The 144,179-nt window shown below is 36.9% G+C and overlaps 6 protein-coding genes, 1 long non-coding RNA gene and 2 pseudogenes across 8 annotated transcripts; 3 read left to right on the top strand and 6 right to left on the bottom strand.

Moving 5' to 3' along the window:
• Window positions 1–29,041: 29,041 nt before the first annotated feature.
• On the bottom strand, window positions 29,042–30,979 carry LOC111917547 (heat shock cognate 70 kDa protein). The gene is made up of 2 exons (XM_023913223.1): window positions 30,763–30,979; window positions 29,042–30,669 (listed from the first exon to the last, which is right to left on the bottom strand). The coding sequence occupies exons 1-2, from the start codon at window positions 30,977–30,979 to the stop codon at window positions 29,042–29,044; spliced, it is 1,845 nt and encodes a 614-aa protein (XP_023768991.1).
• Window positions 30,980–50,683: 19,704 nt separating this feature from the next.
• On the bottom strand, window positions 50,684–53,021 carry LOC111917574 (heat shock cognate 70 kDa protein). 2 transcript variants are annotated; one of them, XM_023913241.3, is made up of 2 exons: window positions 52,582–53,021; window positions 50,684–52,485 (listed from the first exon to the last, which is right to left on the bottom strand). In XM_023913241.3, the coding sequence occupies exons 1-2, from the start codon at window positions 52,796–52,798 to the stop codon at window positions 50,870–50,872; spliced, it is 1,833 nt and encodes a 610-aa protein (XP_023769009.1). In that variant the 5' UTR covers window positions 52,799–53,021; the 3' UTR covers window positions 50,684–50,869. The 2 variants fall into 2 exon arrangements, with proteins under 2 accessions (XP_023769009.1, XP_023769010.1); XM_023913242.3 differs by having other exon boundaries at window positions 52,589–52,728.
• Window positions 53,022–72,677: 19,656 nt separating this feature from the next.
• LOC111917548 (heat shock cognate 70 kDa protein 1-like) lies at window positions 72,678–73,663 on the bottom strand (annotated as a pseudogene).
• Window positions 73,664–81,410: 7,747 nt separating this feature from the next.
• Window positions 81,411–82,205, top strand: LOC111917549 (uncharacterized). Its single transcript, XM_023913224.1, has one exon. It carries the CDS (start codon window positions 81,411–81,413, stop codon window positions 82,203–82,205), a length of 795 nt encoding a protein of 264 aa, XP_023768992.1.
• A 15,179-nt stretch (window positions 82,206–97,384) lies between these two features.
• LOC111917550 (heat shock cognate 70 kDa protein-like) lies at window positions 97,385–99,357 on the bottom strand (annotated as a pseudogene).
• A 425-nt stretch (window positions 99,358–99,782) lies between these two features.
• On the bottom strand, window positions 99,783–100,568 carry LOC111917580 (uncharacterized). Its single transcript, XR_002858946.3, has 3 exons — window positions 100,484–100,568; window positions 100,227–100,282; window positions 99,783–100,105 (listed from the first exon to the last, which is right to left on the bottom strand). It is a non-coding gene; the product is annotated as an uncharacterized LOC111917580 (long non-coding RNA).
• Window positions 100,569–116,547: 15,979 nt separating this feature from the next.
• Window positions 116,548–120,643, top strand: LOC111917575 (proline--tRNA ligase, cytoplasmic). Its single transcript, XM_023913243.2, has 13 exons — window positions 116,548–116,725; window positions 116,865–116,959; window positions 117,393–117,466; window positions 117,551–117,643; window positions 117,731–117,847; window positions 117,976–118,163; window positions 118,278–118,344; window positions 118,467–118,589; window positions 118,699–118,851; window positions 118,965–119,249; window positions 119,385–119,600; window positions 120,240–120,333; window positions 120,437–120,643. Exons 2-13 carry the CDS (start codon window positions 116,878–116,880, stop codon window positions 120,499–120,501), a joined length of 1,557 nt encoding a protein of 518 aa, XP_023769011.1. The 5' UTR covers window positions 116,548–116,725; window positions 116,865–116,877; the 3' UTR covers window positions 120,502–120,643.
• Window positions 120,644–135,531: 14,888 nt separating this feature from the next.
• LOC111917579 (CASP-like protein 4B1) lies at window positions 135,532–139,169 on the top strand. The gene is made up of 3 exons (XM_023913245.3): window positions 135,532–136,013; window positions 136,095–136,230; window positions 138,816–139,169. The coding sequence occupies exons 1-3, from the start codon at window positions 135,730–135,732 to the stop codon at window positions 139,005–139,007; spliced, it is 612 nt and encodes a 203-aa protein (XP_023769013.1). The 5' UTR covers window positions 135,532–135,729; the 3' UTR covers window positions 139,008–139,169.
• On the bottom strand, window positions 139,152–141,976 carry LOC111917576 (probable WRKY transcription factor 26). The gene is made up of 5 exons (XM_023913244.3): window positions 141,569–141,976; window positions 141,339–141,464; window positions 140,573–141,060; window positions 140,147–140,308; window positions 139,152–139,723 (listed from the first exon to the last, which is right to left on the bottom strand). The coding sequence occupies exons 1-5, from the start codon at window positions 141,842–141,844 to the stop codon at window positions 139,297–139,299; spliced, it is 1,479 nt and encodes a 492-aa protein (XP_023769012.2). The 5' UTR covers window positions 141,845–141,976; the 3' UTR covers window positions 139,152–139,296.
• Window positions 141,977–144,179: the final 2,203 nt, after the last annotated feature.

Genomic DNA, 144,179 nt, shown 5'->3' on the forward strand with positions numbered 1-144,179 from the left:
GATCACCGACCTGGAATTCTAAGGGCTTTCGCCGTTTGTTGGCGTAGCTCTTTTGTCGGTTACGCGATGCTTGCAATCGAGCTCTGATCTGGACGATCTTTTCTGTGGTTTTGCGAATGATCTCCGGTCCCGTTAGTGCCCTGTCCGACGTATGCGTTCTTGCTAGCTAGGTGTCACCTACTTCAACCCAACATAACGGTGATCTACATTTACGCCCATACAGTGCTTCGAAAGGGGCCACCTTGATGCTCGAATGGTAACTATTGTTATATGAGAACTCGATCAACGGTAGGTGGGTATCCCAGGACTTCCCAAAGTCTATCACACATGCACGAAGCATGTTTTCAAGCGTTTGAATGGTTCGTTCACTTTGACCGTCCGTTTGTGGGTGATACGCGGTGCTCATGTCGAGATGAGTTCCCATTGCCTTGTGGAGTGATTGCCAAAAGCGCGATGTGAACCTACTGTCCCTATCCGAGATAATAGATTTCAGCACTCCATGGAGTCTTACGATTTCTCGTAGCAACAAACGCGTCAGTCTCTCCATCTTGTAGGATTCTTTGATTGGCAGGAAATGGGCAGATTTCGTCAGTCGGTCGATTATTACCCATATGGTGTCTAGTCCGTCCGACGTCTTGGGCAGCTTGGTCACGAAATCCATAGAAATCCCCTCCCATTTCCACTCAGGGATTGCCGGTTGCTGTAACAATCCTAAAGGTTTCTGGTACTCCACCTTTACTTTGGCGCACGTAAGGCACTTACTAACATAGGTCGCGATTTCCGCCTTCATGTTAGGCCACCAATAGTGTTGTTTAATGTCCAAATACATCTTGTCCGAACCGGGATGAATGGAGTATCGTGTTTTGTGGGCTTCCTTCATAACGGCCTCCCTAAATCCTCCGATTTTTGGGACCCAAATACGGTTCATGAAGTAGTATACCCCATTCTCTCTTGCTTTTAGGTTCTTTTCCATCCCGCACAATGCCTCGCTAGCTCTATTTTCCGTTTTCATAGCCTCCGACTGGACTGATGCAATTTGAGTGGCCAGATGAGATTGAATAGTTATCGAGTGCGTTTTCGTACGACGATTAGAGTAATCCTTCCGACTTAATGCATCAGCTACCACGTTGTCCTTGCCTGGATGGTACTTGATCTCGCATTCATAGTCGTTTAGCAATTCCACCCATCTTCGTTGTCTCATGTTCAGCTCCTTCTGATTCAAGATGTGCTGGAGGCTCTTGTGATCCGTGAAGATGGTGCACTTTGTACCGTACAGGTAGTGCCTCCAAATTTTCAGAGCGAAGACCACGGCTCCCAGTTCTAGGTCATGGGTCGTGTAATTTACTTCGTGCGTCTTTAGTTGGCGGGACGCATATGCTATCACTCTTCCACGTTGCATGAGAACGCAACCTAAGCCCTGATTCGACGCGTCACAGTAGACCACAAAATCTTCCGTTCCTTCAGGTAGAGATAGTACAGGAGCGCTACAGAGAGCTTGCTTCAAGATTCGAAACGCAATCTCTTGTCGGTCTGCCCATTTGAATGGCACGCCCTTTTGCGTAAGCAAGGTAAGCGGCTTGGCGATCTTAGAGAAGTTTTGGATGAATCTCCTATAGTAGCCTGCTAGGCCTAAGAACTGACGAATTTCTGTGGGCGTAGTCGGAGTTGCCCATCCTTCCACAGCTTTGACCTTAGAGGGATCCACATGAATTCCGTCTTGGCTAACTACATGGCCTAGGAAATTCACACTCCGGAGCCAGAACTCGCACTTGGAGAGTTTGGCGTAAAGCTTTTCCGATGGCAGAGTTTCTAGGACTTGTCGGAGATGTTGTCCATGCTCCTCTTTGCTTCGAGAATAGACAAGGATGTCATCGATAAACACAATGAAGAAGTTGTCAAGGAACGGTCGACAGATTCGATTCATTAGGTCCATAAATGCGGCAGGTGCATTTGTTAGACCGAAGGGCATTACGACGAATTCATAATGTCCGTAGAGGGTTCGGAAAGCGGTTTTAGGAATATCCTCTTCCCGGACTTTGAGTTGGTGGTATCCGGACCGTAGATCTATTTTAGAAAAATAACTAGCTCCTTGGAGCTGGTCGAATAGATCATCGATTCGTGGGAGTGGGTAGCGGTTTTTAACAGTGAGTTTATTTAACTCTCTGTAATCGATGCACATTCTGAAAGATCCGTCCTTCTTTTTGACAAAGAGTACCGGAGCTCCCCATGGCGAGTAGCTAGGTCGGATAAATCCCTTGTCCAGAAGCTCACTGAGTTGGCTGGACAGTTCCTGCATTTCAGCAGGGGCCAACCGATAGGGTGATTTAGCGAGAGGAGTTGCTCCTGGAATGAGGTCGATTCAGAACTCAACCTGTCTCTCTGGGGGTACTCCTGGAAGATCTTCAGGAAACACGTCTGGAAATTCACACGCTACCGGAATATCTTGGATGTTAGTTTCTTCTTTGGTCTTGTCCACTTTGTGAGCCAAGAACGCCAAATTGTTCTTTCGCAGGTGTTTTTGTGCCTTGATGCATGAGATAAGACGAAGATTCGTGCTAGGTTTGTCTCCGTAAATTACTAGGGTTTCGTGATTTGGGAGACGAAGGCGAACGGCCTTCTCATGGCACATAATCTCAGCATGGTGGGGGCTTAACCAATCCATGCCGATAATCACATCGAAACTCCTAATTGATACTGGCATTAGGTCTATTCGAAAGACGTGTTGGTTAAGGGTTAGGGTACATCCGATGTAGATCTCCCCAGTGGATTCGGTTTTCCCATTGGCCATTTCCACCGTATAGGTTTCATTTAGCTTCTGGGGTTGTTGTTTTAATAAATGTTTAAACTTCTCGCTTACGAAACTTCGCTCCGCTCCGGTGTCAAATAAGATGCATGCATAAGTGTGGTTTAGGAGGAACGTACCGGTCACAACTGTGGGGTCCTGAACTGCATCACTCTGACCCATAGTCAACATCCTTCCTGCTCCTCTGTTTCCTGAATTGTTGTTGTTAGGGCAATCTTGGCGGAAATGCCCCGTCCTTCCACACCCGAAGCAGGTGTGGCTAGGCCCTGCATTGTTGCCGCCGGCATTGGTGTTGTTGTTATTGCGGTGGTTGTTGTTGTTGTTGTGGTTGTTTCCCTGACTTTGGTTCTGAGGAGGGTAAGCCCTGCAGAACCTTGCAGTGTGTCCCCTTCGGTTGCGACTGGTGCAATGGAATTCCCTGCATTCGCCAAGATGGTGGAAACCGCACTTATTGCATTTGGGAAGATTACCGGAATAGGGTCTTGAAGCATTTGAAGCAGCTGAGGCTGGAGCATGTGGTGTGGCTGGAACCGGTGCGGTGACAGCGTTAACTGCCACTGTCTGCTGCTTTTTAGAGGTCTCGGGGCCCTGACGCCCCTTTCTCTTGTTGTTCTTCCCTTTCCTGCCATCACCCTCCTTTTTCTTCTCAGCCTCCACTGGCTTCTCGCCTTTCTTGTTGTTATGATCATATAACCTCTTCGCCAATCTCTTCGCACTGTCAAACGTTTCAGGGTTCGCAGCTATCATGTTCCCTTGAATGGGAGGTGTCAGTCCCCAGATGAATCGCTCAATCTTCTTTCCTTCGGATGTGATCATCCCCGGGCACAGCAGAGATAGTTCGCTAAACCTTGATATGTAGGCATCGATGTTCGCATTCTGCACAGTGAGATTCCATAGCTCCTGCTCCATCTTCTGTATTTCGCCTCGGGGGCTGTACTCAGCCATTAACATTTCTTTCATTTCTGCCCATGGTATAGAGTTGGCTACAGGGAGCGTCATAGCTTCCACGTGTCCGTTCCACCAAGTGAGTGCTTGGTCCACAAAAGTGCAGGCCGCAAACTTCACCTTCATCTGCTCGGGGCAATCGCATATCTCGAATACCGACTCTACCTTCTCGATCCATCGCTTCAGAGTGATCACTCCTCCGGTGCCGTTGAAAGTTCGTGGTTTAGCGTTCGTGAAGTCCTTGTAGGTGCACGTTTTAGTGGGTCCTTGATTTGTCCCGTTGTTCGAACTTCCGGATCCTTGCCTGTTGCCTCCTCCATTATCCCCCTGTTGGAGTTGGGCCATAGCTGCGTTGACCGCAGCAGACACGGCTGCCTGGAACGCAGTGGAGTCAATCTCAGGTGGGGTTGGTCCTGGGTTTCCGTGAGTAGGTCGGAGAGGCATCTTTCTGTCACGAAATGGAAAGAGGTGGAGGGTATGTGGTTTCGGTGAGGTTGTGATCCTACTGACTAGGTGCATGGCACGAACTTAGGTACTTCTATCATTTAGCATACAATCATAGATTCGCAACACATAGCAAAACACGTAAAGGTTCACTAATATTATCCTATGCCTCTTCCACCATTGCAGACTAAACAGACGTTCTCTTTTTGGTGATAAGGGGTATAGTTTTAGGTTCCCTAGCTATCCCGATCTCATCAGGACGTGTGTTAGTTTTACTTTGGAGAGAATGTAGTTGATCAGGCTACATCCACTCCTTGGTATCACTAAGAACAGTCCCGAATTCACCGAGATACTAGCATTATTGTGTTTGGTTCGGCGTTATGTTCCTACTCCTAATGCAAGCAAGGGTGTTTTATTTACCTGTTTTGTTCAGAGTTATGTTAGTCCCTCTTTTTGGTTTATAGTTGCATATCAATGTGTGGCTCGACATGCTAGTTCACTATAAACAAAGCTCTGATACCAACCTGTCACACCCCCGAACCAGGCGGCGGAAACGTTCGGGAGCTGTCGTGACTCAATTGAATACCATAACATTGAATATATATGAAACGTAACAACATTCGTCACCATGCATTAATATAGTACAACCAGTAAAGTTTACATGAAGTACATTGTTTAAACATTACATTCCCAAAAATAAATTGTTCAGTTCGTTAATAAATAAACTGCAAGCCATCACTGAGTACGATTTCCTTTGATTCACTGGTTCCCTAAGAATACAAGTATTTTGAAAAACGTCAACATGTGAAATGTTGGTGAGTTCATAAGCGGTATTTAAAAAAAAACAATGTTTCGTATCGTTTGAAAACCACCAGAAAATCCGATATTTTCTGAAAAGAAAAGCTTTTGAAAACGTTTGTGAAGATCCATAGGTATGCTTGTTTGTTTCTATACTTGTAAAAATTGTTCATTAAAGTTGTATGCATTTCGAATCTGTATGTATTGAAAAACCCTAGGAAAACCCGATGTTTTCCTAATTCTTTGAATTCCATGAAGTTACATTGAAACCATTGGAAAGCGTGTAGTGTCAGTCCCAGGCGACGTTGGATTATTTTTTAGCATGATTAATTGCTATAAACACGCATTACGCAAACGACCAGTTTATAGCTATACTAACGATCCCGTAGGCGTCGTCCGTACTAATCACGTTATCCAACCGCCCTGACTACGTGTAGTCCCACATCCGAAGAGAAAGAGGACACGAAGGCCTCGATGACTCCATTAACTGGTTGGGGATAAAAAAATGTACGAGGGGTCCAAGACCCGCCTCGCATGAAATGTCGACTTTACTAGCAATACCAAAGGACCCTTGGGGACCAATAGTATACAAGCCATTGAAAGTCCTTTTACGTTGTGTTAGATCGGTAAAACCCAACACTTCGTAAGATAGAGGTCTTCGGGCCTTAAGATCAGGTCATTGGGCTAGCTAGGCCCAACAAACAAGATTTACACTTTTGGGGCCCAAAGATGGTGCGTAGACGTCTGTGCACACTCGCATGTATATTGAATTCCCAAACGTTACTTGTATGAATCGTAGTGTCGTCGTGTTAGTAGTTTCGGATTTTTATTGGTTCGAGACCGAACCAATTCGTTTAACAACGGCTTTTGGTATTGTTGTGTATTGTATTTCGTCGATAGTCGCGGTGCCATTGTTTGATCAAATTGCATGTATTGAATTAGCCTTGGAAGTTTTCTGTTTTCAGCCCCTCATTGTTTGTAAAATTTACTTTTTCAACCCTTTAATTAAATAACTTTCCGGTTTGGTCCTCAAATCATTTTTCTTGACATTTTAACACCAAAAATTATTGAAATTGATATTTTTCAGCATATTTTTCATTGAAAACAGTTTAAGTCCCTGAAAATGCAGTTTTCTCGATTATAACCCTTCTTTTTCGCAACTTTGACAATTTTGGCCCAAATTGGAAAATTCTTGCAACTTTGGTCCTTTCTAAATTTAAAAAGCATATTAAACCTTTGAAAAGTACTTGGAACACTAATAGTCCACTGTTTTACAGAAAAACACAGTTTTGGCCCTCCAAATCAGAAAGTTTCGCATAATGGGCCCTATTGGGCCGAAAATGTCATTTTTAGCCCATTAAGCTTGAAATTTATGTTTTTAATCCTCCAACAAGTATATTTTCAGAAAATACATTATGGAAACTGTTTTGACTCATCTCCCCCATCAGATTTCGAAATATTTCAATTTGGGCCCTTTAACTTTATATTTTTAGCATTTTATGTCCAAAAATTGAGTTTTTAGCCCAAAGAAAATGTTACTAAGCCATTTAGCTATTTTTCTTGGAACACTTTGTATGTAGAAATATACTTGATGCTAATATCATTTAACACAAGGTATATCTCGGTTTTGAGGGGTTTTATGGCTAGATCCAACATTATAACACACAACAACACACATATAAGCATGGAAATCATACAAGGCATACAAAACACATATAGATCTACACTTTCACTTGTATTCCCCCCCCCCCCACCCACAAAACTCATAAAAACAGAAAATAGGGGGTATGAAGCTCACCTTGTTTGAAGCTTTCGGTTTTTGAAGAAAAGATGGAAGAAAAATGAAGTGATTTTCGGCCCTAGCACCTTTCCTTGGTAGATCTCGAGTTTGGTGACTTCTAAGGTGCATGATCACAAGTTGGAATAGATTTAGAAGAGATTTTTGATGGAATGAAATAGCTAGATCATGGATATAAGTAAAAACTTACCTAAGATGATGATTAACTTGAAAGATCCTCTTGAAAGCTTCTAAATTTCGAGATTTTTGAGTGGAGAGGGAGGAGTGTTCTTGAGGGAGTTTGAGAGATTTTTGTGAATGTGTGTGTGTTTGAGTATGGTCGAGAGCAAGAGAGAGAAGAGAAGAAGTGATCTTTGAAGTGATACTTGCATGGAGGTATGTGATATCTTGCATGGAAATCTTTTGGTTAATAGTGAGGTGGCATCCAAAGTCAACACTTCTCCATCTCTTCTTGGATTTGGGCCTTGGGCCGAAAATTTTGAGGAAGAAAGGAAAAATTTTGGCCTTTTTACCTTAAGCCCAAAATTAGAGTTAGTTAGGGTGTTCCTTGGCCTTATAGAAAAAAATAGTGATTTTTACATTTTTGTTGGACTAGTTTGGGTTATTCATGGATCAAAGCTTTTAATTCATTTCATTCTAGGCCCAACATGGCCCAAAATGTTGAAATAAATTAGTGTGGGTCCAATTAGAGCCCAATTAGGGTTCTAAGCCCATGATAGTCTAATTGGAAGCTTATTGGTCCATTTGGATCCAATAAGGAAGTCCTAGTCCAAAATGGACTTAAACAAGGACTTCTAGGGTCTCCAATTGTTTGATGACTATTTGTAGTACTTGTATGATGTATTTGATTGATGTTTTTGATGTCATAATAGTAGGTGTCAACCATGTTCTTAAGTTTTTGATTCACATTAACTTGAGTGTATAGATTACAGGACACAAAATTTCCAGTTGTGACAAGCAAGAATTTGATATTCTTTCACTTATGAAAAGGATTTAGAGTTGTGAAATGAGAATGATTGGAAATGTGCTCAATGTGATCTATTTCACAAAAGAACCATAGGTAAACATTGTGTGCATGCTAGGAGCATGGGACAAGTGTTGTAATTCAAGTAAGAAGTTGATTACCCGAAACGACAAATAATGAGTAATCAATATGGTGATAAATAAAAGTGTTTTATGTATGCTCAAAGGGTTGAGGCCATATGGGATTAGTATTATTCTTGTGTTTCACATTCGCATGTTTTCACTTCCAGAATAATTGAGTTTATTAAGAATAATCGAATTATTCAAACGGGCCACAGTCGTTCATATGTTGGAAGTAGATATGAATGAAGACTGTCGTGAATTGGTGTGTGGATTGTCTAAAAGAGTATTAGACATAAGCAAATGTTTGCTGCAACGTTCATGAGTGCTTATGAATATGATTTGAGCATTGGATTAAACCCACGCTCACTTGGATCACTCCATGGATTGTATCACGAGTGATTGGTGAGACGATAACATCTTATATTCTTGAAACTGAGATGTGTGAGTTGTATCTTGCAAATCGCTTGCACATTGATTATATGTAAACGCACTAGTAACTTGGTGTTATAAAACATATTGTTGTGTGTGATTCGGTGCGTGAGTGCAAGCAATCATTGTATCAAAGTTTATCCATTCCTTTTATCCAAAGTAGGATAAAAGCGATATCTTTGGGCCCCTCGATGGTTTAGTGATGACAAACGTAAATGCTCGGCCGGGCTAGGGCTAATTTGATTTGTTCAATTAGTCAGTCGTCATAAATCGGAAATCGAGATATAGTACAAAGAGAATGATTTGAAATCATATCTCATATGATATCTAGAATGGAGGAATATATGATCCCTTATCTAAGGACACGCGTATTTGATATGATCAGAGTTGACAACGGCTTTGGAAAGCTACAATTGCATATCGGGATCCGAAGTCATACACAGAATAGTTGTTAGACTTATCCAAGTGGGAGACTGTTGGATTAGTGTCTAAGTCCATAACTATTTTGGTATGTACTTGACCCGATGGTGCATGGTCCTTTTGGGTTGCCTTCACCAAAGCAACTTGATTGGAGAAATAAATAGAGAGAGAGGTTATTATGATTTATTAATATGTTATAAGAATAATATATTAAAGGAGAAATCATATTTGTTTAATTAATGTTGGTCAATAATTAATTAAGAATTAATTTTGTGATCAAGTGTAATTAATTAAACTAGAGGGGTTGAATTGTAATTATGTGATAGTTACAAAATAAGGTAAGGATTATCTTAAATATAGGGTGAACGAATTTAAGGAGATAATGCCTTAGAATTCGACTAGGATAAGGGTTTCTAAGACTTATCTTATGGTTGCTTGGTGGGCAAGCAACTAGATAAGGATAAGGACTAAAACCCTAATCTTTACACCTATATAAACCCCCTAAGGCTCATGAATTCGTCTAACCCTTCCCAAGAAGTCCTAAGGACGAATTCCTACCTCTCTCCTCTCTCTTTATACCTTCTCCATTTGCTCTTGGTGTTTGTAAGCCATTAGAGGAGTGACACTTGTGACTCTAAGCCTTCCAAAGTCAATTCAAGGGGGAATTGGGATTGTTATTGCTACATAACAATCAAGGTAATATCATAAACCTAATTATATGTTAATATTGATTTCCATATGCTAGAATTAGGGTTTATAGTCTTGGATTCAAAGCATGTACAATAGAGAAACCTAGATCCAAGCATTAGGGTTTGTATGAGCACATAGGATGTCTTATGACCAAAACCCATCAGATATTTGACTAGTCTATAAAATAAGAGGAATGTGAATTGGTGTGGGTGCATTTTTTTTTAAATTGCAAGAGGTAATATCGTATTTTTCATAGAAATCTATTTATGGGCCTAATCTAATTGGGGTTGGTGATGGGTTATATGAATATATGAAACAATGAAGAATCTGAATGCCTATCTTTTAATATTCATATTCTTATAGTCTAACTAAAACTAATTAAAAGGGATAGGGATGGCTAAGTACCTGTTGGCCCCTATACTCCCCCCCCCCCCCGCCCCTGTTTGGAAGCTTGGTGGACTTGACAGGACGAGTAGATATCCTGAGGGGTGGTGGTGGTGGAGGTGGATCTTCAATTTAACAGTCGAAGGAGCATACTCAGGAGTAGGAAGAGTCGAGGAACTCTCTGAAGAAGTGGGTGTGTGATGAGCTGAAGGATCAGGTGACATAGATGGGTCTCGAGCCTCTATCTCTTCGTTAAAAGGATTAATTGTTGGATAAGGTGTCTAAGTCCATAACTATTTCGGGCTTGTACTTGACCCGACCCGGCATGGTCCATTTGGGTTGCATGGCACCATGCAATTGGATAGACTAAATGAGAGAAATAACACTTGGAGATTATTAATATATTATAAGTTCTAATATATTAATAATATTATTTGATTAGTTGATCAAAGAATTAATTTGGAATTAATTAAGTGATCAAAGGATAACTAATTAAATATATGGGTTGATTATGTAAATCATCCATATCTTGTATAGTGGGCTAAGAGGCTCCATGGATTATCAAGTGGGGCTCTACCCATAGGATACTCCATGGATGCTCCATGGGAGTTACAAACCCATGGGTCATGGAAATGAAGAGTCATGACACATTAGGGTTTACATGGTGTAACCCTAGATGTGTCAACACTATATAAGAAGCATATTCTCCACCAAAAATCGGCACTACTAAGGAACTAGAGGGCTTGGCCGATTTTGAGAAGTGTGTGTTATCTCAAGAGTCTTTCCAAGAGCATTTGGTGTTGTGTGAAGCATTTGAGGCATCACACTTGGGGTGCTAGGCTCACAAGGTTTCAAGGAACACAAGCAACAACAAGGTAAGTTATTCTATCTATGATTCAAGTTAAAATTGTTCCCCATGTATGCTAGATATGAATATAACCTTGGAATTCAACTTTGCATGATAATTAGACAAACATAGATCCAAGGTTATTAGGGTTGCATGTACACTTAGGAAGTTTTAGAATGCTCAAAACCCTTCAGTGGTATCAGAGACTAGGCTTGTTTGTTTGTTATTTGTGCTTAAAAGTTGAAGAAAGTCGAAAATAATTATAAAAAAAAAAAAAACGGAATTTCGACTTTCGTTGCTGGAAAATGGATTGGAAACATTATTCTAAACTGTTTTGGTACTTGAAAACTTGTTTTAGATGGAGTAATGTTTTTGCTAATTCATTTACATCAACTAGTTATCAAAATTACAAAGTTTTATGTGATTTTGATTCTTGAAAGTGTTCATATTCATATTCTTGTTCTTATGATGTTTAGATGATCATAGGAATTATTTGTAACCTATGTGGTAATTCAATTCTTGATCATAATGTGTTTTAATGGAGTCCATAACTTGTCCTCAAGTTATGGAAAACCAAAAGTCTCTTGGATTAAAAACCATTAAAAGAACATAAGAGTTAGAAAAATGAAGAGTCTTCATTTTATTACTCTATTAAACTCATAAGTTACAAGAAATGAAAAGTTTTGAAAGTTTACAAAACTTGCACTCAAGTTTTGGAACAAGTAAAGTCAAGTTAAAACTTTAGTTCCAACCCTTAGAATTTTAAAAAGTTAAAATTCAACCCTTATACTTATATTATTATGATTTAATAATTATATATATATGTATAAGAACAAAGTCGTCTTACCGCTAGTACGCCTCATTCACGAAACCGGTCTATAAGGTGGGTATAAGGTTGTTGCCTATAAAATGGTGACTTAATGGGTGTCCACTCTCACCCACCGCTTGCTTGATCGGTGGAGGGTCGTTAGCCGAACGGGTAAGACAAGGACTTATTAATTCTCATTCAAAGTATGATGAATATTATAAAGTAACTAAATGTTTTATTAAATTCCCAATCTTAGTTACTTTAGAAAAATGTGAATAAGGTGCTATTCCATGAAATTACACTTTACACTTTGATTAAGTCGTTGGTGGAGCGTGTGTGGTTAACCGGCACACTAACTTGGACTTAACAAGGTAGGTAAAGGGTGACTTAGGGTTTATTATAGTATCGATGGAGCGTGTGTGGTTAACCGGCACATCGATTGAGTGATAAACTTTAAGGGTACCAAGTGATTTGCATGGTTACTTCACACCTCGTTTTGTGATCCTCGGTATCCCAGTCACAAAACTTGGAGGGCACACTCGAGATTGAAACATGCCTTTGAAAAGTTCATTGAATCTCAAAGAATCTAGGAATTTCTAAGAACCATTCACAAAAAAAAAAAAAAAAAAAAAACCTAATACTAAAATATTGCGGTTTTCGTGGTGGAAATTGGTGAATCGTCATTCACCTACCTTTCAAATATGATATAGCTTAGATTACGGCATACCTCTTCTAAGTTATATTATATTGTGATTGGATCCTAGCCTTAATATTACATTTGGGTGTTTTATTAAGGACTCTCTTATATCTAAACTAATCTTGTTCTCTTCTCTTCAGATGTCTTCCAACAATGCTTCTGGCTCTAATCCTAATGGCTCCTTTACCCTTATGAACTTGTGTGGGAAAGTCACCTTTGATGGATCCAACTTCAATGAGTGGATCAGAAACATCAGGATGATTACCCGCTACGAGGACAAAGAATATGTCCTTGACAAGGAGCTTAAGGAGATTGATGAGTCCACTGCAACTCCTCAGGAGATCGCTGAATTTCGGGCACATGAAAGGGATGCTATGAAAGTGGCTTGCATCATGATGGCCACGATGACAGCGGAACTCCAAAAGTCTTATGAGGATTTCTACCCTTATGAAATGCACCAAGATTTGATGGAAAGATACCATCAAAGTGCAAGACAAGAGAGGTATGAAATCATCTGCTCCATGATAACAACCATGATGAAGGACGGGGAATCCGTCACGAGCCACATGCAGAAAATGCAAAGGTATGTGGATCGTTTGCTGAAGCTTAATGTGAACTTCCCGGAGGATCTTGCAATAGATATTATTTTGCATTCCTTACCATCGTGCTATGATCAATTCCGCATGACATATCACATGACCAAGGAAGAAGTCACCCTCAGCAAACTTCAGGGACTTCTCAAGACCGCAGAAACAGGTCTTAAGGGGAAGTCGGTTGCTATCACTCCTACTCAAAACTCTACTCCGGTTTTGGCAATCGGGAAAAGTCGAGGGAGGAAGAGAAAGAGCTCTTCTAAGGGTACCAAGGTTCGGACCCTTGATGGCTCTTCTTCAAGTGGAACCAAGAAAGGTTTCATTACTCCTTCTTCTGACCCAAAAGAGGCTGAATGCTTCTATTGCCATGAAAAAGCTCATTGGAAGCGGAACTGCCCAAAATACCAGCAAGATGTGAAGGAGGGGAAAGTTAAACCCAACCATGCAGGTATTTACACTATCATTTCTAATAACTCACCCCATTCTAATTCTTGGGTCCTTGATACCGGTTGTGGTATTCATATTTGTTGTGACTTGCAGGGACTAAGAAGAAGTGAGGATGTGGAGCAAGGAAGGATAAACTTGATCATGGGGAATAGGAAAGCTATACCTGTTACCAAGATTGGAGTTTATACTTTATCGCTAAGTAGTGGGTTTAGTTTAGATTTGAATAAGTGTTGTTATTCGCCAGGAATGGCAAGAAATATTATTTCCTTTCATGCTTTGTACAAACAAGGGTTTACCTTTTCATTTAATAATGAAGTTGGTTCTATAGATGTTTTCTATAATAATGTCTTTTATTTTAAAGCATTACCTTGTGATGGTGTGTATGAAGCTGTATCTGTTGTAGATAACTTGGGAAATAATGTTTTGTGTATTGATTCTACTAATAATAACTTGGATAAAGCATCTTTATGGCATTGTCGTCTTGGACATATAAGCAAGAAACGCATAGGCCAACTCCAAAAGGATGGAGTCTTGGAGTCGTTTGACCTAAAGTCAGATGATAGTTGCGAATCATGCTTACTTGGAAAAATGACAAAGTCACCCTTCACAGGTTCGTGTGAGAGGGGTGAAGGTTTGTTGGACCTTATACACACGGATGTGTGTGGACCATTCAAACATGCCACAAGGGATGCTAATCGTTATTATTTGACTTTTACTGATGATTATAGTAGATATGGATATGTCTACTTGATCAAGCATAAGTCAGAGACTTTCGAGAGGTTTAAGGAATTTAAACAGGAAGTCGAGAATCAATTGGGCAGGAATATTAAGATGCTTCGATCCGATCGTGGTGGTGAGTATCTTAGTTCAGAGTTCCTCGACTATCTAAGGGAATGTGGGATAGTCTCACAATTGACACCTCCCAGGACACCACAGTTGAATGGTGTGGCTGAGAGGCGTAATCGAACCTTGTTGGATATGGTTCGTTCCATGATGAGTCGAGCTTCGCTACCAATCTCATTCTGGGGGTATGCCTTAGAGACTGCCGCCCATATTCTTAATCTAGTCCCTACAAAGAAAGTTGCCAAAACTCCTCACGAGATGTGGACTGGTAAAGTACCTAAACTAGACCACATCAAGATTTGGGGTTGCGAGGCTTTCGTGAGACGCGAGACTCATGATAAGCTCGAACCTCGAAGCGAGAGGTGTATTTTCATCGGTTACCCACAGCGATCCTTTGGTTACCTCTTCTACAGACCTAGTGACAATGTGGTCTTTGTAGCAAGAAGAGGAGTCTTTCGAGAAAGAGAGTTTATAAGCCAAGGAGACAGTGGGAGGCAAATTGATCTTGAAGAAATTCAAGAATCAAGCGGTGAAGGAACTTCAAACTCTAGCCCTCAACTTGAGGAGGAAACTCCTGTTGAGCAAATTGACAAATCTGTACCTCTGAGACGTTCCACGAGAGTTAGGAGTGCACCTGAGCATTACTATGGATTCCATATTACTGCAGAAGGTGAGACACTTATTAGTGATGAGACACTAGTAAGTCAAGATGACCCTAACAGCTATGAGGAAGCCATGGCAGGCCCCGAGTCTGCTAAATGGAAAGAGGCTATGGATAGCGAGATACAATCCATGTATGACAATCAAGTTTGGAACTTGGTTGAAAACGTACCAGGTCGTAAGACAGTAGGGTGCAAATGGGTCTTCAAGAAGAAGACTGACATGGATGGTAAAGTACACACTTATAAGGCTAGACTGGTTGCAAAGGGCTTCTCTCAAATTCCTGGAGTGGATTATGATGAGACCTTTTCTCCGGTAGCCAAGATTAAGTCTATTCGGGTTCTGTTAGCCATAGCTGCATTTCATGACTATGAAATATGGCAGATGGATGTCAAAACCGCTTTCCTTAATGGAAAGTTGGCTGAAGATGTTTACATGAGTCAGCCAGAGGGTTTTGTCAGCAACGAGTACCCTAATAGAGTGTGTAAGCTTGAGAAATCCATTTATGGATTGAAGCAAGCACCTCGCAGATGGAATCTTTGCTTTGATGAAAAGGTCAAGGAATTTGGCTTTTCTAGGAGTGAAGATGAATCTTGTGTGTATGTCAAGGCTAGTGGGAGTATAGTTAGCTTTTTGGTATTGTATGTGGATGACATACTACTCATAGGAAACGACATTCCAACTCTGCAGGAAGTAAAGTCCTGGCTTGGGAAGTGTTTCACTATGAAGGACCTTGGTGAAGCTGCCTATATTTTAGGGATAAGGATCTTGAGAGATCGGAGTAAAAGACTAATTGGACTTAGTCAGAGTACCTACTTGGATAAAGTGCTGAAGCGATTCAGCATGCAGGATTCCAAGAAAGGAGAGTTACCCATCCAGAGTAACACCAGATTGAGTAAGACACAAAGCCCTAGCACTGAGGCTGAGATAGCAGAAATGAGTCGAACACCTTACGCTTCGGCTGTAGGATCGATCATGTATGCTATGACGTGTACTCGACCCGATGTAGCTTTTGCCTTGAGCATGGTTAGCAGGTATCAGGCGAACCCTGGCAAGGCACACTGGACTGCGGTAAAGAATATCCTCAAGTACCTACGGAGGACTAAGGACTGGGTTCTTACCCTCGGTGGGAGTGATAACTTGAGAGTTGTAGGGTATAGTGATGCTAGCTTCCAGACTGATAGGGATAATTTCCGCTCTCAGTCGGGCTGGGTCTTTACCCTAAACGGAGGAGCAATTTCTTGGAAGAGTTCCAAGCAAGAGACAGTGGCAGATTCTACTTGTGAATCAGAGTATATTGCAGCTAGCGAAGCAGCAAAGGAAGCGATATGGCTAAAGAACTTCATTGGAGACCTTGGAGTTGTACCAGCTATTAAAGAGCCAATGGAAATTTTCTGTGATAGTGAAAGTGCTGTTGCCTTAGCTAAGGAACCAAGGGATCACGGGAGATCCAGACACATCGACAGAAAATACCATTTCATCAGACATCGGATCGAAGAAGGACTCCTCGTGGCAAAGAGGGTATCATCGGATGAGAACCCAGCAGATCCCTCACGAAGGGACTGACTCGGGTTAAGCATCTTCAGCATGCTCGGAGCATAGGGCTGAAGGATGATATTAGATTTAGTAGTTAGATAACCCAGAAATTTGTAAAGTGTAATTGACATTAGATGATGAATAAAAGGAGTTTTATTTATGAGTAAAGTGTTGCTATCTCTTGTCAATCGTTTACTATATTTCTTTTGCATGTTTTGACTTCCAGAATAATTTTGTTTGGTATAACATATTATTCAAACCTCCACAGTCGGTCATATGTTGGAAGTAGATATGAATCAAGACTGTCATGTTTGGTTGTAGAGGTCTTGGACAAGGCTACAACAATCATGAGTGCTCATAAGTTCTGAGCATTGGACTCAACCCACGCTCACTGGAATCACATCATGGAATTCTATCTCGAGTGATCGTGAGACGGTAATATCATATAAGTCTTCAAACCTAGAGATATGATTTGTTACTTACGAGTTGGTTATGCATTGACTGTACGAAACCGCATTGGTAACTCGATGTTATAAAACGTACTTTTGTGTGTAATTCAATAAGTGGTAGAACAAACATATGAGTCGAAGTTTATCTGTTCCTTCTTAGATTAGAAGCTGATATCTGGGCCCCTCGATGATTTTGTTTTGACCCATGTACCGGGCCCGGTCAGAACTAAGTTGATGTGTTCAATTAAGTTCTATGTCAAACAAATCGGAAATCGGGAAACAAATGCTGGACAATAAGCAAGACAATGTTCCATGTATTTGTCCGGCTGATATCTAGAACGGAGGATTATATGATCACTTATCTTAAATGGCGTACTATCATCTTCTCAGTTCCGAGAAACCTTGAAAGAGCTACGATTGCCGGTCGGTTCCTGAAGTACTAGAGATATAGTTATTAGACTTATCCAAGTGGGAGACTGTTGGATAAGGTGTCTAAGTCCATAACTATTTCGGGCTTGTACTTGACCCGACCCGGCATGGTCCATTTGGGTTACATGGCACCATGCAATTGGATAGACTAAATGAGAGAAATAACACTTGGAGATTATTAATATATTATAAGTTCTAATATATTAATAATATTATTTGATTAGTTGATCAAAGAATTAATTTGGAATTAATTAAGTGATCAAAGGATAACTAATTAAATATATGGGTTGATTATGTAAATCATCCATATCTGTATAGTGGGCTAAGAGGCTCCATGGATTATCAAGTTGGGCTCTACCCATAGGATACTCCATGGATGCTCCATGGGAGTTACAAACCCATGGGTCATGGAAATGAAGAGTCATGACACATTAGGGTTTACATGGTGTAACCCTAGATGTGTCAACACTATATAAGAAGCATATTCTCCACCAAAAATCGGCACTACTAAGGAACTAGAGGGCTTGGCCGATTTTGAGAAGTGTGTGTTATCTCAAGAGTCTTTCCAAGAGCATTTGGTGTTGTGTGAAGCATTTGAGGCATCACACTTGGGGTGCTAGGCTCACAAGGTTTCAAGGAACACAAGCAACAACAAGGTAAGTTATTCTATCTATGATTCAAGTTAAAATTGTTCCCCATGTATGCTAGATAGGAATATAACCTTGGAATTCAACTTTGCATGATAATTAGACAAACATAGATCCAAGGTTATTAGGGTTGCATGTACACTTAGGAAGTTTTAGAATGCTCAAAACCCTTCATTAATATGCAAAAGATATGACTTTGTTACATTGTGGGCTGTAGAAGGAATCGAGTAGAGTGTAATATTTTTCAAAAAAGTAATATGCCGGGAAACATATAACTTTTGACTCACAGGATCATAGCAACAACATATTTTCTATCCAACACCATACCCCAAAAATACACAAATAGCAGATTTTGGCCCCAACTTGTTCCTCTCAACATGAGGACGAAGAACAAAACTGTAACACCCTGTTCCGAATCGCTTTCCTAATTCGGTACCGTGGCCTAAAGATGGGTTATCGTAAGGCTTAGGGCCTATGGAGAGGAGAGATCTAGACCCACTTAGGTGCAGAAGATGTGATTGAGGTGATCCGACAGTTTGGGTTGTGCCTTGGAACCAGGGGTATATCGGTAAAGTGGCAGTTCGATCTCTTTATGAATTTGGATCTTCGTTTGGAATATTTTGAGGTGAAGAGACGCGTGGGTACGCCCAGCGTAATAGGGTTCATGGTCGCGGGTGCACGGAGACGTACGCCCAACGTACGCTCAACTTTCCTAAAACCCTAATTTGGGGCTGTGAGACTATAAAAGGAACATTATGCTTAAAGGGGCCAGCCCCATCTCATCCTCAGGCAGTCTCCACGAAACCCTAACCCTCCTTGAGTGTTATTGAAGCTTTGGTGGCCATTAAGTGAGCATTTGGGTGTTGTAAAGCCATTTCAAAACAAGAGAAGAGATTAGCAAGGTGGTGGATCGAAAGGGAAGTTGTAGATTTGAGATTTTGTTTCCATTTTGGACCATTGTGAGGTATCAAGTCTGAAACTTTCCTTAAGTATGCTTAGATCTATGTTAGTTGAAGTTTTGGGTCTTTTTGGTTCCAAGATTTGACCTTTATGTCACAACTCGCCTTCTAGGTCCAGGGTTGCCACCCTCAGTGTCATATGAGTCCCATAAGTAGTAAAGTTTCAACCTTTAGGACTCCTTTGTGTCCATGCATGAGATCTAGCCCTTGGAATGAAAGCATGTTGTCACCTTTTGAGTTTGGGCTTGTTTGGTGGATTGCAAGTCACCAAGTTAGTGACTTTATGGTTTAAGACATCAGTAAGGACCTGGATCTAAGTTGGTAGCCTCTAGAGTGGAGTATCAATCACTTAATGGAAAAGTGTCTTAACAGGAGGATTACGCTGAGCGTACATGCAGGTGCGCCTAATGTACTCATTAGCAGGCCAGTACGCTTAGCGTACATTGGAGTACGCCCAACATACTCAGCAGAGTTGGGCTTTGTGCGTATTGGGCCTCGGTGTGGGCTGTGTTTTGGAATTTGGACCTTTAGGCCATAGTGGGCCATCAGGAGTCAGTTAATATGGGTCAAGGAATATATAATTAGGCTTAGGGTAAGGCCTATTAAGGGATTGGGCCCAATGTAGCAAATTGGGCCATTAGTGGGCTTAGCAAGCTTACCTAGTGTTGGACCTTGAATATGTATCAAGTTGGACTAGGAGGGGTAGAATGGTCATTCTACCATATGAAGGATTATTGTAATGGGCTAAGTATTATTATGGTATTGATAGTTCGGGGAGCTAGAGGAGCAGCAGTGCGGGGATTTTCAGATAGCAACCAGAAGTGTACCAGCAGGGTTTCAGCAGTGCGAGGTGAGTTTCCCTCTATGTGAATGGGTCCAAGGTCACAATGCCGGCCCATGTAGTTTATGAGTAGGAAGACCTGGGGGTTAGCCCTAGGCATCGTATGATAGTATGTTATTCCGGACCAAGGTCCGATGCTGGGAGGGAGCTCAAGGAATGTTTGCATGATAGTTTATACTTGTTGTCTGTGTGATACTTATATGTGCCTGGTAGGGAGGTGGGTGTGGGCGAGGTCCCGTATCCCACCATTAGCGGAGTGTGGAAGGGGTTCCATATCTCATTAGTAGCAGAGCATGGGCGAGGCCTGAGATAGGAGGAAGGTGAGTGTGGGCAGGGTGCCTGTATCTCACTAACAACAGGAGCTTGGACGGGGTTCCATGGCTCACTAGTAGCAGGACAAGGGCGAGGCCCAAGACATGCGAGGCCTTAGGACAGTAATGCAGTAGGGTATGTTCAGTTTATGTATTATGTGTCATGGTTATATCTTTGTATGCGTTTAGCGGGTGGGGCCTAGAGACAGGCGAGGCCTAAGGAAAACAGATCTATATACCGAGCAGGGCTCGAAGCCAGGCGGGGCCTGGGATCGGGCGGGGCCCGATATAGCGGGCGTGGTCCAGTGCTTGCAGTATGTGATTATGCATGGTATGTGGTAGGTTGGGTAACTCACTAAGCTCCATTCTTACGGTTTTCAGTTTTGGTTTCAGGTACTTCCGGTAGCGGAGGGAAGAGCTCGGGGTGATCGCATGGCACACACACCAAAGGAGTTTTAGCCTAGGATGTTTACTCTGATAAAATAAAATAATATTTTAGACATGATACTCTAATGTGATATGTTTGAATGAATGGTTGACACTTGTGGTTTATTTATTAAATTAAAAATGAAATTTTTGGTCATGATTTTTGTGATGTTACAAGTTGGTATCAGAGCCTTGGTTTGAGGGATTCAGATACACTCTTGGGTGTATCTGAACTCAAACTGAGGATTTGGTATGAAAATTTTCAAAGAAAATCATTTTTATGAAAAGGAACTTTGAGAAAAAGATAAGAATTTTGGGAAAATGAAAAGGGTGTGGTGCATGCAATCAGCCGAGCTCAAGTAAGTTCTCCCAAATTACCCATACATGTTTGTTTAGATATGATATGCTTATGAAAACTGCATGCTAGATTAGGACTAAGGATCTAGGAGGATGCCTTATGTGCCTTTTATGAGTATGAGCTTTATGAGTTGCGTGCTAGTACAGATTCCTGAGTAGGGGATAGAACAATATGATTGGATTATATGGTTAGATTTTCCTTTTTGTTTGAATGCTACTCGCTTTGTGCTTTATAGGAATCTGAGTGATGGGAGTTAGCCATTAGGTGAATACGCCAAGTCACATGTGGTCAGGTTTAAATAATATCAGAGTGCTGGATTTGGCCCTATTGCGCAGCTCTTGTATGAGTGTAACCATTGTAGGGATGAGTCCTTTACTCGAAGGATTATCTGGGCCTCGTCACATGTGATGGTATTCAGGTAGTGGCTAATTGGAATTACAAGGATACCTTCAATAGCTGATGACTGGGTACGGGTTGGAGGTTACCCTAGGGCAATCCTAGGATGAGAGTAATGCTGGGGGCAGTAGTAGTAGAAAGGGACTTGGTGGAGTCGAGGCCATCCTTGAGGAAAGTATGGATAGATGTGGAAGGTAGTAGGGGCCCGTACTACCGAAAGCAGAGGATCCGTACTCGAACCAAGAAGGGTTGAGATGAAACCAGGGAACTGGTAGTGTGTGTGGTATCCCTTGATAGTATTGAGTATTCAGATGGTGATTGTGATATGTTTGCAACATGGTGACGCTACGGGGTAGACCAGTTGGCGATTCATGCACCGGTGAGGGGTTGGGCTCGGAATCAGGAGCCGCGCAGCTCGGGGAGCAGATGAGAGAGTTTATTTCAGCTGAGATTACGCGTAGTATTTTAGACCAGACTCCTGTGATCTTTGGTTCTGTCAAAGAGGGTATATTGGAGATTTTGGATGAGAGGTTGGGAGCCTTTCGCAATTAGATGGTGGCTATGTTAGGGGTTCCTCGAGGGCCCGATGTGTATGGATCTCTGGGATCCCTCAGGGGGAAGGATTCGGTTATTAGCTCTTGTTGTCAGGGATTAGAGGTGGGTTATGCACCTTGTTCTCATAAAAGTTCAGTACAGGATTGGATCGCTGTGGAGGTTTCGCGAGCCGTATGCGAGGAGTTACCCGACATTATTGAGCATATTACTGACAGGGTAACCGCTAGGTTTCAAGGTCAGACAGGGACTGCACAGCCAGTTGATGAAGTAGTTGGGGTGAATCGGGAGCAAGAGATTGGTTTAGGTGTGCAGTTAAGGAAGAGGAAGCATGCTCCTAGTCAGGCTCATCAACCCAAGCAGTCAGATGCTGCTATAGTTGACACCAGAGACCTGAGTGATCGAGATGGACGTGCAAGGGATGAAGGGGCGCATAAGAAGGTTCACAGTAGGTCACATTGTGGTAGGTGCGGATGGAAGGGTTACCTCCGCTGAGAATACACATCGAAGGAAGAGTTATGTCTCCGTTGCCATCAGCCTGATCACCCTGTGGCAAATTGCCCCCGTATAGTGGTTAAGGTAGCTCAGGATTCATTGAAGATACTTTGATAAAGAGAGGGAGTTCAGGTTCTAGCGCCCATGGTTCCGCTGGAATTCAAGATCGAGCCGCAATAGATAGCGGGTATGTATATCAAATTCAGCTTTTGTTCATGATTTTATTGTTACGGTACTGCATCGATATTAGCAGAGCATTTCAGAATATTTTGTTTCCTACTTATGATAAAGTTATATGCCATCTGCATACCTTGGACGTTAGAGTAGTAGTTCGAAGACGTTTCCCCTTTTGAGCATATTCCCAGGATGCAATCACTATAGCAAGAGTGAGAGGGGCTAGGGATGGATTCTGTTAGTTTTTCAGAATGGTTCAGATTCGGTATTGGTTAGTTTTGGAGCCCTAACAATAGTAAGTATCGGTTGTCAGCAGATCGAACATTAGATGGAGAGATGGATTGAGAATCCTTTTCAAGTTGTAAGATGTAAGGAGCTAGTGGAATCAAAGTGGGGGAGAATCACCCGAGTGGTTAGAAGCAGAAGTAAGTACAAATCTGGGATGAGTGCTTACCCTCGATGAGAAGGAAATCAGCCCAAGTGGCTGGTTGGATTAAGGAGCACCTGAGCTAAGAGTTTGGGTAACTCCCCAATGTTGAGTTCGTATATTCATGTTAGCTGATTGCTGGTTTGGGGAAACCAGGTCGGAGAATCACCAGCAGGACTCGATTGAGTCAGGATGTAGATTATGTGAACGTCTCGCATGGGATGCTTTCGGATTAGTAGTCAGTGGTATAGTCAGCATGGAGAGTGTGGTAAGATTGTGGGATAGCCACAACATTCATTAGTAGGCAGTCAGAGGAGTATGGGCGAGGGCTCGTATCTCCTAGTTAGCGGAGTTTGGGCGAGGCCTGTGTCTCCTAGTTAGCATGATAGAAATCAGTAAAGGATAGTTCGATGAGATTCAGTATGGAGTTGGCCTGCATAGCCCTAGAGAGGTGAGACCTTGGGAGAGGCTGCTCCAAGATATAGTCGGGTGAGAGGTCGTGGGATATGTTGGTAGCAGTGCAGGTGGGACCTGGTAGAGACCTTAGGGTCAGGTTAGGGGATCGAGGATCCCAGAGCATATAAAGTCAGAGTGGCAAGGTAGATAGAACAGTTATAGATAGCTGGAGTCTCCTTCGGGAGTCGCTGGGAGCGACTGAGCGATTAAGATTGGGTTCAGTAATCAGTGGGAGTCCGGTAACCCGGTTGATGGCAGATTAGTTAGGACCAAGGTGGTCTCGGTTCGTCTGGAAGGCAGACAGGAGATAGTAAGACCTTCGGTCAGGGATAGCGATAAGAGAATTCTTGGTGGAGCAGCTAGTTGACCGAGAGCTGCTACACCACTCACAGTAGGGTTGAATAATCTCAGAGGGAAGGGTTTGACCCTGTTTCGCAGCTCTCATATGAGTCTAACCATTGCAGGGATGAATCTTTTACTCGAAGGATTATCTGATCCATTCATTGGGAGGGGTTTTTAGCATCAGGATATAGCAATACGATCACCATTTATTCCTGATTATCCACACACATCCGAAAGGCTCGGCTGGAAGCCTTAAAACTAGAGAACATGTCGGATGAAGCCCTGCGAGGAATGGAAAAGAACTTAGAGGCCAAGGGAGACGGAGTTTACTATTTCATGGACCATATCTGGACCCCGAAGTATGGTGGTTACAGAGAAGTTGTCATGAACGAAGCCCACAAGACGAGATATTCAGTTCACCCAGGTTCAGATAAAACGTATCTGGATCTCAAACAACTCTATTGGTGGCCAAACATGAAAGCAGAAATTGCTACATTTGTGGGCAAGTGTTTGACTTATGCCAAGGTGAAAGTAGAATATCAGAAGCCCTCAGGTTTGCTTCAGCAGCCGGAAATACCTGAGTGGAAGTGGGAAATTATTACAATGGATTTTATCACTAAGTTACCCAGATCTCCGAATGGGCACGACGCCATCTGGGTAATTGTCGATCGGTTGACTAAATCCGCCCATTTCCTGCCGATCAAAGAAAACTTCAAAATGGAGAGACTCACACGAATATATCTTCGAGACATAGTTCGCCTTCATGGTGTACATGTATCCATTATCTCTGATCGAGATATCAGGTTTTCATCGAGGTTTTGGCAATCACTACAGAAGGCCCTTGGAACTAAGTTGGATATGAGCACGACTTATCATCCGTAGACAGATGGACAGAGTGAGAGAACGATCTAGACATTGGAGGATATGTTGAGAGCCTGCATCATCGACTTCGGAACGTCATGGGACACTCATGTTCCCTTGGTTGAATTTTCCTACAACAACAGCTACCATACCAGCATCAAGGCTGTGCCGTTTGAAGCCCTCTGTGGCAGCAAGTGCAGATCCCCTCTATGCTGGGCTAAAGTAGGTGACACGCAGCTAGTCAAGAGTCAAGTCCCTGACAGCACTCTCACTAGCCCTTACATCATCCGAGAGACAACTGAAAAGATCGTACAAATCCGGGAACGACTGAAAGCCTCAAGAGATAGACAAAAGAGCTACGCCGATAGGAGACGAAAACCCTTGGAATTCTAGGTTGGTGATCATGTCCTTTTGAAGGTCTCACCATGGAAAGATATGATACGTTTCAGAAAACGTGGAAAACTAAACCCAAGGTACATTGGACCCTTCGAGATCCTTGCTAGGATCGGTCCTGTAGCATACAAACTCTAGTTACCGTGAGAACTTAGCAACATCCATCCCGTCTTCCACGTGTCGAACCTAAAGAAGTGTCTGTTCGACGAGACACTTGTGATTCCTCTCAACGAGATCGCACTAGATGAGGGTCTGCACTTTGTGGAAGAACCCGTCGAAATCATGGACCGGGAAGTCAAACGTACGAAGCTGAGTCGCATCCCCATAGTGAAGGTCCGCTGGAATGCCAAGCGGGGATCCGAATTCACTTGGGAGCGCGAGGATTCAATGGAGCAGAAGTACCCTCATCTATTTCCAAGTTCATGATTTGTTCTTTACTCTTGAATTTCGGGACGAAATTCCCTCTAAGGGGGGGATGATGTAACAACCCGAAACTTTTATCTTGTACATCTAGTCAATTCAATCAATGTTAAATTTGTTCTTTTAACTTCTAACGTTGTTTAAAGGTTCATTTAAGCATTCTAAGATTAAGCATAGCCAAGGTTAAGGTTAGGAAAGAGTCAGAAAGCCATAGGGTGACAAAATCGGGCCATACACACCCTTAGGGGGAGTATACGGCCATACACATGGGTGTGCAGCCGCACACTCACCTCTTGGTTGCACACTCCCTTCTAGGCAACACACCCACCTCTATATAAAGGGTAGCCCCCTTTCCTTTCATCCCTTTGACGCCTTGGTAGCACACAACACTTTTTCCTCTCAAGCTTCTTTAACCACAAACCCTCCAAAGCTTCAAGAACGTGAGTAATTCATCCTCAAACTTGATATCCATGAAAGAACACTCTATCTAAGCCTTAAGTGTGCAATATTCGTCATGTTCTTCATGTTTGGAAGTAAGTGCGGCCGCACACTCTTAAAACACCCTCCAAAGTGAGAGTTTGACTTCCATACTCGAGATAGACATGACCCTAGCCTTATTGCACCTTGGAATTGACATTTTGGACATCTTCATGTGGGGTGTACGACCGCACACACCTGTGTACGGCCGTACACACCCTTGTGCAGCAGCACACTCCCGTGTACAACCACATACACACCCTACGACCACAAACCCACTTTTAGGACCCTTAACTTGCACTACAATCGAGTATAGACCTAGAACACTTCATGGATGCAAGTATGGACCTTGAAAACACCATAAAGGCACCTTTCATCATGAGTGTACAACCGCACACCCATGGCCACACACACCTTTAAGGTGGCCATACACTTCCCTCATGCAATCCTTTAAGGTCCTAACACTTAGTGCAAGTAGTTCCAAGTCCCTAGAGTGGTTCTCCATCACATCTAGTAGTGAAATACCCTCATTTGACTCATTTATGTGTCATTATGTGTTAGTTAGGATCAAATTTTGTTTAAGGCTTCACTTGAACATCCATCTTTCCGTATCGATCCTTCAATCAAACCATTCGCTCAAGGTGAGTTCATACCCCTACGTTTTTCCGAGTTTTCATGTTTTCAGGGGGTATACAAGCAAAAGTACAAGGAAACTTGTGCTCAAAATATATTATTTTGTTTAAGATAATTATATTTTCAGTATGCTTTTAACATGGAAAACAATTTTTACCAAACGATTAAGAAATCAACTCGTAGAAACAGTTTTCAAAACTAGGGTAACGAACTTGTGAATCATGTAGTAAAATGTATTATTTTATAAAGGATTCATGCAAATCATAAACAGGATTTTCAGTATTATTACTTGTAAATTTGTTAGTCTAAGTTGGAGACACGTCCTTGGTAACACTCCCACAGAATCAGAGTGTATGATAAGCACTTGTAACCAGAATCTCTTGTAAGGAGAGCATGACTGTTGTGTATAGATCTATACATGACTGACTATCTCGCACCTCGTTGCTAGCTACGGTGGGACCAACATGTCTACAGATGACAAAGTCATAATGGATACTGGCCCCGATATGTGTCATATCAAGTTAATGTATGGTTATAAAACTCACAAGCCAGATAGCAGAGATTTATTTTTGTAATAATGAATCAAGTGAACTAACCTCAAAGTAATAACCGATTTGATTACTAGAGGGTATTAATAATACCTTTAGGATTTAGTTCACCACATATTTATTAGTTTTATTTATGTAATAAGGGTAATATACTTCACTGGGAGTAACCAGGTTTTTTTTCAAGGATACTACGTTTAACGATATAAGTATGGTAGATACTTGTACACTTCATTTTGGAAGGGATAACCAACAACCTACTTTTAGGGAAAATATAGGATTTTCCCGGGATAACTCGGCCTTTCATAAACAGATTGTTTAACAAGTAACTAACAGATGTTCATATTCATTCCATGACACCTTGGATTGTACATATCTTGTATGAATCTAGAAGTCATGGAAAGAATGAGTTTTCAAACACACTTTTCATAAGAAAATATAAGATTTTCTTGAGGAACACTTTCAAATAAACATTTTCCACCAAAACTAAATGTTTATGAACTCACCAGTTTTATGCTGATACTCTTTCAAACTGCTTGTATTCTCAAGAAATCAGTAGACAGGTACTTCTTGGATTTAGAGGAGTCGGAGCAATAAGAGTCATGTTTTTATATTCCACATAATTTTGGTGTATTTAAAATAAGTTCCAAACTGATGTAAACACTTTTCATATATATATATATATATATATATATATATATATATATATATATATATATATATATATATATATATATATATATATATTGTAATGGTTGTGTTACTATAATTGCTATTGTATAATGGTTGTGATGCTAAACATGACGTCCTCCACCCCGGAACGATTCCGCAGTTCCGGTTCCGGGGTGTAACAGTCTTACTCACCATATACAATCTACCACCATGGATTTGTATGAAAGAGTCATCATTCATGTTGACTTTGTTAATTCCTGACCCTAAAGTGCCTGGTAAGGACGTGGTTGTTTTCCTTAGGCCGTTGGTGGAAGAGCTTGATCTTTTGTTAAACTCAGACATATGACTAAAGATGCGGCGACAAACACATTCTACACAATGAAAGCTTTGTTGTTGTGGAAATAAACAACTTTCCAACTCGTAGTAGTCTATCGGGTTGGAGGTGGCAAGGGTGTTTTACTTAGCAACCTCATAAATGAACAAATTCAAATTAAGTGCAAACATAATATGTATTTTACCCTTAAATAAACAAGCATATTTAAAGTTAGAGTACTTATGTTAATATAGATTTTTCTAGTCTTACGGATAATTAAATCTAGTTTTTTTTTTTTTTTGCGCCAACAGGTTAGAAAGAATATATGGAGTGATATTGCATATGGTTTGTGCCTTTCTAGCATTTGGTTTTTGGTGCCAGCAGCCACAAACACAAGATAAACAAATACATTATGGTTTTCTTCTTTTTTGAAGTTTAACAAAGAAAAATAAAAATTTATAAAAAAAGTTACAAAAAATAAAAAACTGAGAAAAAAAAACAAAAAATAATAAAACACGCCTTTTTTTTTTTTTATTTGCGAGAATATTCCTTTTAATCATACAAATACTAACTGTAGCAACGACTTATGTGGTCGAAATCGGTTTAACATTTCCCATAAAAAAAACAGTACATACGACTAAAAACACTTGATTGGAAATGTAATTACTCACAATACTTTAAAACAGTTTGATACGTGTTAGAGAATCCAACTGGAAGCTTTTCTACTAAGTTTATTAGAAAAGCTCCCCATTGAGACAACGCATAGCAAACCCGTTTAAAAAGCTTCTTTAATTCCTTTGGGTTTGAACTAAAATGTGGGGTGCCACGTTTTAGATATGCAAATAAAGGGGAAGTCAACTAGTCAAATAAAAAAGGTAAAACAGGTCAAGGCTTGAGCTAGGGGTCTTTTAAGTCATTTTACTTGTTAGGATGATTATGAGTTTCGAATAAATAAGACGTGACTCGTGAGGAGGAGTTGATTAGATATGGATTTTGTTGTTAAAACTGTCTTCTTCAGAGAGAACTCGAAAGCTAGGGTTTCTTGTAACCATTCCTTTTGGAGTTCATTCATTCCATTACAATCTAGCCAATTCCATTCCATTCTTGATTCCATTCCATCCTATGCTAAATCATACCTAGACTGTTACAAATGCAACAAGTTGAAGTACATCACCTCCAATACATCACATAATTCGGATCCCAAAAGTCAATACATCTAAGTAAGTAATGCATGGTATTAGTTAGAAAATGCAAGCCGGGATATGAACTCCAGCATCTCCTTCCTGCGCTCAATCTCATCAACAGCTGCAACTTTGCCACTAGAGAGCCATTCCTCGGTATCATCAATTGCATTCTGCACGTTCTTCAAATCCTGTGGGGCCATATACTTTCTCTTAATCTTATTTTTTAAGTCATATATGTAATCCTCCAATGAATTGCATGCTTCAGCTTTCCTCTTGAACTTTTGGTCCTCTAGCTTGAACTTCTCAGCATCTTTCACCATTTTCTCTATCTCATGCTTTGACAATCTTCCACTCAGATTGGTAACAGTAAGGCTTTTGGTCTTACCCGTGGATACTATCTTAGCCGTAACTGTGAGGATACCATCAGCATCTATTTCAAAGCAATGCTCAACTACTGATAGATATGATCCCTTGGGAGCTGGTGGAATCCCTGAAATTGTAAAAGATCCCAACAAGAAGTTATCAGTAGATCTAGTCCGTTCACCTTGGTACACCTTGATATTTGAATATGTTTTGTTGTCTTCAGTTATATAATAATTCTTGGTCTTCTTCGTAGGTATAGGAGTGTTCCTCCGGATCACAACACTCATTCTTTCTCCTCTTACCCCCCTACCAAGTGACAAGGGAGTGACATCCAATAGCATCAAATCCTTTATCATCTTCGTAGTCAGCTGACAACATAAATTGGAAGCCATAACTGCCGCCCCATAAGCTACAGCTTCATCAGGGTTGATGCTCTTGCGTAGCTCCTTCCCATCAAAGAACTCTTGTAACATAGATTGGACCTTTTGTATCCTAGTTGATCCACCAACAAGAATCACCTCATCTACATCTCCTTTGTACATATTAGCATCTACTAAACATGTCTCAAGTTGCTTGATACACTCTTCAAAGAAACTCTTATTAAGCTCCTCAAATTTGGCACGAGTAATCTTCAAAGAAAAGTCAATACCATCCAGCAGCACATCTAGTTCAACTGAAACTTGAGTATCATATGAAAGAATTCTCTTTGCTTTCTCACAAGCAACTTTCAACCTTCCTAGTGCTCTTTGATTTCCACTCAAATCCTTATTCCATTTCTTCTTAAAATCATCAACACAATAATTTACCATTCGGTTGTCAAAATTCTCACCTCCCAAATGAGTGTCGCCAGCAACAGCCTTCACCTCAAACTTACCCACACCATCAATGGTGAGAAGAGAGACATCAAAAGTACCACCACCAAGATCAAAGATAAGTACATTCTTCTTTCCACCGAACCTATTGTCTACACCATAAGCAATTGCAGCTGCAGTTGGCTCATTGATCATGCGCACCACATTTAATCCAGCAATAGTAGCAGCATCCTTGGTTGCTTGACGCTGACAGTCATTGAAATAAGCCGGGACAGTGATGACAGCATTTTTCACTGTGCAACCGATATATGCCTCCGCAATCTCTTTCATCTTGGCTAGAACCATTGATGAAATTTCCTCTGTAGAAAATTGTCGCTCATGACCTTTGTGAGTAACAACAACTTTTGGCATGTCGCCAGGCCCTTCTATGGCCCTGAATGGCATTAATTTTACGTCTTCCTGCACCATGACATCACTGAACCTCCGGCCGATCAACCTCTTTGCATCTAAAAGTCCATAACTTAACCATATCAACCATGCAATAAAAGTGTGTGAAAAACTTAGAAGTATCAAATCATATATAGAATGTTGAAACTTACTGAATATTGTATTAGCAGGGTTCCTTGCAATTTGATTCTTGGCACCATCACCAACTAGACGTTGAGAATCAGTGAAAGCAACACAAGATGGCGTCGTTCGATTTCCTTGGTCATTGGGTATGATCTCGATTCTGTTGTTTTTCCATACTGCAACACAAGAGTATGTCGTGCCCAAGTCAATGCCAATTGCTGGTGCTCCACCTTCGCAACTCGCCATTACTCTACAGGTTCAAACAGAAACAAGCAATAAGGCAATAATGAACGCTCACGAAACAACGCAATGAGTTTATGATGTCCGCTCGCGATTGTCTGGTTTTATAGCATTAGGAATATGTATCGTTTTGTGAAATTTAATTACTCTGAACTTAGTGTTTTGTTTTATTTTATATGATCATGATGCAAAGATTGTAAGAGATTGCGTCTTTTGGATTTCCAACGAATACAGTGAAAATTTTCTTTAAACACTTCCGATTATCTTGTGTCTTATATATGCTTCAAATAAAGTCTGTTTAATGACATAAATTTATAGTGTGATACATAATGCGCGGTTGTTTTGTTATCATATCTGTATTTTCATCATAAATCAATTATTCATTTCTGTATTTAAATTTCCAAAAACTACTACTATAATTAGGTCGTGGGTATAGTTGCAAGCAGTGATGAGGGCTTGGTCCGAAAACCCGAACCGAAACCGAAACCCGATAAGGATACATGGCCAATGTGCCATAGGCACCGCATGACCGTCCACAGTCCACACCATCCCTGTCACCACGGATTGCAACAAAATAGTGGCATTACAAAAGGTAGTTTTTTTTGTGCTTTGTAATTTTCCTTTTTATTTAAATTAACTAGAAATTGCTCACTCACTGCTAGGGGTGTCAATTTATGACACGACATGACAAAAATACACGATACGAAACGAAATCGGGACGAAATCAAAATTCGAATTAGTTTTCGTGTCGTGTTCGTGTCAAGTTTAAAAACCACAATGTCGTGTCGTGTCGTGTTCGTGTTTACAAATCCACACGAAATTAACACAATTGAACATGTATTTGTCGTGTTTTCGTGTTTGTCGTTTTTATCGTGTTATATATGATTAAATATGAATTAAATAAAATAATAGTTATGTAATATTATCTTTGTCGTGTCGTGTCGTGTTATCGTTTTTTAATTGGTTCGTTTTCGTGTTAGTGAAAAAAAACACGACATCGTGTCGTGTTCGTGTTACAAAAAACATTGTCGTGTCGTGTCAGACAAAAACACGTCACGACGGACCGATTTGACAGACCTACTCACTGCTTCCCGGGGGATACACTAGTAATTTTCAATTGTTTTTGTTAAACTAATAAGTTCCAATCTCTAATTTGCTGAGTGGAATAATCTGTAAATGTACTATCACGCAATGACCATTTTTCTAATTTTTTTTAAATAGGTAGACCATTTTTTTAAGTTATAGGGATAGTTTTATAATTTAATTTCTACAAAAAGACCAAACCTGCCAACATATGATAATCTTGTGGAACATGTGACAATCTTGTGGCTAAAGTTTCAAACTCAAATAGTATACTATTTAAACAAATAGATTATTTCTATTAAAAAACCATATATATATATATATATATATATATATATATATATATATATATATATATATATATATATATATATATATATATATATATATATATATATATATATATATATATATATAGACATTTTTATGAATTACAGGTACAATTTTTGTAATAATTTTAGTACAGGGATCAAACCTGACAACATTCAAAATTGTTGTATCCAAGTTCTAAAACTCAAAACTATACTATTCATAAACCACTTGGTTTTTATTATATATTATATAATAATACAATGTTTCAATTTTAATTAACATCTTTTTTTATTGAAAAATGATGATGTAGTGTGGTGGGTATATCAAGTAAAATGTGGTGTGATTGTGATGCTAAGATGGCATCGAGGTGACAAAAGTTTTCAAGTTGTTATACCATATGGCCTTATAGAACAAGTGGTTATAGAAAGTTGTAGCACGTGGTTTTATAGTTAAGTGAAGTGAATAAAAATAAACAACTAAACAATATTTGTGGAATGTTAGGTTATATACTTTAAAACAAGACGAATGCCCGCGGGTTGCGCAGAAACATCTATATAGTTAAAATCTTTAGAAATATATATGTTTTTTTAATATAACAATAACGTTGTTGTTAAAGTTGATATAATAATTTGTATGCTAAATTGATATAATATATTGATTATTTTGAATTATATGATAATATATACATCTATTATAACAACATAATCTTAATCGTTTGAATGACTTCTACTCACAAGTTACTCATGAATAAAATTAAATATAATATATGGTTTAATATTATTTATAGTTGTTGTTATTGTTAATTATTTTTTTAAAATTTATTTGCTTAATGTTTTAATTTCTATCATTATAATCTCGAACATTATAATTTTCTAAAATTTATTTGCTTAATGTTTTGATTTATATAGAGTTATTTTTAACTATTATTATTATAAGTGATTTTAAGCTACTTATTTGAAAACTTTTAGCGATTATAAAAATATCTTTAGGAAATATTTTAGTGAAATTGAGATTACAATTTAGTTTTCGCATTTATAACTACAATTTATCACTTTTAATTATTCACAAAATATTTTTTGGGTTTTTTACTGGAAGTGAAATTTATATTTAAATTAACACTGTAATGTTATATTTAAATTAACAATTTAAGTATTTCTTTCAAACTGTTCAAAAATTGTAGTTTTAAACTAATAATGGTTTAAATACAACAATATATTAAATTTAATAAATTAAGTATAATATGTTAAAAGTTAAAGACATAACTTTATAAGTAGAAGTAAAAAAATTATTTTAATATTAAAATTTAATTTATTTATGATTACACTTTAGGTTTGATATTTATTTAACCTTATTAACCAACTTATAATCATTATTAGAAAGACACTACAATTTGTCACTATTAAATATTTACAAAATATTCTTTGGGTTGTCTAACTTAAACTAAAATTTATATTTAAGTTGACCCTGTAACATTCTATTTAAATTAAATATTTAAGTATTTTATACAAATTGTTCAAAAGTTGCATCTTTAAAATGATATTGGTTTGTTAAAAATAAATTGAAAACTCATGGGAGTTTCAAATGAATGTGGTGAAAGGAAAAATATATGAGAGTTTCAAATAAATGTGGTGAAAGGAAAAATGTTTACTTTATAAGTATACTAGACGAATTCTCACGCGTTACGCGACGCAGGTTAAAAATATATTGTTAGAATATTGAAAAATATATGTTTATAATGGTTATGTTATTGACATTAACTTTAACATAATATTTTTACACTAATATATATATATATATATATATATATATATATATATATATATATATAATTTCAAATATTTTGAACAATAATATTCATTGACATTAACCCACCTTCCTCATTAATAGAATTAAATATAATTGTCTATGTAATATTATTTTTAATAATTGTTATGATTTATTATTTTAATTTTTTACTTATGCAATTATTTTCTAATTTCATTAATGATGTTGTGTAATTTATAATTTAATCTTATTATTATTAAAATTATTCTTCATTAATTTTAAACCACTAATTAATAATAATATGTTAAAGAATACTTTTAAGAAACACTTAATATTATTAATCAAATATGAAACATATACGAAATAATAAAGTGATAAGATTGACAATTTGCATTTCAAAAGGGACTTATATGGATAATATGACATATCCATGATTTTTATAATTTGATTTTATTATTTATAACTATTGTTTGTTAGTTTTAAAACCACTTATTATTATTATTAAGTGAAATACAAAATTTAAAAAACACTTATTATTATACTTAAAATGTTAAACATATACTAACATATAAAGTGATAAGATAGACAATTTGCATTTTAAAAGAGACTTACATGAATCATATGGATAATATGACATATCCAAGATTTTTAATTTATTATTGCTTTGAAGCAACACAAACATATAAACATATATACAATATTTAATTAAATATTATCTATATGACATTCCATAACATATGATTGCTAACATGAATCTAATCTAATTTAAATTTAAATTTCAACCGCAACATACAATGATTATCTTAAAAGAATACTTAAACAAGGAAAAAAAAAAAGAATTAGTATATAACAAACTTACAAATTAAAAAATTTAACATAATAACATGGCTTGAAAATGGTCAAAAACTTTCAAACCAACACAAAAACCTTTAGACTTGTTTTCTTTGTAAATTTTATATGTGATTGATATTTGTATGTCTACTCAAAGAAATTGGTCTTTTATAGTAGACTATCCATTAATTGCTTATTAAACATATTATATAAGTTATAAAACATTTGAATGTTTAATCATTATTAAGAGACTTTTGAGTGGAATTCATTCAAATAAGAGGTTTCAAATGAATATCGTTTGAGTAAAATGTATCATGGGAGTTTCAAATGAATGTGGTGAAAGGAAAAATGTTTCTTTTATAAGTATACTAGACAAATTCTCACGCGTTGCGCATCAAAGATTAAAAATATATTGTTAAAATATTAAAAAATATATGTTTAAAATGGTTATGTTATTGACACTAACTTTAAGATAGTATTTTTACACTAATTTATATATATATATATATATATATATATATATATATATATATATATATATATATATATATATATATAATCTCTATTATTTTGAACAATAATATTCATTGACATCAACTCATATTCCTCATTAATAGAATTAAATATAATTATCTATTTAGTATTATTTTAACAATTATTATTATTGACTAATTATATTTTTACTTATGCGATTATTTTTCTAATTTCAATAATGATGCTCATTTAAAATACAATTTATTGATAGCATTTTAAACCGCTTATTATTAATAATAAGTTAAAGAAGACTTTTAAGAAACACTTAATATTATTATTAAAATGTGAAACATACACTAAATAATAAAGTGATAAGATAGAAAATTTGCATTTCAAAAGAGACTTGTATTGATAATATGACATATCCATGTAATTTGATTTTATTATTTATACCTATTGCTTATTAATTTTAAAACCACTTGTTATTATTAATAAGTGAAAGAAACTTTTAATAAAACACTTATTATGATAATTAAAATGTTAAACATATACTAAAATATAAAGTGATAAGATAGACAATTTGTATTTTAAAAAATGCTTACATGGATAATATGACATATCCATGAGTTTTAATTAATTATTGTTTTGGAGCAACATGAAAATACAAACATGTATACAATAGTTAATTAAATATTATATATATCACCTTCCATAACATATGATCGATGACATGAATCTAATCCAATTTACATTAAAATTTCAATCACAACATACAATGATATTCTTAAAAGAATACTTAAATCAAGAAAATACAAAAAAGAATTATTATATAACAAATTTACAAATTAAAAACGTCAACATAATAACATGGCTCGAAAAATTGTTCAAAGCCCTCAAACCAACACAAAAAACTTTAAACTTGTTTTTTTTTTTTGTGAATTTTGTATGTGATTTGTATTTGTGTGTCTACTAAAAAAGATTGACCTTTTTATAGTAGAGTATCCATTAATTGTTTATTAAATGTATTATATTAGTTATAAAACCTTTGAATTATTAATCATTATTAAGAGACTTTTGAGTGGTATTGATTAAAATATGAGGTTTCAAATGCATGGGGTGTTTGCAAATTTTTATGGGGGTTTCAAATGCATGAGGTTCAAAGGAAAATGTTAGCTTTATAAATATGTATGATATGATAAAGACTAGACGAATTCTCGCGCGTTGTGCAAAGCAGTTTTAAAAATATAGTGTTAAAATATTTAAAAATATATGTTTAAAATGGTTATGTTATTAACATTAACTTTGAGTTAATATTTTTTCACTAATATATATATATATATATATATATATATATATATATATATATATATATATATATATATATATATATATATATATAATCTCAATTATTTTGAACAATAATATTCATTTACATCAACCATTTTCCTCATTAATAGAATTAAATATAATTACCTATTTAGTATTATTTTTAACAATTATTATGATTGAATAATTATATATTTACTTATGCGATCATTTTCTAACTTCAATAATGATGCTCATTTAAAATACAATTTGTTTGTAGTTAAATGTAATTTATAATTTGATGTTATTATCATTTAAAATTATTAATAATTAATTTCAAACCACTTATTATTAATAATAAGTTAAAGAAGACTTTTAAGAAACACTTAATATTAGTATTAAAATGTGAAATATACACTAAATAATAAAGTGATAAGATAGACAATTTGTATTTCAAAAGAGACTTGCATGGATAATATGACATATCCATGATTTTTATAATTTGATTTTATTATTTATAATTATTGTTCATTAATTTTTAAACCACATATTATTGTTAATAAGTGAAAGAAACTTTTAGAAAACACTTATTATTATAATTAAAATGTTAAACATATACTAAAATATAAAGTGATAAGATAGACAATTTTCATTTTAAAAGAGGCTTACATGGACAATATCCTATTACTTTGAAGCAATAGGAACATACAAACATGTATATAATAGTTAATTAAATAATATATATATATATATATATATATATATATATATATATATATATATATATATATATATATATATATATATGTATATCACCATTCATAACATATGATCGATAACATGAATCCAATCTAATTTACATTAAAATATGTATTTCACCATTCATAACATATGATCGATAACATGAATCCAATCTAATTTACATTAAAATTTCAATGACAACATAAAATGATATTTTTAAAAGAATACTTACACCAAGAAAATACAAAAAAGAATTAGTATATAGCAAACTTACAAATTAAAAACTTCAACATAATAACGTAGCTCGAAAAATGGTCCAAAGCCCTCAAACCAACACAAAAAACTTTAAACTTTTTTTCTTTGTGAATTTAGTATGTGATTTGTATCTATGTGTCTACTCAAAGAGATTGACCTTTTTATAATAGACTATCCATTAATTGTTTATTAAATATATTATATAAGTTATAAAACCATTGAATTGTTAATCATAATTTATAATTTGATGTTATTATCATTTAAAGTTATTATTCATTAATTTTAAACCACTTATTATTAATAAAGTTAAAGAAGACTTTTAAGAAAAACTTAATAATATTATTAAAATGTGAAACATATACTAAATAATAAAGTAATAAGATAGACAATTCACATTTCAAAAGAGACTTGCATGGATAATATGACATATCCATGATTTTTATATTTTGATTTTATTATTTATAATTATTGTTCATTAGTTTTAAAACCACTTATTATTATTAATAAGTGAAAGAAACTTTTAAAAAGCACTTATTATTATAATTAAAATGCTAAACATATACTAAAATATAAAGTGATAAGATAGACAATTTGCATTTTAAAAAAGGCTTATATGGATAATATGATATATCCATGATTTTTAATTGGTTATTTCTTTGAAGCAACACGAACATACAAACATGTATATAATAGTTAACTAAATATTATATATATCACCTTCCATAACATATGATCGATAACATGAATCTAATTTAATTTATATTAAAATCTCAACCACAACATACAATGATATTTTTAAAAAAACTACTTAATCCAAAAAAATACAAAAAAGAATTAGTATATCACAAACTTACAAATTAAAAACTTCAACATAATAACATGGCTCGAAAAATGGTCCAAAGCCCTCAAACCAACACAAAAAACTTTAAACTTGTTTTCTTTGTGAATTTTATATGTAATTTGTATTTGTTTGTCTAGTCAAAGAGATTGACCTTTTTATAATAAACTATCTATTAATGTTTATTAAATATATTATGTAAGTTATAAAACGTTTGAATTGTTAATCATTATTAAGAGACTTTTGAGTGGTATTCATTAAAATAGGAGGTTACAAATGCATGAGGTGTTGGCAAATTTTTGTGGAGGTTTCAAATGCATGAGGTTCAAGGAAAAATGTCTCATTTATAAGTATAGTATGATATAATATGATATTCAAACACAGGGTTATTGTTAATGTTTTCAAACATAGTATTACGTTTTTATCTTATGTGGTCCCTAACAATATTATGTGCATTCTAAGGGATCAAACTTGCATTTTACATAGTGAATGACGGAACTTTAGAACTTGGAGCATTTGTCAAGTTAATTGGTTGTTCTGTGACAAATGATAATTAAAAATCACCAATCAAAATATCAAACAATGGAAAAATAACAAAAGAACATTCAAGAAGAAATAAATTAATAGAACATTATGAATTTTGAAACAAATAAAAATTGATTTTGATTTCTGATTTCTAAAACAAAGGAAAATCAACAAACAAACAGTGAAACAACGATCATGATTTCTGAAACAAATCATAAATGAATAAACCATGGAATGCAGGTCTCATGACATAGATTAGAGATTCAACGCAAGGTAAGGAAGTGTGTGCGGAAGTGACTGTCGGATGTGTGGATAGTGGAACACAACGACAATGCAAGGAAGCATGAATTTCAATTGTCACGTCTAAATTTTGTGTCTGTCTTTCTCTTTTTTTCTATATTATTTTCTTAAACTTACACTTGAATTATGCTATTAGGTTGTATTTTAATATGGGTTATCTTCATAAGATATAAAACTTGGGCTTTAAAAAAAATTGTTACCTTCCTACCAATTTTTTTTACCGGATCCTGAATCAAGATCAAATAACAAAGAAAATTTTGGTAGGAAGGTAAGAAATTTTTTATATACATATTTTTTACCGGGTAAATATTACAACATGTTTTCAATTTAGTTAAGCATAGAAAGCTTTCGTCCATCTCATTACTAGCTCTCTACCCACCGCAAGAGCAAGAAAACGAAGTAAAATACTACATGATTTAAAGGTTCATTGGTGTAATTTCTTGCCCAGTGGTTTTTGGTGGATCATAAGGTTGATGATGGATTCTATGTAGTTGATTACTAATGGATGATAAGTAAAATACTACATGATTTAAAGGTTCGTTGTCAATGTTGAATGGTGTAGTATCTTTTTGTCAAGATTCGTGTTTTCAAGGTAAAAAGTCCAATTACGTCTCAAGATGGGAGTCTCTGTATTTTACCTTTGTTATATACTAGAAGATAGCAATTTCAAAGTTCAATTCTCAAGCATTAGATCACTGTTTAAAGATGTACTGGCTAATGAATAAGAAAAAGAATGCAGTGGGTTTCAGTTTCACGAAGTAATAAAAATGTAGAAGAAAGTTAAAAACAAAAGGAAACACCTGAAACTTTGTGCAGAAAAGGACGTTGGCTTGTAGAAGACTGAATGGATATGAATGTGAGTTATGAAAATATTCAGGCTCGGAGGATTGGAGAAGACGCAGTGGAGGATAGCAATGTGAGTTCTCAAGAGTATCGCCAATTTCTTATTTTCCCGCTCAATTGTTTTATTGTTACGATTTCTTTGTTTATGATTTGGAGGCATCCCATAATATCCGCAATAAATCTTCAAAAAATGAGGAAGTTAATTCCAAGAAATTAGGAACCCAATCTTTTCCAAATTAATTTGAATCGGATACCCTTCTCTTTCTCTCTCTCTTGACTGTTTGCTTCATTCCTAGAAGATTCTTTCCCTCACCAAGAAAAAGAATAGAAAAGAAGGAATAAGTAGAAGAAAATCTCCCTTTTGCTATAAAAATCTACATCACAACATACTTTCATTTACTTAACTGGGATGACATATGGATTTATGTTCTGTTTGGAATGATAATACAATATTACTGCACATAAACTTCTGTTTGTTCACAAAGTTTCTTCCTATGTCAATTTAAAATGTATTCTTTTCATGTCTCTTGCTCACAACTGAGATTGGTTAACTCTATTGTTGGTGGTGTGTCAAATGCATTTTATGGATTCAATCTAGGTATGTGCAGTAGTGTTGAATGATGAAGTTTCATTTCTTTCACATTTTTTTAAATTGAATGAAATCTTTATGGTTTTATGCACCATTTAAATGTTTAATATGTTTTTCGGATTTCGTTACGGAAAATTTTTGGATTCACATGTGTCTTATTGAGGACATGGTCGGGTTCTATGTAAATCAGAAATTTGTATTCCTGCTGTTGTTTTAATGGTTGAAGCAAAGGGATTCTAACATTTATTAATTTGTACATTTAGTGATGGCTGAAGAGTGGTTATAGGCACAGAGGAAGAAGTTTGCCTCATTAATGGTGAAGGTGAAAAAGATGGGACATCTGACGAATTCTGCGATAGTGGATTGTTTTGTATGGGAAAAGGGTTTTGTTAGAATCCTAAGTCGAGTAGGACTTGGAGACCAACCTAGTTTTTAGGAAATCATAAACAAGTCGGTTTCTAGTTTCCTAATTGTAATCTAATTACAAGTCGGTAGTTAGGATTATATATACATTGTTTTAGGTCGAGCTATGATCATTGGAAAACATTGTAAACACCATGAGTTTTGAGTGATATTCTCACAATAATCAAAGATTTATTTTAATTAATATAACTATGTTTACATATTATGATCTTTAATTGGTATCAGAGCTTAAGTTAAGAAGCTGTGAGATTGATTTTGTTACCTGTTGACAAGCTAGGTCAACACGTCGGATGGTGAAGATGGTGCACAACCCCCTCCGGTGAGAGTGAAGGATATTGGGTTAACCACTGTAACATGTCCTATGTTGAACCCAAAAAATTACACAGTCTGGTCACTAAGGATGAAGGTAGTTCTCAGAATCCATAAGGCATGGACTGTAATAGATCCTGGAACAGAAGAGAATGAAGAGAAAGATTACCTTGCAATAGGATTGTTGTATCAGGCAATCCTGGAGGATCTAATCATGCAAATCGGAGATGTGGAATCTGCCAAGGGACTTTGGGAAGTGATTAAGGCGAGGTATGTAGGTGCTGATCGTGTGAGAGAGGCTCGATTGCCAAACCTTAATGCAGAATTTGATCGATTGAAGATGGAGGAGTCTGAAACAATTGATAGCTATGCTGGAAAGCTATCTGGAATCGCGTCCAAATCAGCAGCCCTTGGAGAAACCATTGATGAATCAAAGTTGGTAAAGAAGTTCCTCAAAAATCTTCCCCGATCAAAGTTCATCCAGATCGTTGCCTCCCTTAAGCAGGTCTTGGACTTGAAGATGGTGGGGTTTGAAGATGTCGTCGGAAGGATCAAAGCATACGAGGAAAGAGTAAGGGAAGAGGATGCCGATGGGAGGGATCAATCAAAAGTGTTATTTGTAAAATCGACCGGAGATGGAGATGGGTCGTCGTCTGGTAGTGCAGGCGCGTCGAGGTTACACAGTGGAGCGAAAGGAAAGTTGAAAGGGGCAGGTGGATCCGGTGGATATAATCAAAACAATGGATCCGGATTTGGGTCAGTTGGATCGAGTGGGCCAAAAGAAGTTGTAGCCCACAAGGAAATAAATACAATAACTCATCACAAGCCGAATGTGGGGAGCCCAATTCTAATTCTAATTGCAAAAATTGTAATGGTTGTTGTGACAAAAATCGGAAAAATAGGGAAAAAGACCGATCTAAGGTGATTTGTTTTCGATGTGACAAACCGGGTCACTATGCGTCTAAATGTCCGGAACGACTCCAAAAATTACGAGAAGGTGATTTTTCGGAACGTGACGACAGCGAGAAATTCGTGTTCTAAAACCGGATCGAAGTTGAAGAATTCTCTAGAAGGACTTAGAGATTCGGGGGTGATTGTTGGAATCCTAAGTCGAGTAGGACTTGGAGACCAACCTAGTTTTTAGGAAATCATAAACAAGTCGGTTTCTAGTTTCCTAATTGTAATCTAATTACAAGTCCGTAGTTAGGATTATATATACATTGTTTTAGGTCAAACTATGATCATTGGAAAACATTGTAAACACCATGAGTTTTGAGTGATATTCTCACAATAATCAAAGAGTTATTTTTATTAATATAACTGTGTTTACATATTCTGATCTTTAGGTTTCACTTGATGGTAATGTTCAATTGTGATATGGAGAAATGGAATCGATTGGATTTGGAGGCTTGTGTCCCAAATTCTATGTTTTTTGTAGTCGCGGAATTTAAAATTAAGCACCGTTTGTCCGGACAACACTTTAGTATAATGGCATTGGGGAGGGAATGGAATGGTTGATTCCAACCGAATTAAAAGAATTTTTTGCTTCATGGAATGGAAATATGTGTCTCCACATGCACTAAATCCTGGTGGGCGTTCTTTGTTCTCGTTTTCTTTCATAATACACGTGTTAAAACATACACAAAGTACTTTTGAAATTCAGACGATATTTAAACAATCTAATAATTAGTATTATGAACTAATCACAAATTATTTAGAATTCATAAACAAATTAGTGGATATATTAGAAATAATATTTATTGATATATAATAATCTAATAAAAAATAATGCAATAAGAAAGAAGTTAAAAAAGAATTAATTAAAATAATTCAATAGAATGAAAAAGAAAATTTGCATAATTCAACAGGTCACTAAACTTTCAGTAATTACACTTTTTGCTCATATTTCAGATTTTATTATAATTTGGTCCAAAATTTACACTTTTGGTCCATATTTTGAATTTTATTACAAATTGGGTCCAAAATTTACACTTTTGGTCCATATTTTGAATTTTATTACGAATTTGGTCCAAAATTTACCCTTTTGGCCTACATTTCAGAACTTTGTTATAAATTGATCCTTACTTTGGTTTTTTTACGACTTTTTTTTTTCTCAAAATTTTGTTTTGATGTTTTTCTTTATATAATCATATTTATACACAAAAAACATATTTTCACATAAAAAATCTTATATTTTTTATATAAAAACTTTTTTGTAAAAATGTTTTTGTATACAAAATACCTATGTATAAAAATATTTATTAATTAAGTACATAAATATATACAAATTCGTTTCTTTATAAGAATTATAAAACACGTTTTTTACAAAAAAAAATTGTATACAAACATCAATTTTATTATAAATACATTTGTATACAAACACATATTTCAAAGTAAACATATATATATATATATATATATATATATATATATATATATATATATATATATATATATAACCCAAGATGATCAGGTTTGGAATATGGTTTTGACTTATAGGATCTTTGTGCCGATAAGTCGGCCTTCCTATTAGGGTGATCGTATGAGCTTGGTGGGTTGCTCCTTTTTTGGATCTCCTTGTCTTCTTCAAACCTTATGAATCTTAGTGCTTTGCTTCAGACCTCATCCATTCTCTTTCACAGGGCCATTACAAGGTCTTCGTAAAAAGGAGAGTCCTTCGTTAAGCCCATTTAAAGGCTTCAACTACAGCTACCATATGAATGTTGGGGGTACTTAGAGCTTCTCTACCAAACGTATTCACAAAAGTCCAAAAGGATTCGTTAGGATCCTGAACCCCTCGATAAAGATCACTAGTGATCTTTTCGAATGTTCTGCTACAAGAAAATTGATCGTTAAACAAATTAACTAAGTGAGCAAACAATGTAATAGAATAAGGAGGAACGTTGAGAAGCCATTTTAAGGTTGATTATGTGAGGGTCGAACCAAAATCCATGCACAAGCAAGCTTCCTTCAAGTGTATGGGAATGGGGATGATCTCCATTTTATCCCTGTATTGTGCCACATGCTCTTCAGGATCTGTGATATTGTCATATGGCTTCATGCTAGGAGTTTAGAAGCACTTTGGGACCTCGATGTTAGTGATTTCAAGAGCGAATGTCGAGATCATGTGGCTTGTTGGGGAGACTTTCAATATAGGTTGGAATACTCCAGGTACACTTGAGATCATTTGTCATAGCTGTTGAAGTTCTTTGGCCATGGATAGGCTCATTCCTACATAAACATCCATAAAGTTAGTAGTAAATATATTATTATCGACGAAGTTACCAAGATCCTTATTATTGGGAATAACAAAGGTTTCCCTGGGATCCTAGGTCGTATGGGATTGCTCTCTTGGAGTTGCGCCCCAAGCGAGAATAGAGTCTAGTATTGAGGATCCTATCTCGCAGTGATTAGTTGTGGATCCCGTGTTATCAAAGTTTAGGATCTCGGGCTGCAAAATTGAGGGTGTTGCTTCTTGAGGCTTCTGGATCTCTGCCCTTATTCTCTCCACTACCTTGAGTATTGTCCTATTATTTTCCTACTGTTGAGTGACTTGTCGTTGCGGTATTTTCATCATAGCGAGGATTTATTATTGGAAATTAGCACAGGAGGATCCTGAAATCCTTGGGTAGAGACCAGAGAAGTTTTTTCTTTAGTAGCTCAAAGGCATTCGTAGGAGCTCCCCTTGGGGTGGTGGAAGGTTTTCATAGGAGATGGGAGGAATGGAGGAACATGATAAGGTCGATTGGGTAGACATGATTCTCTGAAAGGTTTTGAACACCACAGCTCTACGGTGTACGCTAAATTGTTTTGGTCAAAAATTGATCAAGTATAATTTGACCAAATTGTATGAGAGACTATGATGCTCGTAGTAAATCAAGTGTGAAATAATGATCAAAGTGGCCCAAGTGAGTTACAAGGAAAGCCCTTGATCCTTGATAGGATCTCCAACATAAAACCTTGGGAGGTGATAATAATCACCTTCCTTGATGTTTTTATTGATATAAAAAATCGATTTACAAGTATAAGTATTATAGATGAGCTAAATGTGTCTGTGGTGTGTTAGTTACATGTGTTATTTATAGTCTAATGCTAATAATAAGAAGTCTAACAATTCTAGGATCCTTCAGTATCAGCATATGAACATTATTTGGCTTGGTATTCCGGGTCTTTTTCCTGGTTAAGATGACTCTTCGTTGAGAATGGTTCTTGTGTTTACTCGTTCTGCACATATGAGAAAAATAAATAAAATATAGCCGTCACAAGTGTTATAAATATAAGTGATAATAGTCAAGATCCTGGGATATGTTTAACGATCCTGAGTCTTCAGAAGTATTCGAGGATCTTGAATATGATTCTGACGATCCTGCCCCAAATAATAATAATAATAATAATAATAATAATAATAATAATAATAATAATAATAATAATAATTATTATTATTATTATTATTATTATTATTATTATTATTATTATTATTATTATTCTTATTATTATTAAAACCAAGTTTCATCCAAAAATCGGATTGATCGTTCATGATAAAGTAGACATGTTAGCAGTTGATCTTGATTGTGGAAACCTACATGGATCTGACGCATGTCCTTAAAGTTTTTCACAATAAAGTAATGATGAGTTTTGATACAAAATATAAGTTTGTTTTTCACAAAAACTGCAACGTAAGACTTTAAAAAATAACATGTTTATTTTTTGTTCATAACAAAACTAAACCATCAAGGATCCATTTATAAAGGTAAAAATGAAATTAAATCAACCAAATATTTTTTAGGATGATAAACTTTGAAGCCTTTGAACCCACTTGGTTTTGGGGTGTTGATGAAGATTGAAAAAATCAAAGATTATGATTTCTTTATATGTATCCACCATCAAGAGTAAAGCACATGGAATGCTAGTTCCTTCTTGTATTCTTGGGTGTCTTAAGCCATTAAGTGCTTAACTCAAATAAGCACTAAAGGAGACAACTCAAGAAGGCTTCTAAACTTGCAATAATCTTCAAAAGCCAACAAGAAGAGGAAGAGTAAGGTGGTTTTGGCCATGAGAAGAAATAGATAGATTCACTAGAAAAACTAGCTCCAAACTCATGCAATACACCTCTTTAAGTACCCATCAGAAAGCAAAAGCAACCTTATATTATAATCTAAAGTAATACCTTACTTTAGAGGCATGAGGGACAAGGGAGGGAGGTTGACAAACAACCTCCCACACCATCATCATACTTTCAGCCATTCCACTTGAAATACGATGGATTCTTTAATTTTTATAAACTCTAAGTTTATGAAATCTAAACTGTGTTTAGGAAAAGGACAAAAGAATCCAACTAATCCAAAAGGTTGTGCATGACTTATTAAATCATATCATATGAAAGAATAACTAGTTATACTCTCTTTCCTAACACCATAATTATTCCCTAATTAAAATACAAGAATTGATATTATTTATTAATAATCATATTAATAATAAATATACAAAATGTGCCAACTTGATAAATGTGTCACCCTATATGATCATATATTTATAGAAATATCACTACATGATGATTCTTGGGCGTATAGATTCAACAATCTCCCACTTGCACAAGATTCATTATAGAGTAAAATAGATAGTAGCTGACGTCTAGCAATGAGCTACTGCCCCTAACAACATATGAAGGGTTTCATCTCATCAACAACTAATTCTAGGAGCTCTAATCTACAATTGTTACTAAAGGTGTGTTATCAACTATTCCTTTGTCTTAGAAATCATGTCGAACATGAGATATGGATCACCATCAATCTCATTTAGTGTTCAACTTTTAGCAAGGCCTTAGATGTCTACCTCTCAATGAATAAGAGGGAAAATCCAATATTGACTACATACGCCCATCAATGTAGTTCATGTCATACCCAACCATGGCCCTTATGACTGTCTTTTATGGAACAACGTTGAACCATGTCAAAGCACAACAATTCCTACACTTCAAGTCCCAACTATGTACCCCAGGTCTAAGAATACAGAGATACAACCTTGATCAAAACATCAATCTTGACTATAATCCATAAAGTGATTTTGACGCAAGGTCAAGTCGAATACTTATTCTCCTAATCAAGTACCTATGGAGTTGGTAGCAATTGTTGCTATTTTCATCTCCATGAAAATCAACCAATCCACTCATATTAGTCTTACCTCATAGATGCTCCCACAACTATGAACGACTATGGACATTTAGAATAACCTAGTTATTCAAGGATTAAACATGCTAATATAGAACACAACAATTATTCAATGAAAGACTCATATCCAACAAATAAGTCTAGAACCTAACAAAGAAGTATCTCCACTTGAAAGTGCCAAAATCACTACCACAAATTCTTAGATCTCCACCACCACTTCAATAAAGGAAATGTACTCAAGAACTAACTTCAAAGTAGTATGGAGGTTGTCAATTAGGGTTTAATCCCATATATAGGATTAGGGGTTACTTAAATACATCATAACTTTCATAATTGGCCCTCAAAGTATCACAAAATGACTCTTAGACCCATATACACGATCTAGGTTCATTTTATTACACTTTGGCCCTCCAAAGATAAATTTAAACAAATGAAAATTTTACTTTTAAGATAAGAATTAACGGAACACTAACACTGATGATAAATATAAATTCGGGTTGTTAAACAATCTTAATCCAGCTTGTTGAGCATTTTCTGGACCTTTGTAAGTCTGTTAGGCTCAATTTTTTGGTTGTTCTTTCTAAACCTTGAGTTCTAGGTTTTCTTTTCTCTACTTTGATGAGTTTTAATGAAAGGTTAGAATAAATTTTGCACCTTTATTGTTTTTCAAGGTCCCTAAAGTGTTATTCGTTTTGGATCCGGTTCCTACTCTCCATTTGATGCCATGTTTGGAGTTAGGACCTCATTTCACCATTTTTTTTACCTAGAATGGTGTGAGCTTTGGATGAGTTATGCATGTCATAAAGTTTAGATTTTTATAGACTATAAGAGTGTATTAAAGCCTTCTAGAAAGTTTGAGGCTTGGACTTAACAGATTAAGAGCTTAATGAAGAAATTATTCTGCCAGACAAACCGTGATGCGGTCAAGGGTTGACTACGGCACGGTGGACGAGAGGTCCTTGTCGTAACTTGGCCATGACGCGGTTGACCGTTGACCGTTGAATTTTTTCCGAGTTGACTATTGGTTAAAGTTGGAAATTTTAGGAAGTAGACTGAGGTGTGACCTTTGTTCGTTATAGGTGATTCGTGTAGCAGATTCTATATGTGGAATAGTCATGATTTCCACCTATTGATTTATGTGAGTCTTTTCGCTATACTAAGTAGATCACAAGGTGTCATTTTATGTTTGAGTGTCTTTGTGACTTGCATGGAAGACTATGGTTGGATCATAGCAGGAAAGATTGTAGTTCAACTGTAGCAACAGAAATGATTATAAGACTGTTTGGATTATAACATTGAAAAGGGTTGAGCCCACTTGATTGAAACAGAATTGTTGAGTTAGGCCCGTTATTGTATGATATGTGGTATTTTGGGAAATTTATTAAGATTTGTACTTACTATTTAAGAGTAAATGTTACAAGTGCTTCTTTGTTATTGAGATTTCTGCCCTTGACTTTATATGAGTTTGATTTTATGTTGTAAACATTAATTGGTTATATTTTGAGAATGAATTGATATTGTTTGTTTGTTCCAAAAATGAAAAATTCGTCTTGAAATTTGGGGGTTTTCATTTAATTTAATTAGGAGATTCCTTAGTGGAAGAACCCGAACACATTGATGGGAGTATGGTTGTAGGTATATGCTATGTCTTGATTTTTCTCTTATTCCACTTTGCGTTCCGTATTCCATTGCTATCAACTTTTAAATATTCTATATATGCTCCATGCAAAACTAGAAACACAAAAGTCTGTCATAATATATATATATATATATATATATATATATATATATATATATATATATATATATATATATATATATATATATATATATATATATATATATATATATATATATATATATATATATATATATATATATATATGCATGCAAAGGGCATTTAGCCTAGCAATATCAAGGTGTGTTGTAAATGTGTCCCAACCCAAGAGGTTGATGGTTCAAATCTCATTGTCAATAAAACTTTAGATTTAGCGGTAGGATTAGAGAGTATGTGTGTGTCGTTCTAAAAAAATATAGATGCATGGTAAATGACTTTTTTACGTTGCCATAGAAATATTGACCTTGAGCGACGACTTATGTGGTCGAAATTGGTGACGTCAGTTCCCATGGAGAACACATATGACTAAAAAAAACTTTCAATCTGAAATATAATTACTCACAATGCTTTAAAACATTTTGATACAGAGCATCCCAATGGGGAGCTTTACTTAATAAGTTTTTTCAATAGGTTTTACTTATATGTTGTTACAATATCTATTTATTAAGTAAATAAATAATATAGTTTAAAAAATATGAAAAAAAAACTATCCGTTGATCTTATAAATTTACAAGTAATTTGAAATAAAAAAAAAGATCTTATAATAGTTATTTGGCTTTCAGTAGCTAATTTGACTGCCTTTGAAAAAAACTACTACTGTGAATGCTCTTGTATATTATAACATTGACACATGACTATATAAGGAACAAATGCAGTGTGTCTAAATCTCATGAATTCAGTTCTTTGAATACACTGTGTTTTCTTATCATGCATCCTTTTATATATGATTGGCACATTGTACCAATCTCATGATGGTTAGGTTGTTCTATGGATGAATGGTAATCCTGTTAGTTGATTTGGAATAGTTCTAATTACCATCTCCTCAAGTTTGTATCACAAGTGCATGTATTTACTTGAGTAATAATTTGTCATTACTAGTTTAAAAGCTTTATATGAGCATTTTGTTTTCAAATCTTTGTTTGAGAGCATCCAGATTAATTCCTATGGTTTTTAACTAAAATGCAACAAGTTTAAAAACATCTGCTCCACTACATAACAGAATTGAGAATTCTTATCCCAAAATTCAGCACATCCAAGTATAGGGGCAGTTTTTTTAAAACCCCGTTAAGTCATGTAACGGTAAAGTGGCTGAACAGATAATGATCCAAAGTCCTGTATACAAAAGTTCGGTTTCTTTTCTAGACTAAATAAAAATATATGACCATTCTACCCTTGCATTACGAAAAAGCAAATAAAGTCAAAAGAAAACAAACATATATAGTCGTCAAGATTAAATCCTAAACACATCAACTCTATTTAAGTAAAAAAGAAACAGCCACCAAGTCTTGTATTTTATTAGTTAGAAGATTGCAAGACGGGATATGAACTCTAGGATCTCCTTCTTCCTCTCAATCTCATCAACAGATGCAACATTGCCAGTAGAGAGCCATTCCTCTGTATCATCAATTGCATGTTGCACATTCTTCAAGTCTTTTGGGGGAATATCATTTCTCTTAATCTTATTCTTTAAGTCATATATGTAATCCTCCAAGGCATTGCATGCTTCAGCTTTCCTCTTGAACTCTTGGTCCTCAAGCTTGAACTTCTCAGCAGCTTTCACCATTTTCTTAATCTGTCGCTTCGACAATCTTCCACTAAGATTGGTAACAGTAAGGCTTTTGGTCTTACCAGTGGATACTACCTTAGATGTAACTGTAAGGATACCATTATCATCTATTTCAAAACAATCCTCTAATACTGCAACTCCTTTAGGAGCAGGTGGAATTCCTGAAATTTCAAATGATCCCAACAAGAAGTTATCAGTAGATCGAGTTCGTTCACCTTGGTACACCATGATATCCGTAGAAGATTGGTTGTCTGCAGTTGTAACAAAATTCATGGTCTTCTTGGTAGGTATAGGAGTGTTCCTTGGGATCACAACATGCATTCTTTCCCCTATTATCTCTTTACCAAGTGACAAGGGAGTCACATCCAATAGCACCAATTCCTTTATCATCTTCGTAGTCTGACCACATAATTTGGCAGCCATAACTGCCGCCCCATAAGCTACAGCTTCATCAGGGTTGATGCTCTTGCATAGCTCCTTCCCATCAAAAAACTCATGTAACATACGTTGGATCTTTTGTATTCTAGTTGATCCACCAACAAGAATCACCTCATCTACACTTCCTTTCTTCATATTCGCATCGGCTAAACATGACTCAAGTTGCTTGATACACTTTGTAAAGAAACTCATATTTAGCTCCTCAAATTTGGCACGAGTAATCTTCATAGAAAAGTCAATACCATCCAGCAGCACTTCTAGTTCGACTGAAGTTTGAGTATCATATGAAAGAATTCTCTTTGCTTTTTCACAGGCAACTTTTAACCTTCCTAACGCTCTTTCGTTTCCGGTTAAATCCTTGTTCCATTTCTTCTTAAAATCCTCAACACAATAATTTACAATTCGGTTGTCAAAATCCTCACCTCCCAAATGAGTGTCACCAGCAACAGCCTTCACCTCAAACTTACCCACTCCATCAATGGTGAGAATAGAGACATCAAAGGTGCCACCACCAAGATCAAAGATAAGTACATTCTTCTTTCCACCGAATCTATTGTCTACACCATAAGCAATTGCAGCTGCTGTTGGCTCATTGATCATGCGTACCACATTTAGGCCAGCAATCGTAGCAGCATCCTTGGTTGCTTGACGCTGACAATCATTGAAATAAGCTGGGACTGTGATCACAGCATTTTTCACAGTGCCACCAATATATGCCTCTGCAATCTCCTTCATCTTGGCTAGAACCATTGATGAAATTTCCTCTATAGAAAATTGTTGTTCATGACCCTTGTGAGTAACAACAACTTTTGGCATGTCGCTAGGCCCTTCTATGACCCTAAATGGCATTAGCTTTATGTCTTCCTTCACCATGACTTCACTGAACCTCCTGCCGATCAACCTCTTTGCATCTAGAATTCCATAACTTAACCATATCAGCAATGCAATAAAAGCGTGTGAAAAACATATAATTAGTATTAAATCATATAGAGAAAGTTGGAACCGACTGAATACAGTATTAGCAGGGTTTCTTGCAATTTGATTCTTGGCACCATCGCCAATGAGACGTTCAACATCTGTGAATGCAACACATGATGGAGTCGTACGGTTTCCTTGGTCATTCGTAATGATCTCAATTCGATCATGTTTCCATACAGCAACACATGAGTAGGTCGTGCCCAAATCGATGCCTATCGCTGGTTCTCCGCCTTCCCAACTCTCCATAAACTACTGTACAGGTTCAAACAGAAACAACCAACAAGACAATGACTTTAAGATGAACGCTCACGAAACAACGCAACGAGTTTATGATGTCTGCACTCCTCACGATTTACTGAATATGTAGCATTTCGTGAAAGGTAATTACTCTGAGTTTCGGAGATTAGAAAGAGAGGAATACATGTTAGTCTTTTGCTTTTGCTGAAAGTTGATGAGAGTGGGTGCCAGGTTGTAAACAAGTGACACTCATTTATAAAAATAAAAATAAGAAATGTTATTGGTAGACTAGAATAAAGTTATGTGAATGAGTGTTAAAGTGATTGACAAGATGAATATCACCATATGAAAATTGGATATTAAAGATATACTTTTTGATTTGAAGGTAACTTCAGTGTTAAGATTTTATTGGAATTTTTTTTTGTGCCTTTTTTAAAAGAATTTGATAAAATATGAGGGAGATTTATGAAATTGGCCATGGAAATATCACGTTAAGTTCTTCAAATTCATTTTTATTCGTTACAAAAGTTAGTATATTAAAGGAAGGATGAATGTTATATATTTCAAGAGTTGATCAATTTTCGATCAACAAGGATGAAGCAACACCCGTTGATCAAAGATACATGGATACAAATATCCCGGATTGTATTTTCTTACGTGTTTGGTTAGTTACTTTTTTATTTACTCGGACAGTTTTTATCGTATTTTTTTTGTTGTGGTTTTAATCCCTAACCGACTTGAAATGACTATATTATCCCTACTGATATTTTTTTTCTGTTTTTTTTTATTGTTTTCTAAATATTTATAAATTATTAATATAATAGAGTCCCACAAACCCATCCCCAAACGCTGACCCAACTAGTCCCTCCCCCATCGTCTTGGTCTTCTCCAATGATTTTGAGACTTTGTTTGTCGGAATCTATAAATAAATAAGATATCTTGTTTTTATGTATTTTTCTTGTCAAGAAACATAAACTCGTCATCCTCCTCTTTTGTCTCATAATAAATATCACAAAAAAAAACAATAATTACATAAACAAAAACCCTCAGAGGCAGAGAATCAATTTCCAAGAAAAACCTATATACCATTACAACGAACAAAGCGGGGGAAGACGAACAAAAGGGTGTGAAAGGGAGAAGGAAGAAGAAAATCGAAGAGGAAGAAATCAATTAACCAAAACTCATATGATGAAATCGATGAAAACTTCCATCTCTCTTAACCTTCTTTGGACATTGGACACGGGTGATGTATGACCACCATTAGACCAAACAGTATACCCTCGACGAACATCATCATGGTATATGTGGCCACAAAGTTTTGTTATGCACACTACCCCGGCCATTCGTGGTCGGGCATGCTCATGGTCGTCTGTGTTGCATACGAAGAAACCAAATGCCCAGGGCCTCTTGCTCGATTTGGAACCATAGTAGCCATTAAACGGCTAATTTTTCAAAAATAAAAATTTGTTTTTTTTAAACAACATTTTTTACCTATAAATACCATACTTTTAACTCTCATTTCTTACACCATGTTTTTCTGTCTCTCTATACAATATACGCACAACATCTTGATAACCATCAAAAATGGATCTCAACCAAAATTCCCCCCCCCCCCCCCCCCCCCCAAAAAAAAAAAAAAAAAAAAAAAAAAAACTTTAGAAATCACAAGCTAGATAACGTTTTTGCATTAGATACCACCCTCGCCAATTCCCGATCATTGAATCATCTCAAAGTGGTTTTGTTAATTTGCTTCAAAACGGTTCCCTTATGCAACAAACATCACTTTTCCAACAAAAATACCAATTTTTTCCGACATTTCAACAACAATACCAACAACAATTTAATCCACAATCGTTACAACTACCACCTTCACAATCACAACCACCTCATTCGCCGAATTTTGTTTTGGAAATGCAACGTTCACCACCACCACCTTAACCAAAAAAAAAAAAAAGGAAAAAAATCGATGCGACCCATTACTACCCAAGAAATGGCATGCACAAAAGAGGAAGAAGAAAAGTTAGCGGAGGCATGGGTTTCGGCTTCCTAAGACCCAATTAAAGGAGATAATTAAACCTGCAATTGTTTTTGGGAGAAAGTTCGAAGTGCGTTTTATGTGTTAACGGAAAGTGAATTTCAAAATCTCAATCAAATTAGCTCCAAGTGGCGCGATATTCGACTAAAATGCACAAATTTTGAAGGAATTTACAACAACCTCCAAAACATACGCATAAGCGAGTCAAACGATTTTGATGTCTTCAATGTAGGCTTGAAAAAATTTGAAAAAAACAACGCCAACTCGCAAAGCTTTTCCATATGTACAAGTGTGACTAAAATTGAAAGATACTCCAAAATGGATACAACAAACGAAAGGAACTTCACAAACCTCTTCCGGTTCAAAGTGTTCAAGAAACCCGGATGCAACTTCCCAATAATCGGGTAGGCAGACACACATCAACATCAATGATGATCCGCTTGATCTTGAAGACGAGCAACCTCTATGTGAGCCAGTTGGAAGAAATAAAGAAAAAAAGCGAGTTCCTCGACTTCGGGTTCTAGTGTTATCGATTATTTTGGAGAGAAATTTGATCGATATGTCCACATTCAAGAAACCAAGGCAGAGATGTTGAATCGGGTGGAGAAAAAAATGATAGAAGCGCAAACGTCATTCCAAGAGGCACAAACAACGCTTCAAACAAAAACCGACATGGATATTTTGAAGATGAAAACAGACGATCACGAAGGAGAAGATTTGGAGATTTTTCTCGTAATGAAAGAGTCGGTTCGAGCCCGATATAGGAATAGCGGGTAGTTTTTAGTTATGTTTGGTATTTTTAAATGTTTTATTTTTTTTATTTTTATTGTTATTTTGACTTTTTTTATTTTAATTAGTGTAATTTTTTTTAATGTAACGTGTATTTTAATTTAATGAAAAAATAATATTAAAAAAATCATATGTTTTTTTATGTATTTTTTAATTGAATTTAATTAAAAAAAAAAGTAAGGTAGAGTAGTGTGCTTAGTGGTAAGTATCCATCTGTAATAGTATGGAGTGTGGTGATGATGTGGCACCCACCACTATAGTGGTTAGTGGTGGACATAACGGATGACCTTAGTGAACCCTATAGAGTCCCCATCCTCCCTAGCATGCCACTGTTGGTCTCTTTATCCACCACCACCACCCAACTGTCAGAGTTGCTACAATTGGAATTCTTTAGATCACAGATCAAAAAGATTGAAATAGATTAGCCAAACCACTACATACTTAATTCTTGCACTAACAACATCAAATCACCATGTATTCCCCTGTTTTCTAAACCATGGTCACATAGTTTGTGGTACGCTCCGGTAAACAAGTTTTCGAAACGTGTTTTGCCACTTTGGGCATATCGGTAAGGAGAGGGATAGGTTTATTTTAGTATGTCTCGGTATGGTGTATCCATGTTCAAAACATAATTCTTGTAACACTCGGTTTCAGATTTGCCTGGTTGCTTGGGGCTGCTGCCCAATCATCAGTTGTTATGGGGTTTAAGGCTTTCTAGAAAGGAAGGATTTAGCCTGTTTCGGATGTAGTTGCCATGGTTTGAGTGATCCATGTATTCGATTATGTCTTCGGAAGCCAAGGGTATGACTGTAAATTGACATCTCAGTCTTTTATGGGTTTTGGATTTTGTTCAGAAGGTTTTAAGGGTTGGGGGTATTGTTGGGAGCATAGGGTTTCTCGCCACCTTTTCATGGATATAAGGATCGTTGGAAACATACCTAGAAAAAGGAAGCTATGTTACTTTGAAGCCTTTGGCAAAATTAGTCCCCAATGGAAGTACGTGGCAGACCAGTCCCACGCATGCAAGGAATGCATGCGTGTGTTTGGTTGGGTACGCCCAGTGTAGGCTGGGGTACGCCCAACGTACATGGCTAAGTGATCGCAGGTGGTTTGTGAGTATGTCGGGCGTACCAAGAGGTATGTGGGGCGTACTCCCTTCAACACCAAACCCTAATTTCTCGACTTATACCCTATATAAGCAACATTATACCATTCCTTAGGTCATTTTAAGCCAGCCACCCCGCCCCCTTCTTCCTCCATAAAGCCCTAGAGTGCCTTGGGTGAAGTTTGAAGCTTGAAAGAAGAATCTTGGTGGTTTGTGCAAGAGAAAAAGGAAGTGAAGGGCTCAACCTCTGGAGAAGAAATTAGAGATCTAGTGTTTATATCTCCATTTCGAGACTCTCAAGGTATAAAGTCTCTATCTTGGCTTTTCATTTCATAGATCTACTTTGGGTTGGGTTTTTGGTCATTCTACTCCCTTTTGCTTGGTCTTGGTGAGTTAGGGTCATTTTAGGGACTTAAACTAGTAGATCTGGAAATTCTAAGGTTCCCTCTCTCATAAAGGTGCAAGCTTTGTGGAGATTTTGAGTTCAATCATGAATTAAGACCATCTATGAAGATCTTTTGAGCTCTAGAGTCCCATTAAACATGCATGTTAGTAGAGTTGCCAACTTTACTTGAAAAGTCACCTTTAAGAGTCAGACTGGAGAGTTGGAGCAAGGGTTGAAGTGATTAAGTGCATATCGGAGAAGTTTGGAGTTCAGAGGAGTACTTTGGGCATACCCAACTGGTACGATGCAGGTACTGGCCCCAAGGGGTGTACGCTGGGCGTACCAGCTGAGTGTGTGGGGAGTACTCAACCAAATTGGAATTTCTTGGACTGTTGACATTTTAGGCCTTGGAACTTGGACCAAGAGTTGAATAGGGTTGACCACTCAATATTTCAAACCTGTTTGGATATTGGGCGTTCTTGGGTTAGGTCCATTAGGGATTGGGCCTTATTGGGCCTTGTAGTCCATTTCGGGTTTGGATTATTATTTGGGTTTGTGGATTGTTGGACCAACTAAGGAGGTATGTTTGGATTGGGAATAAGTTATTGGGCTTTAGGGTAAGGCTCATGCAAGGGTTGGGCCCAATTTGGAAAAGTAGGCCATTAGTGGGCCTTTATGGATTTTAGAGTTTTGCGCTAGTTTGGTTTTGGGCTTGGGCCTTAGTTATGAATCTAGTTGGGTTAGGGGTAAAATGGTCATTTTACCCCAAGTAAGGTGTAGCACTCGATTCCTGGTATGTAATTTATTTTGTTTTATTTAGCATTTTTGGCCTGGGATTCGGCGAGTTGAAGGCCCAACTCGTCGAGTAGGAGTGGGTTTGGACACGGCACTTAAGTGATGGACTCGACGAGTCGGCGACTAGACTCGACGAGTACGCTCTGACTAGATAAAACCCTAATCTGAGGGTTTGCACCCTATTTAATCATCTCTTTCACCCACCACTCGTCCCTAATGCTCCCAAAGACTCTCCATAGCAAACCCTAAGTGTTTTGGTGCAAGAACTAAGGCTTTTGAGTGATTTTTGTGGGTTTTGACCTCAAGGAAGAAGGAAGAGCATAGAAGGATCAAGAGGAGGTTGAAGGATTTGAGTTTGGTTCATCATGTTCAGTCGTTGAAAGGTATAAAGTTTGTACCTTACTTTCGTGTTTGTTAGATCCCTTTTTGGGGAAGATTTGGGGCTTTTAAGCCATAGGAGGTGACCAACCATGATTTTCAAACATGGATGGGGGTCAATAATTCGGATCTAGCACTTGGGAAGAGTCACAAGACAGATTTGGGTTGCTTTTGCACCCAAGGAAGGCCCCATGCAACAAAATAGCCATTTTAGAGCCTTTTTGGCTCAAAAGTCCCATGCATGCACATAAAGTTCGTAACTTTACGTGCTAGATCGAGCTTAGGGGTTTGGATCTATCATTTGGACAAGTGTTGTACATCAGAAATCGAGGATTTAGGGTGTGGACGTTATCGAATCGGCGAGTCCGTTCTTAGGACTCAACGAGTCCAAGGCTTTGAGTCCCATATCTGTTAAGGGTCAAAAGAACTCAGTTGGGTGTTAGAAGGGTTGTAGCAGGACAGAAGGAGTGACCCAACGCATTGGACTTAGTTTTAGACCTGGATTTCATGAGACTTGACGAGTGCTAGAATAGACTCGGCGAGTCCAAGGCAATCTTCTTATGTTTGAAGATGAACTCGACAAGTTGTTCATACAACTCGGCGAGTCAAGGTCAGGACTTATTCATCAGATGAAGGTAAACTCGACGAGTTGTTCATACAACTCGGCGAGTCGGATGAAGATTCATTGATGTTCGTAAAGAAGGGGAACTCGTCGAGTCATTGCCAAACTCGACGAGTTGAGTCATGGATAAGGACGAGTAAAGGGTAGGGACTCGATGAGTTGACGAACCAACTCGGTGAATCGGGTCAACTGGAAGTTGACTTTGACTTGGACTTGGTTAAGGGTAAAACAATCATTTTACCCTAAGAGTAGATATCTGATTCTGACTGAGTGTTTTATGGGGATTATAGGGGGAGGATTTCCGAAGCAGCAGCAGACAGGGGTTTCCCGCACAGATTATCAGCAGCTACTCGTATGAGGTGAGTTACCTTCCATTAGGGATGGGTCTAAGGCCACAATGGCGGCCCACCCAAAGAGAAATATTTAGGAGATGATTGTCTTTGTGATAATCATCTTGGTCTGGTTATGTGCCTTGGTTATGAGATTTTATATGTATGATATGTTATGTGTATAGTAGGGATCAGTTTCCCTGACAATGGTCCTTAGGACCGAAGGGTAGGTCAATACCCGGATATGTCTGATTGTATGTTTATATCTTGATGTTGTATGCTAGTGGTAGGGGGTGGAATAGTCCCCAATTACCGGTTGAAAGATACCGATGATGGTTACCGATTGAAAGATACCGATGATGATTACTGGTTGAAAGATACCGGTGGAAGTTATCGGTTAAAAGATACTGACAATGATTACCGGTTGAAAGATACTGATGATGATTACCGGTTGAAAGATACTGATGATATTGTATGGTATGTGGTATGATGGGGGAACTCACTAAGATTTGTGCTTACGGTTTATGTTTTGGTTTCAGGTAACTCTTCGTCTAAGGGGAAGGAGTCGGCGGCGTAGCATCGCATCACACACACACACATGATTCCTCATCGTACTTTCTGGGATTGTACTCTGATTTTCATTATTTTTGATGTCATGGTTTTGGACACAACATTATGATTTTGTAATGTTTTGCTTTATTGACAATGTTATGGTAAAATGTTTTAAAAATTTTTAATTCAAAAATGAAATTTTCGGACTTGAATTTCGAGATGTTACATAAGGATTATGGATCATGGGTTGGGACCCAGTTGCTAATTGGGTGATATCTTGGTATTGATAGCTCGAGGAGTTTCCAGGGTAGCAACTACGGATTTCGTGCGATGAACTTTAGCAGTGTGAAGTGAGTTACCTTTCCTGTATGAGTGGGTAGAAGGCACCAATGTCGTCCCATTAGTAGTTGTTTATAGTAAAGATGATTGTATTCGTGATAATTGTCTTGTATGTCAGTATATGTTATGATTTATTTGCTTATAGTTATGTTATTATGTGGTAGTGGTAGGGGTGAAATAGACCCCGTAATCGGTTGAAATAACCCAAAGGGTAGGTCGGGAACCCAGATATGCCTGACAGTATGTTGATGCTATGTTATTATATGGTAGTGGTAGGGGTGAAATAGACCCCGTAACCGGTTGAAATAAACAGAGGGTAGGTTGGGCACCCAGATATGCCTGACAGGGTATGTCGAGCACCCAGATATGCTCGACAGGTAGGTCGGGTACCCACATATGCCCGGCAGGGTAAGTCGGGCACCCACATATGCTTGATAGGGTAGGTTAGGCACCCAGATATGCCTGATAGGGTAGGTCAGGCACCCAGATATATCTGGCAATATGTTTATTGTATGGTATGTGGTATGATGGGGGAACTCACTAAGCTTCCTGCTTACGGTTTTTAGTTTTGGTTTTAGGTACTTCTTCTTCAAAAAGAAAGGAGTCGGCATGATCGCAGCGCATCACACTATGATTTTCCGCACATGAGATCTTTGGGATTTGTACTCTGATGTTGTTTTCTTATGGCATGTTTCGGATATCGGTTTTGATTATGATATGGTATGACACAATTCATGTTTTCAGTCTACTAGTTTTTTTAGTTATGTAATTGAAAATGAAATTTTTAGTCTTAAATTTTGGGATGTTACAATTCCAGCAGTAGTTAACATAAAAAACAGAAATACAAGTTTACTTATAAACAATCTTATACTTAAACCATAACTTCTAAGTTAACACTTGGAATGTAACACTCAATCCAGGTATTCCATTCTTTTAACCATCAAACTAATTCATTTTGACAAAATGACGTGTAACATCCCAAAAATCATGACCAAAAATTTCTTTTAAAAAAATTACTAACCTATAAATATTAAAACATTTCAATCATACTACAAGGGTTTTATGACAAATCAGAGTATCTTTTCAAAACACTTGTTCATTTTATCAGAGTAAACATCCCAGGCTAAACTTCTTGGTGTGTGCCATGCGATCATCCCGAGCCCTTCCCTCCGCTACCGGAAGTACCTGAAATCAAAACTGAAAACCGTAAGCATGAAGCTTAGTGAGTTCCCCAACCTACCACATACCATATACACATAACTAGAAACACATAACCACATACTGCCCCCCCCCCCCCCCCCCCGGCCGTTGCATTGGGCCTTGCCAGGCATCAGGTCCCACCTGGCATCAAGCCCCGCTCGGTATACAGATCTATCTCCTTTAGGCCCCGCCCCGCCTGTCTCTGGGCCTCGCCCGCTACATGCATACATACAATCGAATAGCATACTAGAACATACATAAACATACTCTAACTATACCCTGATCTAAGGCCTCGCCTAACTCGGGGGTCCCGCCCCTGGTCTGCTACTGAAGTAGTAGAACCCCGTCCATACTCCTACTAGTAGTGAGATATGGGCCCCCTCCCACACTCACATCCTTCTTATCACGGGCCTCGCCCCTACTCTGCCAATAGCGAAACATGGAACCCCATCCATACTCAGCTAGTGATGAGATACGGGACTCGCCCACACTCACCTCCCTACCAGACACATACTAGTATCACTGAGACACAAGTATAATCGAACATACAACATAAGAATCTTCCTCGGGATTGCCCCAGAATCGGACCCCTGGTCCGGAGACATACTATTATCTAACATACATCGGGCTTACCTCGACATCGGACCCTCGGTCCGAAACATATCGTACCGACACATGCAAGAATCACAAAGACCTCTAGCATCCTAACATTCCTCGGGCCTCGCCCAGAATCGGGTCGTAACCCGAGACATATAACAATAAGTGCCTAGGGCTAACCCCCAGGTCTTCATTTTATACATAAACATAAACATGAACATAATCATAATGGGCAGGCATTGTGGCCGTAGACCCATGCACACAATGAGGAGACTCACCTCGCACTACAGAAAACTCGTTGAACACTTCTGACTCCTAACCGGAAACTTCTGAACCGATGACCCTTCGGCTTCCCAAACTATCAATACCCAAAATATCATTTAGACCACAATATTCCCAAAAGCTAACCCAGGTCAAAGTCAACCTCCAGTTGACTTGACTCGCTGAGTTGATCTACCAACTCGTCGAGTCCATACTCCTCCAACCCCATACAACCCCGACTCCACTCGTCGAGTCTAGCGAGAACTCGACGGGTTCTTCTTCAGCCATACAATCGGGACCATCTTCATCTGACTCGCCGAGTTCGACCTTGAACTCGTCGAGTTCATCATCCACATAAGAATGTGTCTAGGCTGTGACTCGCCAAGTTGTATGAATAACTCATCGAGTCCATCTTCATAAACTAAGGAGATTGCTGGAGACTCTCTGAGTTCTTCCTTGAATTCGTCGAGTACGATGAACCTCATGACTACTATGGACTCGGATTGGCTGAGTCCCTAACCACTCAACTCATACCCTTTAACAGAAGCGTTTTAGGGCAATAACTGGCCTGACTCACCGAGTCTCACAAGTGAATCGTCGAGTCTGTCTATGTCCAACTCTATTCAGACGATTTCAGACAAGCTCAAGGCATCCAAGACCCAGATCTAGCCTCCTCGGGTCAGGATATCACACAAAGCCACTACCTTTGCACCCATACATGGCCGTTTTTGCTCAAAATGCCAAAACAACTCCTTAAACTTGGCATGGGGAGTTCTAATGGCATAAAGCTTCCACCTTTATGCTTTTACTACTCAAGACACTCCTATATCTGAAAGTATCTGGCTTGGGGACGTCCAAATCCCACAAGAAATCACCCTTGGCCCATAAACTTCATAAAAAGGGACATAAAGAGATCTAACGAACTAGAAGTCAATGAAGGAACTTGATTACCAAAATGAGCAGCAAATGGAGTGAATCTTCTGGATCTACTCCTTCCTCCTTGAACCTCCAACCTTCTTTTTGTTCCTCCAAGATTCAAGAATGCCCCAAAACTCTCAAAATGACTCACAACTCAAGGGAGGCTCTAGGGTTTTCGTTATGGACTTGAGAGAGTATCAAGGGGGATGATGAAGGCTATAATGTTCCTTAAATAGGGTGCAAGGCCCGCATTTAGGTTTTTCCCCAAACCTGGCCAACTCGCCGATTCAGTCTTCTGACTCGTCGAGTAGGTCACTAAACCCGCAACCAAATCGCGCTCCTACTCGTTGGGTCACCCATCTACTCGACGAGTCACTTCCTCATTTGAGGTTTTCTTCTCTTTTTCGGCTTTCTAAATTCAGGGTGTTACAAGGCCCTCCATTTGTTGGGCATACGTATGTGTATGCTTAGCGTACGCATATGTATGAAACAGGTGGCTGAGGCTCGTACTCTGGGCGTATGAGCATGTACACAGGGCGTATGAGGCTAATGACCAACCCTTAATTTCTTGGCTTGGACACTATTTAAGTACACTTATATCATTTAGACCTTACCCTAACTGGCCTCCATTTCTTTCAAACGTCCCCAAAACCCTAAGTCCTTCGTGAGCAACTCTTGAGCTTGGAAGTGCCTCAAATGCCTCATTTTTGGTGTGTTAGCAAAGAGAAGGAACTGGAAGCAAGCATTGAATGTGGGGAAAGCTTTTGGATCTTGCATTTGGAGCAACTTGGGAAGCTTGTTGTGGTAAAAAGCTTTCACCTTGATTATTCTTTTTGCTTGTTGAGTTAGGGTTTCTACAAGTCCTCTTTTAAGTCCTAAATCCTCTCTTGGGATTTTGAGCAACTCCAGAAGTTAGGAAGGATAGATCTGAGATCCTTTAACTTGATTATATCATAAAAAAGCAAACTTGATGACCTCTATGGCTCCATGCATGGGTTAAGACCCTCGAAAAGGTCTTAATGAGATAGAAAGAGTTGTTGGGAGAATATATGGCATGCAAAGGCATAAAGTTGCCAACTTTATGCCTTAGGACCCTTAAATCGGTTAAGATCTTGAATTTGAGCGAAAAGTCAGCATGCATTAAGGACTTAATGGATTTGGATGCAATATAGTTTGTACGCTGAGCATACTATGGTGTGCGTTGCACGTACATCCCTTTAGCCTTGTACGCTAAGCGTACAAAAGAGGTACTCTGGGCGTACGCTCTCAGGAAGCTTTGGGCCTTTGATGGACTTCAAACCTTTGGTCCCTAATGGTTTTGGGCTTGGACTTGCCGATGTTTGGGCCTGAATTTATCTTTAGGCCACTATTGGTATGTTTGGGCCTATTGGGCCTTATGATCCAATATAGAATCGGACTTTGATGTTAGGCCGATTAGTGAAGGAATGACCTTTGGTCCATTATTGAGGGACTTGGACTTAGAATTCTGGGCTCTTTGATTAGGTTGAGTTATAATCCTAATTAGGGTTATTTATATACTTGTTCAGTGTGATATTTTGGGCTGGTAGTCAAGCAGCTATTGTTTTTAGCAGACTGAGGAGAGTCTTCTCACTATACTAATGCATTGAAGGCACCAATGTTGGCCCATTACTTGATATGAGATTTCAATAGTTGAATATGCAATGGTTTTGTTATTTGTTATGTATTGAATTATGTGAAGACCATGTGGGGAACCCATAGCGTTTGGTAAGACGATGAGGGGGAGTCCATGACAAAATTATGTGTATATATATATATATATATATATATATATATATATATATATATATATGTGTGTGTGTGTGTGTGTGTGTGCGTGGCATTATGTGCTTATGTGTTTTATGTATTTTGGGAAATTCACTAAGTGTGTGCTTACAATTTTGTTTGGTGTTTCAAGTACTTCCGGTTCTAAGGGAAAGGGCCCGACTTGATGGCACAACAGGCACTCTCCAGTATTTCCGCACTTATTATTTGGATACTCTGATCTTTTGAACAATGTGTTTATGTAATGGAATTTTGGAAAAACAAATGTGGTTGAGATTTCTAATTATTAAATGAAAATTTTTATCTGAATTTTTGCGTTGTTGCATGGAGAATAAGTGGCATGCCTATTATATAATTACTAAAATTGATTAGAAAAATCAGATTTGGAAATCTAAACTTCAGACATGGAATCGAGGAATTGAATCAAGATATCAAGATGAAATCAATTTTTTGCCTAGAAACAAATGGGCGTTCCATAACAAAAATTGCCATCCTAATCGCGTTTTTATGCGATCCAATTTGTCAATTTCACATTTCAGGTATCAATTTAGAGAATTAATGGGATCGCAAGCAAGACGTAACACATAGCGTTTCTGTCGGCAAGTGGTATGTAATTGTACCGGGTTTGGGATTGGACGGTTTTGAACATGGATCGTGACTACTTTGGTGAATCATGTGACGATGTTCTAAACCTATAAACTAATAAGTACTTAATGTATGACTATCATCAATAAATCAACATGTATCATCAACTTGATCACTCGTATCCATAACAGCACTTCGAAGACTAGTTAGTTAATCGTCGATCTCCCACCGCCAATGTTCTTCTATTTCCTTAGCAATCTAAATCTGATGATGGGCAGGCAAGGAGGCTGGAGGCGGCGAGGAAGGAGTCGGAAGTTGGTTTGCTGGAATCAAATGGTGTGCTTGAGGGCGGGTGGTGGCGGTGTGTGACATCCCCAATTTCACGGCCAGAAAAGACCGATTTGTTTATACTTTGTTTTTAAAATCAGAGCAATCATTTAAAGAAAACTGTTGCGGAATTTCTCCCAAAAAACATATGATAACCATTTATCAAAACGTTTCTTTAAAAAATTGTATTTTCATTAAATAACAAAATCTCGGGATGTCATGTTCCGCTACAGACCAAAAGCATAAACAGTATAAAATAGAACTTACAACAGTTATTTATAACTACTGATCTATAATCCAAAATCTCTCGTCAAGTCCACCAACTTATACTCTTGTGCCATTACCTGTAATGCAAATAAAACTGAGTGGGTCAGGCTTGCGAGCCTGGTGAGCATATAGGGTTTTCAACCCACAATAATATATTTATTATATTCAATCATCAAACAATCAACCCAATTACCCATCCCCATTATCTTCTTTATTTCTTAAGGTTTTACCCTAAGAATCGACTATCCTTCCTTCATTCATTCCTAAGGATTTACCTAAGGAATTGGCACGATACCATTGTTGTCAAAGTTTATCTATCAGGTACTAAATCCATAGCTATCAGGCACTAACTCCATAGTCACCAAGGTTTATGTAACAGGCGCTAACTCCATAGTCACCAAGGTTCACTTAACTGGCGCAAACTCCATATTCGTCGGGGTTTATCTCGTTTATTGACAGTATTGGTTCCGATACATCCTCTAGCAATACATATCAATGGGTTTTTAGAGTACACCGGTGAACATCAAGTCTACAACACCTACAAGTTGCGATCCTGCTAGTGTACCATAGGACTGTCTAGAATAGTCCGCGGTTGTCATCCCTACTCTGCTGAATGACGTGAGCCATCATTTGGGTAAAGGTTTCACTCATTTTTCACCTATCACACTCATCTCATGATCTATATCATCTTTCGTCTCATCCTCAAACTAATCTTTCCTCACACACCAACTATTTCATCTACCCATGTTCTACCCAACACATTTGTAGATATAAATTACATATATAGTTTAAATCATTTAAAAATATGTATAAAACATTCATTCAACAACCATCTCAAGTAAACAAACAATGTATAAACACATAGCACGTATTTCATAGCAAATACTTCATATCTATGCGGTAGAAGAAAGTAACAACACACTCACACAAAACATATACTTAATACATTCAAGCAATACTTGTATTAAAATCGTGTTATGAAAGGGACTATACACTCACTTGATTAGACGATGCTCGGACAACACTACGGCTTGTAAAAGCAGTATTCTTCGGTAGATCTGGAAGATCTTCGCACACCAGGCTTCTCGCAGGCAGAGCTTCGGCTCGGAAACTCTTTTCTTCTAGGGATCTTCGGGCTTTGGGACTTGCTTCGGGTCTCGGGATGATACCAGGGCTTCGGGGGGAGGGGGTTAAAATAGGGCTTAGAGAGGGTATCGGGAGTGGGAGAGAAGAGATTGAGCAACCAAACTCGGCTGCCCCTTGAATTCTATTTATAGGGCCATTTTTCTGGATTCACGTCGTGAGTTCAATAGTCATCAGGTGCATCATCGCAACTTGTGTTTTTCAGGCTCCAAAAGTCATAAATACTGAGTTCACGTCGTGAACTCTGACAGTTTTGGGGTTTCGTGCCTCGAACTTCAGAAATTCATAACTTTCGCATACGAACTTCGTTTTCGACGTTCTTTATATCGACGCATAGGTAAAAACAAGATCTACAACTTTCATTTAGACTTCGTCGGATAATTTTGACTCTATTTTTATTATATTATTTATATATTATTTTTAGTAGGCCGGGACAGGAAAACTCCGTTATAAACTCGTAACTTCTTCATATGTGGTCCGTTTTCGTCTTTCTTTTTACCGTTGGACTACAATTGACGAGATCTTCAATTCTCGTTTAGATTGTTTCAACTAAATATCGCTAGATCTCATATTCGAACTTCGGGCTGCATACTGCTAATGCTGAAACTTCGAAAAATCATAACTTCCTCATACGAAGTCAGATTTAGACGTTATTTTTATACACGCTATCGGTTTAACATATTCTACAACTTTCATTTATATCGCTAAGGCCAAATATCTCTCTAACATAAATTCACTATTTACGTCGCGCTGTGTCGTGTCGGTTCTGTCGCGAAACTTCGATAGGTCATAACTTTTTCGTTATAACTCGGATTTTGGCGTTCTTTATATGTACGGAATCCCTGTAACATATACTATAACTTAGTTAAGATTAATCCTTCTAAATAATCTTCCATAAAAAAGTCATTTTTGATGCTTATCGTCTCTAAATTGACTAGCCCGGATCTACGGGCGTTACAATTATCTCCCCTTAGGATGATTACGTCCTAGAATCATCAACGAAAATAGGACTTGTATAATGATTCCATACATTATCTTTTCATCCTAGGTAATAATCATAACTTCTATGTTTCTTCGAATGACTATCTAACTCTTGGACTTCTTGACCGCAAACGATGCTCAATCTTGCACCTGCCCTTCGTACGATGTTGGACTTTCAATCGTAACCTACGAGTTACAAAATAAATCCCTATTGAGGACTCCTTCTTCTTCTTAGGATAAGTACTTTCCTTTATCTATTGTAACAGACCGATGGGTCGTGTTCTAATGACCTCTCATCGTATGATGCAACACTTAGACTCAAGTCTCTTAGAGTCAAATTCCAAAATGGAATATACCTTCCTTCATATTCTAATGTGATCTAATCACATTTTTACATGTAGCATTTCTAGCTACAAGCTTCCTTAACAACGAGCGCGATGCTATCAATCGCATTGATTTCAATCTTCTGACTTGAGTCAGATGCTACCTCGAACTTGGTTCTATGAACCACGTAACAAACTCATCGTAGTCAGACTCAATTTGATATGTCCGCTAGAGTCAGAATATCAATCATCTTTTTTGTCATTACCAAAACAGTGGTAACGACATACTTGAATAAAAACAAACTCAATTACAAGCTTCTTGGTAACCTTGTGACTTTCCCTGATCCAAGCATGATCTTGTGCTTCCAGTAGCATAACTCATACTCGTCCCAAGTATTGTCTCGCAGTCCCCAAGTCCTAAAATCACAAAACAATTTAACATATGCGAATGTGTCCAACTAATCATAAAAATTCTCCTAGACTCTACTAGGACTTCTTCCATGTGCATCTTCACTCATCAATTCTAGTTCAACTCAGTTGGTGATGGACATTCCTGACGATGGGACAACTTCAAGAATTACACCAATCATTCCATCATCCTGCTAATTGAAGGTGTACTTCAGATGTACCGTACTCCTCTAAACGTTCCGTAATTTTATCAAACATATTCTAAAGGCAAAATACCACTCTTACAATATCTTCTGATAGGTGTCATTCACTATCATAAGCCTTTCATTTCCTCCATTTACTCAATTCTCTACGAGTCTTCACCATAATGTTCTATACACCAAAGCAGACGTTCGGTGTATCGAGACGAGAATATAGATAGAGGAAGGTTTAGACGTGTAATCCTCCTTATTACTCAGAAAAATTACATGCCAGTTCTAATATCGTAATTAAACATTTAGAACCCTGAGTAGATAAAATTTCTAGATCCGGTCAAAAACAGACCATATATCCAAACAAATAATAGCATATAAGGCAAACATATAACATTTAGCACATAAAAGCATTTTAGGCATCTTTCCTAAAATATACTAGTGCTCGTGTCTAAAATATGGTAGACACTCATCTCACAGTCATCGCTTAGCATTTTAGGTTTAAGTCTAGAAATCCTATAAATTCTTAGTTCACTGAAACTAATGCTCTGATACCAACTGTGACATCCCCAATTTCACGGCCAGAAAAGATCGATTTTTTTATGCATTGTTTTTATAATCAGAGTAATCATTTAAAGAAAACTGTTGCGGAATTTGTCCAAAAAAAATATGATAACCATTTATCAAAACATTTCTTTAAAGAAATGTATTTTCATTAAATAAAAAATCTTGGGATGTCATGTTCCGATACAGACCAAAAGCATAAACAGTATAAAATAGAACTTACAACAGTTATTTTAACTACTGATCTATAATCCAAAATCTCTCGTCAATTCCACCAACTTATACTCTTGTGCCATTACCTGTAATGCAAAGAAACGCGAGTGGGTCAGGCTTGGGAGCCTAGTGAGCATATAGGGTTTTCAACCCACAATAATATAGTTATTATATTCAATCATCAAACAATCAACCCAATTACTCATCCTCATTATCTTCTTTATTTCTTAAGGTTTTACCCTAAGAATCGACTATCCTTCCTTTATTCATTTCTAAGGATTTACCTAAGGAATTGGCACGATACCATTGTTGTTAAAGTTTATCTACCAGGTACTAAATCCATAGCTATCAGGCGCTAACTCCATAGTCACCAAGGTTTATGTAACATGCGCTAACTCCATAGTCACCAAGGTTCACTTAACTGGCGCTAACTCCATAGTCGTCAGGGTTTATCTTGTTTATTGACAGTATTGGTTCCGAGACATCCTCTAGCAATACATATCACTGGGTTTTTAGAGTACACTGGTGAACATCAAGTCTACAACACCTACAAGTTGCGATCCTGCTAGTGTACCACATGATTGTCTAGAATAGTCCGTGGTTGTCATCCCTACTCTGCTGAATGACGGGAGCCATCGTTTGGGTAAAGGTTTCACTCATTTTTCACCTATCACACTCATCTCATGATCTATATCATCTTTCGTCTCATCCTCAAACTAATCTTTCCTCACACACCAACTATTTCATCTACACATGTTCTACCCAACATATTTGTAGATATAAATTACATATATAGTTTAAATCATTTAAAAATATGTATAAAACATTCATTCAACAACCATCTCAAGTAAACAAACAAAGTATAAACACATAGCACATATTTCATAGCAAATACTTCATATCTATGTGGTAGAAGAAAGTAACTACACACTCACACAAAACATATACTTAATATGTTCAAACAATACTTGTATTAAAATCGTGTTATGAAAGGAACTATACACTCACTTGATTAGACGATTCTTGGACAGCACTACGGCTTGTAAAAGTAGTATTCTTCGGTAGATCTGGAAGATCTTCACACACCGAGCTTCTCGCAGGCAGAGCTTCGGCTCGGAAACTCTTTTCTTCTAGGGATCTTCGGGCTTCGGGACTTGCTTCGGGTCTCGGGATGATACCAGGGCTTCGGGGGGTTAAAATAGGGCTTAGAGAGGGTATCGGGAGTGGGAGAGAAGAGATTGAGCAACCAAACTCGGCTGCCCCTTGAATTCTATTTATAGGGCCATTTTTCTGGATTCACGTCGTGAGTTCAATAGTCATCAGGTGTGTCATTGCAGCTTGCGTCTGTCATGCTCCCGAAGTCATAAATACTGAGTTCACGTCGTGAACACTGTATTCACGTCGTGAACTCTGACAGTTTTGGGGTTTCACGCCCCGAACCTCAGAAATTCATAACTTTCGCATACGAACTCCGTCTTCGACGTTCTTTATATCGATACGTAGGTAAAAACAAGATCTACAACTTTCATTTAGATTTCGTCGGCTAATTTTGAATCTATTTTTATTATATTATTTATATATTATTTTTAGTAGGCTGAGACAGGAAAACTCCGTTATAAACTCGTAACTTCTTCATATGTCGTCCGTTTTCGTCTGTCTTTTCACCGTTGAACTATAATCGACGAGACCTTCAATTCTTGTTTAGATTGTTTCGGCTAAATATTGTTCGATCTCATATTCAAATTCCGGGGTGCATACTGCTAATGCTGAAATTTCAAAAAATCATAACTTCCTCATACGAAGACAGATTTAGACGTTATTTTTATGCACGCTCTCGGTTTAACGTATTCTACGACTTTCATTTAGATCGCTAAGGCCAAATATCGCTCTAACGTAAATTCAATATTTACGCCGCGCTGTGTCGTGGTGGTTCTGTCGCGAAACTTCGACAGGTCATAACTTCTTCGTTATAACTCGGATTTTAGCGTTATTTATATGTACTGAATCCTTGTAACATATATTATAACTTAGTTAAGATTAATCTTTCTAAATAATCTTCCATCAAAAATTTATTTTTTATGCTTATCATCTCTAAATTGACTAGCCCGGATCTACGAGCGTTACACGATGGGTTAGTGGCTGAGGAGACCATCGGTGGTGTTCTAGGGAGGAGGGGTCGCACACAAAAAAAATTAAATTAAAGAGAGAAGGGGGAAAGAGAAAAGAGGAGGGTGCAGGGAATAGATTAGCTTTTTTTAAATTTTAAAAATGATAAAAATAATAGAAAATGTAAAAAGAAATTATTAAAGGTAAAATAATATTTTTTAAGTATGATATTAATCAAAGATGCAATAAAAACATAAATGGTGACTGTCCGAGTTAAAAAGAAAAAAGAATTAAAAATATGGTGACTGACCGAGTTAAAAAGAAAAAAGAATTAGAGATCAAACATATAAGTTATCCAAAACCACAAGACTATTCGTGTAATTTACTATTAAAGTTAAGTGAGATTACTATTATAATATGGTGTTAATAATGATTGACAATATTTATATCACCGTATGAATGGATTTTAAAGTATTACTTTTTGAAGGTAACTTCAGTGTTAGGATTTAATTGATTTTTTTTTGTATTTTAAAATAGATAGATAAAATATAAGGGAGCTTTATGGAATTGGCCCTGAAAATATAACGTGTTTTCAAATTCATTTTTATTCCATACAAAAGCTAGAATATTAAAGGAAGGATACACTGTGTTAAGAAACTCATCTTAAGGTCCTCAAATTTGGCAAGAGTAATTTTCATAAAAAAAGTCAATACCATCCCGCAACACTTCTAATTCTATTGAAACTTGAGTATCGTATGAAAGAATTCTCTTTACTTTCTCACAAGCAACGTTCAAATCCTTATTCCATTTCTTCTTAAAATCATCGACACAATAATTTACTATTCAGTTATCAAAATCCTCACCTCCCAAATGTGCATCACCCGCAACAGCCTTCACCTCATCAATGGTGAGAAGAGAGACATCAAAAGTGTCACCACGAAGATCAAAGATAAGTAAATTTTTCTTTCCATAAAACCTATTGTCTACACCATAAGAAATTGCAGCTGCTATTGGCTCGTTGATAATGAGTGTGACATTTTGGCCAGTAATAGAAGCAACATCCTTGGTTGCTTGATGCTGAGAATCATTGAAATAAGTCGGGACAGTGATGGCAACATTTTTCACAGTGCTACCGCCTACCGGTATATGCCTCTGTAATCTCTTTCATCTTGGCTGGTACCATTGATGAAATTTCCTCCGCATAGTATTGTTGTTCATGACCCTTGTGAGTAACAACAACTTTTGGCATGTCTCTAATCCCTTCTATGGCTCTAAATGGCAATAGCTTTCTATATTCCTGCACCATGATAACACTAAACCTCCTTCCGATCAACCACTTTGTATCTGAAATTCCATAACTTAACATTATCAACCATGCCATAAAAGTGTGTGAAAAAACATAGACTTATTAAATCAGATATAGAAAATTGAAACTTACTGAATATAGTATTAGTAGGGTTCCTTGCAATTTGATTCTTGGCACCATCACCAATGAGACATTGAGAATCAGTGAAAGCAACACAAGATGGTGTTGTTCGGTTGCCTTGGTCATTGGAAATGATCTCGATTCGATCATGTTTCCATACTGCAACACAAGAGTATGTCGTGCCCAAGTCGATGCCGACGATTGCTGGTGCTCCACCTTCCCAACTAACCATTACCGCAATTTTTGATTAACCAAATACACATGGTTTAGTTATGAGATTTCATCCAGAATACCGAACCATTAAAAAACCGCACCAAACCAATAATATTATTAAATATTTTTAATAAAGTATAATATTAAATATATGGTATGTAATTTTATTAGGAATTTTGAAAATTTAATGGGTAATTATTTGGAATTAAATGGGATACCTAATCTTATAATCACATTAAGATATTTACAAACGCTGAGTCATTCGTTTTTATAACAATGTACTTTATGTTTTTCACTTTTATAGAAAAATATTTTTTTTATTTTTATTTATTTTCTATCATTGTGGTTAACTAATATTAACTATTAATTATAAGTATTAACTGACAAAAACCGTTAACTAATACTCAATGGCTACTAAAATTCATTAACCACTTATAATGGTTATAGTTCAGTTTGGCAAAAAACTGAACCAAACAACTTCATACACACCCCTAATTCTACTTCTAAAGCGCTCTGTTTGCCAATGACAAGGTTTAAACCCCCAAACCCTTAGAGGAACACCTTTTCAGACACCTTGTTTTATCCTATATGACTCTAACTATGTGTTCCCAAGTTTAATAAAGGAAAGAAAAGTTAGAAGATGAAAGGAAAAGAAAAGAAAGTTAAAAATTTACAATTATACCCGGTAACAACACGTTTTCAGTTTACTTAAAAAGCATAGAAAGCTTTCGGCCATATCATTACTAAATCTCTACCGATAGCAAGAGTAGGAAACCAGTAAAGTACACAATTTAAAGTTTCATTGTCAAAACTCAATAGGGTAATATCTTTTTTTCAAGATTCGTGTTTTCAAGGTAATAAATTCTTAAGAAGGGATTCTACATTTAACCTCTGTTATGTATGGGGGCTCTGTCAACACTATAAGATGTCAATGTCAACGTTCAATCCTGAAGCATTAGATCACAGAATTATATCACTAGTTAAAAACAAAAGGAAACACCTGAAAAGATCACAAGATCGCATGATTAAATTGCAGTGCGTTTCACAACTAATAAAAATGTAGAAGAAAGTTGAAAACAAAAGGAAACACCTAAAACATTGTGCAGCGAAGGACGCAGGCGTATAGAAGACTCAATGGATATTAATGTGAGTTATGAAAATATACATGCCTGGATGCTTGGAGAAGACAACAAGTTATGGAAGTGGTTAAAGTTATATGTCAATGATATAAAGAAAAGAAGTAAAGATGAATTGAAAATTTTCTAGACCATGATTCCTCATAAGAGGTGTAGAGGAATCAATTGGGCGGCACCTCCCCTTTGCAAAGTAGATATCCTGGAAGCTTGATACATTGGTGGATTGATTTGTTCTTTCCACCTTTGACATTGAAACGAAAAATGGAAATGGAAATGAAATGAAAATGGAAAAGTATCTAATGAAATAACTAGATAAGAAATGATACTTTTGATATGATATGTTACGTTATGTATGAAATGACTTTTCATGTAAATGATTGAAAATGTTTTATGGTCTAAAACTCATGTAGCTCATGAGATATTTTATCTTACGTATATATTTTTAATGCCAAATATCCTAGGTTGTACTTCAGGAGAAAAGATGATAGTTGGAAGTTAGAAGTTAGAAGTTAAGAGGAATGGAACTTGTTAAGTTCCTTATTAATTATATTGATGTAATTCTGAATAGATAGGATTCTATTAAGAATAGATAGTCATATGGCAATTATGGAAAAGTTTCCATAATGGGAGTTGGATATCAAGAATCAATGAGTAAGTTAGAAACTTTTATGCAAGAAGGATATTCAAAGGAATGTACTTTGAATATGAGACTTCGTATCTATGGAATTGTTTTCTAACAATATCCAATGGAAAGTTTTGTAATTGGCAAAGTCACTGTGACTGGTGTGCATAGTCATTACAAAAGGATCACTACATATAAGCTTAGAATCTAACATATTACATTAAGTGGCAAGGACTTGGTATTCTTACACTTACGATAAGGATTTGGAATTGTGAAATGAGTGTCATTGGAAATATTTACAAATGATTTATTTCACATAGTAAGGACCATAGATAAACATAGTGTGCATGCTTGGAGCATGGGATAACTATTATTTTAATTCAAGTATTTAGTTGATAAATCGAAACATTATATAATGAATAATATGTAATCAATATGGTGATTAAATAAAAGGTGTTTTATTTATATTCAAAAGTTTAATTTTAAGACCATATTGGATTCGATTATTCTTGTGTTTCACTTTGCATGTTTTGACTTCCCGAGTAACTAGGTTATTCAAATTATCCACAGTCTATCATACTTTGGGAGTAGGTATTCAGGCAAGACTGTCATGAATCCATAGTAGATTGTCTAAAGTGCTTTAGACATAACACAATTTTGTTGCAGTGTTCATGAGTACTTCTGGAATAAGATTCGAGTATTGGATTAAACCCACGCTCATCTGAATCACTTCATGGATTTTATCACGAGTGATTGTGAGACGATAATATCTTATATTCTTGAAACCAAGACATGTGAGTTGTACTTTACAAGTTGGTTGCACATTGACATATGTAAACGCACCAGTAACTTGGTGTTATAAAACATATTGTTGTGTGTGAGTTGATGAGTAAGTACAAGCAACCATTTGAGTCGAAGTTTATCCACTGCTTTTACCCAATGTGGGATAAAAGTGATATTTGTGAGCCCCTCGATGATTTAGTGATGACACCCTAAGTGCTTGGCTAAGCCTGGACTGATCTGATTTGTTCAAATAGTCGGTCGTCATAAATCGGAAATCGGGAAACAACACATGAACAGATATAATGATTATAATCTATGTCTTAGTTCATACGATATCTATAATGGAGGAATATATGATCCCTTATCTAATGGATGTGTTATTTGACTAGGTTAGAGTTCGACAGCGGCTTTTAAGAGCTACGATTGATAGTCGAGATTTTGGAGTTATACTTGCGATAATAGTTATTAGACTTATCCAAGTGGGAGACTGTTGGATTAGGTGTCTAAGCCCATAACTATAATTGGTATGTGCTTGACCCGAGAGTAGCATGGTCTATTTGGGTTGCCTTCACCAGAATAATCTGATTGGATGGATATTTGAGAAAGAGGTTATATATGATTTCTTAATATATTACTAGTATAATATATTAATTGTGAAATCATATTATTTAACTAGTATTGATCAAGAATTAATTTAGAATTAATTTAGTGAGCAAAAGATACTAATTAAATTAATAGGGACTGATTATGTAAATTAGAGACATATATATTATGTAGGCTATTGATCCATGATGGGCTAATTTTATATAAGTATCCATAAGATTTAGCCCACATGAGATATGGATAATAACCCAAGTGTATGGAATAGGGTTTACCCATGACTCTTGGAATCCTACACTATATAAATGTTACCCCTTAACCAAAATCGGTTGACACAAGTGTTCTAAGAGTTCATATAACCAATTTTGTGTGCTCCATACTCTCTCTCAAAGTCCTCCTTTGTTCATGGTGTTTTTGAACAATTTGAGGCATCACACTTGAGGTGCTAAAGCTTTCTAAGGCCAAGAACTTCAAACTACATACGAGGTATTCATCAAACTATGAGTTTTACATTGTATATCCTCTATTGTATGCTAGTTAGGATGTATGCTTTGGAAAATTGAAAATGCATGTATAATTAGAGAAAAACATATATCCAAAGTATCTAGGGTTGCATGTGCACCATAGGAGTGTTATAGTGCTTAAACCCCAACATAACTATCACATTTTTATGCTTAAGAGCATAACTGAGTGCTATGAAATAAGAATGATGAGTATAAAAAATGGTTCTTGCTAAGAACATTTTGGGGTAGTTCAATATGCAGGTTTATATGTAGACAATTTATCCTATGAATCCAAAACTTAAACTTGAGAAATATGAAGACAAAGCACTTGTCATTTGGTCGGATAGTGAGTTACACGGTGATATCATGTTGTTTAAAAACATAAGTGGAAAGTTTTGCTATCTTGAGGAAAACTTTATCACATGGAAAGTACAAAGTACCGTGACATTGTCATCTTATGAATTGGTGTTTATCATGGCTAAGGCGATGGATAGAAGATGTTTGATGGAAATGATAGATAGCACATACAAGTTCATTTATATCCTTCTAAACTATTAAATATTACTTCAATATCATTATAAATTTTAAATTTATGTGTATATCGATCTAAAACTATAAAAATTACATTTATATCTAAAATCATTTTTAATTAGGATTACATCAATTTAATATCAAAAAAATTATCTAAAATTTGAAATTACATATGAGTTTACCAAAATACCCTTCCAACCTAACTCTTAAATGTGGAAAAGGTAACATTTTATGTAATGTACATAACTTCAAATTCCTATTAAGCCAAGTATTAAGACCATTAGGTTAAGTTGAATTATCCATATCAATAGCCTAATGAGTGACCAATAGTTATATTAAAAATGTTAATCTTGAAGCCTAAGCATTAATTCGTTAATGGAACACCAAAAGTGAATAAAAAGCTATTGTGATAATCTTTCCAATTTTTCCCTTCAACTTCTATAATTCGTATAGGGTAATCAGAGTACTTAAAAATCATGAGGCTTAGTTTTCTGGAAAACTTAGTGTGTCTAGTTTCTTCAAACTTTGAATCACTTTTGTAGATATAAACTCCTTGAGGGGTAGAATGGTCAATCTTCTCCGACTGGTTTGTGCTGTCACAAATTTCATCATATAATTTATCAGAATTTAATAATGGGTGGAAAGGTAGAAAAACAAGTGCCGAACAGAACATAAAAATCATAAAGAAGATAAAGGAATATGTACATGAGTTTTATAAGAGTAATACATCAAAGTAGAAAATAAATAATGTTATAATAATTGTGTAGGTTCTTGGAAGGGAACTAGGAAAGGATCCATCATGCTCCCGTTAGTTATGTTCCAAGTGCAAGGTGGTGAGCTACACTAACTCTCCTATTATGTAGGAGTTAGTTGTTTCATGTATTTGTTCACGGATACCCTAATCAGGTAGAGTGAACAAGGTAAGGCAGAATATGGTTTGTCCTCTATTGAGGCAAGCTACACTTCTATCTCTTATTCCCTATTAGAGAGTATGGGGATTAGTTCTCGAAAGGATGAACAAGTTTATGGTTGGTGCCAACAATACGTATTAGGAACTTTTATGATTATGTTATGTGTTTTCTTAATCTATATAATGGTAGAGGAATCTGTATGTTCGCTAAGTGTTATGCTTACCCGTTGTTATTTAACATTTTTTAGGATCATCAAGTACTAATAAGTGAAATAGACCGGTGTGACTGCAGACGACATTCTCTTGAAGAATTTTATAAAAATAAATGTTATGTTTTTGAACCTGTGATGTTTTTGCTTCCGCTAATGTTTATTTTGAAGTATTATTTTATAAGTATTATTGGATGTTTGTCTTTGAAAACCTCGATTATATTTTTAAAAGGGTAATGACTCGCTTTACTATGTTTTATATTTAAAAGAAAATTGGGTCGTTATATCCCTACAATCAGTTACGCACCTTCAATGTACGTATATCCTCTTCTTCATATGTATCTCGTCTCTATCTATCAATTCGCATCTTCTTACTCAGTGCAGTGCAGGTAATCTCGTATCTTCCAACTGTTTGGGTAAAACTTAAAAGGGAAAATGCTACTCTAGCACAAGCATGTTTTTCATTTGGTCTGATTTGACCAACTATATTATTTTTTTGCACAATTGACCGTTAACATTTTATTGTAGATGTCAATTACACCATTGTGACCGCTTTTAGAAGGCTACCCGGTCTCTCATCCTACATGTCATTTATTTTAACTTAAAATTGTTAACGATGTGTATATTTGGTCCACATCATTTTAATGAAAGATATTAACATAGACCCTCACTGCACTCGTCTCCTTCCCATCAACCTCAATTTCATCTGTGGAAGTAAACGGTGAGTCAACAGTTAGGGTTTTCACAGTTATGTCCGATCGAGGTATAAGTGTTGTCGATTGAGTTGTAAATGAAGCTAGTAGCATAAATGGGACAACCTAATCCTGATGTTGGATTGTTTGCGATGGTGGAGCTTAATTTCCAAGGTGTAGTTACTCATAATCCTTTGTCTTACTTGGGGGAGTGAAAAGCTCATTTAATAATGTTGATTTTTCTTCTATGACTTATTCTGATTGTGTCACTTTCCTGGAACATTTCATGCATGAGGAGATTAAAAAACTTTACTACTATGAAGTAGAAAAAGCTTTATGTGATGGCATTCGACCAATTTTAGATGATGTAGATTATGTTGCTTTTATTTTTGATGCATATGCCACAAATGGCATAATTTCTGTCTATGTTGACCATGATGGTGATGAACTTGGTGGTGGTTTGATGAAGAAAAAAATGAAAGTGATGATAATGACTCTTGTGTTGATGGTGTTGAAAATGGAGATAATCTTAGGGATGTGGAGGTTGAAAATGATGAAGATGCTATCAGTATGAACAAAACAGGCCATGATCCTTTCTTGAGTCAATTATGTGTTGAATGGGGTTTATATGATGAGGAAAATGACTTTGTAGATGATGATAATGGGATGGAAATGCATGATTACCTACAGATACATTCCAATTTCAATGAGAGTTTACACTAGAAAAAACAAAAGCCCATAATTGGAATGAAATTTAAGGATCCAAAACAACTGAAAAGCATGTTGTGCAATTACGTAGTGGCTAATGGGTACCAATTATGGTTTGAAAAGAATGACAGACAGAGACTTCTTGTTAGGTGTTGTAAAGGTGCATGCACATTTAGACTATGGGCATTTTGGATGAGTGGTGAAGCTAGTTTCCAAATTAAGTCTTTGAAGGATGAGCATAACTGTGCTATGAATTTTAAGTTAGGCTCATTGGTTAGTTATTCATGGATTGAGATCCATTATACTATAAAAATTCTACATAGGCAAAAAATGAGTGTGAGGAAACTTAGACTGGCAGTGATCAAAAAGTTTGGTGTGATTGTTAGCATAGGGCAATGCAGAAGACCAAAAAAATATGCAATAGAACTAGTAGAGGGTAATCTTAAGGATCACTATGCAAAACTTTGGGCATATAGCCAAGAGATTCTGAGAACAAATCTAGTTTCCACTATTAAACTTGAGGTGGATCATATGCCTGATAGGAAGAGCTATTTCAGCAAGTTCTATGTGTGTTTTGATGGTATGAAAAAAGGTTGGATGGAAGGATATAAAAAAATAATTGGATTTGATGGGTGTTTCTTGAAAGGGATTTGTAACGGGGGGTTGCTTTGTGCTATAGGTAGGGATGAAAATGACAAAATCTTTCCAATTGCATGGGCAGTGACGTCTATTGAGAACAATAAGAATTGGAAGTGGTTTTTAGATCTTCTTATTGATGATCTTCATTTGAACTTAAGTAATGGATACTCTTTAATGTCAGATCAACATAAGGTATGTGTTTTTATTATTTGATTGTTTAATTCATTATATTTCATATTATAACATCAAGAAAAAAAATTCTTTTTTTACAAGGGTTGATTGAAGTTGTGAAGAAGATGATGCCTTTTTAGAGTACAAACAGTGTGCTAGACACATTTGTCAGAATTTACTTAAGAGATATAGTAGGGCCTACTATGAGACACTATTGTAGAGAGCATCCAAAGCATCAACTAAGAATACATTTAAAGCTACAATGAATAAATTGGAACTTTTAAACCCAGAGACACATAAGTACCTGATGGACAAGGATCCAAAAACTTGGTCAAGGGCATACTACCAACCAGGTAGATGTTATGACTCAGTTGAGAATGACATGTGTAAGAGCTTTAATGTTGTAATTGTAGATGCAATAAATAAGCCAATTATAACAATGTTAGAAGAATTGAGATTGTACATGATGGAAAGATTGTACAATATAAAGGTGAGAGGACAACAATGGGGTAATCAGATTTGTCCAGAAATAAGGGAAAGGATAAATGAGCTTAAAAAGCACATGAGACATTTTGAGGTGTTAGCAAGTGGCTTAAACCAGTTTCAAGTAAGGGGAACAACTGAGGCATTTGAGGTTGACCTTGATAGAAGGACATGTTCTTGTAGGTTATGGAAATTGAATGGGTACGGATGTGTGCATTCTACAACATGTATCTCATACCTAAATAGGGATGTGGAAGCATATGTGGATGTGATGTTTAGTACCATCACATACATGAAAAGTTACAAATATAGAATAGTAGTCATGAATGGGAATGACATGTGGCCACAAACAAATTATATCCCACCTTTGCCACTTATTAGCAGAAGAATTCCTGGCAGGCCAGTGACTAAAAGGAAGAAGGGTGCTCTTGAAAAACTTACTAGCCATAAGGTATCTAAGGTTGGAAAAAAAATCAAGTGTAGCATCTGCAAGGAGCCTGGTCATAACAAGGCCACTTGCCCTACAAAAGGACCTAATGATGTTAACACAAGGAAGAAAAAAATAGACGGTTAGTGAATGTAGCAATAATGGAAATAATGGAGTAAATGTCAATGAAACAAGAGGACTGGTATAATGTTAATGTTAATTGTCAATGAAACAATGTTAATTTGAGTTTAATGAAACATTATTTATAGGTTAATGAAGGTGGCTCAATAGGTCAGGAACAGAAGGAGGTGTAGCTCACTCCAATTGATGTGCAAGTTACTTCAACTCAAGATGGTGTTGTTAATGGTCAAGTTGATGAAGCTGGTGATAGTGCCCAAGTTCAAGTGAAAATGAGGATCTGTGTGAAGCCAATTTCTGAAATATTGAAGGGGATGAGGAAAAGAAAATCATAAAGAATCATAAATGTTAAATTGGGCAAGTGAGTTGGGGATGATAATGCTCTAGGAAATTCAAAAGAGAAACCACTTCCTATAGATTAGGAATAATATGTGTGACATCCCCATTTTCACGGCCAGAAAAGACCGATTTTGTTTATGCTTTATAAAAATCAGAGTATCTCTTTTAATAAAAATGTTGTGGAATTTGTTCCCAGTAAAACATGATAAATACGTTATCAAAGCATTTCCAAAGAAAATTATTTTTAATTCGTTTTAAAACATTTGGGATGTCATCGTCAATACAGAAATATAAGCATAAACAGAACTTACATTTATTTACACTAGTGATCTACATCTCTTTAATCTCTTAGTGTAATGTGACTTCATCTCAACACCTGTAATATAAATAAACTGAATGGGTCAGGTTAGGAAACCTGGTGAGTACATAGGGTTTTCAACGCACAATAATATAATTATTATGTTTAAACAATCAAACAATCAACCCAATTACCCATCCCCATTATCTTCTTTACTCTTAAGGATCTATCCTAAGAGTCATCTATCCCGCATTCGTTCATTCTGAAGTCCTTTGCTTCCAGAGTTATAGGACTGGCACTAAATCCATAGCTGCCAATGCTCGTTCGTAAAGCACTAATTCCATAGTTGTTGGGTACTAAATCCATAGCTACCAGTGTTTATCTAATAGGTACTAAGTCCATAGCTACCAATTCCTAACAGGTACTAAGTCCATAGCTACCAGTGTTTGTCCAATAGGCACTAAGTCCATAGCTGCCGATGTTATTTGTTAGGCACTAAGTCTATAGCTGCCAATGTTTACTCACATCATCTTTTATCTCTCATAATTCATCTACCCATCTCATACCCAACATACTTGTATATTTAAAATACGTATACAGTTCAAATCATTTAAAACATGTATAAAAAAATGTTCATCCAGCATAGACAGCAAGTATTCAAATAATATGCACACATAGCACGTAGTTTATATAAAATACTTCATATCTATGTGTAAGATGAAAGTAACTATGCACTCACCTGAGAAGGTGGTGACTCGGTACTCGGACAGCGCTTCATTTACTTTAAAATAATTTCCTTCGACGAAACTTACAAGGGGATTTTAGCTAGGAGTCGGACTCTGTAGGGGCAGAACTTCGTCGCTGAATCTTTCTAAGAAGGATTCGTGCAGCGCTTCATCGCTCACCTTACTATACTAAAACTACAGAAAGAGAAGTAGAATCACGAGGGACCGAAATGCTCGGGGGATAAGGAGAGAAAGACTCTTGAATCAAGAGAATGGTGCAAGAAATATAAGAGCCCAAGGCTCTTATTTATACTAATTAAATTTTCAAAAACTACCTCCATAATTACTTAATGACCTTTTAGTCATATAAACAACTAAACACCCATTTATAATACTAGTTTAAATATATTTAATGATATTTGTACTAAACTAATGTTGAAAGAACTCAACATTAGTCTTATAATGACCGCATCGTCGATACCTTTCTAATGATATATACATATGTATATATATATGTGTACGTATATATGATTTATACTTTATTTTAATACGTAGATATGCTATTATAATTTGTAACTCGTTCATACGAACTCCATTTTTGACGTTATTTATATACACGCGTAGGTGGAGACATACTTTACAACTTTCGTTTAGACTTCGTCGGCTAATTTTGACTTTATTTTTAAAGTTATATTTTTAACAGGCCGGGACAGGATTGCTCCGTTAAAATCTCATAACTTCTTCATCCGATGTCCATTTTCATCTGTCTTTTTATCGTTATGCTACTAATAACGAGATCCTCGATTCTCGTTTAGGTTGTGTCGGCTGAAAACCGCTTGATCTAATATTCGAATTTCGAGCTGTACACTGTTAATCCGAAACTTCGAAAAATCATAAATTCCTCATACAAAGTCAGATTTGGGCGTTCTTTTTATGGACACTTTCGGTTTAACGTATTCTATGACTTTCGTTTAGATCGCTAAGGCTAAATCTCGCTCTATCGTAAATTTACTATTTATGTTTCCCGGTATTGTGTCGGTTCCGTCGCGAAACTTCGACGAGTCATAACTTATTCGTTATAACTCGGATTTCGGCGGTCTTTATATGTACGGAAACCTTGTAACATATACTACAACTTGGTTAAGAGTATTTATTCTAAATAATATTTTGCCAAAAAGTCATTTTCGACACTTATTGCCTGTAAATTGACTAGCCCGGATCTACGGGCGTTACAATATGTTTTATGTTTTTATTTGTGTTATGTTGTGATAATTTGATGTTATGAAGTTGTTATGTTTTCCACTAGTACAATCTATGCAGTAACATACAATTACAAAACCGCCTATTACTATGGGCATTTTTGGTATTTAATGGAAGTATTTTATGCACTATTACAAAATATGAAAGCTTATTGCTATTTTTTGAAAAATGTCAAGCTATATGTTGCATGGCTGATAATAACCAATATGGTTCTATATGTATATACTTTAATGACTAAAGTAGACAATGTGTTTGATATAAACATTTTCCAAAATAGACTATGTATACTTTAATGATCAATATGGTCCACAGTTGACAAAAGATAGTGGTCCACACATAAAAAAAACAAATACTTTATCCACTAATGAAGTTGTCGTTAGATTAGGTAACAATTACAAAATTACCCATACATATGGGTCTTGCAGTTTCCAAAATAAGCTGCTAAATGTCGGGATCTACAACGAACATGGGTCTATGCAGTTTCCAAAAGTAGTACATAAACACCAAAAGACAGCTACATATACCAAAACATCCTACAATATTCATTTCTACTTAAAGCACCAAAGTGCAACAACCAACAGAATCATCACAACCAGAACTATGAACATGAAATTTTGATGCATGGAAGCTTCCAATTTGTTGTTAAGCATCATCATAACTTGTTTCTCCTTTGTTACCTTCTTCTCAAGCTTGTCAACAACTGACTTTTCCTTTGAAAGCAGAAACTCCAACTCCACAACCTTCTTCCTAAGGCTGATCAGTTCAACAGAGTTCTCTTTTGAATCTACCTGTTGATTTAATGTCCTGATAAGGTTCTTTTAGTACCCCTCAGGCAGCTCATCATCTTTCCACAAGAAGTAATCACAGCTTTTAAATGATGTCTGAGATATACACGAAAATATACACCATTTTCAAATCGTATGACATCCCACAAACAAATCATTACTTTCAACATTTTCACAATAATCAACGACATTACACGATTAGGGTTTTCTTATGCTTATCTAAACATTATAAATGCTACAATTCGTATGATTTTGAACATGACTAGAAATTGCGACCATGAGAACTTACCAAACTGTTGCTATAGTTCCAAAACCGCCTTCCTGGGTTGTGATGTTTCCAACTCGTCCGTTCCTTAGCCGGCTTCTCACACCCACAAGTCTTCAACTAATCTAACTCCCTAAAGTTACCGATCTGGATGGGAGGGTTTCTGGAAGAAGAGATCTATGATCGAGACATTGCTTTGGTTCTTTGGTCGAGAGAAGCTTACATGATAATGGAAAGAAATAAGGTAGGGGTGTTCCATATACGGGTGTTATGTTTTTTGTATAAGGTGGGAGTTGACGTAGAGTCAACGTGGAAAAAACGTGGCAGCTTCCCATTAGTTTACCGTACATGTCGGATGACAGGTAGGATAAGAAACCGGGTAACCTTCTAAAAGGGGTCACAATGGTGTAATTGACATCTATAGTAAAATGTTAATGTCAATTGTGCAAAAAATTAATATAGTTGATCAAATCGGACCAAACGAAAAACATGCTTGTGCTACAGTAGCATTTTCCCAAACTTAAAATAAGCTTGCAGAAATATTTTTAAATAGGAACTTTGCTCAAGGTTTCCCATAATAGTTTTTTTAAAGGTTGATGTCCTAAAATTGCACCCACTTTGCACCCACTTTAAAACATAACATTTTTTTAAATATGTTAAAAAAGTTTTCTGGTCAAGAGATTTTAACCACTCTTAATATATTGAGTTAATAGATTTTTGACAAAATTTCATGATTTTTGGAGAAGTCTAACTCCCTCAAAATAATTTTTATAAGACCAACAATCACAACAGCCATGGCTACTGATGTACGTGTCTTCTAACCACTTTTTTGAAGTACAAATCCTTGAATTTTACAGTGAGATCAAATGGGTCAGAAAGCTAACTCAAAATTCTAATATCAAGAAAAAAACATCACATAGTTTGGCAAAAAAAATGAGTGAGTTATGGTCTTTCAAATCGATGATAGAAAGTTGTTAAAAGATAAATTGTTGAACGAATATAAGTTTATGTGTAACAGCCCGGATTCCCAGGTATTATTTATTTATTTATTTTGGTAATTGGTGAGGGGACTCGGCGAGTTGGAGCCTAGACTCGCCGAGTACGTTCGCAGATTTGGACGCGGGTTCGCGTCCGGACTCGACGAGTCCAAGAGTGGACTCGGCGAGTCCATGTTGTTTAATAAAACCCTAATTTCTCGGGTTTGAGGCGTATTTAAAGGGCCATATGGCCGTCATTTGCACTCATCAGCCCCCAGAGTGAAACCCTAGATCGTTTGAGTGATTCAAGTGAGGGAAGGAGCCATTATTGATCTTGGAGTTGTTGTCTAGCAAGGAAAGAGGAGATCTATCCAAGAGGAAGCAAGAGAGGGGTGGATTCTTGAAGATTTGAGGTCCAGAACATCACATATGAGGTACAATCTCGAATCATTCTCTGTTGTTGTGATGTTCATGTAGATTTAGGGCTTTTGGACCCATTTGTGGCTAGATCTAGTGTCCTCATGGTCCCATAGCGAGTTAAGGTCCTGGATCTGGACCCATAGAGGTCCAGAGCACCTCATTGCCAAAGCTTTATATGCATCCATGGATGTTTTGGCTTGGGATCAATGTATTTGAGGCTAAAACACCATTCATGAGCTATTCAATGCTTGATGAGCATCAAGACTTGGACTTTACGTGGTCAATAAGCTTTAGGAGACTGGATCTAGGAGTTAGTGAAACGGATCTGACCTCAGAAGGTCGTTTGGGGATGTGCATGGAATGCACTCGCCGAGTCCATTTCCCAAACTCGGCGAGTTGGTGCGAGTTGTTCGTCGATTACGAACCAGGGGTTGAGTAACCGAGTCGGGTGAGTGACTCGGTGAGTCGGAAAAGATTCAGAGGGATCAGGTTCCCGTAGGAACTCGGCAAGTCCATGCCAGACTCGGTGAGTTGGGTTGACCGTTGACCGTTGACCAGTGTTGACTGGTTTGACTTCGTGGTATTAGTCAGCCAGAGTCAAGTAGTATTAAGTAGAAATACACTTGTGTTGTAGGAGGACGATAGCTCGGGAGATCGAGCACTAGTGGTTGAGAGCTTTACGAGTTACCGAGACACGCGAGGTGAGTCTTCTCTCTATACGTTACCTTGAGTGGCATTATGAGTTGACCAGAGGGTCTTATGTGCTATGTATGAGATTATGTGCTATTTATGAGATTGTATGATATGTGTTATTTGTATGTTGTATGACTATATAGACCGGACCGGAGGGTCCAACGAATCAGAACGGGCCAGAGGGCCCAATGAGCTATGACTGGACCAGAGGGTCCGACGAGCTGCGGGACTGGAGGGTCCCGCTGAGACATCTTGACCAAAGGGTCGGGTTAGCCTCGAGTGGCGTATTTGTGGTATGTGGTATTTTGGGGAACTCACTAAGCATTTATGCTTACAGTTGTTATGTTTGATGTCTCAAGTACCAACGAGGACCGTGGGAAGGCGACGGCTTGACACATACACATACACTGATGGAGATTTTTATGTGTAGAGATCTTGAGATTTGTTTTTGAAAACAGAATTGATTATGGATTTTGATTTGTGGTGTGATACATTATGCGGTTTTAAAAATGAAAAATTATTTTGAAATTTACGGTGTTACAAGTTGGTATCAGAGCCCAGGTTTGAGGGATTTGGATGCACCTTCGGGCGTATTTGAACTCAAACCGAGGATTTGAGAAATTTTCAAATAAAACAAAAATTTTCTAAAAAGAAAAAGAGGTTTTGGGAAACGAGCAGAGTGGAAGGTGTGTACGGTCAGCCAGCGCCCGAACGGTGAATCCCCAAAATACCCTTACATTATATGAGTTATGAGATATTATGTTGTACATGTTAGAGAGGCTAGGTATTCCTATTAGGACTAGAGTGAGCCTGATTTGTGATGCCTTAGCTTAGGAGATCGCTGCTGCTATGAGATACTTTGAGAGTGAGTAGGTAGCAGTGAGGAGCTCAGGAGAAAGCTATTGAGGGTAGCCAGTGCATAGCGAGAGTAGAGTGTTTGCGATTTGGGATCCTAGGAGGAGGACTTGGGTTGTATATCGATTCGGTGTGGACGATAGTATTGGGCCCGTACTATTGAAGACACCGGATTGGTGCGCAGTCCAAGTAAGAATCCTTGGGGGTACCAGGAGAGAGGACGTTTGAGTTATCGAGTGTGAGTATACTCGAGAGTATGCTTGATATTTCTTATGTTGTATTTCAGAGGTTGATCATGGTCGGGACACTCCATAACCCCGAGAGCAGTGGGGTGAGCGATGAGGAGATCCGTCGGATCATCCATGAGGAGGTGGCTGCTGCCATCAGAGCCGAGATTCCGGAGATGTTTGGGTCTATTAAGACCACACTGACCGAGACGTTTGACGAGCGTTACGATGCTTTGACTGATGTTGATGTTGCTGCAGCCACCGCAGCTGTTGCTGCTGCGAGACCCCAGGGTGGTGATTCGTTGCTGTACCGAGAGTTCAGCAACACGAAACCACCGGAGTTCGATGGTACACAGGATCCGATCGCCGCTATGAGGTGGATCTCAGACATGGAGGGGTGTTTCTATACGTGCTCGTGTCCGGAGCACTTGAGGGTGCGATTCGCACTCAACCAGCTTCGCTTGGGGGCGAAGGACTGGTGGAAATTCGTGACCGCGAGCTATTCTATAGCTGAGCTGACTGTAGTGACCTGGGAGAGGTTTACTGCGATGTTTCGTGATGAGTATGTTCCCCAGGTGGAGAGGGAACGTTTAGCTCAGGAGTTTCTGACCCTCAAGCAGAGGACCGAGTCGGTGACAGTGGTTACGAGCATGTTTCATGAGCGGGCGCTGTTTTGCCCGGAGTTGGTGTCCACTGAGCAGGCTCGCATGAGCCGTTATCTGAGTATCTTGAGGAGGGACATTCGTGAGTTCGTGGCGAACTCGACTTATCATACATTTGCCGAGCTCCAGGAAAATGCTAGGAAAAGGGAGATCGAGCTTGAGACACAGGCGAGGGAGGAGACTGAGTTGCAGAGCGGTGATCGGCGACCGGCGCAGTCGCAGCCGGCCGCCAAGCGGGCAAAGCCCGCTGATTCGAGGACAGGCATTTCGAGGGGCCGCACTTGTGGTAAGTGCGGCAAGAGCCATGACGGGCCGTGCAAGACTGGGGTATGCTACAAATGCGGGAAGGAAGGACATTTTGTGAGGGACTGTCCGAAGGGGTTCTCGGTTTGCTTCCATTGCAACCAGACCGGCCATCGGAAGGCCGAGTGCCCCCAGCTTCAGAGATCAGCGCAAGGATCTGCACCTGTGGTTCGAGCTACCGAGACCCGGCCAGTGAAGGCCGAAGCACCGAAGGCTAGGGGGAGAGCCTTCCAGCTGACTGCGGAGGAGGTCCGCGCAGTACCTAACGTCGTGGCGGGTATGTAATCTTTATCTATTTTATGTTTAGTTTATGCTATTGTAATTGATATATGTTATGCGTAGGTACTTTTATTGTGAGTTCTGTACCTGCATTGGTTTTATTCGACTCGGGTGCTAGTCGGTCATTCATATCTTTGGCTTTTAGTCGGCACATTAGTATTCCGAGGGAGACGTTGAGTCGACCTTTGCGGGTTTCCATAGCAGATGAGCGTGAGGTATGTGCTACCGAGGTGATACGTGGATGCATGCTGGAGATCTTCGGGGTGGGGTTCCCGATCGATTTGATTCCGATCGTTATGGGGGATGTTTGTGTCATAGTAGGGATGGATTGATTGAGCCGTTTTGGGGTTTTCATAGATTGCGAGCGTCAATTGGTGATGATCCGAGATCCTAGTGGGGGAGCACTGACGATTTACGGCGAGGGGACTCGTGGTGGTTCGGTTTTCTGTTCGGCCGCTAGAGCGAGGCGGAGTTTGTAGCAGGGCTGCAAGGGGTTCGTAGCCTATGTGACAGATGTGCGAGAGGCCGCTGGGAGGCCAAGTTCAGTGGATGAGGTGTCGATAGTGCGTGAGTTCCCGGACGTGTTTCCCGAGGAGTTGCTGGGTGTGCCTCCCGAGAGGCAGGTGGAGTTTCGTATCGATTTGGTTCCCGGGGCTGCGCCTATTGCCAAGGCGCCGTATCGGCTAGCACCGCCAGAGATGCATGAGTTATCCTCACAGCTGCAAGAGCTGTTGGGGAAAGGGTTCATCCATCCCAGTAGCTCTCCCTGGGGAGCGCAGATCCTTTTTGTCAAGAAAAAGGATGGTTCACACCGGATGTGTATTGATTACCGGGAGTTGAACAAGTTGACGGTCAAGAACCGTTATCCGTTACCGAGGATCGACGATCTATTTGATCAGTTGCAGGGGGCGTCTTGGTTCTCCAAGATTGACTTGAGATCGGGATATCATCAGATGAGAGTTCGGGATGAGGATATCCAGAAGACGGCGTTTAGGACTCGTTACGGGCATTACGAGTTCGTGGTGATGCCATTTGGGCTCACCAATGCACCAGCGGCATTCATGGATCTCATTAACAGGGTGTGTAGGCCGATGTTGGATCGTTCAGTCATTGTATTCATTGATGACATTCTGGTGTATTCGAGGACCATAGAGCAGCATGAGGAGCATTTAAGGGAGCTCCTCGGAGTTCTGAGAGCGGAGAGGCTTTTCGCCAAATTCTCCAAGTGTGATTTTTGGTTACGGGAGGTCCAGTTCCTAGGGCATCTCGTTAACCAGGATGGGATTTTGGTTGACCCGGCCAAGATTGAGGCTGTGATGAGTTAGGAGGTGCCGAGGTCACCTACGGAGATCAGGAGCTTCTTAGGGTTGGCAGGCTACTATCGGAGATTTATCAGAGATTTCTCCAAGATCGCCGTGCCACTTACCAAGTTGACCCGGAAGGGTGTTACTTTCTCATGGGGTCCAGAGCAGCAGACCTCGTTTGAGACCCTTCGCCAGAGATTGTGCGAAGCCCCTATGCTCGCACTATCGGAAGGGATGGAGGATTTCGTGGTGTACTGTGACGCATCGATATCGGGGTTGGGAGTGGTGTTGATGCAGAGAGGGCATGTGATCACGTATGCATCGAGGCAGTTGAAGCCTCATGAGATGAGATATCCCACCCACGATCTGGAGTTGGGGGCTGTGGTGTTCGCCCTCAAGATTTGGCGTCACTATCTGTATGGGGTTCGGTGTACAATATACACGGACCACAAGAGTTTGAAGTACTTGATGGATCAGCCCAACCTGAACATGCGGCAGAGGAGATGGCTGGATGTGGTAAAGGATTATGATTGCGAGATCCTGTACCACCCGGGCAAGGCTAATGTGGTAGCTGGCGCCCTGAGTCGTAGGGTAGAGAGTGCCCCGATGCGAGATATATGTATGAGGTTGACGGTGATGACTCCGGTATTGGATGCCATCCGAGGGGCCCAGGTCGAGGCGGTGAGACCGGAGAATCGTAAGAGAGAGCGAGTTATCGGGCAGGTGTCGGAGTTTGTTACCGATAGCCGTGGGCTTATGACCTTCCAGGGACGGATTTGGGTACCATTTGTGGGAGGGACGCGTACCATTTTGATGGAGGAGGCGCATCGATAGAAGTTCTCGATCCATCCCGGGGCTACCAAGATGTATTTGGACCTAAAGAAGGAGTATTGGTGGCTCTGTATGAAGAGGGATGTTGCTTGGTTCGTCGAGAGGTACCTAACTTGTCGCCAAGTTAAGGCCGAGCACCAGCGTCCGCATGGTAAGCTGCAGCCGTTGGAGATTCCCGAGTGGAAGTGGGAACAGATTACCATGGATTTCATCACCAAATTGCCAAGGACTGCGAGAGGAGTCGATGCAATTTGGGTGATTGTGGACAGGTTGACGAAGAGCGCTCATTTTCTTGCTATCAGTGAGAGCTCTTCTGCTGAGAGGTTGGCAGAGTTGTATGTGAGGGAGGTGGTATCGCAGCATGGGGTTCCGTTGTCGATCGTTCCGGATCGAGACGTGCGATTTACTTCCAGATTTTGGAAGAAGTTCCATGAGGAGTTAGGTACGAGGCTGCATTTCAGTACCGCATACCACCCGCAGACGGACGGACAGAGCGAGCGGACGATTCAGACGCTTGAGGATATGCTCCGAGCATGTGTTTTGGATTTTGGAGGGAGTTGGGACACCTATCTACCCTTGGCAGAGTTTTCGTACAACAACAGCCATCATTCGAGCATCGGTATGCCACCTTTTGAGCTGTTATATGGGAGGAGATGTCGTACCCCTATTTACTAGGGTGAGGTAGGGCAACGTGTGATGGGTAGTACGGAGATAGTGCTTCAGACGACTGAGCAGGTCCAGCAGGTCAGGCAGAGGTTGTTAACCGCTTAGACTCGCCAGAAGAGTTATGCAGATAGACGTCGAACCGAGCTCGAGTTCCAGGTCGGTGATTATGTTCTCCTGAAGGTATCTCCTTGGAAAGGAGTGATCCGATTCAGGAAGAGGGGCAAGCTAGGACCCCAGTATATTGGACCGTTTCGGGTGACCGAGAGGGTGGGCAGGGTAGCATATCGCTTGGAGCTACCCGCGGAATTGGAGCAGATTCATAATACCTTCCATGTGTCTCAGTTGAGGAAGTGTATAGCCGACGAGTCGGAGGTAGTGTCGTTAGAGGACATTCAGGTGGATGCGAGCCTGAACTACGCAGAGAGACCAGTTGCGATTGTGGATCGAAAGATCAAGGTTCTACGGAACAAGGAGGTGCCCTTGGTTTTGGTTCAGTGGCAACATCGGAAGGGGTCCGAGATGACTTGGGAACCGGAGCGTGAGATGCGTGAGCAGCATCCGGAGTTATTTGCAGAGCGAGACTTCGAGGGCGAAGTCTAGTTCTAGTGGGGGAGAATTGTAACAGCCCGGATTCCCAGGTATTATTTATTTATTTATTTATTTTGGTAATTGGTGAGGGGACTCGGCGAGTTGGAGCCTAGACTCGCCGAGTATGTTCGCGGATTTGGACGCGGGTTCGCGTCCGGACTCGACGAGTCCAAGAGTGGACTCGGCGAGTCCATGCTATTTAATAAAACCCTAATTTCTCGGGTTTGAGGCGTATTTAAAGGGCCTTATGGCCGTCATTTGCACTCATCAGTCCCTAGAGTGAAACCCTAGATCGTTTGAGTGATTCAAGTGAGGGAAGGAGCCATTATTGATCTTGGAGTTGTTGTTTAGCAAGGAAAGAGGAGATCTATCCAAAAGGAAGCAAGAGAGGGGTGGATTCTTGAAGATTTGAGGTCCAGAACATCACATCTGAGGTACAATCTCGAATCATTCTCTGTTGTTGTGACGTTCATGTAGATTTAGGGCTTTTGGACCCATTTGTGGCTAGATCTTCCTCATGGTCCCATAGCGAGTTAAGGTCCTGGATCTGGACCCATAGAGGTCCAGAGCACCTCATTGCCAAAGCTTTATATGCATCCATGGATGTTTTGGCTTGGGATCAATGTATTTGAGGCTAAAACACCATTCATGAGCTATTCAATGCTTGATGAGCATCAAGACTTGGACTTTACGTGGTCAATAAGCTTTAGGAGACTGGATCTAGGAGTTAGTGAAACGGATCTGACCTCAGAAGGTCGTTTGGGGATATGCATGGAATGCACTCGCCGAGTCCATTTCCTAGACTCGGCGAGTTGGTGCGAGTTGTTCGTCGATTACGAACCAGGGGTTGAGTAACCGAGTCGGGTGAGTGACTCGGTGAGTCGGAAGAGATTCAGAGGGATCGGGTTCCCGTAGGAACTCGGCGAGTCCACGCCAGACTCGGCGAGTCGGGTTGACCGTTGACTGGTTTGACTTCGTGGTATTAGTCAGCTAGAGTCAAGTAGTATTAAGTAGAAATACACTTGTGTTGTAGGAGGACGATAGCTCGGGAGATCGAGCACTAGTGGTTGAGAGCTTTACGAGTTACCGAGACACGCGAGGTGAGTCTTCTCTCTATACGTTACCTTGAGTGGCATTATGAGTTGACCAGAGGGTCTTATGTGCTATGTATGAGATTATGTGCTATTTATGAGATTGTATGCTATGTGTTATTTGTATGCTGTATGACTATATAGACCGGACCGGAGGGTCCAACGAATCAGAACGGGCCAGAGGGCCCAATGAGCTATGACTGGACCAGAGGGTCCGACGAGCTGCGGGACTGGAGGGTCCCGCTGAGACATCTTGACCAAAGGGTCGGGTTAGCCTCGAGTGGCGTATTTGTGGTATGTGGTATTTTGGGGAACTCACTAAGCATTTATGCTTACAGTTGTTATGTTTGATGTCTCAGGTACCAGCGAGGACCGTGGGAAGGCGACGGCTTGACACGTACACACACACTGATGGAGATTTTTATGTGTAGAGATCTTGGGATTTGTTTTTGGAAACAAAATTGATTATGGATGTTGATTTGTGATGTGATACATTATGCGGTTTTAAAAATGAAAAATTATTTTGAAATTTACGATGTTACATTATGAAAAGGTGTTTAAACTAGGGATGGAAATTTCACCCGACCCAGTGGGGAACCCAGTAGACCCGCCCCAATCAGGGACGTGTATTCCCCGCCAAAACGGGTACCGGGTACGGGGTTGGGGATCCCCATTATGCTAAAACGGGGATGGGGTTGGGGCTGGGTATAACAATCCACAACCCGCCCTGCCTCCGCTTTGATGACTATATATATACATATATATATATATATATATATATATATATATATATATATATATATATATATATATATATATATATTAGTATATCGATCATTTATTGCATTTGAATTAAGTCCACTAAAATGAATTGATCTATATTAGACCATCAGAGATAGATTCCATATACCAAATTATGTTGACAATTCCAAGAGTTCATCAATCGTCACTTTGTTTGATGATCTGTATACCAAATCGTCACTATTCGTTTTGATACTTGTTAAACATTACGATTGATGTAAACATAATCTAATTATGACATGGTTTTGATCATTTATTAAACTTGGTTTTTTTTAAGTTGAGTTTATTATGTTGATAGATTGGGGATGAGTTTGTGGATGGGCCGGGGATGGGCTGGGGAAAAGCCCAAAATACAAAGGGGAGAGGATTTGATTCCCCACATCCTTCGAGGATGGGGATGGGGATATGGACAAAGTTAGACACTCGGGAATGAGGACATGGATGGTCAAACCCGCCCCATTTCCATCCTTAGTTCAAACTCATGTTTCCTTCAATGATAAAACGTTGCTTAAAGTACCCAAAAGAAGATGAGGTAGAAGGTAATAGATATTGGAGTAAAGAAGAACAAATTTCAACCTATATTACTTAATTATTCAATCCATTTCGGGGATACACGTTTAATTTGAAAAAGGGTATTTTTGTAAACTTATATATAGTTTCGAAGTTTATATAATTTTTTAATATGAAATTGATATACTACTAATTAAAAATTGATTTTTGATATAAATATAATTTTTATAGTTTTAGATGGATATAACATTTCGAAGTTTATATAATTTTTTAATATGAAATTGATATACTACTAATTAAAAAATTTATATTTTGATATAAATATAATTTTTATAGTTTTAGATGGATATAATGTAATCTTAAAGTTTATAAAGATATTGAAGTAATATATATAGTTTAGAAGGATATGAAAAATGAAATTTTATCTTTTTATTAAAATAATGTCCAATTCTTGATGATCGACATCCAACAAATCTTCCATATTTCCAGCTTGTCTAGATATTTTGTACTTAAATAATAATAGTATGATTAGGTGTAGTGTACTTTAGCATTTTAATATTAGAAAGCTAAAGCTATTTAAGGTGTGGTTCTTCCCTCTTTGTAAAAAATCCAAGTTGTAACCGTTTTTCAATATTTAGTAGAGTAACACTTTAGCATTTCTCTCAAGTTTTACATTTCCTTCCACTGTATCTTTAAGTCTTTACTGTGTATTTATAGCTGCTAAGCACTTATTTCACTTTGTCATTACCAATTAACTCACTGTAGGACATTTTTTGTAACCAATAATGCACTACAACAAAACCATATTTAATTGTAGGCCTCGTAATATGGACTTTAAAATTTGTCTCAGACTAGCTAGGTTAATAGTTAATACTAACTTCAGTTTAATTCAAGGCAATCGATTGTGGCAAAGCTTAGCAACCAGTTTAAGAGCTTTGTTTGAGCATTTTGTTTTTAAATCTTTTCTTGAGATAATCCAGTTTACTTCCTTTGGGTTTTAACTAAAATGCAACAAGTGGAAAAACATCCGCTCTAACAGACTTCTGATCCCAAAATTCACCACATCCAAGTATGGGGCTGTTTTTTTTTGTTATAACCCCATCAAGTCGAGTAATGGTAATAAAGTGGCTGAAGGATAATGATGTGAAGTCAGGTATGCATAATATTTGTTTCTTTTCTAGATTCAATAAACCGTCCAAATAAAATTAAATGACCATTTTTAAACCTTGCATTACAAAAAAAAAATAAGTCAAAAGAAAACAGCCATATATACTTGGCTAGTGCTCAACACATTTAGTCTTGTATGGTATTAGTTAGAAAATGCAAGCAGGGATATGAACTCCAGGATCCCCTTCTTACGTTCAATTTCATCAACATCTGCAACTTTACCAGTAGAAAGCCATTCCTTTGTATCAGAAATTGCATTACGTAGGCTCTTCAAGTCCTTTGGGGGCATATCTTTTCTTTTAATCTTATTCTCCAAGTCATATATGTAATCCTCCAAGGCATTGTATGCTTCAGCTTTCCTCTTGAACTCTTGGTCCTCAAGCTTGAACTTCTCAGCATCTTTCACCATTTTCTTAATCTGTCGCTTAGATAATCTTCCACTAAGATTGGTAACAGTAAGGCTTTTGGTCATACCAGTGGATACTACCTTAGATGTAACTGTAAGGATACCATTAACAGCTATTTCAAAGCAATCCTCTACTACTGAGACTCCTTGAGGAGCAGGTGGAATTCCTGATATTGTAAACGATCCCAACAAGAAGTTATCACTAGATCTAGTTCGTTCACCTTGATACACCATGACAACCATACAAGTTTGGTTGTTTTTATCAGTAGTAAAAGTCATGGTCTTCTTGGTAGGTATGGAAGTGTTCCTTGGGATCACAGCATGCATTCTTTCCCCTTTTATCTCTGTACCAAGTGACAAGGGAGTGACATCAAATAGCACCAATTCCTTTACCATTTTGGTAGTTTCACCACATAACTTGGAAGCCTTAAATGCCCCCCATAAGCTACAGCTTCATCAGGGTTTATGTTCTTGCATAGCTCCTTCCCATCAAAGAACTCTTGTAACATAGATTGGACTTTTTGTATCCTAGTTGAACCACCAACAAGAATCACCTCGTCTACATCTCCTTTGTACATATGAGCATCTACTAAACATGTCTCTAGTTGCTTGATACACTTTGTAAAGAAACTCTTATTAAGCTCCTCAAATTTGGCACGAGTAATCTTCAAAGAAAAGTCAATACCATCCAGCAGCGCATCTAGTTCAACTGAAGTTTGAGTATCATATGAAAGAATTCTCTTTGCTTTCTCACAAGCAACTTTCAACCTTCCTAGTGCTCTTTGATTTCTTCTCATATCCTTGTTCCATTTCTTCTTAAAATCCTCAACACAATAATTTACCATTCGGTTGTCAAAATCCTCACCTCCCAAATGAGTGTCACCAGCAACAGCCTTCACCTCAAACTTACCCACTCCATCAATGGTGAGAAGAGAGACATCAAAGGTGCCACCACCAAGATCAAAGATAAGTACATTCTTCTTTCCACCGAATCTATTGTCTACACCATAAGCAATTGCAGCTGCTGTTGGCTCATTGATAATGCGTAGCACGTTTAGGCCAGCAATAGTAGCAGCATCCTTGGTTGCTTGACGCTGACAATCATTGAAATAAGCAGGGACAGTGATTACAGCATTTTTCACAGTCTGACCTACGTAAGCCTCTGCAATCTCCTTCATCTTGGTAAGAACCATTGATGAAATTTCCTCTATAGAAAATTGTTGTTCATGACCCTTGTGCGTAACAACAACTTTTGGCATGTCGCTAGGCCCTTCTATGACCCTAAATGGCATTAGTTTTATGTCTTCCTGCACCGCATGACTTCACTGAACCTCCTGCCGATCAACCTCTTTGCATCTAGAATTTCATAACTTAAGCATATCAGCCATGCAATAAAAGTGTGTGAAAAACATAAATTTATTAAATCATATAGAGAAAGTAGAAACTGACTGAATATAGTATTAGCAGGGTTCCTTGCAATTTGATTCTTGGCACCATCACCAATGAGGCGTTGAGAATCAGTGAAAGCAACACAAGATGGTGTTGTTCGATTGCCTTGATCATTGGTTATGATCTCAATTCGATTATGTTTCCATACAGCAACACAAGAGTATGTCGTGCCCAAGTCGATGCCTATTGCTGGTGCTCCATCTTCCCAACTCGCCATTACTGTAGAGGTTCGAACAAAACATTGTAAGATGATCATAATTTTAAAAGTATTACGGCCTATATGAAAAAGAAAATTTTATTTTCGATAAAATTCTTTTACCAAAATTTTATTTATTTTTTACTTAGCAAACAAAAAATATAAATATAATAGTTTTTTTTTTCAGAAAAACACAACCTAAAATTTTTCAAGTTAAATATTTATTTATTTATCTTTGTCTAGAAGATGCCTGTGTCGTTTGACGTGTGGTTTTCTAAAAAAAAAACAAATAGTCTACTAACACGCGTAACCTTCCCATCCCTAGACATTAATCTACAGGAAACCATTGTGGCATTAACCATAAAAACAAATGAATCATAAATAAAATTCGTCTACATACAACAAATTACTTAACTTCTTAATAATAAAAAATTGAAAGTCTAAGGTTAATGATTGTTTTAAGGTCTAATTTTAATGAGTGAAAAAAAGATAGTAATTAAGAATGATTTTTGAAATCCATCAAAGAGTGTATTTCTTTCTTTCTTTGCATTTTGATGGAATCCAATTCCATGCAATTTTACAACCAAACGCAATAACAAAATTAAACCTAAAATAACAATGGCATGCACTTTTTGAAGGGTTGTGATCCACGATTCTTAATTTTCACAAAAGCAATCAATACGATTTTAACTCTTTTTTTTTTAACAAAAAAAAAAACTCAAAAGTGTATTCAGATGAATGCAGTACGTCCTCCCCTTCGACTATGCCTATCATATGCAATGTTGATTTTATCAACCACATCATTCATTGTGCTGCAACAAACATATTAAACATATAATAATAATAATAATAATAATAATAATGTCAATTTAATATATAATAATAATATTACTTTTAATGCAAATTAACTAAAAGCTTAAACAAGCATCATACCTTGAGCAATCCGTGAACATTGCCAGATAACTAATCAATAGTGTGTCATTATATTCCTACAAAATAATGTACAAATTAATCATTACATAAGTAATTCCTTCAAATTATTTTGCATATATTCAATCTTCCAAATCACATAAACAATTCATAAAACTAGACTATTGACTTTTTTAATTGACCACTTACTAAATATTTAATGACATTTCATTTAATGAAATATAATTGAAAAATAATAAACTTGTAAAAAGAGTTTTTACCATTAAGAAATCATCCTGAAATTTCTCAGATTCAATAGCTGGTAATCTCCTCAAGAGACTAGAGACTTGTCTTAGCAAAGAATTCTGATATGGGATTTCACCTGTGCATGAAAGAGGGCAATGAGTTTACTATGCCTGCTCACGTTTGTCTAATTTCATAGCATTCATATTAGCCGTTAGGAATATTTACCATTTTGTGAAAGTTAATTACTTTGAACTTTTTTTTTTGGACGGCTGATAAAAACACCCTCTAAATTCTACTTAGTGGTGAGTATATTAACCGAAAAACCGAACCAAAATGAAAATAACCGAAATAACCGAACAATTTTAACTGAACCATTACTAAAAAAAAGATGGTGAGATACTATTTTTGATTAACCAAATACATATGGTTCGCTTATGGGTTTTCATTCAAAATGGCAAAGTAGAACCATTAAAAACCGAACCAAATCAATAATATTATTAATTTTTTTTAATATAGTATAATATTAAATATATTTTATGTAATTATATTAGGAATTTTGAAATTTTCACAGGTAATTATTTGGAACTAAATAGGATACCTAATCTTATAATCACATTAATAGTTATAAACACTGAATCATTCGCTTTTTATAACAATGTACTTTATGTTTTTCACTTTTTATAGAAAAATATTTTTTATTTTTATCTATTTTCTATCATTATGGTTAACCAATATTAACTATTAACCATAAGTATTAACCGAGAAAAACCGTTAACCAATACCCAATGGCTACTAAAATGCATTAACCATTTATAATGGTTATGGTTCAGTTTTGACAAAAAAAAAAAAAAAAAAACAAAACAAACAACCCTATACACACCCCGAATTCTACTCCTAAACTACTTCGTTTGCCAACGACAAGGTTTAAACCCCCAAACCCTTAGAGGAACACCTTTTCGGACACCTTGTTTTATCCTATATGATCATGATGCAAGATTCTAACTATGTGATCACGAATTTAATAAAGGAAAGAAAAAGTTAGAAGATGAAAGGAAAAGAAAAGAAAGTTACAAATTTACAATTATACTGGGTAAATATTACAACACGTTTTCAATTTAGTTAAAAAGCATAGAAAGCTTTCGGCCATATCATTACTAGATCTCTACCAATGGCAAGAGCAGGAAAACCCAGTAAATTGTACACAATTTAAAGTTTCATTGTTAAAACTCAATGGTGTAATATCTTTTTGTCAAGATTCGTGAATTCAAGGTAATAAATTCTTAAGATGGGAGTCTACATGTTACCTCTGTTATCTATGGGGGCTCTGTCAACACTGCAAGATGTCAATGTCAAAGTTCAATCCTGAAGCATTAGATCACTGGTTAAAGATGTGTACTAAAAAAGAATGCAGTACGTTTCACGAGCTAATAAAAACGTAGAAGAAAGTTAAAAACAAAAGGAACTGAAACGAAGTACGTAGACTTATAGAAGACTCAATGGATATTAATGTGAGTTATGAAAATATACAGGCTTGGATGCTTGGAGAACACGCATCATAGGATATATAGCAACTCAATTGTTTTACTGTTACGATTTCTTTGTTTCTGATTAGGAGGCATCACATAAAATCGGCAATAAATCTTCAATAAATGAGGAAGTTAATTGCAAGAAATTAGAAACCCAATCTTTTCCATATTTGAATCGGATATCCTACGCTTCTCTCTCTCTCTCTCTCTCTCTCTCTCTCTCTCTCTTCTGATAAAATTTTCGTATACGCGCGTTTTCTTGGTCTAATAACTTTCTAGGCATTGACATGCATATGTCGGAAAAATGTACAGATAAATTGGCTTCGGCTCTTTGCTTCATTCTTAAAAGATCTCCCTCACGAAGAAAAAAGAAAGGAAAAGAAGGAATAAGTAGAAGACAATATTTTCATTTACTTAACTGGAATTACATATGGTTTTATGTTTTGTTTGAAATGTCAATGCAATATTACTGCACATAAAATTATGTTTATTTGAACCATGTCAATTTAAAATGTCTTCTTTTCATGTCTCATGCTCACAACTCAGATTGGCTAACTCTATTGTTGGTGTTGTGTCAAATGCATTCTATAGATTCAATCTAGGTATGTGCAGCAGTGTTGAATGATGAAGTGTCATTTTTTTCATATTTTTTTCAAATTGAATGAAATCTTTATGGTTTTGTGCACCATTTAACTGTTTAATCTTTTTGTGGGATGTTGCATAATAAAGCATTGAAAAGTACATAGTAATTTGCATATTGATTTATACAACAATACAACTTAAATATATAAATACAAAACAAACTTCCTAAGTGTATCTTGTAAATCGACATTTTTTATTCCTGCAATTGTTTTAATGGTTGAAGCATAGGGATTCCAACATTTCTTTATACATGTAGTGATGGTTGATGACTAGTTACACGCACCGATGAAGAAGTTTGTCTCATTAATGGTGAAGGTGAAGAAGAAGAAGAACAAGAAGAAGAAGAACAAGAAGAAGAATGTATAAAGAAAGAAAGAGGCTTTATAAGATTGGTTACACGATTGGTGACTGTCCGAATTGTCATGGACAGGAATTAATGGGACATATGAGGGATTCTGTAATGGTGGATTCTTTGGTATGATATGGAGGAATGGAATTGACTAGATTTGGAGGATTGTGTCCCAAATTCATAATGGTCTACAGTCACAGAATTTAACAATTGAACATGGTTTTTCCAGAAAGCAGTTTAGTTACTTTGAAAAATTTATTTCATTATAGCATTTTACTTTTTTTTTGTGCTTATTAAGGGACCATATTTTGAAACATACTTTAAACATCAATAAAGAAATAGTAATATAGCTTCCAAACAGCTTTAGACATAGTAGTTAGGTATTTTTTGGATAGAAATACAAATGTACTTTCTGACTCTGTCATTAGATTGTACTGCTATTTTTTTAATTTAGCATCCTACTTTAAATATTTGTTATGGGATTCTACTTTTAGTTACTTTTTCTTATTAACAAGTGGAAACATGATGGTATTTCTGATTCTTTTAAGGAACTTGTACAAATGGTTGCAGTTCATTCATATTTGAGTTCATGCATTCTTTTAGTAACCAACATCCGTGAGAAAGAAGAAAGGATCCCGGATTTCCGAAACGCCCTTGAAACTATATTAATCATTATGTACTTAAAAATGTAGACGGGGCAAGTTTAAATGCAACTTTTTTCTTATATTATGTTTGTTTGTTTTATTATGGTTGCAGCTAGCTTAAGCATTAGGTACTTTTAAAGCAAATAAGCATTTGCTAAATGCTTAATTTCAGGTACTAAATTAACAAAAATAACATATCAGACCAAAAATCATTTGGTAATTTTAAGCATAAGGTAGTTAAATTTTACGTTATTTAAGATACTAAAAAATATCAGGTAACTAACTTTTACATCATTTAAGCTACTCAAAAATAGCATCATACTTTGTGAGAAGGTAAATTTTAAGAATCAAACTTAGCAACATATTTCTCTTTTTAGCCTATAATAGCAATGTATTTCTCTTTTCCACCAATAATATCAATGCATTTATGTTTTTGGTATATAAAAAGACTAAGCATTATCAATGGAACGATGATATTACCCTTTCAAAATTTAATAATGGGAAAATTGTAAAGAACAATAATGTACTTTACTCTCACTACTAATATAGGCAACATACTTTCTTTTGAAGTACAATGTTTTACTACGAAAAAAGATAAACAAATATTGCTTTTGTTCATATAAAATAACATCTTTTTTTATATCTACTCATACTAACTTGGAAATTTTTTTCATCTACCTTGTGTTAAATAAATACCTAAGAGAACCATGAATGAGTATGTACAACCTAATGTAATTATAACAATATGTATACATGGTTATTTCATTTTAGGGAAATTGAGTAATCTAACCCTTATAAATGAACAATCTGATAGCAATAACCAATTTTTATAATTTTTTTTAAATGATCACTTACTCATGAATATCGTATTCTGGAGTAAGTGGGTTTATTCCTGAGTGGGTGGTGGTCAGTAGGTATTGTTTCTGGAATCTGAAACTCGTACGCTCCGGACAGAAAAAGTGTATTCTGGAATATTGATTCCAAAATAATTATGTTCATTTCGGAGTTAGTGGTGGTTGGTAGGTATCTATTGGCGATATTCTAGATACTAAAGTTCTAGATACTAAAGATAACCATCATCCTGATAGATAACTGTTGTATAGGATTTAAACTCCTGTTTATTAGCTTAGTTAGTTTCACATATCTTGTACTCTGTTATATATACACATGAATAATATCAATCATAAGTTAAGTGAAAATACATCTGTTATGGTATGGTATGGTATCAGAGCGGGCACGACATTAACCCTAGCCAACCTCCCCTTTGTTTCTTCTCTTTTCTCGATTCGTTTCCAATGTCTACATCTGAAACTCCCATCTCTCTCAACACCATCTTACATCTTCTCACCATCAAACTCTCTTCTACAAACTACCTTCTGTGGAAAAATCAAATCACACCCTTATTGTCCTATCAGGATCTCTTGGGACATATTAATGGGACGGATCCTCCACCCGCTACCACTGTTGAGGTTGAAGGCAAACCACCTCAACAAAACCCTCTGTATCCACCGTGGCACAAGGCCGATCAACAAGCCTTGCTCATTATTCAATCATCTCTCTCTGAAGAAGCTATGGCAGAGACCATAGGCCTCAAATCCGCTCAAGCTATATAGAATACTCTTGAAGCTGCATACAGCCATGACTCAATGGAACGAATGCATACTTTTTGTGACTCCCTGCGACAATTACACAAAGGTACTTCCACTGTTTCTAAATACGGTCGCAAGTTTAAAGGCATTTGTGACCAACCGGCAGCTATTGGGCAACGTATTGATGACCTGGACAAAAACCACTAGTTTTTGTGCGGATTGGGTTCTGGCTATGAGTCCTTTTCCACCACTCATCGTGCTCTAAAGCCAGCTCCTGCCTTTCTCACTCTTCCCTTAGTAGCTAAAAGTCATGAGTTATTTTTAAACTCAATCCACAACAATTCTACACCACCTGTTGTTGCTTTCCAGGTACAACAATACCGTGCTCCTCAATCCAATTCCCGTGGCTCAACCTCCAATCGAGGGAATTTTTCAGGAGGATGTGGCGGGGGAAATTTATCAGGAGGACGGGAACGTGGCAAGAGCCCCCCACACTGTCAACTCTGCAGAACCAATGGGCACTGCGCCTCAGAGTGTCCAAACCTGTCTACATATGCCAAACATGAGTCTCCAATTGATGCTAACCTTGCTCAGTCCTTTCAGAATCAATGCGCCTTAACTCAATCCCGCCCGGATTGGTACGTTGACTCTGGAGCATCAGCCCACATGACCAATTCCACCAGTACTCTTGACAGCTCCGCTCCTTATTCGGGTAAACACCAAGTTATTTTTGGAAATGGTAAATGTTTAAATATCTCTAGAATTGGTACCACTACTGTTTCAGATAATCTTAAGCTGTTGGATGTTCTTGTGGTTCCTCACCTTACTAAGAACCTTCTCTCCATTAGCAAACTAACCGATGACTCACTGGTTGACATATTGTTCTCTAATAAATCTTTTGCTATTCATAATCACAGCACCAAGGACATAATAGCAAGGGCAAACGTGAGGATGGACTCTATGTGCTTGAGCAAGGAACCAAGGCTTTCGTTGTAGCTTTAAAAACTAAATTCATTACTGCATCTTTTGAACTTTGGCATAGTATATTAGGGCATGTAGCTTTTGACATTGTTTCTTTATTACATAAAGTTGGTTCTTTGTCTGTTTCATCTATCTTGCCTAAACCTGGTTTATGTACTTCGTGTCAATTATCCAAAAGCTATCGATTACCTTTTAATGACAACTTGAAACGAGTCGCGCATGTTTTAAAACTTATTCACTGTGATCTATGGGGTCCTGCACCCATTCCATCTACAAATGGCTATCTCTATTATGTTATTTTTATTGATGACCACTCACGTTTCACCTGGTTCTATCCACTCAAGAAGAAATCAGATTTCTCAGCCATACTACCTATCTTCATCACTTTTGTTCAAACTCAATTTAACTGCAAGATCAAAGAATTTCAAAGTGATGGAGGAATTGAGTTCATTAATAATCGTGTTCACCATATCTTTGACACTAATAACACTCATCATCGTATTTCGTGTCCACATACACCTGAACAGAATGCACGTGCTGAAAGAAAACATAGACACATCATAGAAACTGGCCTAGCTATGTTATTTAATGCCCATTCTCTTGCCTCTCTATGGTTCGACTCGTTCAGTTCTGCGGTTTACATCATTAATCGGTTGCCTACCAAAGTTCTCTCCCATAAAAGTCCATTTGAGGTACTTTTTCATCAAGTACAAATTATGAAGTTTTCAAGGTATTTGGTTGTCGCATTTTCCCTTATCTAAGGGATTATGCACCTCATAAGCTTGCCCCACGAAGCACTCCATGTATCTTCATTGGTTAATGTACCCAATATAAAGGCTACAAGTGTCTAGATCCAAACATCAAACGAGTCTACATATCTCGGCATGCCCAGTTTGACAAAAATACTCTACCATTTTCTGGTGTGTTATCCGCTACTAATCTTGCACAAACCGTTTTTTCGACATTTGATGAACCAACACAACCAACAGTGGCTGATGTTCCCTCTCCACTGTTGCCACAGCCTCTTCAACCTAGTTCGATACCACAAACATGTGTTCTTTGTCCGCCACTTCAGCAACCATCAACCCCTAATCTACCAATCATACACGCCTCACCTTCACCCTCTCCTACACCATCATCAATAGCATCGTCATCACCTTCGCCATCTGCCGAATCAGCTACTAATGAAACACCTCCAAAACGATCACCTACCCATCATGATTCTTCTATACCGCAACATATCGACTCTGTTCACCCAATGGTTACTCGTCTTAAAGATGGTATTGTTAAATGAAAACTTTTTGCTGACTTGGCCTCATTGGCTAGCATACCGCTCGCTCATCACCTCCTTGTTCTCTATGACTGTCCCAAAGGGGTTCAAATCAGCAGCTAAAAATCCTCAGTGGCTTATGGCAATGGAAGAAGAAATGGCTGCATTACGTTCCAACAACATATGGGATTTGGTTCCTCGACCCTCAAATTCAAATGTTGTCGGTTCCAAATGGATATTTCGAACTAAGTTTCGTTCTGATGGCTCGATAGAGAGGTACAAGGCTCGTCTTGTGGCACAGGGATTCACTCAAGTACATGGAATTGATTATTCTCATACATTTAGCCCTGTTATAAAAGCATCAACAGTATGCATCGTTTTGACCATAATTGTCATGAAAAGTTGGCCTTTACATCAATTAGATGTCAAAAATGCTTTCTTGAATAGGTGTCTCTCAGATACAGTTTTTATGGAACAACCACCTGGTTTTCTTAATGAAAAATTTCCTCTTCATGTATGTCGGTTGAAGAAGGCTCTCTATGGCCTTAAACAAGCTCCAAGAGCATGGTTTCAACGATTGAGTGCCTTCCTTGTTTCACTTGGTTTCTATTGCATCAGGGCCGATACGTCCCTTTTTGTCTTCAAATGAGGCTCCATACTGCTTTACTTACTTATTTACGTGGACAATATTATTCTTACAGGCAACAACTCATCTCTTATTCGCAGCTTTATCAATAGATTAATGGCGAATTCGCTATTAAAGACCTTGGGCAGCTAAGTTATTTTCTTGGTCTAGAAGCATCTTACACTGACAATGGCTTGTTTCTCACTCAAGCAAAGTATGCCCATGATATTCTTACACGTGCAGGTCTTCTCGAATCCAAACCAGTGTCCACTCCACTTCATGCCACTGATCAGTTGCTCAGTGATGGGGCCCATTTCTCTGATCCTACCTTGTACTGATCGCTTGTTGGGGCACTCCAATACCTTACCATCACTCGTCCTAATTTGTCTTATGCGGTAAACCAAGTTAGCCAGTTTCTTCAAGCACCTACCATTGATCATTATCAAGCTGTCAAACGCATTTTAAGATATGTTAAGGGCACACTCTCATTTGGGTTACATTTCACTCGACCTCGTTCTACCTATGGTTATTCGATCTTTTTAAGTGGTAATTTGGTGTCGTGGAGTGCTAAAAAGCAACCAACAGTCTCTCGTTCAAGTTGTGAGTCTGAGTATCGGATAATGGCTAACACCGCTTCTGAGATCATTTAGGTAACACATCTCCTTCGTGAACTTCATGCTCTTCCGCCTTCTGTGCCAACCTTACTTTGTGACAACAAAAGCGCATTATTCCTCAGCCAAAATCCTATTTCACATAAACGTGCTAAGCACATTGACATTGATTATCATTTTGTATGGGAACTCATCTCGTCTGGCAAGCTTCAAACCAAATATATTCCCACTCATCTCCAACTTGCAAATATATTTACCAAGAGCTTGCCAAGACCATTGTTTGAACAGTTTCGTGCCAAGCTTCGTGTTGGACCACCACCGTTCATCTTGCCGGGGGGGGGGGGGTATTGGCGATATTCTAGATACTAAAGATAACCATGATCCTGATAGATAACTATTGTATAGGATTTAAACTCTTGTTTATTAGCTTAGTTAGTTTCACATATCTTGTAATCTGTTATATATACACATGAATAATATCAATCATAAGTTAAGTGAAAATACATCTGTTAGTATCGTGTCTAGAATCTAACTTCGTACATTCCGGACTAACAAAGTATATTCCAGGAGTACGATAGTCAATACCATACATAGAACTGACATTACGGAGTCACAGACACACATTTCTAACCCTAAAAACTTAGATATTTCGTACCTATATAAAATGGTATCCCATTTTTTTAGTTAGTTACTTCATATCATCCATAATTCTCTATTATAACTGCTTGAAGATGAGCTTCTTTGATAGTTAGCATGAAGAATGCTTTGCCAACCTGCCTATTTACCTACACAACCTTCGGTATACGAACCCTCATAGTTACACGAACATCAAAATTGATGTTATGGATCGTTTCTAACTTTGTTTTGTTGATGTTAGAAGTGTAGTAAAATAATTTTGTTCCATATATAAATTGTTTATTTAAAATTTATAACGTTTTTACAACTAATTGTTTTGTTTTCCTAAAAAATACAACTCTATGCATTCATAGGTTACTTGTTTCATGTCATCTTTATAGGTAGTGTTTGTCTAAGAGGGAACTACCTAAATACAATATTTGTAGCCGTTGTTATGGATAGGAACAACTAGACCCTCCCTATAGCATTTTGTTTGTGCATGGCAAATAATGTCGACTCTTTTACTTAATTCCTGATGAGGTTGATGGAAGGTCTCACGGAGGCTAGGGAAGTATCCTTCATAACCAATATGGGTGATGCAATTACTTCTTGCATAGATTAGGTATTCCCAGATTCCTATCATGGGTATTATTGCAAGAGTGTATCAATGTATATGCGCACAAGAGTTGGTGGAAACAGAATATTGGAACCTTTGTTCTGGCATACATGCAAATCATATACTATGTCTTATTTTCAACACACATTTTGTCGGTTAAACCATGACACACATGAGGTTCTTGCCAACATCGGTCATGCGAAATGATCAAGACCATATTACCCTAACATCTGTTAGAATGTACTCAACGTTGATATTCCATAATTCCTATTGGTCTTATCGATTTATGAATGCAATGTACCGATAATAATACTTATTGAGGTAATTCATTACATTCAACGGATTTTTGTTCAACATAGTCTCATGGAAGGTAAAATACTATAAAATATTAAATTGTTATTTAGTTGTAAAAATACCATAAATCATAATGTTCTTTAGGGAGGTTGACTAGCGTACTCACCTCGTATGAAAAGATGATGCTTCACAGGAGGATGCAAAATCCGGTTTGATAATAGGAAACAAAGATCCCGTCTTCATTCATGTCCGTCATTTTTCAAGTTTTTTAAATTTAAAACAATGTGTATTGTAGATCTAAATCGCACACATGTTCATATGGGAAATGGTGTAGTCTCGGTATAACATGTAGTCATGTTATTGTGGTATCATGTAATTCAAACATCACAAAATATGACCATATGGTTCAAATATATTATCGGGTTGATTATTTCTCACTACATACCAAAATGTGCATCATGTTCCCCCTCCACCAAAATGGGAAATAATAGACCTATTGATGGTCGTTTTAATCCATATGTAACCGAATATTTATCTTTATCGCAATTAATTATTTATGTGTTAGATGCATTTTATGCATCATTTTGGTTACATTTAAATTCATTATGTATCACGGCATTTATAGCCACATTTTTAGTATAATTTGAACAATGTCTGTTTTCCATAAGAATGCCCATACTGCTTAAATTTTAATGTATTTTTCAGGGACTTTGATGCGGAGTTGGACTTTGGATGTGAAAGTGGAGCACTGGAGCTTAAACGAACCTGAGAATGCTAGAGAATGGAAGAAAGCAACTTGTATTGAAGTTCTGACCCTGGAATGCAAAAAAATGACATAAATCAGGGGTCGTGCTCATCAGGCACGAGTCATGCTTCCTTCATGAACTTGAGTTGGCAAAATTATGAGTGATATTTTACGAATGCTTACTGCAATGGCCAGGCAGGGGTCGTGCTTCCCAAGCACAGGCCGTGCTTACTCCCCGATGACAAATTTCCTAATTTTTCAAGATTTAAAAGAGAATGTTGTTTAACATATGAAGGACATGACCTGGTTAGTCAAGCACGTGACATGCTACATGCTCATACCTCTAAAAAATCTCGTTTTGGAAATGTACTTCATTTAATTATGCCTGGACGTGACCCACCTCTAAATATAGGTCGTGCTTCCCTAGAATGGGTCATACTTAGGTTTAGAACCGTAATCTACTATCAAGTATGCTCTATAAAATAGGAGATATCTTCTCAGTAGGACCTTAGACTGCTGCAGGCGAATTTTTGGCAAATCTCCGAAGTTTTTTTGGCGATTTTCCAGATCTGAAGATTGTAGTTTGACTTATTCATCTCGTTTAGTAAGATTTATAGTTTAGACTTTATTTTTTTAGTGTTTGTAATTCAGTTTTAGGCATGTCAAGCTAAAAAACCTACATATGAGTTTCACGCCGACTCAACATTTTGTGAAAGTAATCATTAAGCTTGATTTTTGGTTGTGATTTCTATGATCACTTTTGTTTTTTAATGAATGTTTGATTTTGATTCAATTTTTGTTGGCTACTTTAATTGTTATTAGATCATTCTAGTTAACTGGTTATTAAAATTCATAATTGTTTTAATCAACTAGTAATAAGTAATACACACATGATTAAGTAGGTTCGGGGTAGCTCATCAATGGATTGCGGATGCACCCACGTACGATGGGCGTACGTGGGAGTATGCAGAGCGTATGCAATGCTAGGGCAAACCCTAATTTTTAGGGTTTGTGCCCTATTTAAACAACTTATGACACCCTTGGACCTCCTAATGAACAACCTCCATCTCTTTATACCCTAAGATCGAAACCCTAATTGTTATTTGTGAGATTTGATCTTGGAGGTGAGTTTTGATGGTGTTTTTGGTGAAATAGAAGAAGAATGACACTTGGAGGTTCCTTGGGAATGGCTTGAGCTTGTAGATCTAGAGCCATCTTCATCTTAGCAAGCCATTTGAGGTGAAAAGCTTTCATCTTGGTAGTTCCTTATGCTAGATCCAACTTAGGGTGTTATTTGTGCATTTTTGGGTCCTTTAAGCCATATTTGAGATTATGGTCTACTCAAGAAGCCATGGATGTTAGATCTTAGCCCCTTTGAGGTCCCTTGTCCATAGAAATGCAACATTTATGAGTTATATTAGTCCATGCATGTGTTAGGATTCTTAATGTGCTTCTTTTTTAGTTTTGGGTCCCATTAAGTCATGCATGGGAGTAAAGTTGCCAACTTTACGTGTTAAGTCACCGTTTAGGATCAGATCTGAGAGTTTGCTTGATGGCATAACCAATTGAGTGCTTAAGCATAAGTCTGAGTACGCCCAACATACTCAGTGGTTTGACTTCGATTGACTTTCACGGGTTTGGGCCATATTTGGACTTTTAGGGTTTGGGCCTTGTTGGGCTATTGGACTTCTGACTTTGGGTCATTACTAGACTATGGGCTTTCTTGGAATTAGGTCCATGATGATATTTGGGCCCAATTAGGAAGTTGGGCCATCTTGGGCCTCGGGATGTCGTTTAGGAATTTAGGCCTTTTGAGCAAATGGGTTGGGCCTTGGTTGTAAGCCAAGTAAGAAAAGGGTAAAATGGTTTTTTACCCTTGATGTTGGACAAGTAATTTAGATTATTGATTATGAGTCAATATCCAATCGTTAATTGGATATTATTTGATGGTGTTAACATGTGGATTTTCTAGATCAACAAACCAATATTTATTTGAGAGATTCAACATTTTGAGGTGAGTTTCCTCACTGTGTTTAGTGAGTCGAAGGCACCAATGCTGGCCCACGGTTTATTATGATTAGGATGCTAGTTGTCTGCGTGAATCTACATGTATGTTTTCTGATATGTTTACCAGGCAAGGCCCGATGCCAGGTAGGGCCTGATGACTGACATATCTGTTCTGAGCGGGGCTCGATGCTGAGCGGGGCCCGATGTCATGTGGGACCTGATGACGAGCGGGGCCCATTATATGTTTGATATGTATGATATGTGGTATTTTTGGGAACTCCTTAAGCTTTATGCTTATGGTTTTTAGTTTATGTTTTAGGTACTTGTGGTTCGAAAGGGAGGACCTCGGGATGACTACACTGCACACACCATATTGTTCCGCATTTTACATGACTCTAATGTTTTTTGATGTTATTTGATATACTATGATTTCACTATGGTTTTATAATATTGTTATCGATAATGGTTTTATTAATATAAAAATAGAAATTTTCGGTCTTAATTTTTGGGACGTTACAGTTCCTAGAAGCCTCCTTGGTTAATAAGGAAAGTCATCTGAATTGTAATATGATATTATTATTTTGAATTCAAATCAGGGCTTCCTACAACTATAAATAAGGACCTCTAGAATGTTTAAGAACCCTACACAACACAAGGAATTTTTGAAATCCCTTTCCCCTATCTTATTTTGATCCTTGGGTTTGGGTGTGACATATTAAAGGCTTCCACACTAGTGGGGATAGCATTCCAAGAAGGGTTCTTACAAGTACATTTCTATTTACGATAATAGCAATAAGGTATGTGATTTAAATCTTTATGATTTTCGATTCAACTAGGGTTATTTAGAAGTTCAAAGTATGTTATTACTAGGAGAAAACCCATAGATTTCTAGGATTGCATGTGCACATAATTGTTATGTGAAATTCCGCAAGCGAGTAGAAGTAATCTAGAAAACCCATAACTTTGTACCTCAAACGACTCATAAACCTGAAGAAGATGAAGGACATAAGCTAGCTCTTTGCTTCCTTACACCAAAATGAAGTTCCATCTTCCTCACACTTCACCAAAACCAAAAGAACAAGTTCTTAATCAAGCAAACAAGCTCTTAATCATGCATGGAGGATAGGGTTTTGTGTTGGGAGGTTGGAGGTTGAAAATGACGACCTAATCCATGAGTTTAAGCCTTTAAACACGAAAGAAGCCTTAATTTTCATGGGCTTGGGCTGAAACAGTCACCAGGTCGTGGTGGTCATACCACCATGTCGTGGTTACCAATCAAAACACGTACTTCATTTAAGTAGGGTGCCACGTCGTGGCCAATAGTTTACCACGCCGTGGCATGCCTAGGCAAGCATGCCCAGATTCCGATTTAAGCCCACACTCTAAGCCCAAAGTGTTAACCTTAAGCCCAAGAAAATCATTCATTAAGTTTCAAAGTCAATCCTTAAAGACCCAAAACCTTTACTAGATCAATTATCGTTGTAACATTCAATTAAAAATGATCTGGAAACAAGACGTTACAAACCCTTAAAAAAATGATTGAGAAACAATGTAAAAAAAAACAATAAACAATATGTTTAAACCAAACGTAAAAAAAAATCTAAATCCTAAAATATATAAATAAATTAAATACAAACAATAATAAATAATAGAGAACTTTATATAAATAGTTCTTATGGCAGAAACAAATTACATAAATGGTCCCTGTAGGAAGGACAAATATATCATTTCACATAGGACTTAAGTAAAAGAAGTTAACATCGTTACCATTTCAATAAGATTTTGAAACCACAAGGAGCATCTACGTAATTACTTCATCATAAGGACGAAAAGTTGGTCAATTTTGTCAACCCTAAGAACCATTTATGTAATTTTGACATAATTTTATTGCACAAAATATATGAAGTGAGTACAGTTGTAGATATTTTTATTTTATTTTATTTGAGATTGGATTGTACATGCAGTTCTTACTTTGCATGCAATTCGTGTTTTGCAGGCATACTTATTTTTCATTCAGGGTGGTGTGGTAGAAACACCACACGATTTTTTTTTTTTTTTTTTTTTTTTTTTTTTTTTTTTTTTTTTTTTTTTTTGAGGTTTAAAGCCAATCAAGTCTCTAGAAGTAGAACATGTAATGTTACAAATTTTGACTACTTTTTCGACCTTAGGTGGTTCTTTCTAGTTTTGAAGCTTCTACTAAAAATCATTTCTTAATTTCTGTTATTGTTGAGTTAACTTCATTAAAACCTGAATCAATTTTTAAGTTTAAACAAGTTTCTTGTTTCCTATTTGCAATATATCTCATGCTTTTTTGGTTTATACCACGAACATGTCTTTTAAGTCGTTTAGCCTAAATTTTTTTCTTTCATTTGTCTATTTGAGGTCATAATCTTGAGAAACATTCTTCTGTGCTATTTCTCAATTGTTAATTGTTGCAATATACAGTTGCCAGTCCTGTTGGTTTTGATAATTAGCAAACGGAAAATTCAACTTAGCAATTGAATTTTCCATTGATATTGCAAGATTATATATAACAAATTAATTTAAGTTTCAAAGATATGACATAAAGATCTCAAAGATCGGATCTTGCCTCCCGTCTCCATGCTTCTAAGAAATATATTTGTAGAAGATGGTATAAAGATTTCATTAAAAAGTTTATCCGAGTCAAAGACACACGGATTAATTTGTGAATGGAATATTAAACGATAACAATGAAATTAACGTTTACCGTAATATATTTTTTTAATAAAATGAATTGTTTTTTTTAACAAGGATCTAATTTTAAATCTTACAAACTTGAAAAAGGTAAAAATCAAAATAACTTTACAAGTAAAAGGTATTTTTATGGAAAGGTTTTGTTATGAAAAAAAAATAATATATATGTAATTTATCAAGTTTCTAAATAACATAAGTGTTGTACACATCAGAATTTCAACTTCATTTTTACATCCCATAATGAGTCCGCAACGTTTAACAATTTTGCATGTAACTTATTATTATATGATAAATCGCAGATATATTGAACACCGTAAATACTACAAAAAGAAAAACAAAATCATATAACTATAAATTTATATAAATATATTAAGTTCTTAGAAGTTTTATATCAACAATTAATAACAAAAAAACATATAACTATTTATTTAAGTCAGAATAAATGCTTGTGAAATCTTTTTATCCAAACATTAAAATTCTTTATTATGGGTGGCAAAGGAATAAATCAAATAAACACTTCAAATAAACAATTTTAAAAACTCTTACTATTATTTTATTTACAAGTTTTGAAATCAATGGAGATAATATAGTTATTAAAATTTTTCCTTTTCATTTATTTTTAAGAAATGGATTATAATATAGTTTTTTACTCATTTTATTTCATGGTTATTTTATTTTATCGGTTAACTAATGCTCACTTTATTTTAAAAAAATTATTTTAAAAAACTTGTTACAAGGGTTTTATCATTTCGTGTTTTCCAAATAACATGTTTTCGAAATAACATTGAGTGCAATTTAACATGATATGAAAAGTAAAGGGTGTAACTGTAAATTTGCAAGTCAAAGGGTCGTAACGTGAGGTGCAATTTTAGGGTTTGGATAACAGTCTGGACATAAAGCCTCCCTCTATAGCTTTCGTTTCCCTCGATACAAATTGCTGCGACGCCGGCGGTTGACCGGAAAACAGCTACCAGATTTCGGACGGGGGAGAGTTCCTGCTTCTACTTGTTTGTTAACGGCTTTCGATCATTCTTGATTTTCGCCACAAGTAAGAACTTAACAACCTTCTTCTGCATTGACTAGAAATCAGGCATCTACTTACGCAGTTCATATCATTATCTCGATTGTCATTCTCTCTGTTTACTCTTGGTTATAGATTTCTAATGTCTAATTTTTCATTTAAGCAGAAAGTCAAAAGATATGGCTGGAGGAAAGGGAGACAAGCCTGCTAATGCCAACAAATCTAATGCAAACAAATCTAATGCAGCTGCGCAGTCTAGTAGTGAGTGTTTTTACCGAATTCTCTCTTTGTGCTCATTTTCTTAATCACGTACACATACTCGCTACTTTGGGGTATAATGGATATGAATTTGTTTGCCTTGATTAGTCAAGAGAAAAGAAATGTTTTGATGTTCAACTTCAGAATTTGTGAAAGTTCTCATCCTTCTTTATAAAATTACGAATTACAGTTTGATGCAAAACAAATGATTTAGTTTTAAACTTCAATATTGATGTTGAGGCATCCGATTTCAAGTAAAAAACTGATAGTCACGATGGGGTAGCTGAATTTTTGTTTAGATTAGACATTCCATAAGTAGCTGAATTTTTGTTTATATATAAAAGCAGATTTTTTGAAAGTTATATATAAAAGCAGTTGCATGTATCTAACTATCTATATTCCCTATCTTATATTGTCATAAAACTTGCGATTGCAGAGGGAAGGAAGAAGGAGACTGGTCTAGGCCTTACCAATACCAAAGATGGAAACTTTGGGGAATGGTATTCTGAGGTATATAACATAAGACATATCCATTTTTTTCCAGCTTTCTGTGTATTTCTTATGCTTTAACTTGGTTCTTTTCTGTTCCTATAGGTTGTTACAAATGGTGAAATGATAGAATACTATGAAATCTCTGGCTGTTATATCCTCCGCCCATGGACAATGTCCATTTGGGAGATAATGCAAGTAAGCAAGAAACCATTAAGCTCAATCCACTTTTTGTTCTGATGCAATTAAGCAATAATTAAACCGTTTTTTAACATCTTTATGCAGACATACTTTGATGCAGAAATTAAAAAGATGAAGATTAAAACTTGCTACTTTCCACTTTTTGTATCTAATACCGTTCTACAAAAGGAGAAGGATCACATAGAGGGGTTTGCTCCTGAGGTATATTAACAAACATGATATTCTTGCTTTCATCTGATTTGTGCAAAAGACATGAATGCCTATAATGTTTTTGTGAATTGTGAATGTATTCTACTTTTAAATTCTTTCTTTTTCTTTTAATCTTTTAGGTTGCATGGGTGACAAGATCTGGGGACTCTGAATTAGAAGTTCCAATTGCAATTCGCCCTACTAGTGAAACTGTGATGTATCCCTACTTTTCTAAATGGATAAGAGGACACCGTGATTTACCTCTGAAACTTAATCAATGGTGTAATGTAGTTCGTTGGGAGTTTAGTAATCCCACTCCTTTTATCAGGTGCTTATTCATCACATCATCTTCTTATGTCTTAAACTTAAATCAATTCATGATGATCACTTTTGTCTTAAACTTAAATCAACTCATGAAATCTTGAACTTTCTGTTATTTTAGGAGTCGTGAGTTTCTTTGGCAAGAAGGACACACTGCTTTTGCAACAAAGGAAGAAGCAGACACTGAGGTATAACATAATAAACTTAAAGATTAAAAGAAACATGAAAAAATGAAATCTTTTTTTTTATAAAACAAATACCCTTTTTGTATATAAGATGCTCAATCTGATTGAATTATGATTTATTTTAGGTTCTTGAGATTCTTGAACTATACAGACGTCTATATGAGGAGTATTTAGCTGTCCCTGTTGTGAAAGGGAAGAAAAGTGAAATGGAGAAGTTTGCTGGTGGACTTTACACCACAAGTGTTGAGGTACTTTACTTATAACTTATATAAGATAGTATTTGAAGTATAAACCAAGAAATTTTAAATGACATTTTTGCCCTTCATAAGTATTTATAAAGTATAACCTATTTTGTAGGCATTCATTCCAAACACAGGACGTGGTGTACAAGGTGCAACCTCCCACTGTTTAGGACAAAATTTTGCAAAAATGTTTGAGATTAACTTTGAGGATGAAAAGGGGGAAAAAGCTATGGTGTGGCAAAACTCATGGGCTTACAGTACACGCACGGTATTTATTAAATAAGACTATTTCCTCATTAACCCATTGTACTTTTTTAAAAAATTATCCATTATATCATTATATTTTTTTAATTTTTGAAAGTAGATTGTTATTGTTTACAGATAGGGGTGATGGTGATGGTTCATGGTGATGATAAAGGCCTGGTGTTGCCTCCTAAAGTTGCAGCTGTTCAAGTTATTGTAGTCAATGTGCCTTATAAAGATGCAGACACTGAAAAAATAAAAGATGCATGTTTGGACACTGTGAAAACTCTAAGTGATTTAGGTATTCGTGCTGAAGCTGATTTGAGAGAAAACTATTCCCCTGGTTGGAAGTATTCTCATTGGGAAATGAAAGGTGTTCCTTTAAGGATTGAAATTGGACCTAGAGATGTCACCAATAAACAGGTAATGGAATTGGAAGTGGGATACGATCGGAATGGAATCAGTGATTCCACGGAACCACTGATTCCCTGGAATTGGTGATTCTGTAGAATTGGTGATTCCGTTGGAATTAGAAAAAATAAGCTGTTTGTTTTTCAGGTGCGTGTTGTTAGGCGCGACAATGGAGAAAAAATTGATATTCCAATGGCGGATTTGGTGAAAGTGAAGGAGTTGTTGGATGATGTTCAACAAAGCATGTTTAATGTTGCTAAACAAAAACGTGATGCGTGTGTTGAAGTGACAAAAACATGGGATGAGTTTATTAAAGCTTTAGGTCAAAAGAAATTGATTTTGGCTCCATGGTGTGATGAAGAGGTAATACTTTTGATTTAATTAACATAATTAATTACAAAAAGTTGTTTATCTTTTTCTTTTTAGAATTACAAAAGAGATGATTAAAGTACGAGTAAATTACATTTTTAGTCCTTGAGGGTAACTGAAATTTTCAGTTTTGACCCTTGCAATTTTGGTCCTTATTTGTGGTTTTTGTATCTTTTTGGGAAGTAAAATGACTATTTATGGGGATCAAAGTTGCAAAAGTCAACTGAACTCAGGGACCAAAAGTACTCATTTAATTTGGAACAAGGACCAAAAACATTACAAGAAGCTTAAACAAGGACCAAAATTGCAAAAGTCAACTAAACTCAGGGCCCAAAAGTACTCATTTAACTTAGAACAAGGACCAAAAACATTACAAGAAGCTCAAGTAAGGACCAAAGTTGCAAGAGAAAGCTTTTTGGGACTAGATTTGCAAAAGAAGCTATAAATAGGGATGAAAAATGTAATTTACTATTAAAGTAGTTATTGTTGTTCCTTGGCAACACATGGTATTACAAAATTTGAGACAATAATTGTGATGTGTAGTAAAAGGCAAAATATAACTTTAAAGGATATTATCCATTTATTATTAATTTATTTTATTGGATAAGTTTTAAATTTAATAATATATTTCAGGAAGTGGAGAAGGATGTGAAAACAAAGACAAAAGGAGAGACAGGAGCGGCTAAGACACTTTGCTCTCCATTTGAACAGCCTGAACTGCCCGAAGGTATAATTTTTAAATTGCAATATTTTCTACTATCCAATAAGGGCATTTTCGTCTTTTGCACTGAAAATAAGGGCATTTATGTAAAACTTAATATTTGTGACAGGTACCTTGTGCTTTGCATCTGGGAAACCTGCCAAGAAATGGACATATTGGGGCCGAAGCTATTAACAAAATTTAAAATTTGGTTTTGTGGTTTATGTTTACTATATGGAAAGCTTTGAGGAGTTAATCGTGTTTTTTTTTAAGTGTTTGAAATATTGGAACAATTGTTAGTACTGTTTTTGGAAGAAAAAAAAACATGTTTGGTACACACTACTGGCTAATTAACTTGATGACTTTAATATAGTTAACATAACGATAATTTTGAAGTAGTTCTTTAAATTTAATTTTTTTTGTCAACATAAAAAGAACCTTCATCTGTCTTATCATACACAGTATCTCATTTGAAAGGGATTATCATTCTCTCATTCAATATTGTGCAACTTACATGTTGATGAGCACAATGCAATTAACGTCACAACTACTTCCTTAAGCTGTATTACAACATTTTTGTTTCTCTTAGTGAAATTCCCAACTCTCCAAAGTCCTCTTTTATCTTATAAATAGAAAGCCACATCCTTTTAATACCATGCTTTGCAAAAGGCTTCCCATCAACACAAGGGATATCGTGTATCGCCTTTATACAAGAAAACCAAAGAGTGTTCTTTTCAACCTTCAATTTGCACCACCATTTATCTAAAAGAGCAATGTTCATAATTCTAAGACAACTCACTCCAAGGCCACCTTTGTTATTTTGGTCTAGCCACCAAACTCCAATTTACCCAATGATTTTTTTCTCTTATTTTCAATATCATCCCAAAGTAGGGATGTCAACGGGGGCAAACAGGACGGGGCGTGCATCCCCCATCCCCGCCCCCGAAATTAAGGCTTCAAATCATCAAGGTAACTATCCTAGCTCCTAGTGTAACATTTTTAGCCTTCAATTTCGAGTTCAAATCATGGAATAGGACCATAAACATGTGTTTACGGCCCTGGAACATTCTTGGGCCGTGAACACATAAAAGTGGGGTTTTTGAGCCTTAAAACCCTTCCAAAACACCATTGGAGCTTAGATATGGCTTATAGACTTATGGGATTGGACTTAGAACACCTTAAACTCATCATTAGAGGAGTAAACATGAGTTTACTGCCCAAGAACATGCTTGGGCCGTAAACTCATTATCATGGAGAGTAAACTCATTTCCGAGTGTTTAAATGCCACTTAAACACACCAATAGCCTTGGACTAAAATCTAGAAGCAACCACAAACGAATTAGAAGCCTAAAACTTGATGAAAACAACTCCCTAAGGAGTTCACGGCCTTAAACCCCCCAAGGATGGGTTCTTGGGCAGTAAACTCCTAAATCATGATCAAATGGTGCCCAAACTTCACCCCTTGGCTTGTAAAATAGCTTGAAATCATATGTGATTGACTAAGGACCACCAAAACACATTTTGAATATGTATACAAGAGCTTACAGCCGTAAACACATAGTTTACTGCCGTAAACTCCTCAAATGGTCCCTAAGATGCTCAAACTACTTTCCCATGCCTTGAAACCAAACCTAGAATTACCCCTCAAATGATTCAAGGCCATTTAGCACTCTAGAACACCCCACCATGAGTTTACGGCCGTAAACTCATGGGGAGCAGGTCTTTAGGGCCGAAAACTCTTGTGTGAGTTTACTCTTGAAGAGTAAACTCCATATCCAAGTTATATGTGTCTATAGATGTCACCCGGGTCCCTCCAAACACTTGTAATGAAGTGTTTTCGCGACTAGAAGTGTATGTCCTCAACTAATTAATAATTCAAAGCCTAATTAGATACAAATGTGTATCTTTTCATAATACATAGGAATCTTGTGCGTTTGCAAGCCCCGAACTGACGTTTAGGATCCAAACCGACGCGTTCCTCAACCGGTGAGTTCATACCCCTACCATTTTTCCGTGTTTTTCAAATGTTTTCAGGGGGAATACAAGCAAAAGTACAAGGAAATCTTGTACTTAAACTTATTTTCAGCTCAAATGTTTCATTTTATGTATGCTTTTAATATCGAAAATCGTGTTAACCAATGTTTCGAATTGCAGAGTAAATTGTTAGACCAAATGTTGATTTCTTTAAAAAGTGTTATAAACTATGTTACATTTTGCAAAAGAAATCATACTAATCAAAAACTAAGATTAATATTAATAAAATACGCCCACGAATACGAATACGAATACGAATGTGAATACGGATACGAAAACGAATACGAATGCGAATACGAATATGAATATGAATAGGTATACGAATACGAATACAAATAACGAATACGAATGTAAATACGAATACGAAAACGAATACGAATGCGAATACGAATACGAATAGGAATAGGTATACGAATACGAATACGAATACAAATAACGAATACGAATACGAATGCGAATACGAATACGAATAGGAATAGGTATACGAATACAAATAACGAATACAAATACGAATAACGAATACGAATACAAATGTGAACACGAATACGAAAACGAACGAATGCGAATACAAATACGAAAACGAATACGAATGCGAATACAAATACAAATAGGAATAGGTATACGAATACGAATACGAATACAAATAACGAATACGAATACGAATGCGAATAGGAATAGGAATACGAATACGAATACGAAAGCATGCCTTTGGATGATGCCAAGACTTCGAATATACAACTAATGTACGCCTTGAGTGTCACTAGAGTTTCGAAAATAATTTGAAAGTACGCCTCTGGACATTAACTGAGTTTCGAAAACATACGCCTTTGGATGTCGACAGAGTTTCGAAGATACGTCTAATGTACTCTTTTGGAAATCACCAGAACTTCGAATATACAGTTAATGTACGTTTCTGAGTGTATCCAAATATTCGAAAATACAACTAAGTATAGTAGATAATCGTTATTCGAATGTAGGGTAACTAAGTTATCAGAACACCTAATTAATACTATAAGTATGGTAGATATTAGTACATCGAAACCCGAACTAAGAACTAACCGCAACATTTAGGAAAATATGGGATTTTCCTGGGATAACATAACAACTCGTAAACAAATGGTGTAACGAATGGAAAACTAAACTAATAGGAAAATATGGGATTTTCCTGGAACAACATATCTACTCATAAATGAAATTGTGTATCGAAAGATAACTATACTATTTTCATAAGAAACTATGGGATTTTCTTGGATAACGGCTTTTTCAGAAAAACCAAAGGAAACTCGATCTTTTCAAAACTAAACCGCTTATGAACTCACCAATTTTATGCTGATTTTCAAACTGCTTGTATTCTTAGGTCAGCATTAGACAGGTACATCGCCATCTTTTGGAGAAAACGGAGCGTTTAAAAGACTTGTCTTGCTTTTGTTCATATGATATATGTCACACCCCAAAACCGGAACGGCGGAAACGTTCTGGGGTGGATGACGTCATGTCAAGTATCACAACACATGCATTATAGTAATCAAAGTACAACAAAACATTGCATTAATAGTAATAGTTTTACATGGTTTACATTACAATACAACAAAGTAATACAGGTAATAATATAAGTGCAGTTTGGTACTAAGCTATCTTCATCAATAGCTCCGGGAATGTACCTGTCTAATGCTGACCTGAGAATACAAGTTATTTGAAAAGCGAGTATCAACATTTTTACAAATGCTGGTGAGTTCATAAGTATTTAGTGTCATTTTATTCAAATAACTTTAATAAAAGTGGTAGTTCTAGAGTATCCATTAAGTTAGAGTCCTTTCCATAAAATCCTATATTTTCTTTAATAATAGCAGTCTTCTACCAAGACTGGATGGAGTTATGTGGTAAAAAGTAGTTTTCCCTTAATCGCTATCATTATCAAAATACAGAATTTGATTATTTAAAGAAAGCAAGAGAAATCAGGGAATAACATCTGCCTCAGCAGTGAAGACTGCTGACTAAGGCAAAAAGGAATCATAGACTCCAGGAGAGTATCGAACAACGACATGCCTGGCTCAGTCTAACAGAGGGAGACAATGACCCCAGACGGTACCAAATGAAAGGTACAGCTAGCAATGTCTAAAAACAGAGAATACAGACCCCAGACAGTATCAAATGAAAGATACAGCTAGCAAGGTCTAAAACAACGAATACAGACCCCAAACAGTATCAAATGAAAGATACAGTTAGTAAGGTCTAAAAACAGTGTGACGCTGAGAGTGGGTTTCCAGCATACAGTGTAAATTGCTGGTGAAATACCATTACCTTAAGGCCATGAATTATAAGGTAACCTGGGATACTCGTAACCATACTAACCGACACTAGAGTACCTGACGCCCTACAAGCATCTATAAAATGTGACATTTGTCATCCCTTGGCTTGGTAGGTCGTGGACTGTAGCTAGCAGTCAGGGTGCGGGGGTGTCAATCCCGTATAGATCTATACACACAATGTCCGCTCTCCCTACAGGAGACTTTGGTTACCAACTAGACGACGGAGAAGGTCGTGTCCCGAAGATGCATCCCAAATAGTGGGTAGTGTGTTTCCAATATAAGTGTTGAACTAGAGGTAGAGACTCATAACTGAACTGACTAGTGCAAACCTATATGTCTATGCTCGTATACATAATATATAACTAATGAATCAAACGACCTTCGGACGGACATCCGATCCCACCAGACCACATCTCAACGAAGAAAAGGAAATAGGGCGAACAAACCTTCCTAAGTCCTTCAACCATTATTTATATGCATCTATACAAGCATAAGCATACATCCAACTACGCTTGAGTGTGTAACAAGTGGAGACATATCGTGAAGTATAAGCGTACAGTGTGGAATAACCGAATCGTGAAGTATAAGCGTACAGTGTGGAATAACCAAATCGTGATGTATAACCGAATCGTGTGGAATAACCCAAATCGTGAAGTGTAACCATACAGTGTGAATAACCGAATCGTGAAGTATAAGCGTTACCAGGTATAAGTGTATCACGAAGTAGAAGCGACAACAAGTGAAGTAAGAGCGTCTAATAAGCATAAGCGACTACAAGTATAAGCGAAATAGAGGCAATAACAAGTATAAATGCATCACGAAGTGAAAGCGTTATCAAGTAGGAGTTTAAACCAAGAGGGAGTATCAAAACATGGAAGAAAACCTTTATACTTGAGAAAATCACAACTTGGGGTTCTTTGGTAAAATAAGTTTGAAAACTTTTAGAAATTCTTTGGAAACTTTTCATAAACCAGTTTAAAATGAACTTTGATAAAACAGTATAAGTAAGAGTTTTGAACAAGTGAAAACATTTCAGAAAACATTTATAGTATCCTACTCGGTAAAACAGTTTATAGTGTGGTAAATCCTTGTGCATGCGGGTCATCAATCGCATGTGATTGATATGATAACTGGCATGTTTAACTTGTATTCCCCCTTATAAAACATGTAAAAACATTTAAAAGGTTCATTTAGAGGTATGAACTCACCTGGTGTAAGTGGATCCGACGAAGGTGCCGGTTGGGTGCTCGGTGTCAAGTAAAGACTTGGACACACTTAGTGACATATTTAACATATGATAACATATGTTCACATACAGTTAGTATATATAATACTAATTAAACAAGTATACGCACCCTAAAGAGAGGAAAACACTTTGTTAAGTGTTTGGGGTGTCCCGGGTGACATTTAAGGGCTTGAATGACTTAGGAATGGAGTTTACTCTTCAAGAGTAAACTCTATACACTTTGTTTACGGCCCTGGGACAACTCCCCATGATTTTATGGCCGTAGACTCATGGTGAGGGTGTTCTAGGGTGTTTAAAGGCTTTATATTGATCGTGGAATTTTGCTAGGTCCAAATCTAGAAGGTATGAATGGGTTTAAGTCATTTAAAGGGACCAAATGGGAGTTTACGACCCATGAACCAACCCTATGGGAGCTCACGGCCGTGAACTCCTATACCTTGATTTTCTTGAAGTTTTAAGCCCTTATTACAATCCTAGTAATTTATAATGAAGTATAAGGCCATTTGGGGGGGGGGGGGGGGTTAAAACTACCATTTGACATGGTTTGGAGGTGTTTACGGCCTAAGTATATGCTTGGGCCATAAACTCCATTTCACCCCTCAAATCTATGTGTTTAAATGTTCCAAACCCGAAATAGCAAGCCCCTAATTTATGTATAAAGCCTAAGGGTGGTTTGGGAGTGTTTGGAACTTGATTTTACAAGTTTAGAGGGTGTTTACGGCCTAAGCATGTTCTTGGGCCGTAAACCCTCTTTTATGCCCCAAAATTGATTGTTTTAAGGTGCAAACACTCTTAGGCTAAATCCCCAATTAGTTTCCAAGCTTTTAGGGACAAATTTGGGTCATTTTGGCCTCTTTTTAGGGGTTTACGGCCTAAGGAGGCTCTTAGGCCGTAAAATCCTTTTCAACAGCTTCCAAGTCCGATTTTTAGGGTTAAACCACAATCCATGATGTTTAGAACAAGCTAGGGTAAGGGGACTTACGATTTGGAGGCGTTTGGTTGCGGATTTGAGGTGAAATCGGGCTTGTATGAGAGAGAGTGTAGAGAGAGGGTGATATGGGAGTGGGAAAAGAGTGGAATGAAGTCCACTCCCCCTTATATAGGGGCTTGAGTTGGGGTTCAGTGGGAGTCTACCCAATACTGTCGTTAAACATGACTTTTTGGTCGCACCCGATTTAGTGGTCGTAATAAAATTTAACTTTTTCCAAATTACTATGGAAATGTAATTTAAGTGTTTTTATTTACTTTATTACGACTATAACGACATAAAAATATAAATAAATAAAACATTTATTTATTTGGCGACCTCTAATTAACGGAACTTTCATAAAATGGAATATTCCGTTAACGGTAACGGGGTAATGTAACAAAATAAACTTTGGGTTGTCACAATATATGTGTATAACAATCGTATAACTTTACTTTCAAACAGATGTAAACAATTCTATGTAATGTAATGTTTTGTGTTTACTATGTTACTATGCACATTGGTTATGATATTCAATATGAAGTCACCTCCGCCCCGGAACGTTTCCGCCCTGGGTTTCGGGGTGTGACAGATTGGTATCAGAGCCCTTGTTTATAGTGAAGTAGTATACCAAAGCTTACATGGTATAAGACTATAAACACTAAGGGGCCTAAGTGCTCTGAACTAAAAGTATACTTTAAAATACAAGTATTTTCAAAAGTATACAAGTATATCCAACCGTCGAGATCCGTAACTACAAGTAGAACAAAACATAAGTAAATGGGTGTTGTACGATGCGGTTAAACCTGGGCAGTTATGTAGTCGCGTCTAGGATCAATATAGCCTGGCCAACTATATTCATTCGAGACACGGCCAACATGTGCTTGGGAGTAACTGTGGTATGCAACATGCCTAAAACTTACCCAAATACCACAAACATCGAGCCAGTGTCGTAGCGAACCATGAAATACTATGGGAGTATTTCTCGAGCTAATCCTTTGTGGAAATCTTCATTCACGCGTTGTTCCTTGATCATTTCTTTAGCGATAATTTATCTACTTTGATAACCCTTTTCCTGCTTTATCGCTTATTCGGAATATATACATGTGATATCTCTTGATTCAATTCAGAGGACTTACCATCCTCTCTTTCCTGATCTTATTAGATCAAGATGCCTCCAAGAAAAAGACCCAGCTCAAAGAATAACAACCCTCTGCCACCACCACCTCCTCCTCAATTTGATCCTGTCGTATTCGAAGCGGTTGTTGCTGCCGCAGTAGCAGCCGCCATGTCTCACATGAACCCCGGTGGTTCAGGAGGTGGTCCCTAAACCCAAAACCAGGAAGGTAATTAGGGACACCGAAAGGAGTGTTCCTATAAGGACTTTATGAACGAAAAACCCACATTCTTCGATGGCACAGGGGGTGTCATTGCTCTAACTCGGTGGTTAGAGAAAATCGAATCTATCTTCAAGATCTGTGCCTGTTCAGAATCCGACAAGGTGAAATTCGCCGCCTGCACATTCACCGATAAAGCTCTGACTTGGTGGAACGGCCGAGTCAAATCCTTAACTTTACCTGTAGCAAATGCTATGGGTTGGGAAGTTATGAAGGAACTTCTGTTCGCAGAATACTGCCCTCGGGGTGAAATACAGAAGCTGGAGAATGAACTCTGGAACCTGAAGATGAAAGGTTCCGATATCGCCGCCTACACATCCAGGTTTGATGACTTAGCGCTTCTCTGTCCGGGATTGGTTACCCCGGAGAGTAAAAAGATTGAGAGGTTCATCTGGGGATTGACCCAACCGACCAAAGGGAACGTTTTGGCTGCGAAGCCGGATACCTATGACAGCGCCAAATGCCTAGCGCAAACCTTGATCGACCATAGCGATCACCCAGAGGAAGCGGCCACCACTCCTGAGTCGACAGAGAAGAATGATGAGAAAAGAAAGTTTTGGAAGAAGAAGAAGAAGAGTCAGTCTTCCCCGGAGTCCTCGAAGAAACAACAGATAGTGGCAGTCCACAATGCCACTACCCCTGCTGCTGTTTCTGTTGTCGGTTCCTCAGCTCAAGCACCTATCACCGGATATGCCAGTATCCTCCCGTGGTGTAACCGGTGCAGTTACCACCATCGTATCCCTGGCCCTTGTCATGCAAAGTTTTGTAAGAACTGTGGCCAAGAAGGTCACCTCGCGCGAAGCTGCAGAGCACCAACCCAATCAACTAGTCAAGCTTCCGGAGCGAGTATTGGTCAGACCTGTTACAGTTGTGGGGAAGTCAGACATTACAAGCGAAACTGCCCTAAGGCAGTAAAATCTGGCAACACTGGGAGAGTCCTAACTATGGGACAAGAAAGGGCAGCCACCGACCCCACCGTTGCCACAGGTATATTTTCCTTCAATGAATTTTATGCCTGTGATCCCTTTTCGATTCTAATGCTAAAAGAAATTTGCTAACTATCCATTCAAACACCTTTCTAAACTTAATCCTTCGTTAGTAACCGAAACATGTATCGTCAAGATGGCTAACCAGTGAGAAAGAGAACGCTAACGTCATACCCATAGGTTGTATCCTTAATCCGGACGATTATTATTTTCCATTCGATCAAATGACAAACTTTTCATGAAATGATTTGATGCTATCATGGGCATGTAATGACCGGGTCTCATTCATGCTGTTATTCTTGGTTTCGAAAAGGTAGTCCGTCTAAATCTTTCCTCTGACCCAATTCTCATGATTTTCGGCAACAAACCTAAATCCAGCCTTTGCATTACTTCGTGCATCAAAGCATAAAAAGTTTCCCTGAAGGGAGTGCCATGCATTCCTCGTCTGTGTGATCATCATGAAATGGGAAGTCTGCAACTCTTTCCCTGATGTCTTTCCCGAAGATTTTCTGAGAATTCCTTCCGAACGTCTAGTCAAGTCTCGCATCGACCTAATCCCCGGAACTACCTCGTAGCCAAACCTCCGTGAGCATGATGTGTCCAAGACAACGGTCAGGACTCGATATGGTCACTACGAGTTAGTAGTGGCGCCCTTCGGTCAAACCACTTTCCCTGGTCATGTAGTAAACAAAGCAATCATACCCGCGGACCTTTCCAAAAACTAAGGCGATAAGAAATTAGTCGGCACCGGAGATATCCATAGAAACCTGTCAATTCTTGGGTCCCGTCGACTATTATCGCAGAATCACCCAGAAATTTCTTTTAGAACCATCAGACCCTTAGCTATTCTACCACATGCAGATGTACCTTCTTGTTGGAGCTTGTGTCCTGTTGAAGGCCTTATCCTAGAAAGGCATAATATGCTTTGAGAAGCACGAAATACTTCACCCGTGGTACATCGGATTTTTTTTCGAAATTCCCGCCAGAATCGGAACCGTGAACTACAAACTTTGACTATCTCAAGGACTTAGTGGTATCCATTTTGTCTTCCACGTCTTGAATCTTTAGAAGCGCCTGCCCAACGAAACCCTAGTAATCCCTTTGATGATACCGAAATCAACGAAAGACTGAACCCCCATGGAAGAACAAATTGAGATCATGGATCAAGAGATCAAGCGTATGAAAACAAAGCCGCATCCCGATAGTGAGGGTTCGCTGGAATGTCAAGCGGAGACCCGATTCCACTTGGGAGCGTGAAGACCCGAAACATTAGATTCATCCATATCTCTTTTCAATTCATGATCTATATCTTAATCTTTGAATTTCGGGACGAAATTTCCTCTAAAGGGGGGATAATGTGACAAACTGAAGTTTGTCCATCGCCGTAACCCAATTCGTCCGTAAAACCCGTCTTTAGCAATTCGTTCTGATTTCGTTTTTAGGCTAAGTTATTTAAATTTATATGTTCGTTATAATATCATGAGTGTATAAACCCTTTTTAAACTCATGTAAATGGCCCAAATTATTTATTTGAAAAATTTTAGAATCGGTCCCGCCGGGTTACGACAACTTAATCGGGTGCGACCAAAAGCCCCATTTAACGTCGGTATCGGGTAGAATTCCACCGTGCCCCAAACCCGAACCATATATAAAGTTGATTAAGCTTCATTTTGAAGCTTTTGCACTCTCTCACTACTCTCTCTCTAACCTCTCTCCTCAATCCAAACTTAAGGTCCAAAATCACCAAATTAAGGCTTCAAATCATCAAGGTAACTATCCTAGCTCCTAGTATAACATCTTTAGCCTTCAATTTCGAGTTCAAATCATGGAATAGGACCATAAACATGTGTTTACGGCCCTGGAACATTCTTGGGCCGTGAACACATAAAAGTGGGGTTTTTGAGCCTTAAAACCCTTCCAAAACACCATTGGAGCTTAGATATGGCATATAGACTTATGGGATTGGACTTAGAACACCTTAAACTCATCATTAGAGGAGTAAACATGAGTTTACTGCCCAAGAACATGCTTGGTCCGTAAACTCATTATCATGGAGAGTAAACTCATTTCCAAGTGTTTAAATGCCACTTAAACACACCGATAGCCTTGGACTAAAATCTAGAAGCAACCACAAACGAATTAGAAGCCTAAAACTTGATGAAAAAAACTCCCTAAGGAGTTCATGGCCTTAAACCCCCCAAGGATGGGTTCTTGGGCAGTAAACTCCTAAATCATGATCAAATGGTGCCCAAACTTCACCCCTTGGCTTGTAAAATAGCTTGAAATCATATGTGATTGACTAAGGACCACCAAAACACATTTTGAATATGTATACAAGAGCTTACGGCCGTAAACACATAGTTTACTGCCGTAAACTCCTCAAATGGTCCCTAAGATGCTCAAACTACTTTCCCATGCCTTGAAACCAAACCTAGAATTACCCCTCAAACGATTCAAGGCCATTTAGCACTCTAGAACACCCCACCATGAGTTTACAACCGTAAACTCATGGGGAGCAGGTCTTTAGGGCCTAAAACTCTTGTGTGAGTTTACTCTTGAAGAGTAAACTCCATATCCAAGCTATATGTGTCCATAGATGTCACCCGTGTCCCTCCAAACACTTGTAATCAAGTGTTTTCGCGACTAGAAGTGTATGTCCTCAACTAATTAATAATTCAAATCCTAATTAGATACAAATGTGTATCTTTTCATAATACATAGGAATCTTGTGCGTTTGCAAGCCCCGAACTGACGTTTAGGATCCAAACCGACGCGTTCCTCAACCGGTGAGTTCATACCCCTACCATTTTTCCGTGTTTTTCAAATGTTTTCAGGGGGGAATACAAGCAAAATTACAAGGAAATCTTGTACTTAAACTTATTTTCAGCTCAAATGTTTCATTTTATGTATGCTTTTAATATCGAAAATCATGTTAACCAATGTTTCGAATTGCAGAGTAAACTGTTAGACCAAATGCTAATTTCTTTAAAAAGTGTTATAAACTATGTTACATTTTGCAAAAGAAATCATACTAATCAAAAACTAAGATTAATACTAATAAAATACGCCCACGAATACGAATACGAATACGAATACGAATACGAATACGAATACGAATACGAATACGAATACGAATGTGAATACGAATACGGAAACGAATACGAATGCGAATACGAATACGAATAAGTATACGAATACGAATACAAATAACGAATACGAATGTAAATACGAATACGAATGCGAATACGAATACGAATAGGAATAGGTATACGAATATGAATACAAATACAAATAATGAATACGAATACGAATGCGAATACGAATACGAATACGAATAGGAATAGGTATACGAATACGAATACGAATACAAATAACGAATACAAATACGAATACAAATGTGAACCGAATACAAAAACGAATACGAATGCGAATACAAATACGAATAGGAATAAGTATACGAATACGAATACAAATAACGAATACGAATACGAATACGAATGCGAATAGGAATAGGAATACGAATACGAAAGCATGCCTTTGGATGACGCCAAGACTTCGAATATACAACTAATGTACGCCTTGAGTGTCACCAGAGTTTCGAAAATAATTCGAAAGTACGCCTTTGGACATCGACTCAGTTTCGAAAACATACGCATTTGGATGTCGACAGAGTTTCGAAGATACATCTAATGTACTCTTTTGGAAATCACCAGAACTTCGAATATACAGTTAATGTACGTTTCTGAGTGTATCCAAATATTCGAAAATACAACTAAGTATAGTAGATAATCGTTATTCGAATGTAGGGTAACTAAGTTATCAGAACACCTAATTAATACTATAAGTATGGTAGATATTAGTACATCGAAACCCGAACTAAGAACTAACCGCAACATTTAGGAAAATATGGGATTTTCCTGGGATAACATAACAACTCGTAAACAAATGGTGTAACGAATGGAAAACTAAACTAATAGGAAAATATGGGATTTTCCTAGAACAACATATCTACTCATAAATGAAATTGTGTATCGAAAGATAACTATACTGTTTTCATAAGAAACTATGGGATTTTCTTGGATAACGGCATTTTCAGAAAAACCAAAGGAAACTCGATCTTTTCAAAACTAAACCGCTTATGAACTTACCAACTTTATGCTGATTTTCAAACTGCTTGTATTCTTAGGTCAGCATTAGACAGGTACATCGCCATCTTTTGGAGAAGACGGAGCGTTTAAAAGACCTGTCTTGCTTTTGTTCACATGATATATGTGTATAACAATCGTATAACTTTACTTTCAAACAAATGTAAACAATTCTATGTAATGTAATGTTTTGTGTTTACTGTGTTACTATGCACATTGGTTATGATATTCAACATGAAGTCACCTTCGCCCCGTAACGTTTCCGCCTTGGGTTTTGGGGTGTGACACCTATGGATATTTATATGCTATGTATCTCTGTGATTACTACATGTGTATGTGTTTATTTGATATATGTTATTGTATGTTGGGCGGGGCCTATTTTACCGAGCTCAGCTCGATGCTGGGCGGGGCCCGATGCCAGACGGGGTCCGAAGCCGGGTGGGGCCTGATGATGGGCGGGGCCCACTATTTGTTATTATATAATTGGTATGTGGTATTTTGGGGGAAACTCACTAAGCTTTGTGCTTACGGTTTTCAGTTTTGGTTTCAGGTACCTCTGGTAGTAGGGGGAAGAGCTCGGGATGATTGCACGGCACACACCATGATGTTTTGCATGGGATATTACTCTGATGTTTTTGATATGGATGTTTTGGTCTATGAACATGATTAGATGTTTTTGACAAATGTTGTTTGTTTAATAAATTAAAAACGAAATTTTTGGGACCATATTTTATGTATGTTACACATAAAAGGGTCAAATCTAACATAAATATCCATGAAACCCTTAACCTTTGGACAACCCAACCATACACCCAAAAATCAAGCTAAAACATCCCACAAAGAGATCTAGAAGGTAACAACACAAGGTTTCCACTTTATACCTCAAAATGACTGCAACAAGTGGAGAGTTTCTGGATCCAAAGCATTCCTTCCAAACTAAGCACATTCATTCTTCAAACTCCTTCCAAAGAACACCAAAATCCAACTCTCCAAGCTCACCACAAGCTCACACACTCGACCTTGAAGGATAATACACGAAATTAAGGTTTTCTGGACAAGGAGACTGGTAAGGAGGTCAACTAAGGGAGTTAAGGTCTTTAAATAGGATGCAAAACCCTAAAATTAGGGTTTTCTCAAACAACGTCCAACTCATCGAGCCCCCTACACCAACTCGACGAGTTAGTCCTTAAAATACGCGCCCCAACAACTTCTAACACTTCAAGTTTATTCCATAAACTCGACGAGTTGGCCCCTAAAAAGGGAATTTATTTTCATAATTGACCTTCTAGATTCCGGATGTTACAAAAATAGCATCATCCGCATACAAAAGATGAGATAACAAAGGACCATTATTAGGGAAAGTGATACCTTGAAAAAGATGACGTTCACACACTTCTTTCAAGGAAATACTAAGACCTTCCATTGCAAGGACAAAGAGAAAAGGAAAAAGAGGATATTGTTGCCTCAACCCTCTCCTAATCTCAAACTCTTTAGTTGATGAAGACCCATTGATTAAAATAGAAGCTCTAAACTCTTTAGTTGATGAAGACCCATTGATTAAAATAGAAGCTCTACCGAAAGAGAGATAGCTTTTCATCTATTTTTCTCCATTTAACTTAAAGTCAATTGAGTTTCTTCATTAAAAAACTTTTATTGACACCCTCTATAATTATATAGTTTTTCTATCTTCTAGCTAGCTTATAAAAATCCAGTCGTTAAAAAAATAGTTAATAAAACTAACAAACTTTAACCATTACCACCTCAGAGCATGAACATAATTTTCTTCGAGGATTGTTGGATGTCCAAGATGTTTGTATCTCATTATATCGACTACATGCACAAAAAATCATTTTCAAATAAGATGATTTACAGTAGATGAAGGTTGAAGAATGTGATTGAAACCCATTTTCGTTCTTCTTAAATAAGCAGATGGCAAATTAGGGTTAATAACATCAATGCCTTCATGCAACTTGCACATCATGGCATGTTAACGGGAGAATGTAAACATTCCAACATGGTTAGATGAAATAGGGATCATATTTGCAAGATTTCATTCTTTTGGACTATATGTATCAAAATACAAGTTCAGATTATTTATTTATTTATTTTTTTAACCTGGAAAAAGGTACTAAATTTAATGCTTTTTAATTTTTAGATTGTCGTCCATAACTTCTATTGGTGAATGATGAGTTGTCAGAAAGAACAATCTTGCTTGCTTTGCTGTCTTGCCGTTTGGAACTTGGAAGTATATTCACAACCTTCATATCTTCCAAATTCTCTCCATTCAAACACCAATCGCAAAAATCGCCCATCATCAATATCGAATTTGAACTGCTGAGATGACTTCATTCTCATCGTCACCACCGCCGGCGAAGAGTCCAACACCTACAGCGCCACCACATGTGGAGAACGAGAACACCGATCCAACGCAAACGCCACTACCTCCTCCACCAGGATACGGCGTCACCGGAATTTTAAGACGATGGAGGCATGAAGACACGCTTAAAAGAGTATCTCTAGGATTGAGAGTTTTAGGTTTCGTTTTCTCGGTGCTTGCGTTCATAATCATGGCTAGTAACAAGCATGGGCGTGGGAGAAATTTCGATGAATACGAAGAGTACAGGTTCGATTTGCAATCGGAGTAGTTGTATCCACTGTTTGATTTGGGATTTCAAATGAATTTGATGATGAATTGTATGAACAGGTATGCATTGGCGATTGCGATTTTGTCAACGTTATACACAGGATTGCAATCGTGGAGGCAGATTTACGAGATGTCGAACGGAAGACAGATAATTTCCGGCCGGAATTTGGCGCTGATTGATTTCTTCGGTGATCAGGTTTGCTTGATTAATCTCATTTCATCAACTTTATATTTTTCATAAAAATTGATAGCATTGATAATTTGATATCCTCTGTTATTAGAAAGAAACGGCGTTTGACTTTGACTAATTTATACATTGACATTTATCTTATTTTCATAATATTAGTAATTATATTCATATAGTTTTCCTTTTCAAATTTGTTAATATAAATTATCGATTTTTACTTCAAAATGTATCATTCATGTTATTCATTTTTTTAAAATTAGAACAAAATAATGTGATTGATATAATCAGTTTAAAACAAAATCATGTAATTCATTTTAAAACAACTAAAAGAAAATACATTGTTTATTTGGAAACACAACGTATAAATGCATAAATACAAGTGGTTATTGAATATTATTTATTTTTTTTAGATGAATAAGAGTCTGTTTATTTCTTTTATATATTATTAAGTGTTGTGAAATAGATAGTGGTGATATAAATATATGAACAATATAATCTATTTCTTCTAAATGTCGGACTATTACTATTTTATCATTGTATATGAAAGTGCAAATAAAATGGTTTTTTGTTTTTATAACTGCTCTAATTATAGATTATAGATGAAAAGAAATATAAAAATCCCTATTCTAATAAATGAATAGTTTTAATCACCATTTGACGTGTGTCACTCTAATACAACTCTTCATTAATATTATGCCACATGTCAAAGAGATATATTAGGCAACACTTCAAAATTCAAATTTATTTTTTTAATTATATTTTAAATTTAAAGTTATAATAACTTTAAAAATTTGGTATCTTTCATAATTAATGATTTATTTAAAGTAACTGATAAATAATTTTTGAATTTTTACTATGAAAATTTAATTTATATTGTAACTGTGGTTTCCACGGGTTATAAACTAGTTTGAAATAATAAAATAAACTTGATTCATATATTGCTATATACTTAAAATATTGATATTTTAAGTTTATGAAATATTAAACATAACTAACAAAATACGACTTAAAAATTGTAAGTTTTTTGAAACTATTATGATTATATTGTTAACATATCAAGTCAAGTTATTGTTAAAAATGGTTCGTTATTTATTTTTTTTTATTTTTTTGTGTGTTTGTCAAATAAAAAAAAATAGTCTATGAGTTAGTTTTTTAAAAAGTTATTCTAACTAACACTTTAACGGTCTAATTGAATTTTTTTTAAAAAAAATCTTCTATTTACAAAAAAACTTAATTTTGAACATGCATTTTAGTTGTTTCACATATTTTTAATAACTTATCAGTTACTTTTATCAAACAATTAATTTTTCTATTAGTGTATCTATATAGTTTTCTATAAATAATTAATAATATATATTTTGGATGAATATGTATATGGTAATACACGTGACTATTCATAAATTATAACTAACAAAATAATTAAGTCAACAATAGTTGAGCAATGTCACATTCCATAAAAGTTTGTTTTTGTAATAACTCTTGTTGGTTTTTTTATTTATTTTTATTTAACCCTAATAGCTTTTTTTTTTCTTTACCAGAAGAATATTTTGTTTAATTAGAGTTCTTTTTGTAAACTTTTAAATTATAATCGTCAAATCATAAAATAAGAACTCTTGAGGTTAGACCAAACAAATTCTAAACTATAATGATTTTTATAAGATTAAAAAATCATAAAATTATAAATTATAGTAGTTATGCAATCTGGCTTTCGATGAGGAGGATAAAGAAAGTTTAGTTTTGAAAAAAAAAAAAGGGAAATTTAATAAATAAATGTTTATTATTTTCATATTTATGAAGGTTGTTATTTTTGCACAAAGTCATAAAATTACATTTGATATATAACTTATGAAACTAAATTATATATCCATTATATCATTAAATGAAACAGAAACCAACACGTAAGTGATATATAGCTTGAAAGCATCGTCATCCGAAACAAAACGTGAGAAGACATTTCATAATAATTTTAAATAAAGAAAAGGGACAAAAATAAATTGTCTTGTGTATGAGGTATTGTGGTTTATTATAATAATAATAATAATAATAATATTATTATTTAATTTAAATTTAAAGTGGACAGTTGGGTATTTGGGAGTTATGGCTGTCAAAGTTTGGTTCGAAGCTTCCAATGAATTTTGACCTTATTATAAAAAGTATTTTTTGTTTGGTATTGAACCATTCATTGTTACCTTCGTAATTTGAAATATATTCTATTGTTTAAAAAATAACATATTCTACATTCTATTTGCAGTTGTAATTAAAATTATTCTATCCATTAACAATCATTACATATTAGATGATACTAAATATGATTGAAAATATTTTGAAGCTTTATTTTATTAAAAGGTTTTTAGATATTTAATATTTGTCACAATTTCAAACATAATAGTTATAAAGGAATTCCATTCGAATAAACTTCCGAGTTAAAAAATAAGTTAGGAACCAAACGTACAAATTATCCTAAACAATAGGACCATTCGTGTAATTTACTCAAACTTTTTTTAATTATTTGTCTAGTAGAAACTTAAGTTTTACTAAAAAAAATGTTTAACCACATTATAAGATTATAATTTTTAATGTTTATTTAAACGTAGATTATAGCGTATCTATTGATATCAGCAGCCTCAGCAGCAGTACCAATGACAAACAGGATGAGGGAAGGAGCGGACAACATATTTACAGACTCTTCAGCCGCATGTATTAGCATGGAATTTCTTGCGTTCTTCATTCTCGGGTTATCAGCCATGCTCTCAGGGTACACACTAGCAAAAAAAACCTATGTGTAACATGTAATTAAAGCTCCTTTTGTGTTTTTATTATTTGTTCACTTTACAACATACATTTTGCACATATCATGCTCCACTTTACATGTAAAGAATATATATATTCAAACAGAAAACGACCAATTTGGAAGAAAAAGAAGTATAATCTTTGTTTAAACGAATTAACATACATCTTTTTATTTGATTTAACCAAAGAATATTTCCAACTTTTTATTATCTATGATACAACAAATACAATTTCCTACCAAACTAGATCACAAAACTAACTGATCCTTTGATCATTTTCCTTTCATCACCCTAGAAAAGAGTTGTAAAACAACTCATCTTCGGGTTCTTCCTTAGCGCTCGATAACGACCCGTTTTTTCCCCGGTTCTGATTCACATAAGAACTCTCCGGGAGCCCATTGCTCCCGGAGTTCTGCAACATTTGCAGTGTGTACGGGGGTTGACCACCGTTGGTGGTCAACCCCGTTGTACTCTGCAAACTACTTGAGTAGTTTGCAGATGGCCTTATGGCCATGAGTCCGTAGTTGTTATTGGTGTTACCGTTGTTAGTTGTTGGTGGTCGATTAATGGCGTAGCTCCCACTACCACGTGGTGCGGGCACATCGTGGTTGTGTTTCCCTTCATATGTTGTGATCACGGCACGTAAGTCGTGTGATGCGCGTTCTACGTGTTTTCTCACTGGACACCCGTTGAAAGTGCACTTATAGTAACTCCTATAAATAGTTACAAAAATTCAAGTTAGGAAAAGAAATTAATAATATGTCCCTATTAAGTGAAAAAGTAAGGGCACGTTAATCTATTAAGATATACATGTGTATTTTTTTTTTTTTTAACTAAATGAAGAGAAAACGATTTGGTAGAAAAAGTTAAAGAAAAGATGCTTTCCACGTGAAGTTTCCACAAGGCATTCAATGGGGAGAAAAGGGCTTTTGGGTTTGAAAAACGTTTATTAGATAAAACGTGCAAGGTTTAAAGCATGTTCAACGACTATTTAGTACAAGATTTTTGTGACTGCTGCTAAAAGTCAAGTCAAGTCAACTTTTTTTTTGGTCACTATGCAAAGATACATCAAAATGAGCAACTGTGAGAACATGGTTTTAGATATGACATAAGATTTAACAAAACTATAGATGTACCTTGGGTTTGGATTGCCTTTAACTACTTTTTGTCCATATTTCCTCCATCTATAACCATCATCAAGAATATCAATATCACTCGTGGTTTGAACCACAATCCTCGGTTCCCGAACCGTTCGACTCCCGGGACCCGAAATAGCTTCGCTCTCGGTCTCACCCTTCCTGCAAAAAACCAATTTTAAATTCATTAAGAAAAAACACATTCTTTTAAATGCATCAATAAGCTAGTTTATTATAATTCAATGTTTAACTAATAAACTAGCTTTTTGATAAACTATATTAAGATAGTTTATTGATAAGCTAACTTATAAGCTAAAAACCAAATGAAATTATAATCTAAAACTATCTTTTCAGCTAGTACGTCAGTAAGGTCTAATTCAAATTGATGTGATTTATCGATACAAACAAAACCCTAACTCAACTTACCATCTTTTTGCCTCGGGCTCGTTTTCATGGTCATCACCGGATTTACTAATTGAAGAGCCTTGCTCAAACTCATCTTCCCCAAATGATGCGGAAGAATCGAAATGATTGCTTTCAATGGGGGCTTCACTATAAGAGTTTGAAGATGATTTCTTGGCATTTTGAGGCTTTGCATGACTATGATTTCCTTTGTAAACGATTTCCGTGATATGTCCTTCTAAGTTTCTTTCAACTTTCTTCTTTGTTGGGCAATTAGGGAACGTACATTTGTAATAACTTCTAGGGTTTTCGCTTCCTTTGACTTGTTTTTGACCGTATTTTCTCCAATTGTAACCATCTTCTAATCTTGTTTGATCTTTAACGGCTTGAGATGGATCAGAAACGTATTGGGTTTGGACCGATTGTGTTGATTCGGACTTATTTTTGTTGATTTCTGATGTGAAATCAGTTTGTTTTCCCCATTGTTGTGGTTGAGTTTTTACTTGTTCTTCCTTTACAAAACCAAAAACACATCGAATTATAAATGGGAATTCATTCTCACTTCTCAATTACAAAAAACAATTTGTTACGTGTTTCCATGTAACGTAATGGGCCAAAAAATTATGTCCCACCAAAAAAAGTTAAACAAAATGGAAACAAACAATATTAAGCAAGACAAGAGTATACGTCATCACTTGTACTTTTGTTTATCATGTACTTCAAATAAAATGGGAAATTATGTCATGTATATCCAAAAAAGTACACAAAATAAAAGATTAAGATTAAATACCATCTTGATTGAAGCCATGGAAGCAAGAGGCCTTGCTTGTGATTGAAATGAAAAGTTAGAATAAGTTCTTTCTTCATCCTTGAAATCCAAACCAGAAAAGCTTCCGGTTGTCGGAGATGGAACAATCTGCAAAAATCAACACCACAATTATTAATTATCCCAGTTGTTGAAGATGATCAAACCCATCTACAAAAATGAAAACTTTATCTATAAAAGGAAGAGAATCTTACATTCGAATTGAAAGGGAAGAAAGGAGAATCCAAGAACTGGTTTTGGTTCAACCCAGTTGGTGTAGAAAGGAAAGCAGACGGAGAGAACGGCGTCGGAGTTGGTTTTGGACTTTCGCCACCACCGCCGCCGCCGCCGCCGCCGCCACTGAAGAACCCCCAATTGGGATCTTCGCCGGTATTAGAAGCAATAAGATCACTGAAAGACGTCGAGAAAGAGAAAGGTGGGTACTGAGAAGTCGTAGTGGAAGTATTCAAGCTGCCACCAGAGGAAGCCATGGGAATTATTGAAGAAAATTTTGGGGATTTTGTTTGGTTTTTCAGTTGAATGATTCGTGGTTTCGTTTTTTATGAATTGAAAATGGATATTTAAGGGGGATGTGAAGGAGAGAGATGGTGTCGGGTTCTCGGAAGGTAAAGAAGAAGAAGCAGAAAGAAATATTGAGGTTTTTGACCGTGGAAAATTTTGGATGGTCAAAGCTTGTGGGTTTGACTTGGACATGGCGGCTCAAGTAGAATTGGCAATGTTGGAGGAGAACCCTCATCTTTGGATTAGTTTGTGAAAATGGGACTAAACTTTCAAAACTTGTACGATTTAACCCTTCTATTTTCTCCAGACATCGGGGAAATGCATGAAAAAAAGCTCTATGATTTCTTTATCACCCCAAAATTGAGATGGTTTAACGTTTCAATCAATTGAATAAAAAATAATAATGAATAATATTGAGATATATGGTCTACTATTTAGCCTAATGATTGTGAAAAATAAATATTATATCCTATATTCAAAGGAAAAAACAAGATATAATGAGTATGTATTTAAATCTTACACAATTAATGAAAATATATGGTTGTAAAATGACAAAATTGATATAAACCTCAATGGAATTTTATAAAATTATAGATTTATATATGATAATATGTTTTTAAATTTATACATTTGATAATTTTAGATGAAATATATGATCATATATAGTTTAGTGATCAGAATACAAAACATTGTTGATATTAATTCTATATGACCGGACATCAATCAAGTATTTATTTATGTATTCTTTGTATTTACTTATAACATTATGAAAACAACGTTAAGTAAAGAGAAATTAAATTACCTCCTATTATTTATGCCTATAGGTCATAGTAATTACTACTTATTAAAATTATAACAAATCACCGTTCAATTTAATTTAATTTGATATATTTTAATATAACTTTAATGATTTAGTTAAAAAAAAATATGAAATGATGACACTTGTCAAAATTTTATTGGATATAAACATTTATAGGTATGAAAAATAGAAAACAATTTAATTTCTCTTAAATGATTAACCATATTTCAAGTGATTAAACAAATTATCAGTAAAGTGCCATATTTCAAGTGATTAAACAAATTATCAGTAAAGTGCCGTATATTTTTGGTTATAAATAAGACTTCTTCATATATTTCATATAAAAACTAATGTAGTGACGTAAAATTGGAAAACATATAAAATATTATTGTATAAATCCTGATATATATATATATATATATATATATATATATATATATATATATATATATATATATATATATATATATATATATATATATATATATATATATATATATATGTAGCTTTTTCCGTTTATATTATCAATTATACAATTTTTCTTTATCTAATATATGTCAATATTGATATTTTTAGAGGCTAACGCTCAGTTTTTAATCAAATTACTCTTTCAATATCCTTTTTTATCATTGTTGTAAAAAAGACGGTTTACATATCTACTTATTTTATCTTATAGACTTGTACAAGTTACGGGTTTAAGTTGATTAGTTAAGACGGTCTAATATGTTAGTTGACAAATTTGTGTCCAAATTATTGAATTGAAAAACAAAAACTTTATCGATTGGTGATAGATTGACGTTCATCAAAGCGGTGATGAGGAGTATGACTTCCTATTATATGTCTTTCTTTAAGTTTCCAGACACAGTTTTGGGAGAAAAAAATCCAATGGATTGCGTGGAAAAAGATCGTGGCTACCAAGGATACCATAAGTTTGGGTGTAGGAAGTTTTTTTTCTCTTTAAATAGAGCTCTCATTTTAAAATCAATCTGGAAGTATTTTGAACAATCAAATAATCTTTGAGTTCACGTTATAAACGCTATTCATGGTGGTGGTTCTAGTTTTTTTTTAATAGAATGGGAGGGTATAGTAGTATTTAGATTTCTATATCTCGGGCTATTGATCATCTTTCAAGTTATGGAATGGATTTAAAGAAGTTTTGTAAGATTAAGGTGGGGAATGGTCAAAATAGAGTTGGTATCCGTTTGGCTTAATGGAGCAAGGTAATTAGTGCTTTGCATTAGTTCTATTTTACATCGGATAAAGATCACCTTTTATGGGTTTTGGATATGATCGGAGCTTTTTCGATCGCTTCTACTCTTGGACTTGTTTCTTGGACTCGTTTTTTATGATCACGTCACGAGGTGGAACAATTTTACCACCTCTTTGTGAGTTGCTCGTCTCTTCAATAGTTATGGAGAAGAATAGTAATGTGGTGGGAGATTGATATTCCACAATTGTTTTTGGTAAATAGCCTTATTACTTGGGCGAACGAAACCTCTTTATCG

The sequence above is a fragment of the Lactuca sativa genome, chromosome 8 (genome assembly GCF_002870075.4).
Source record: "Lactuca sativa cultivar Salinas chromosome 8, Lsat_Salinas_v11, whole genome shotgun sequence".
Taxonomy (NCBI): Eukaryota; Viridiplantae; Streptophyta; class Magnoliopsida; order Asterales; family Asteraceae; genus Lactuca; species Lactuca sativa.

What these genes read in the sequence shown, in the direction of transcription:
- LOC111917576 (XM_023913244.3), bottom strand. Translation starts at nt 141,844, where the DNA reads ATGGCTTCCTCTGGTGGCAGCTTGAATACTTCCACTACGACTTCTCAG. An exon ending in GAGCCCGAGGCAAAAAGATG is followed by an intron (nt 140,309 to 140,572) that starts GTAAGTTGAGTT and finishes GGTTTTTTGCAG; the next exon opens with GAAGGGTGAGACCGAGAGCG. An exon ending in AAAGGCAATCCAAACCCAAG is followed by an intron (nt 139,724 to 140,146) that starts GTACATCTATAG and finishes AACTATTTATAG; the next exon opens with GAGTTACTATAAGTGCACTT.
- LOC111917547 (XM_023913223.1), bottom strand. Translation starts at nt 30,979, where the DNA reads ATGGCGAGTTGCGAAGGTGGAGCACCAGCAATTGGCATTGACTTGGGC. An exon ending in CCCTGCTAATACAATATTCA is followed by an intron (nt 30,670 to 30,762) that starts GTAAGTTTCAAC and finishes ATGGACTTTTAG; the next exon opens with ATGCAAAGAGGTTGATCGGC.
- LOC111917549 (XM_023913224.1), top strand. Translation starts at nt 81,411, where the DNA reads ATGAATAAATTGGAACTTTTAAACCCAGAGACACATAAGTACCTGATG.
- LOC111917579 (XM_023913245.3), top strand. Translation starts at nt 135,730, where the DNA reads ATGACTTCATTCTCATCGTCACCACCGCCGGCGAAGAGTCCAACACCT. An exon ending in GATGAATACGAAGAGTACAG is followed by an intron (nt 136,014 to 136,094) that starts GTTCGATTTGCA and finishes TTGTATGAACAG; the next exon opens with GTATGCATTGGCGATTGCGA. An exon ending in TTGATTTCTTCGGTGATCAG is followed by an intron (nt 136,231 to 138,815) that starts GTTTGCTTGATT and finishes ATTTAAACGTAG; the next exon opens with ATTATAGCGTATCTATTGAT.
- LOC111917574 (XM_023913241.3), bottom strand. Translation starts at nt 52,798, where the DNA reads ATGGAGAGTTGGGAAGGCGGAGAACCAGCGATAGGCATCGATTTGGGC. An exon ending in CCCTGCTAATACTGTATTCA is followed by an intron (nt 52,486 to 52,581) that starts GTCGGTTCCAAC and finishes ATGGAATTCTAG; the next exon opens with ATGCAAAGAGGTTGATCGGC.
- LOC111917575 (XM_023913243.2), top strand. Translation starts at nt 116,878, where the DNA reads ATGGCTGGAGGAAAGGGAGACAAGCCTGCTAATGCCAACAAATCTAAT. An exon ending in GAGATGTCACCAATAAACAG is followed by an intron (nt 119,250 to 119,384) that starts GTAATGGAATTG and finishes TTTGTTTTTCAG; the next exon opens with GTGCGTGTTGTTAGGCGCGA. An exon ending in CTCCATGGTGTGATGAAGAG is followed by an intron (nt 119,601 to 120,239) that starts GTAATACTTTTG and finishes AATATATTTCAG; the next exon opens with GAAGTGGAGAAGGATGTGAA.